The 144,179-nt window shown below is 33.1% G+C and overlaps 7 protein-coding genes across 10 annotated transcripts in view; 1 reads left to right on the forward strand and 6 right to left on the reverse strand.

Annotated features, from left to right (window-relative positions):
- The first annotated feature begins 6,007 nt into the window (after positions 1-6,007).
- On the forward strand, positions 6,008-44,501 carry LOC145318843 (uncharacterized). Of its 2 annotated transcripts, XM_080160503.1 has the most exons (7): positions 6,008-6,251; positions 31,255-31,347; positions 31,390-31,517; positions 32,169-32,276; positions 32,703-32,770; positions 39,645-39,722; positions 43,649-44,375. In XM_080160503.1, the coding sequence occupies exons 3-7, from the start codon at positions 31,404-31,406 to the stop codon at positions 43,815-43,817; spliced, it is 537 nt and encodes a 178-aa protein (XP_080016629.1). In that variant the 5' UTR covers positions 6,008-6,251; positions 31,255-31,347; positions 31,390-31,403; the 3' UTR covers positions 43,818-44,375. The 2 variants fall into 2 exon arrangements, with proteins under 2 accessions (XP_080016629.1, XP_080016627.1); XM_080160501.1 differs by having other exon boundaries at positions 31,255-31,517; positions 43,649-44,501.
- Positions 44,502-51,161: 6,660 nt separating this feature from the next.
- Nprl3 (GATOR complex protein Nprl3) lies at positions 51,162-75,072 on the reverse strand. 2 transcript variants are annotated; one of them, XM_080160511.1, is made up of 20 exons: positions 74,970-75,072; positions 73,828-73,925; positions 72,887-73,004; positions 71,988-72,098; positions 70,993-71,127; positions 65,984-66,102; positions 65,629-65,686; positions 65,095-65,156; positions 64,774-64,857; positions 64,332-64,420; positions 62,496-62,607; positions 61,204-61,276; positions 60,879-60,981; positions 55,016-55,122; positions 54,556-54,656; positions 53,966-54,154; positions 53,396-53,467; positions 52,562-52,636; positions 51,925-52,011; positions 51,162-51,320 (listed from the first exon to the last, which is right to left on the reverse strand). In XM_080160511.1, exons 1-20 carry the CDS (start codon positions 75,045-75,047, stop codon positions 51,296-51,298), a joined length of 1,896 nt encoding a protein of 631 aa, XP_080016637.1. In that variant the 5' UTR covers positions 75,048-75,072; the 3' UTR covers positions 51,162-51,295. The 2 variants fall into 2 exon arrangements, with proteins under 2 accessions (XP_080016637.1, XP_080016636.1); XM_080160510.1 differs by having other exon boundaries at positions 51,162-51,326.
- Positions 75,069-88,167, reverse strand: cass (apoptosis inhibitor cassowary). The gene is made up of 14 exons (XM_080160512.1): positions 87,626-88,167; positions 87,277-87,359; positions 86,638-86,737; positions 86,168-86,236; positions 85,760-85,864; positions 85,154-85,288; positions 84,690-84,791; positions 84,020-84,133; positions 82,615-82,779; positions 78,655-78,744; positions 78,119-78,231; positions 77,359-77,476; positions 76,666-76,798; positions 75,069-76,047 (listed from the first exon to the last, which is right to left on the reverse strand). The coding sequence occupies exons 1-14, from the start codon at positions 87,857-87,859 to the stop codon at positions 75,827-75,829; spliced, it is 1,782 nt and encodes a 593-aa protein (XP_080016638.1). The 5' UTR covers positions 87,860-88,167; the 3' UTR covers positions 75,069-75,826.
- Positions 88,168-92,103: 3,936 nt separating this feature from the next.
- Positions 92,104-98,245, reverse strand: LOC145318857 (crystallin J1A-like). Its single transcript, XM_080160519.1, has 10 exons — positions 98,115-98,245; positions 97,589-97,668; positions 97,075-97,127; positions 96,638-96,795; positions 95,899-95,989; positions 95,609-95,701; positions 94,944-95,054; positions 94,617-94,713; positions 93,021-93,111; positions 92,104-92,601 (listed from the first exon to the last, which is right to left on the reverse strand). Exons 1-10 carry the CDS (start codon positions 98,241-98,243, stop codon positions 92,524-92,526), a joined length of 981 nt encoding a protein of 326 aa, XP_080016645.1. The 5' UTR covers positions 98,244-98,245; the 3' UTR covers positions 92,104-92,523.
- Positions 98,245-102,488, reverse strand: MED6 (mediator complex subunit 6). Its single transcript, XM_080160521.1, has 8 exons — positions 102,361-102,488; positions 101,615-101,705; positions 101,379-101,459; positions 100,942-101,021; positions 100,697-100,796; positions 99,944-100,060; positions 99,093-99,194; positions 98,245-98,445 (listed from the first exon to the last, which is right to left on the reverse strand). The coding sequence occupies exons 1-8, from the start codon at positions 102,465-102,467 to the stop codon at positions 98,359-98,361; spliced, it is 765 nt and encodes a 254-aa protein (XP_080016647.1). The 5' UTR covers positions 102,468-102,488; the 3' UTR covers positions 98,245-98,358.
- Positions 102,489-103,041: 553 nt separating this feature from the next.
- On the reverse strand, positions 103,042-129,282 carry LOC145318855 (diacylglycerol O-acyltransferase 1-like). 2 transcript variants are annotated; one of them, XM_080160515.1, is made up of 16 exons: positions 129,133-129,282; positions 128,161-128,272; positions 127,700-127,758; positions 126,783-126,879; positions 126,539-126,602; positions 126,342-126,451; positions 125,755-125,828; positions 124,913-125,434; positions 123,419-123,481; positions 122,969-123,121; positions 122,563-122,682; positions 121,856-121,918; positions 105,085-105,207; positions 104,654-104,716; positions 103,611-103,675; positions 103,042-103,163 (listed from the first exon to the last, which is right to left on the reverse strand). In XM_080160515.1, the coding sequence occupies exons 1-16, from the start codon at positions 129,267-129,269 to the stop codon at positions 103,069-103,071; spliced, it is 1,920 nt and encodes a 639-aa protein (XP_080016641.1). In that variant the 5' UTR covers positions 129,270-129,282; the 3' UTR covers positions 103,042-103,068. The 2 variants fall into 2 exon arrangements, with proteins under 2 accessions (XP_080016641.1, XP_080016643.1); XM_080160517.1 differs by lacking the exon at positions 122,969-123,121.
- Positions 129,282-144,179, reverse strand: part of Rcd1 (Reduction in Cnn dots 1) — a 26,444-nt gene continuing 11,546 nt past the window's right edge. Inside the window, exons 13-20 of the mRNA XM_080160514.1 lie at positions 139,877-140,016; positions 139,587-139,761; positions 139,030-139,134; positions 135,121-135,252; positions 134,623-134,845; positions 134,055-134,206; positions 132,430-133,284; positions 129,282-132,159 (exon numbers count right to left, since the gene is read on the reverse strand). Coding sequence (XP_080016640.1) covers positions 131,435-132,159; positions 132,430-133,284; positions 134,055-134,206; positions 134,623-134,845; positions 135,121-135,252; positions 139,030-139,134; positions 139,587-139,761; positions 139,877-140,016 — 2,507 coding nt within the window. The 3' untranslated portion in view covers positions 129,282-131,434. The remainder of the gene's footprint in view (positions 132,160-132,429; positions 133,285-134,054; positions 134,207-134,622; positions 134,846-135,120; positions 135,253-139,029; positions 139,135-139,586; positions 139,762-139,876; positions 140,017-144,179) is intronic.

Consider the following 144,179-nt stretch of genomic DNA (forward strand, 5'->3'; position numbering starts at 1 on the left):
GATGCGAGAAATAACTATTCTCGTATTCACTTGAATCCGGTGGATAGGAACCGGTTCTCATGAATATGAAAAAACTATGTCTAGCATCGTATTATATCCAGTTTTCTACGAATATAGAAATGTACAATCATAAGATTAAAACTAGTCTTTTTAGCCGGTGCCTTCGGCACCACGGGGCTAAAAAAACTAGTTTTAATCTTATAATTGTACATTCTATATCCGCGGAAAGCCGTTTACAATACAATACGAGAAATAACTATTAAAGTTTATTGTAGCTAGTGTTTGTGTTGATTATTTTGAGTAAGCTTGCTCTGCTAAAAGAGTATATATTTATGCCCAGTTCACAAACAACTTTTAGAGGTCGACCGATTTATTCTGTAGGTCAACCTTAACAAGTACAACTGACAAAGGACTATATAAAATTGGTCAATCTAAAGCTTCTTTAGATCGACCTAAATTTTTCCTAAAATGTGAACTAGGCATTAATGGCATTCTGTGCTAGTGCCAACAGTCTTATAAATTACCCAATAAAACAAAAGTTGCATAAGTTTAGTACCCAAAGTCTAAGACAACCAAAGCATTGAGTTTTAGATCCTCTGCTTTATCGCAATGTATTTTTACTGTCTTATTGCTATATCCCTGACAAGACCAGACTATATCTTGATGTAAAACAAAATAATTAGGTTGCGTGAATAGAATGTAAATTGGATCTTAACCTTAACATTTTACACATGAACCCATTATAGGCGCCGGTAACATTAAATATAAGCTGACATCAAAGTAATTCAGAGTCACTTTATAAAAACAACTCCTTCTAACAATTGCCGATCAAAACCTCGGTAATGGCAAAAATCTTGAATTTCCTTTTAGGAGCGAAGTTACTTGTCTCACTAAAGCGCATATTTAAGAAAAAATATGTGAAAGGTTTTGTGATTTTTACCTTTTTTTTATTTATTTGGAGACAATCAATTACAGGTTACACCATTTCGAATGGTTGATTTATTTTATTTTTGTGCAAACACTTGACTAATAAGGTTCTTATTTGCAGGGAAGATTTATATGCATATAAGTCTTGGTCAGCCCTTGTAAAAAAAACCTAAATTCTAAACACCTCATGAAATAAAGACATTAGGTAAATTTAAAGCAGCAATAACGTTGGTAAACTAAAAGATATCCACAACTATGTAGTAGGACTTAAATTATATAAAAGCTTCTCATCTAAAAATGCGCATTGTGTTGAAAAATGAACAAAGCCTCTATGTGTGTCGATCTGATAAAATACAGGGTGCATAATTTGAATTGACAACTACTTTAATTTTGAGTAGTGCAGCTACTCTATAACCTTATGTTACAATATTCGCAAGTCTGTCCAAATGTCACTTCATCACAATTTACTGTTATCTCACAATCTTGAGTATTTAAAAATCACATTTGATTATATTAAATCATAAGGAAAAAGGATAAGAGAATGAATACTCACCCCCTTTTCATGGTAAAATACTACTTCCCCATCCCTAAATTTTTAAAGAAAATTTAGCAGACGAAAATCAAAAGCCGCCCAGGGCTCTTTGTATGTCAATCATAAATAATAATGTGAATAAAAAGAAAAGCGATATTTAGCAAACAGCCGTGGGCGGTCAGTATCAGCTGAATGTTTATTATGAAAAAAATTTCCCCCTTTTTAGAAATAAAAGGATTCATCTTTCATGCACAAATTTTTTAAATAAAAATAAATTCTTTTAATTTTTAATTAAAACATTAAAACAACAATATCTAAAAGTAAAAAGTAAAAAAAAATATTTTTTAGATGTTGTTTTTAGTATTTTTTATATTTAATAACAAAATTTTCTTTTTATTCTTAATTCAAATATTACATTCTAAATATTAAAACTTTACATATTAATTCTTTAATCCTCCCATTTGAAAAGTGGTGGAATAGCAATAAAATTTAGCGCAGCAACAGCGCTAATTAGGCCCCTGGGCCCACTGCCTATTTTCGTCTTCTAGTTGCTTTGATTCCTCTCTTTTATTTTTTTCTCTATGTATTAAATTATCTTATTTTTACCAAAGTTTTAACTTTTAGTTTAAAGTTTTAGTTTTTAGTTAAAAGTTTACTGTCATTTTGAAAAAAAAATTATTGTAAAGTGTCCTTGTATAAAAGTAACAGGATGTCTGCCTATCTATCTGTGTGTACCTAAGAATCTTGATAACTGCTGAACCGATATGTTTCTCCTTTACGTGTCCAGAGAAAAAAAACCCTAAAAAGGCATCCCTAAAAATTTCTTTCTTAAATTTTGAAAAAACAAAATTGAAAGTGGGGTGTTCGACTTCCCACCCATCCCACCTTGAGTTCCTATAGAGGTCTATAGGGGCGTATAAAGTATTGGACAATTTTGTGTGTGTTGCTCCCTGTATTTTGTGTATTCACAGGAGGAAATATTAGGTGTCAAAATATGTAACTTAATTCTCTACCTGTCAACATTATAGTAGGATGGGACTTTCAAAAATTTCCACGGGTCCTAAGGGATAAGACCCTGGACGATAAAATTGATGTACTTCCCGTGAGATCAAAAATAAGATTATAACATACAAATTAAAATTATTGGTTAAAAGTTTGAACACTAATAGTTCTAAGTTAACCAACGAAAATTTGTTAAAGTACCCAAAGTTTTGAGCCAACGAATAAAGAACTTTGGTTACTAGTCTAATTTACTCTCCAATGTCCCCTCCCTGCCTGTAAATTTCAATATGTCACATTTTGTTCGGGTGTATGGAATATTAATTTATAAAAATCTTATCATGCAAAGAGTGTTTGATAAGATTTGCATTCATTGTTGTTTCTGTGTGCTTGTACTATTATGGTATTTCCAGTATTGCTTTCTAACCGATTCATAATCACTGGATTAGAATTATTCCCTGCCATACTAAAAATCATGTATAGCATCGTAAAGACACAATTCATACCAGTTTTGTTAGACCAATGTTGCCTAAGGCCCGGGCTAACAAAACTGGTTTTAATCTTATATATTTTGAAATTTTTTTGAAAGCGAAGCTTTTCTATAATTAGAGTCCTTAACGCAATGGAGGAAGTGGGATTTTTCTCAGCTGGTATCAAAGATAGACAGCTTAAATCAGTGAAGATTCCTGGGACTTCAGTGTATCTAATTTATACTTTGTTTTGTCAGCCTTTCTTTCGGTCATTCTTCAAAAGACATCAGTCTTATTTTTTAAAGGTTAGGAATTTTATCAGGTTTTTCATATTCTTTCTCTTTTCTATTTTTGTGACTTAAATTCTTCTTTTTGACTTTGTTGGTTTGTCCATTTCATGATTTTTCTTCACTTCTTATGGATGTTGTATTTTTTTTATATTTCTATAATCTTTACATTTTCAGATAAAGATTTGCGTAAAGAGAGAGAGAGAGGGAACATTGGGCTGTTTATTACACTAGTCCCCAAAGAATGTCCTATCCCTTTAGATCCCTGAGGGGTTGCAAACCTTTCAAAACATAAACGTTTTTTCTCTGTTTTTCTTAAGATCTTGCAAACAGCTTGTGGAAGAGAAGAGATAAATTATCTGACACTTAACTTTGAACACAGTAATAGTGTCTGACTGATTATGACGTAACAAAAAAAATTAGCCAATGGGAGGCCACTATAAATTTTACCATTGGTCAATAACGGCCTCTCATTGGCTATTTTTTTTGTTACGTCATAATCAGTCAGACACTATTACTGTGTTCTTAACTTTTTCTTCGAATTTAAGTAAAGTCATATTTTAGTCTTACTTGAAATTATGATTCTGATAGCAACGGAAAAATTCCCCCAAATATCAGGGCTCAAGGGAGAATTAAAACATGTACATTGAATTTGTCTTTAAATATGCATTTGGGTAGGTGTGTTTATGTGTGTTGTAAAATACTAGCGGCTACTCCCCCTAGAAGCCTCTAGGGGCACTTAATTTAGGTAGAAGAAAAGTCGACATCATCCCATTTTAAATTTGAGTTTTATAAATACAAATAAAGTACTACTGGTGCTGCTCATAGTCTAATGTGTTCTCAAGAAAATTATTTTTTTTAGGGGGGGGGGAATTTTCATTTTTTGGGGGGCTGGGGGTGTCCCACCTCCCAAGAATATAGCTTAAAACCACCACAGTAGAATCCAATCGGTTCAGTGTTTATCGAGATCTTAAGGGACAGACGGACAGACGGACGGACAGACAGACATCGTTCTACTTTGTATTATAGATACCTAGAAAAAAAAGCAGTTGTTTGATTAGGAAAAGACAATGCTTTACGGTATACTTAATGCCACGCAAGGTTAAAAAGTTAGCCCCGCAGGAGAAAAAGGAGAAAAGCCACTGTGAAAATACGACGAAACCCTCTACTTTGTTTTCTTTCCATGAACCCAGTAACCTATCCTGCCATACCTGGATGGGTTGGGCCGGAATTTCCAGAAAGAAAACATTTCTAAGAAGCACGGACCTGCCTCCTTTCTTCTTGCGGCTAACTTCGTAAATTTTCACCGGAAAATAATAAAAACATACATGTAGATTTACTTGTGTTGATATGCAGGGAAATTAAGGGATAAGACAAAATTAATATAAATATCCAATGAGGATAAACAAGATTAAAATGATTGGTTGAAACCTTTTTACACTTTAATTTTGAACTAAACAATCAACGAATAAGGTAACGTTGTTATAAAACTTTGGGTACCAGTTTGTGTTTAAATGATTTATTCATCTTATGGAACAAACTCATACATGATAAAAAAAATACAAACAATTTTCATTTGGGTACAAGTTTAATTAACATCCCAATATGTTCCTTTCCTCCCTGGACGCTATCCCAGCTTCTTTGAAAAATTAGCAGGGTTCTACAATGTTAATAATTTCTTGTTTATTGAAAACTTAAAGAGTTTTAATTTAAAATTAAATGATCAATTTCTTTCTTATGGAAAAGATAGCAAGGATATATATCCAGGTAGAGAGTTGATGGTGAGTTGTCAGTGACAGCTTTTAACAGCAGCTTGACAGCTTCAACATCTAAAAAGATTTAATAGTTATAGTTTCTAAAACAGCTTTAAAATATGTTTTAGTTTACTAAGATTTATGCAATACTCATATGTTTGTCAGTGTGTTTTTTTAAGACTGATAAAAATCTTATATAAGATTTATACGATATTTTAATATGAATTTTTTCTCTTACTAAATTTTAAATTAATTGCTGAATTGAAAGAACACTTTAATGCGCAGCTGAGTGGGTCGAGCGGAGCATTTAACCCGCCCCCTCTCCCTTCTTTCATAAATAACCTCGGCGCGGCAATATCGCCAGCCACAAAGCGTCGTCACTCTGTCTATGCTGTTTAAGCTGTTCTTTTTTACAAGGGACAGTGCATATGAAAATATTAATAAAAAGTTATAGCTTCTTTTAAAGATAGATGCTGTTACCCTAGCCTTTAGGGGGGGGGGGTTGTAAGAAATTTGTATAGCCTCCATGATATTTGACCAGCATTTCCGACATATTTGGCTACAAACAAAAAGAACCTTAATACTTTACAATACAGGATTTTACAAATATAAATTTTTACAATATTTACCCATATTTCTTAATTTCTTAAATTTTTTGTTTAGCCTCCGACAGTTTTTTTATGCGGTCCAGTCGCAAAGCTGCAGACTTTTTTCCTTTTCCTTTTTAAAACTACAATTAAAAGTGGGGGAAGGGGCGACTTTCCTTCATGACCTCAAGACCCCTCTTGAGGTCTTTAGGGGCGTATCCGCTAGTAATTACATTTTAATAAAAAAAAAAATATTGCTTTCATCTCTATTTTTCTAATTGACTTTTTCAAGGGAATTAACACAATTTTAAAAATATTAATTCTACCAAATTTTACCCATATAACTTTTAATGTCCCAGTCCCTTTAAAACTAGGGGAAATTTTCAGTTATTCTTTAGAAACGATGCTTTCAGCTGTCGTGAAGGTAAGCAATACCTATATAAAGAGGTTCAGTGTGATGAAAGCTGTCTAAGGACAACACAGTGACTCGAGCGGTCAGCACGCGCGCATACTCATTCACAGTTACAGAGCTAAGATCAGCTGATTTGATTACTATTACTCAACTTGAGTTTTTAAGCAAAATATTTACGCAATATATTCTGCAGTATTTATAGTGTGCTTGGTTAGAACAAAAAAGTTTTCAGTTGTGAAATGATATTTTAGAAGAAATTCAATTAAGCAAACAATTAATCCAGGTAAATTAATGGACAATTTCCAAACATTATTTTGAAGGTTTAATGGAAAAAATGAAATGAGTTAATAAATCCCCAAATTGTATTAAAGTGCACAAAGTTAAAGCCATTATAGAAAACAATTATCATCTTTCTCTTTTATCTTTTGCACATTGTGACCCTGAATAACTTGAAAAAACTTTAACTTAACATTTATACACTTCATCTGATTAAATTTTTTGATGATATTTATTTCTCAAAATCTGATTAAATATTTTGATAATATTTATTTCTCGAATCATATTATAAACAGCTTTCCATGGATATAAAATGAACAATTATAAGATTAAAACCAGTTTTTATATTTGTAGAAAACTGGATATAATACAATGCTAGACACAGTTTTTTTGTATGGATGATAACTGGTTCTAATCCACAGTATATCAATCGGTTTCGAATGAATACGAGAAAAAGAATTATGAATTTCTCTTGGCTTTATTTATACAAAAAGGCCTTGTAAATACAGAGAGTGAAAATATTTTATACATTAAAAGCTCTAATAAAGTACACAAAATAAAAATAAATCCCAAATTCAAATGCATTGCAAATTATATTTGATATTGGATATGTTTGCAAAATGATCTCTCACTACTTGCCATAGCAAATATCATTCATGGTTGAAATACAAGCCAACTCCAATATATGTTCAAGGTTACTACTAGGCAAGGCAACACACACTTACAAAGTTTCTTTTTATGTTTAGTTGTATGTTATTAAAGTTTATATAATATACTTCTTGATGGCAAACTTTACCCTGCATAAAGATGTAAAGATAGTTGGAAATCTGATTTTAATTATTATGTACTAGCAAATACGCCACTAGAAGCCTTTAGGGGCATCTTGGTGTGTGGGATAGAAGTTTAAGTTTTAAAGATTAAAAAATTTTGTGGGGTAATTTTTTTCTAGAGGTTATTTCTCATGGGAGGGTGGTGTTACCCTCCCTCAAAATAGTTGTATACTTTACTGGTACCTATGCAAAGCTACATTGTAAAGGAAAACCATATGGGACTGGCGATTAGCAAAATCTTTTGGTACACACAGACATCATGTTACTTTGATTATAAATAACTTTTACACGATAAAGCCTTGTTTCTGTTAAGAACACAATTATACAAAGTTAAGAAATCAAATTTAAGGTGTATTAACTCTTTAACTATTTTATTCCATGTTTGCATGGTATTGCATGCAATAAATATGTATATTGCATTTTTTTCTATCCCTGCCATTTTTAGTCATTTTCTCTTTCCTTTCCTTTTCTTCACCAAGTTGAGCAGCAAGATGATGTAGAGTGTGTAGGGCAAAATAAAGGCCCATAATTTATGTATTATAGATAAAGATGGGAAAAGTTTTTATCTCAAGTCTTTTGGATCATATAATCTCTCTTGCTGCCTTTTTTAACACAGTTCTCTCCCTTTCTCTTTTGTATATATTTTATATAGAATATATACAGGGGCGTCCAAGCTTTTTTATTTGGGAGGGGTAACATTTTTTTACCCCCTCCAAAATTTTTACCTGGGGGGTAAAATTTGCCTACGGACCCCCAAGATGGGGGATAAATTTTAAATAGGGGGGGGGGGGGGTAATCCTCACTTTGCCCCCCCCCTTGGACGTCCTTGAATATATATTGATTTTTCTTGTATTCATTCGAATCCGGTGGATAGGAACCGGTTCTCATCCATACGAAAAAACTATGTCTAGCTATCGTATTATATCCAGCTTTTTACAAATATAGAAATGTACAATTATAAGATTAAAACTGGTTTTTAATTTTATAATTGTACATTCTATATCTATGAAAAGCTGTTTATAATATGATGCGAGAAATAACTATTCTCATATTTTCTTACACATCTTAGGGAAACTTGAGAATGTTGTATGAAAATGCAAAAGTGGTTTGGGTAAAAGTTCCAATCTTTACTTAATCGATTGTAAATTTAATTTCTTCTTGTCTCACATTTTACTCTATCATTTAAGATTTAAATGAAATTGAATGTAATTGTAATTATAAATTAGTATCATACTTTAGATTGTTAGATTGTCTGCATACACTCTACATGACATAAATTAGGATTTACATCAGAAACTATATGCATACACACTCAATATTAAACAAAAGTCATAGAAAATTTATTTGACAAGCAGCATATAATCACGGAAATTTTCTTATTTCTTGAGCAGATTGATTGTTATTATTGGTATGATTATTAAGTTTTGAAACCTTTTTGAAGTCTTACAGATTTTATTATATTTTCTTTACGTAAACAATTGTTTGAGCCTAGATAGGATGTGTGAGTCATAATAAGATGAAGTTTAATGCAATACCTGTGTAACTCAGATGTGAGAGGGTTAGCCAAGTCAAGGATTATGTAAAATCAAGTAGAAAAATTAGGCATCATAGACTAATGTAAGTTAAAACTGTAAAAAACAAGAAATTACTTTAGATTAATATGCAAGATTTTATACACAGAGAAAATGTGAAAGTTAAACTTTGACTTATAAACTATACTAGAAAGTTTGTATGTCCACTTTAAACATGCTGATTTTTTAACAAAGATTCCTAGCAAAACAAGGTATAAAATTGTTTAAGCAAATCATTTCTATAATCAAGTCCTAAAAATGTATGTAGGTATATCCTCAAACAGTATCTCGTATTCATGCAATCTTGCAACAAATTTACATACAATTTTGTTTAGATTAATATTCTGCTTATCAAGTTTTGACACTCTACAATTAATAATGTTTATTTGTTTTATCGTATGATTTTAGAGCTTTGCTTTTAGGGATGTTAACCATGTTTTTGTTTTTTTTGTAAAGACTACTTGTGTTGAATATCTCTGGGCCAGAGAAATGATAAGGTGCGTGGAATGTGTTATATAAAAGGAAGTATTATTATGGGGGGTGGAAAGGAGAGAAGGTTTGTGCAAAATTATTGAATTATCTGAAAGTATAATATTACCAGGATAAAATAATGTTCAAATGGATATAGAATACGTGGATATTGTGACAGATTCTCGCATACCATGATAAAATGTTTTTCCCAGCTGGCAATTATAATGTTACACCCCCCTTCAACTGACTATGGAGGAATGTATTAACCAATATCTAAAGATTATATTAGCAACCTAGATTTACGATACAATTCCCCTGTAACAAATCCACATATTGTATATTCATGGATGTATATTACACTCTCTACTATTACAACCCTCCTAAGAATAGATTGTGCTATTTCTAGGTAGGGCAATAGCATTAACGGATAAATTTGTCTTATACCTCTCCTTGTAGTGTAATATTTTAAAATTTTTGTAGCGGAGATTTTGCATCAAATTGTCCAACCCTTCAGTGTTTCAATTTAACAAAACTGTTTAGGTCTTTCTTGTTCATAAACTGATTTTTTTAAATAGACATAAATATGGTCTAATGAGCTATCTTATAGCTGTTACTGCAAAACATCTTATTAACATACAGCAACTATATCATTTTGTCCTAATAATGATGAACAATTTGTAAAAATAACTTCCTACTCTTAATAATTTCTTTTTCTTTTATATAAATGTATATAATATGCCACAATGGGAATACAATTTACATAATTTTGTAAATGTTTAAGCAGCATATTTTCATATTTTAACTTCTTATTCTAAAAAAATTATTAATTTACATAAAAGATAAAAAAAATTCTATACACACATAAATTGTTCCTCAAGTTTAATTTGAAATAAATTATTTACAGAGAAAATAATGAAATAATAGTTATTTCTCGCATCGTATTATAAACGGCTTTCCGCGGATATAGAATGTACAATTATAAGATTAAAACTAGTTTTTTTAGACCCGAGGTGCCGAAGGCACCGGCTAAAAAAAACTGGTTTTAATCTTATGATTGTACATTTCTATATTCGTAGAAAGCTGGATATAATACGATGCTAGACATAGTTTTTTCGTATAGATGAGAACCGGTTCCTATCCACCGGATTCGAATGAATACGAGAATAGTTATTTCTCGTATCGTATTATAAACGGCTTTCCGCGGATATAGAATGTACAATTATAAGATTAAAACTAGTTTTTTTAGCCCCGTGGTGCCGAAGGCACCGGCTAAAAAAAACTAGTTTTAATCTTATGATTGTACATTTCTATATTCGTAGAAAACTGGATATAATACGATGCTAGACATAGTTTTTTCGTATTCATGAGAACCGGTTCCTATCCACCGGATTCGAATGAATACGAGAAAAAGAATTAAAACGTACGTCCTATAAATTGAAGACACTTATGAAAGAGTATCTGCCTACTAAATGTTTTTTTCCAAATTAAATCTAGATTTTAAAACCCTGTTATAGCAAAAAGAATATTCGGAACACTTTTGTTGTAATTTTTTCACGAAAAAAAAACCTTGTGGATTTTACTTTACCTAGCAACGATAAGAATCAATTTTTACCTTGAGTTCTGTACTTTGCAGGGATCTAAAGGGATAAGACAATGGCCGATACATTTATGTAAATCCCCAATGATGATATACAAAATAACCTCTTCTGTAGATTACAATTAGATTAGTTTGGACACTAAACTTAATGAAACAACAAATCAAAATAAAATGAAAGTCCCCTAAGTTATTAAGCCAATGAATAAAAAACGTTATTATAACACTTTGGGGACTAGTGTAATAACAACTCAATATCCCCTGCTTCTGTGGTGCTTCGTCGTTGTAAATTATTTCGTAATTAAACAAGGATCAACTAATACATAAATTAGCAACTACACAAAAAGACAAATTTATAAACATAAATTTTTGTAAGGTATTTTGGATTCTCTAATTTTAAAAACGTGTTTCTAGCCTCTGGGGGTGCCGCTAATCCTGCGGGGGCTCTCAAAGCCCTTACTTTCCCTGACAATATATAATAAGAATTGAAATCTGAGGTAGATTCTTAAAAAACTTTTTGGCTCACTGCCTCACTAAAAAAAAATTGTGAAAAATCCTCCTAAATCGCATAAAAAATCTACAAAAATTAATTAAAATTATAAAAGTATTAATAACAAAAGATTTTTTTTTGTAGATTTTTAATGCGCTTTTGGAGGATTTTTCACAAAAATATAGTCAGTCAAAATATAGAGTGGTAGCACTACTTGAAAAAAAAACAATTAGCTCTTGCTCACGTGAACCTTTCTCCAGACTAATTGATTTATCTTATCAGATTTTTTACCAGAAAGTGGAAAGGTCAGTTTCAATTAACTTTTTTTAACATGAATTTAGTTTGCTTCAAATATTAGGTTTCCTCGCTTTACTTTTATGATTTTTATGATATACACAGCTATATTAAAACAGTAAGATTGGACAATGGGCTGTTGATAACCCCAAAGTTTTATATTAACGTTTTCTTAATCTTGGCTTACCAACTTTGGAGACCTATTGAATTTTGATTGGTTGATTCATTAAGTTTAGTGTTCAAACGTTTCAACCAATAATTTTAATCTAAAAAAGGGTCATTTTGTTTTTCATCTTTGGGGATGTAAATCATGTTATTGGTCATTGTCTTATCCCTGTAGATCCATGATATTTAAGCAAGTTTTTAACATGCAAAACGCGTTCTTTTAAGATACCCTCCGTCACTATGTATGTTTAAATGTCATGCAAATCAGTATGGTAACTAAATAAAGCAGGATATTTCAAAAAGATGTACCTATCTCATTATCTTTCTACCTAATCAAATACCATATCAAATTAATTGTTATATTACAGATCTGAATAATGTGAAATATGTAATTACATTTTAATGCTTCCTTATGGTCAACTGTTTCTTGTCATATTTTCATAATATATGTATATAAGCTTGCAAAAGGTCAAAGCTAATCTACAGATTAATCTATAACATGATCTAAAGTTTAAATATTATTTGATTTTCAGAAAAGGTTAACATTTGATTTTCAATAGTATAATAAGGTTCTGATAATAATATGAAATTACCTAAGTAAACCCAAAAAAAAATTTTCTACGCATCTATATACAAGTATAAAATAACAAGGACAATCTATTTCATAATTATAGCGCAGCTATGATAGGTTATAAACAATAAGTTTAAGTTTATGTATATATTCTTTTTAACTTTGATAATTTATTTAGATTAAAGTTTTAGGCTATGATTATAAAACTTTGGTAAGCATTGCAATTAAAACTTCTGTTTACTTATTAACTTTTACTGACAGACCGTCTTAGAATGGAGTAACAAACATACATACCCTGGTAATAAGAGTTGCTGCGCTATTTAAAAGAAATGTCAAGGTTCCTTCTCATAATTTACTTGACTACACGTTTTGTAACTTTCCTATACAGTTAAAGTAATAAGTAAGTTTCTACAAGAAACTAGCGGCTGAGCCCCTAGCATCCAGGGACCCTGTGATCAATACGCAGAAAGGGGCTAAGAAAATAGCTTAAGCCATGCCAAGATATCTCAAAATAGCCTAAAATCGTCACGGGACCTATGGGAAGCTCACTTAGATCAGAGAACCCAATCAGTTCAGTAGTTATTGAGGTCTTAAGCTTCAGACATAAAAAAAAACTCTTCTACTTTATATATTTATATATATTAAATAAGTAAGTTTAGTTTACAATTACTATTTTAATATTACTTCCACTAGCTGCTGCGCCAATAGCATCTAGTGGCTCTGTATTCAAAGGGGTCAGAAGGGTTCAGAAAATAGCATAAAACAATGCCAAGGCTTGAATGACTTAAATAATAATACTTCTATTATAAACTATGATATTTTAAACTTAAATTCATAAAAAATCGGAAAAGTATAAAAAAACTTTGGCATTTTACTTGCTATCTTTATCCCAGAAGATCATTTAATAAATATTTCAAATTTCTAAAAAGCATTTAAAATGTGTGTATACTTTTTACATCATAATCCAAGTTTCATATACTATAACATATTTGTAGTCTTTAAATTTTAGGCTTATTAAGCATTTTAATTTTGGGTAAGATTATTTTGCTTTTTGAAATTCTTATCAGCACAAATATTGACAAAAAAGGTTTTCGATTGCTAATCAAGTTATTTCCCTTCCAAGCGAGCAACACCCCTCCCCCCCTTATAAATTATGAAATAAATTGAATATAAAAAGTGGGGTGGTAGTTTTTTTCTTTATGTGGGGCTACCCTGTACCTAATATAATCTAACCTAAAGTAAAACACAATGACACGAAAACTCCCCCCCCCCCCCTACTATTCTTTATTTTCAATTCATTTCAAAATAAGGAGGGGGGATCTGTACTCGATTTGGGTAACCGCCACTAATCGCTATATAAAACTTTAATTAACAACTAATCTATTTTTTTTCCTTAAGAACATAAAGTTTAAGAAAATGTTTAAATTGTAAATATTTGTAATTCCGAGGGGCCAAAGATCACCGAACTTTACAGTACATTTTATTTTTAGTTTCATATACTATTTTTCCTAATCTATTCTTCTAATCAAATTATCTGCTTGTCTTAGTATTTTTATGCAAGCCAATTAAAGTAAACACACAAAAAAAAACTTAAAAGCCTTTTATATTGAAGAGTTTTAACAGGTTTTAACTTAAGTTATACTTATGTAATTTGTTTAGGAATCGAACCTGTGTCCTTTAGTCCCAGGACATGAAAACAAATATTTTTATTTGTCTTTTTTGTAGGAAATCTTTGAAAAGTATTGCTATGCACGCTTTGTGTTGCGAACGGGAAAAAAACACAGAAAATTTTCTTTTGTCAAAATAGTTGAGATGATTTCATCACAGTTCTATTCTTAGTACGTTTAATCATGGATGTAAGGGATGATTGCCTAGTAGAAATAAAAGAATTTCCTACGTAAACTTAACCTAATTATTTATTGTAAAAGAAATAACCTATTAAAAGCCATTTAAAAAATACGACGAATCGCCCCATAAGGGTCGTTGCGACGAAGAGACTATATCCAAAATTGTGTATTGATGTATTCTTAGTTTTATATTTTGAATTTGAATTTAAATGGCTCCGAATCTATTTATTTCCGCTGGATTAAAACCGGTTCTGAGCCATACTAAAAACTAACTATTGATGTACATCATGGATCTTAAGGGATAAGACAATGGACGATAAACTGATGCACGTATCCAACGATGATAGACAAAATTACCACCTCTATATATAAATATCATTAGCAGACAAGTTTAGACACCGCAAGTTCAATTCAATTAATCAAAATTTAATAAAAGTACCCAAAATGTTAGCCTACAAATAAGAAAACTTGTTTATAAAACTTTGGGTACCAGTGTAATTCACAGACCAATGTCCCCTCCCTTCTTGATGTTTACAAGCAGGTTGATTTAACAGAAACTAATATATTTTCTGTCAGGCATATAGGCCACAAAACATTTTACCAGGGAGGGAGGGGACATTGGGTTTATTACACAAGTCTCCAAACTTTTATATTAACGATTTCTTATACGTCAGCTCAACAACTTTGGGGACTTTTATTGAATTTTGTGTATAATCTTTGGGGATATACATCAATTTGCCCGCAATTGTCTTATCCCTTTAGATCCCTGCATTTTACCCACTTGCCAAAAAAAATTGTCAAATATCAGATCTTTTCCTTAGTTAACTTTCAATATCACCCAAAAATAATAATTTTTGTAAATGGATACATTTGGCCAAAGACTTTTGTATGATTTTCATTAAATATCTTTATATCAAGCAAAGTTTCTTTCTTAAAATTGAAGTCGGTAGTTTGTCAGCCATGGCTACTTTTTAAAAAAAACCTATAATCGACATAAACTATTTTACAATGTTTCTATGGTTAAAGGGTTTTTAAAGGAATAAAAATAAAAACAATTTCAAGTAGCTGTCTATAGTGACCTAGCAAAATGGGGATAGATGTCATTTCTTTTGGCCTACCTATTCTGTTGACGTCAGGAAATATCCTATACCCCAGCTCTTTTCTATAAGGTTTCTTTTCCTTTTCCCTTTACTATGACGTCAATAGAAAAGGTAGGCCAAAAGCGGTGACATCTATCCCCATTTTCCTAAGGTACTAACACAATTTTTAAAACTAAACACCAATTTTAAAACTACTTTCATTTTGTCTAAATGTTGCTAAATCGTACAAAGACTATTTTCCTTCAAATGCGTTGACGCGCTGTATGATATTTTGAGCTTACGGATATATTTAAAACAGGGCTCGGCAGCCGTTCGTCTGCCAAATGCAAGCCTCATGGTAATATTTTTTTTTTTACAATTTTTAACAATCAGTTGGAATTTTTAACCTGTCAATCCCTTTTTTAAATTTTCAAAGAATCATATACGAACGGGTTCAAATTTGAGTTTTAGTCTGGCTGACTTGCGGCTGCCGAGCCTTGATTTAAATCACATGGCAAAGAAAACAAGGATATTAATGTCAACAAGAAACACAGACAAGACAAGTTTTAATTTTAAAAAAAGTGGATCACTGCCTATTTTTAATTTTAGTTTTTAAAGATAAAGTTTTAAAAAAATTGGAAAGGTTAGTCTTTTCCAGGTTCGGAGTGTTGTATTCTCCCTTAAAATATAAATAAATAAACCTTTCCCAGGACCTATGAGAAGTTTCAATGTAAAGTAGAATCATATCGTTGTAGTGGTCAGCTAGATCCTTTTGACACACACAAGCACAGATAGACATACATAGACATTCTGTTACTTTTATGTTAGGATTGTACTTAACATTTCCTTATAGGATTACAGTAAAAGTAAATCTATGTCGTAAAAATTCTCACGAAATGGTTTTAAATATTTAGTTTAAAACAAATCCTTTCTTCTACTGAAAACAATGAATGGTAAAGGGTTGTCTATGTTTTTCGTATGCTACTTAAGAACTCTAAAAACTGCCGGATCTAAAGGGAAGAGAGATAGGATTATAAAAGGTTAATTTGTAGTTTTGTAGTAGAGTAAAAAGAGGCCATTGGGTTGTTTAAGGCTATTTTTAGAGAGTTAATAAAACCTGGTTTTTAGAAGTATTTATTATCAAAACAAGGATGACAACTTCCATAAAAGCGAAGCTCTGAAACTGTAGGACAAACGGCCATTAACACTTATATAGTGTCTGAACTGAATAATCAGAATAAAAATACATAAGAGTCGAAGCAAAATTGTAAACAAATTGGATGAAATACTGCTTGATACAGGATAATGTTTATGGACATACTTACATTTTTATGACTTTATTATAGAGTTGCTTCGCTTATAAGATAATACTTTGTTATCCCAGGAATCAGTATTCCAAAAATCAGACCAATCGTATAATTTTATCACATAAAAATTTGACGTTAAAAAAGTTGAAAATCAACATGTTTAAAATGGACGTACGGACATTCTGGTAACGATTATAAAGTTGTAACGCTTTCTAAATCGTACCTAACTACTGCAGGAATCACCATGCAAAGTTTGAAATCGATAGGACAATTTAACATGCCAAAATTAACGAATAAAAGCTAACTATCTCGGAAGGACGGACGGACCCTAATTATAGAAAAGCCTCGCTTTTAAAAAGAGTAGTTTTTTGGCTATTACTATGAGTAAAGTATTAGGGGCTAGTTCAAAGCCACTAATGTATTTAAATACGAAATTGTTAAAGGGTGGGTTACACAAAACTATCTCTTATTGATACTATTAAATTCTTTACATTTCTAACTGTCTGACTGTTCTTCAGTTTACTGTCTGTAAGTGTGTGTGTGTGTGTGTGAGTTTGAGTGTGTGTGTATGAGTGTGTGAGTGTGTGTACCCAAATATTTCCCTTTTGTATCTCAAATTCGATTAGGAATTCTACTTTGAAATTTTTCAAATAGAATATTTCTGCTTTTATCCCTCACCACAAAGGGTTTGTCAAGGTTCTAGAAACAGTTTCATCTATCAGATTATGCTCAGTTCAAATCAAGTTTTAAAGTTATTTTTTTTTAAATCTTAATGTTTTAATAACTACTGGACTGATTGAGTTCTCCTTTTTTTAAGAAGTTTCATATACGTCCTGTTCTGGTTTTAGGCTATTTTATTTTTAAGATTTTAGCCTTTGGATGATTTTAGGCTATTTTTCTCACTCCTTATAATACAGAGCCTTTAGATGCTAGGGACGTAACCGCTAGTTATATTCATATTAGAAGTAGCAATTCTTACTTGCAAATATTTTTTAATTTAGAAAAAATAAAGAGTAAAAGCAATATTTATGGATATTGCCAATTATAAAGAATTTCTTGGATACCTTTTTTATTTGTTATTTTTAAACATACTCTCAATGAATAGGTTATATAAAGTTATATAAATATACTGTTATACTTATTAAAAATCAAAAACTTTTACTCTTAAAAATCATTCTTTATATTTTTTATTTTTTATCTATTTCAAGATACTCTACAAGTTTTATACATTTCTGAAATTTTATGTATTTTTCTTAATGCCAAACCTTTTGTATTTTCTTGGACCAATTTACCTCTTTTATTCCTGTTTTAGAAATTCTGAGTTTTCCATTTGCTCTGATTTGTGTGCTCTACCTAGATAATTATATATTACTCAAATTATTATTTGAGTTTTTATTAATTTCAGGGATTAGACAATGAAAGGTTGTAGAATATAGATGGATTTAACATTCATTGTTAGCATTTGTTGACCCTCACAAAATCCAAAAAAATTACAGAATTATCGTTACATTGTTGTTAGTTTAACTTTAGAATAGCATTTAATACAAATCACGCTGTTAAAAAGAAAGAATCTTTATTAGTTTTAAGTATAATTTCAAAAGGGTGTGCAAAAAAATGCGGACATTTTAAAATTAAAATTGCGCGGCTTGTGTTAATAGTAGAAAAATGTTACACATTTGAATTTTAAAAATGTATGCACGTCTTTTTGCAAAAATTATCGTCTAATATTTACTAATAAGTCAGTTTTAAGTTAGTTGGGACATTTTAACATGTAACTCCCTAACTATACGTAGCACAGGAATCGTTCTTATATTTCCAAAAAATAGAGTTCCTAACTATTCTAACGCTATGTGTATTATTTTTCTACTAATAACACAAGCCGCGCAATTTCAATTTTAAAAATGTCCGCATTTTTTTTGCACATCCTTTAGATATCGGTTTATTTTTGAATTCGAGTTTATCTCAAAGGAGATTATTTATTAAGAAAGGTAAAATCATATCTTGAAGTGTAACTAAAATTAATAAATAAACTATAACTTATAAAGCCTTTACGGAATTTGAACAATAAAAAATATAAAAAAAAACTTTTTTTTGTATAATTAAAACTTCCCTAAAAAGCACAATCAATCTAACTTAAAATTATTTTAAATGTAACAAAATAAAACTTTGTTGTATCTTATTACATTATTCTAAATTTAACCCTAGAGGCACTTCAATTTGATCTTTAAGATGAGTTATCAGGGGCATGCACAGAGTTTTTATTATGGCTAAAAAAATTTCTCAAAGTTGTAGTTAAGTTTCACACTCACCCAAAATAGTTAAAAACCTTCTCAGGATCTATGAAAAGCTAAAATATCAAATAAAACAATTGTTCAGCGGTCAGCAAGATCCTTTGGTACAAATAGACAGATACAAATCCTGTTAATTTTATATAAGACTAGCGGCTACGACCATAAGGCCACCAGAAAGTAGGGAGCAATTTGACCACTTCCTCCATATTTAATTTTTTTTAAAGAAAAATTAAGAATAAACATCCTATTACTTTTTCTACCTATAAGGATGAGATTTTAACAAAATTTTTCTGGGGGATGATAATTCATTCATCAAAAATATTTTTCTGGAGGGGGGGGGGATTTCTCCAATATAATCCATAATTTTGTACGCCTCTACCTCCTGTCTGGAGTGCTTCATACCCAGGAGATTTCACCATATTTCCTTCACATGAAAACAACATATTTTTTCCTGATGTTTTTCCAGTCAGCTAAAAACTATTTTTGCATCAATTTTTACAACGTAGAATAGGATTAGTTCAATTAATTACTGTGATTTAAATTAATCAAAAAAAACTGTATAATATTTATTCAACTATAATACTTTAAGTTAAGTTTTCTTTATACAATAAAATTAGTGGCTAAATGAGAAGATAATTCTAAATTTTCTCTAGTTTTGTTTAGTTGTCGCTTTTACTTTTTCTTTCTAAAGGCCCAATCTCTGAGAAGTCCCTAGCTTTGCAGGGCTCTAACCCTGTGGGGCTAAACAGTACCCAATTTAACCTAAACTAACTTCCCCTAAGGTAATAAAAAATCAATCGAATAAGTAACCCCACTTATTATCAATTTCTTTCAAAACAAGGAGGTAGAGTTTTCTTTGCTCGACAATGCACTTTAGTGAAATCATCAAAGAACAATATGTAGAAAAATAATGTTTCTAATTTATTGGACCAACCCTAAGCTTGTTTTGAATATTTTTTGTGCTATGAATAGATTTGTTATTTATGGAAAATGCAAGAGATTCAAAATTTAACATTTTATTTTTAGCCAAGCTGAATTAGATATCAAAGGAGAAAGAAAACTTTATTTTGAATTTTACTCAAAGCGTTTGCTTTATACATCTAGGTTTTGTCCATCAGGGTTGCTAGTAATGTCAATTTATGCTTGTTCTTTAGATATAAAAACCAACAGATGAGTCCTGTTACAATAAGGCATAACTTTGTAGTCAGAATCAGAAATTATTGTCAAGATTTTGTTTTCAATATTTTTTTTTAAAGCGTTGCTATCATACCTTTTTTATTATTTTTGTTTGTTCGTTTGATTGTTTTGTTAAGATTTGTTATTTTAGATAATGTCATCCTTGTTTTATATTAGTTTGAGAGCTTAGATTCTAATTTAGTAATTTATTTACATTAATATTTAGTTTGAAATATGAATATTTAATAAGTTTATATTAATTTACACTTTCATATTATGAAACAAGAACAATTTTATGCAAAATTTATGGGCACATTAACTTTACAGAACGTTTTTGGCATGTATTCTATCTAAATCAATGTTTTGCAATCCTGTAATATAAAGTAGCAAGATTTTTGCCTGATGCTTAATTTTTAATAACTACTGCGCTGATTAAGAATTTCTTTTTAGGGAGGCTTCACATAGGTCACGGGATTGATTTAGGCTATTTAATGTTTATATTTAAGCCTTTAGGTGTTTTAGGCTTTTTTTCCTGCCCCTTTGAATGCAGAATCCTGCATAAAACAGCTAGTAATATAAACAGAAAATTCTATAATAAAATAAAATATCGGCATAGGACGTACGGAGGGATAAAGAACATGCTTATTAATCCGAAGAATCTTATAAATAAAGTTTAAATCTAGCTCTAATAGAAGCTGAATAAATCGAGAAAGTGGGAAATAAATTAAACTGACCAATAAATATATAAAGTTCTAAAGGTTATTGTAGTGTAAAATAAATACTTTGTTATTAAGAGCCGAACAAACAGACAAACCGGTGGGTAACAATTATACCATAGCTTCGCTACCTAAAATCTTAAGCAAACGTACAGAAAGTCTTTTCATAGTAAAATTCTTTTGTAAACAAAGCTTTTCTATAATTTTAGTGGGGCCATTTGCACGTTAGTCTGTCCGTAAAGAACAGCTGTTAATTTACGCATGTTAGAGTTTTCCTGTGATTTTAAACTTTCAAACGTAAGTGTAACAACTCTCTAATCGTAATCATGTAGTCCGTTTATTCATTTAAAAAGTGTTGAAAGTTTGTTTGTATGTCTTATTTTTTGCACTTCACGTTTATGAATTGTGTCCTCCTTGTTGGTATGCAAATACAATATATACTCAGTTGTAAAATCAGTTTCAGGATTAACAAATTAACTCTTAAGTGCATAAATACTGTTTAAAAATAACAGGACTGACTTTAACTGCTGTCCATTTTAAATAAAAACAATTTATATTATGAACAAGGTCCTTGTTTGCCAAAAAAGCGTAGCTTTTTTTTAATTTCTTAAAAGCTTTAAAGAATAGATTTTTTGTATTTTTGGAGACATACTCCCCTTTTTCAAAGAGGTGGAATAACAATTTAATTTAACGCGGCAATAGCGAAAAAAAGGCCTATAGACCCACTTCCTATTTTCGTACTCTAGATACCTTGATTCCTCTCTTTTATTATTTTCTCTATGAAAAATAAAAGAATATTAATGACCAAAACTTAAATATACTTAATTTCATAGTTACAGAGTTATTAGCTAGCATGTGGAAATTGCAAATTTATTTATGAAAATTAACAAGTTTTCTAAAATATTTTCAAGGATTATTTTAAAAATTGCAAACCACTTTAAATAGGTAGCCGCCATTATAGAGCTGCAAGCTGCGACTCTTGTGAAGAGATTGCTTAAGGCGACTCCATTAAAAATAGATTGGCAGCTTTTTTAATGAATTTAATGTTGCTGTTTGCAAAATAACAGCTGAATTTTTTCGAGTAATAATAGGAATCATTCAAAATTTGTGCGATACTTTTTTGTCTGCTTTTCAAATTTCGTTAAAAAAACATTTTCTAAGAAATGCTTACCCAGCATATAATATGAAATTTGAACTTTTATGAGTATATGAATCTTTCTGCTTGATAAATTGCCAGTTTTTTTGCATTTTGCAGGATGGCCTTCAACAATCTCAGAAATATGCTTCATACATTCATGCAAAGCAAAACAGAAAAATAGGCATGTCACTCAGTAAATTTTAAAATATGTTTAAAATTATATTTTAGTATGTTAACCATAATATGATTATAGCGGTTTTTTTTATCACTTAGTTGGTATCATTCTGAAAGTACATTGCATGAAAAAAGATAAAAAGCGATAGATATTTCTATTTTGAGTGTAAACTCTACAGAGATATAATAACAGGGAAAAGATGAAAGGGGAGATTAGTGTACATACTTTCCATCCCGGCTTTATTAATAGGACAGGACAGCCTGAATGAATTAAATGCCTATGGGGACCTAACTTCTTAAAATAAAGAATTTTTCAAACAAAGATTAATATTTTCAACAAATGTGTATGTGGTTTATTGGATTAAGCATACTTCATAATAAGCCTAACTTTCGCAAACTTTATTTTTTGGTTCTAGGTAAATCTGTGAAATGCATCGCAGAAAAAATGTTTCTTATTTTTCCCTATATACCATAAGGAAAATTTTAGCTTAGGGATGAAAAATCATATTTTGTTTTAAACACAGTTTTAAGAAGAGGAGGGTTAACTCGAATAAATAGTTGAGCATGAGATGTTAAGTAAAAGGAAAAAAATTGTTCATAAGTTTTTTTAAAAATAACAAAATTAATAAAGTACTGAAATAACGTTTCATTAATAATGCACAAAAGTTTATAACAAATTTAGTAAACGACAGTTGCTTTTTAAAAAAATTCTTCAACTTTTACAATATTGAATGTCTGAAAATTTTAAAATGAATATCATATAAGTCTTTTGACATTAATCAGAATGCAAACATTTCCGATGAATGAGTAAACGGAAATCAGATATTTAAATGTTTCTTTCTAAAAACTTATTGTAAAATCAGGATGATTTAAATGAATAAAATTATAAGTTCATAAAACTTAAAGCCTTATTTTCTCGGAAATCTTCATTTATAAAACTAATTTAGCCGGCTACCCAGTCAAAATTGGATGTAAAAAAAAACTAATGAAACTAATATTCTTCTAATAAACTTGTTCTACTTTGTATAATTACTAGCGGCTACGCCCCTTGAAGCATATAGGGGCACTGGTAGGAGGGAGAAAAGTCGACCTCATCCCATTTTAAATTTGAGTTTCAATAGAGTTAAAAAATATTTTTTTGGGGGGAGGGGGTGAAGACACCCTCTCCAAAAATAATTTAAAACCTTCCCATGACCTATAAGAAGATTCACTGTAAAGGAGAACAATATTGGTTAAGCGGTTAGCGAGATCCTTTGCGACAGACAAAAAAACGCTTACTACTTAATATAATAGGATAAATTAAAAATGAACTAATTCTTTCCGCGTTCAAACCATATTAAGTAAAAAGCTATACTTTAAATTACTCTTTTTAAATAGTTTTCTCTGATTGAATATTAAATCTGCGCCAACGTAACTGGCATATTTGAATCTCTATTAAGATTTGAAAGGCTTTGATAAGATATCTATATAAGAGAAATCTAAGCCATGTAAATTGTAGAACCCGCTTTACAAGTTTTTAATAAGTAAGAAAACCCAGGGATCTAAAGGGATAAGACAATGGCTGATAAATTGTTGTACATCCCCAATGATGATACACAAAATTAACTCTGTGGATTTCAATTAATGGTTGAAACGTTTGGACACTCAACTTATTGAACCAACCAATAAAAACTTAATAAAAGTCCATAGAATTTTAAGCCAACAAATAAGAAAACGTTATCATAAAACATTGGGGACTAGTGTGTTAAACAGCCCAATGTCCCCTCCCTTACTGAAAAAAAACCTCATAAGTTATGTAAATATTATGGAAGTAAATAGCTTTCTTTTTATTACAATTCATATTCTCGGTTACAGGGATAGAACTATGGCGATAAATTAACCTCTCAACCCCTCCCCATTCTCCAGCTCTAACGAGCAATGTTCTTCCTAAAGAAGATTGATAATAGTGGGTTAATAAAAGGGTTGAAAATAAGTTCCATGATCCCCTCCCGCCCTGATTTCAATTATTTTAATTTAGCCTCTACTCTAGTTTAGTTGGAATATATTTTTGGGGCAAAAATATCAACAAAATTAAAATTGAGTAAGTTACTTTAGAACTATAGTATAAGTTGCATAGATACTAACTGTATCTTCCTTGTTTATTGACGCCAGTTCACTATATGATTAGTCTATTTAAGGTAATATCATATCCAGTGATTTATTGATGATATCGCATCCTGTGGATATGATTGTTATTGTTACTGTAGAAGTGGTTTGTAATATGAGGATAAAATTTTTAGTAAATTGAAAAGGATTTGTGTAAAAAAAAACTGGTTAAACCAAGTAACCTAATCCTGATTAACTTGTATTCTTAAGTTTTAGAATATAAAGCAGAGGTCGTTACCCTGCCCCCCCCCCCCTCCCTTCCCCCTTTTTTTGCAGACTTGCCTAGTCGATCACAAACACCCCCTCACCCTAATTATGAAAAAAGGGAGAATAAATTTTTATGCCTGACCTGCGGGGCTTATACATGCTATGCCCAAACCCAGCGGGGCTACTTGTACCCTGTAAAACCTAAGCTAACGCACTAGAAAAGCGACTGCGGTCGTTAAGCCTTGATGCAAAGATTTATATTTTGTACTTATAAATTTAAGAAAAAGATAAAGTTTACTATTTGTTATTACAAAGTCTTCAAGGACGGGAATAACAAACTAATCCTCAACACTTTCATCCCCCTAATATTTACCAGTTTCCAATCCTTATAATAAAGTAACAGGATTTCTGTGTCTGTCTGTCTCTTTGTACCGACAGATCTCGCTAACCGCTAAACCGATATGGTTCTCCTTCACAGGGTAGCTTTTCATAGGTCCTGGGTAGGTTTATAACTATTTTGAGGGAGGGTACCACCACATTGCCACGAGAAACTTTTTAAAGTTAAGAATTAAAACTATAATTGAAAAAAGGGGCGATCGACCCCCCCCCCCCCCCCAAATTCCCCTCCAGGAACATATTTATTAATCATTGTCCTATCCCTGTCTGCTTTATAAATCCTGCAGGACTCCTCCCCTCCAGGAATATATTTATTAATCATTGTCCTATCCCTGTCTGCTATATAAATTCTGCAGGACTCCTCTCCTCCAGGAATATATTTATTAATCATTGTCCTATTCCTGTCTGCTTTATAAATCCTGCAGTACTTCTCTCCTCCAGGAATATATTTATTAATTATTGTCCTATCCCTGTCTGCTTTATAAATCCTGCTGTACTTCTCTCCTCCAGGAATATATTTATTAATTATTGTCCTATCCCTGTCTGCTTTATAAATCCTGCAGTACTCCTCTCCTCCAGGAATATATTTATTAATCATTGTCCTATTCCTGTCTGCTTTATAAATCCTGCAGTACTCCTCCCCTCCAGGAATATATTTATTAATCATTGTCCTATCTCTGTCTGCTGTATAAATCCTACAGGACTCCTTTCCTCCAGGAACATATTGAAATTTACAACCTGTAAAATTTGTGAGTGTAAGTTTACACTTTATTTCAACAAGGACAGTTATGTCAATTGAGAGCGCAGCCAAAACAAAATAACAAATTATAAAATTATATGCAACAGGTTAGGATATCGAAATTATAGGCCTCGCAGGGTTAGGACCACCAGCAAGTGTTAATCATAGGAAAAAACTACATCCCCCCCTTTATTTTCTATTTATTTTTAACAATGCAATTTGTTAATTCCTAAGTAGTTACTTTAACGTATAGAAAAAAACTTTATTATACAGTAGATTTGCCACTAAAAACTTTATATTTGAGTGTTAAAGTAGAACTTGTTAAATATCATATTTAAACTCTATTTAACTTGTAGAATTATATTCAACAAATGGAATAAGGCTACGCCCCTTGAGATAACAAGAGGGTGGGTTTTTCCCTTGATCTCATTCGAATCAAAATTCAAAAGTTTTTAGATTACTCCATAACATATTACAATGTATATTTATTTGCCTCAAAGGCTTTAGAGTACATACTTTGTAAAACTAAATGTTACATAATTTTTTTTCCAGCAGACTGATGCAAGATTGATGTATATTTGTTTGTGTTGTGGAAGTGTGTAAAAATACACTCAAATTGTTTATTTATAAACATTTCTTGGTTTCTCTCAACTTTAGCTGTCGGCAGCTACTGCTTATGTGCTATAATTTTCGCCCACAGTTTCATAGCTTATTATCCTTTATTATTTAAAAGTCTAAACTAAATTTTCTTATAAATATATTCAAAAATTACTTAAATACATGATGTATGCTTTAATATGTACATACTTACATTTTAAGACTTGATTATGAAGATGCTTCGAAAATAACATTATACCTAATAATTCTAGGAATCTATGTTGTAAAAATCAAGTAAATAGGATGATTACATCACATATACTAAACAAAAAATCATCATTTCATCTGTCGGAAAATGGCTATAGGTTGCTACACTTTCAAAATTGAACCAAACTGGTACATAAATCATTATTTCAAGTTTGAAATTAGTCAGTCAATTCTAACATGCCCAGATTAACGAAAAAGAGTTATCAATTACGGACGAAGGATCGTTTTACCTATAATTGGTGTGGAAGTGATGTCACACCACAACTGCATCAATCATTGGAAACTTTTGCTGTGGAAAGGATAAAAGACTTATGGGATAGTTATATGGGATTTAGTTAGAGGGGGGGGGGGATTGAATACCAATAGAGTTATTAGAGTAACAGATCTAACAGTAGATGTATATACAGACAACTACCTCCCTTCCTTTTTCAAAGACCTCTTTCGTCTGCTTCTAAATTATTTTCTGCTATTTGGCTGTTTTAATATAAGCGACACCAATGGTTGATTTTCAATGACCCACTATTATTTACTCTAATGCCATTGGCAAATGTCCGTCCGTCCGTATGTAAGAAACGAATTTGGGGGAACATGAATTTCTTATTTCATATTCAAGATATACAATATATAAATAATGTTGTCATCCTTGATTTTTACTCAATTATTTTCTTGCTTAATTAGTGTTTTATCAGAAACAAGATGACAACATCCATAAAAGCGAAGCTCTGAAACGTTAGGACAGGCAAACATAAGTACTTGTAGAGTGTCAAAACTGAAAAAGCAGAATATAAATGTATAAGTCTGAACAAAATTTTAAGTCAATTTGTGCAAAAGTGTTTAAATACAGGATATTGTTGAAGGGCATACTTACATTTTTAGGATTTGATCATAGAGATGCTTTGCTTATAACATTGTACCTTGTTGTAATAGGAATAAGTATTGCAAAAATCAGATCAACCCTTATTATAGAAAAGCTACGCTTTTAATAAAAATAATTTACTTTCAAGGAAAAAATAGTAAAGAATCAGTTGCATAAGTGTTCTTATCAAGATAATGTCAAAATAAATTAATTGTGTATAAAATGCCCTAATTAAAAAGTATTTTTTTTGTGTAAATAATAAAATATAAGTAAAGGAGAATTTTAGTTGTGTCAAAGCTATTAGTCAATTAGTGTATCCGTATGAATATAAGAAAATAGTTATTTCTTTTATTGTATTATAAACGGCTTTCCGCAGTTTCTATCCACCGGATTCGAATGAATACGAGAAAAGTTATGTATTTATTTGGCTGCTTTCAGAGATAGACTGCATTATTTGTTAAGGTTCGATTAACTTATGAGCATCTACTTTAAATATAACTAGCGGCTACGTTCCCCAAAATAGCTATAAACCTTACAAGGACCTATGAGAAGCTACACTGTAAACGAGATCCTTCGGTACAGACAGACATCCTATTAATGTATGAAAAGGATTTACTTACTACTTTCAAACAAATTTTTCTGTATTTTAGATAACAGTTTACTGTTCTTTTTTTTATCCTGTGTGTGTGTGTAGCCATAGTTTCTTAGTGTTTGGACCTAAGTAGTCTTTTTTATCCTAACTTCCAATGCTGCGCTACTTATTAATACAATTATCCTTGTTATTGTGCTCAATTTTATTCAATGTTAAGAAAGTAACTTTTAAAAATATATTAACAAATATTTGTTGAATACAAAATTTGTATTTTATTCCAAACAAATATATCTTAAATATTTTTGATTATTTAAAAGATCACTCTAAAAATTTCTAGTTAATTTATAGGTAGAAAAACCAAAAATCAGATCAATAGGATAATTTTGTCAGCAATAATTTGTTGTCTAAAAAGTTAAAAATCACAATCGTACCTTATTGTTATAGGAATCATCATGCAAAGTTAGAAATCGATATGACAATTCTAATATGCCTAAATTATCGATAAGAGCTATCCGTTTCGGACGGACGTACTGACAAGCCCTAATTATTATGGAAAAGCTTCGCTTTCAAAGAAAATAATAATATCTTAAACCTTTGTTATCATCAAAAATTGAGTTAAAAATTAACCTAGGAAATTTGGAAGGGGTGTACAATCTCTTATTTTCGTCCGGGGAGTGTTTATAACCTCCAGCTCTCATGCATCGTTATACAATTTACAAAATTTAGAATAAATAGTGTCTTTTTAAACAAACTATTTATTTGTATTTGTCAATTATAGATTTACATTTAAATTTAATCAAGTAAATAAATAAATACAATAGAAAATATATTAAAAGTTATGCATTAATTTTTATTTAATACAAAGGTCCTATTATTTTTTTCTTCAAATTTTTTCTTTTAAAACTCTAAATTGAAAATGAGAGAGGGGGTTGACTTTTCCCTCTCCAACCTTAAGTGCATATAAAGGAGTTGCGATAGTTCAGAAAATAAAGTAAAAACAAAAAACTTTTATGTTCTGTTAAAAAAAACACTAGTTAGAGGTTAGCTGCGCTACTTAGAATATTGAACTTTAAATGTTAGGTTATATGAGTGTTAAAGAATAATACCCTTATAATTTGAGGATCCCTACCTCACATATGTATATTGTATAAGGGATAAGGCAATTGACGATAATTGACATACATACAGCTAGTAAACAAGATTACCCCTTCTGTAGATTAATGTTTGATTGGAATGATTGGACAATACCTTTTGGGAATAACCCATTAAAATCTAAGAAAATAACTAAAGTTTTTGGGCCAACGAATAAGATAACGCGATTTTAAAACTTAGGGTACCAGTGTAAATTACACACCAATGACCCCTCCCTCCCTGCATATGATAGGCATATTTATCTAAATATTCAAAGCTTGAAAAGATTTGCCTGTCTACTTAAAAACTGCTTTTCAAAATCCTCCCAAGAAAACATCATGATTAATGAATTAAAACAATTTATGGAATTTAAGATTCCTTATATGAACATTAAGTTTGTCTATTTGTCTGTACTGAAGAAAGTTCTCACTAACCACAGAACCAATATGGTTCTCATTTTAAATGTAGCTTCGCATTGTTATAAAGAGAAGTAGCCTCTAGAAAACAAAATCCCCCCTTCCACCATTTTTAGCAACCCAACATTATTGAGCAATATTAAAACCTTTATTGTACATACTTACACACACAGGCGTGCATAGAGTTTTGCCAGGAGGTGCGTGACCCCCCCCCCCCTTATGGCTGTTACAGGGGGTTGTATCAAGCAGGTGTACACCCTTGTACAGGGAGGTGAAGATAAGTGTTGCAGAGTTTATCCACCCCCTTGTGCACGCCTCTGCGCATACCTGATTGAAAACATATTATCCACCCCCTTGTGCACGCCTCTGCTTGCACATACCTGATTATCCACCCCCTTGTGCACGCCTCTGCTTGCACATACCTGATTATCCACCCCCTTGTGCACGCCTCTGCTTGCACATACCTGATTATCCACCCCCTTGTGCACGCCTCTGCTTGCACATACCTGATTATCCACCCCCTTGTGCACGCCTCTGCTTGCACATACCTGATTATCCACCCCCTTGTGCACGCCTCTGCTTGCACATACCTGATTATCCACCCCATTGTGCACGCCTCTGCTTGCACATACCTGATTGAAAACATATTGTTTTCACATGATCCAGGAATCTTAAGGGATAAGACAATAAATTGATATACATTCCCAATGATAAACAAGATAACCCCTTCTGTAAATTAGATTAGGTATTGTTTTGCACGTTTGGACACGACTAGGTTTGTATTCAATAAAAGTACCCAAAAGTTTAAAAGGTTATAAAACTCTGGAAACTAGTGCAATGAATGTCCCCTCTTTCCCTGATGTAAACAAACTTCAAACACTTTTATCAGCTCTGAACTTTTTTATATCTATGTAAATTTTAGGAGGCACTGAAAGTAATGTTTATTCAGCTAAAAGGTGTATCTTGACAAGATAGCTGTTTTTATATGCCTAGTATATTTTGGTACATTTTTTGTGCGATTCAAAGTTTAAATATTTGCAAATGATTGAAATCATGTGATTTTGTTAAAACAATATACATACAACACCCGCTGTGTTTAGCATTTACTCGTCATATAACGCACTTTTAACATCTTTTAAACTTAGAAAGGGGGGGGGAGGACATTGGACTGTAAATAACACTGGTACCCAAAGTTTTGGTATAGTCCCTTTCGTGGCAACACCTCTTAATGGGCGCTTCGTCAAACAATAGCTTTTAAATAGTTAAACTCGTAACTGAATCCATTCAACCAACTTTTGCTTGAACTTGCTTGAACATCTGCTGTGTGTTTGATGTCCGAAGGAATTAGGTTCCAACCATCCACTACTCGCTTACAGAAAAAAATCCTTCTAACCTCTAGATTACACCTAGATTTAACTAGTTTTAGAGGTTCGGCTCGAGTTCTAGTTAGATTATTTTCTCTGTTTTGAACAAACTTCAGACCACATTCTACATTTCAAATTTTATTGACAATTTTGTGAACTTGGACCATGTCAAACAATTTCGGCGCTGCTGACGGGTCCAAAGATTAAGCTCTATCAATCTGTCTTCATAGGTTCTTGATGTTAGACCTGAGATCATACCAATAGCTTTCTTTTGCACATTTTCCAGACTTTGTATGTCAAGAATAGACCACGTGGACCACACAGAGCTAGAAAACTCTAAATGTGGCCTTATAAACTGTTTGTATAGCCTCAGAAAAACTACTTTATCTCTAAAGGGAAAACAGCGAGTTATTTGGCCCAAACCTGAATATGTTGAGAAGGTTTAAGGTTTGAGTGAACACAGACTCCAATACATCAATTTATCGTTTTTGTCTTATCCCGTAAGATTTCTGTTTAAACTACAATGCCGTAGTTGAATGAGCAAACAAATATTTGATTTTTATGAATTAATGAATCTATATTTCAGGTGAATTGAAGAACCAAATTAAACATTAAAGACCAAGACATGATCTAAAAAGTTATAAAAAGTTAACTTTCTAGTGAAACAAAAGTGAAATATTTTTTACAAAATCTTTTGGAGTTCAAATTGCCGCGTAAAGCGTACACTTTGTGAAAATGTCGTCTTCTGACCTGCGTGACAAACTTGATGGGTTGGAGACCTCCATCAAAATGGCTGCCACCTACCCAGAACCTCTTTCAAGACACAACAGAATGCTTTCACAATTATCAGTAAGTAAATTTGGGTCCTCAACCTCCCAAGATGAAATCTACCCCCCCCCCCCCTCCACAAGAAAAAAAAGAATACCCTCAATTTTTTTAAATTTTCTTTCAAAAACTGAAAATAAAAGTAAAAGATCGACTCCCCAATTCCCTATCCTTAAGGTGTCCCTAAAGACTTAGGAGTGTAACCGCTATTTTATATAATCCGATAAGTGCTCAGTAAGCCATTGAATTACCTTGTTTTACTTTGTTTGTTTTTTAAAAGCAAGCTTTTCTATAGTTAGGATAGGTACGTAAGTCCGTCTGGAACGGTTAGCTTTTTTAAAGTTATTTTAAAACATGTTAGAATTGTCCTATCGATTTCAATTTTTGCATGATGATTCATATAATAATTAGGTATGTGTTAGGAAGTGTAGCAACTCTATAATCGTTAACACAAAGTCCGTACGTCCATTTAAATCATGCTGATTTTTAACTTTTTAAACAACAAATTTTTGTATGATATAATAATCCCAATAATCTGATTTTTGGAGTACTGATCCCTATTACAACAAGGCACAATGTTAAGGGAATCTCTATAATCAGGTCCAAAAAAATTAAAAATGTTGTGAAACAGTATCCTGTATTAAAGCAGTTTTGTAACAGTCATCCTTGTTTTAGAGCAATGTGATAGAGTGTAACCCTCACATGTACAAGAGACAGGTGAAGAAGAAGATGGATAGAAAGGGGAGGTTCAGAACACAACCTGTTACATTCACGGAAATAAAGGTATAGTTTAATACATTAATAACTCTAGATGGTTAATTACACTCAATAATCCATCAAACCTGAAAATGGAATTCTAACCGATTATATAGTTTTTTGTTTATATTTAGTCACAAATGAGCCAAATAAGGGGTCAATTGCAGAAATCTAAATGAATAAGACAGTGGCTGATGAATTGATGTACATTTCAATGGTGATGCACAAAATTACCCCTTCTGTAGATTACAATTAGTGGTTGAAACGTTTAGACACTCAACTCAATGAACCAACCATTCAAAATTCAATAAAGGTCCCCAAAGTTGTTAAGCCAATTTATAATTAAAGGGTAATATAAAACTTTTGAGACCAGCCCTATTTCCCCTGGGTCACTTAAGAATGGGGTAGGTAGTTATCTGGAGAAAACATCTATTTACATAAATCTATATTTAGGAGGTAGATGAAGAAAAAGGAGAAGATCCTCTAATTCTTGGAGACTTTTCTGATGGAGAAAAATCAAGGTAATGACGTTTGGTAATTTCTCTCACAGAGAATTGCTGAGCTTAGAACCCCTCAACCCCCCCCCCCCTTATTTTGAAATAAATTTTAAAGAGGAGACTGTAAATTTTTTTCATTTCTTTAGGATAGGTTAAATTAGGTTTATCGTGTATTGGGTAGCCCCAGAAGGTTAGGGCTTTGCAGATATAGGGCAACCCCCCCAGATCCCCCCTCCACCCATGTTTAAAATTTTTTAATAAAAGGGGTATCTCTGTGCCTCTATTTCTGATTCTATCAAGTTAGATTTCAGATGAACAAGGAGACTGGCTTTGAGAATTCTTTGTCAAAATTCTAGAATGATAAATTAATAAGCTTCCCCAATGATAATAAATAAAATTACTCTTCTGTAGATTTAAACTATTTGTTTAAAAGTTTGGTTATACTCAGGGAGTAAGGGAGGGGACAATGGATCGAATATTCAATTTTTAGGAGTCTCAGACTTTGGGTACTGGCTTAAAGGGAATGTGCAAAAATTTAGCAGTTTCTGACTGAGTTTGGGTACTAGCGCATGAAATGCCGTTACTCACTGTGTTAGTTTTGAATATTGCAGACAGATATATTTGTTATGTGATGGCTGGATTAAAAAAAAAAATTCTTCAAAAATTATCATTTCATAGATAAAAACTTTATTGTGGTATTTATGTAATAAACAATCTAAGAACCCCTACATTTATAGTGGCATTTAGACTTTAGGAATTTGGGATAACAAGTTTCAGGGAGATTTTTCTAGTAATTAATTACAGAACGGTTACGCCAGTCTGATGTACAATTAATCTAATTGTCAAATGAATGCTTTTTTTCTTATTTTATAGTTTTCTAAATTCATTAACACCCCCTTTACAATTTGCTTAAAATTTTCCGGATAAATCTGGATTTTATGGCCTTTCAAGGAAACTCTTAAATTGAATTAATTGCCCATTGTCCCCTCCCTTACTCCCTGGGTTATACTAGTTTTGAAAAAACAAATTAGAATTCAAAGCACCCAAAGTTTTGAAGCCAACAAATAATATAACGTGTTTTAAAATTTTAGGAACTTTGGTTAATTTACAGTGTAATGTACCCTCCATTCCTGATTTTTCTGTTTTCTTTATTATAACCATGGATGCAGGGTTTGAACAATGGAGGACTAATTAACCTTACACAAACACAGAAAACTTCAGAGATCCAAAGAGATTAGACAATGACCGATTGATTAATGTACATTCCCAATAATGATACACAAAAAAAATTTCCCTTCTGCAAATTGTAATTAGTGGTTTTCTTAATAAACCAACCAATCATATTCAATTAAAGTCCCCAAAGTTGTTGAAGTTGACTGATAAGAACACGTTATTAAAAAACTTTGGGGATTAGTATAATAAACAACCCAATGTCCCCTACATCCGTGGTAAACTTGAGTGAAATGAAATGTTGTAAATTAATTTTTAATCGTCAATTTTATCTTATCCCTAAAAAAAATCAAAAATCATTTATAAAAACTTAAAAATCAACTTTTTGTGTAAAATTAAGAAAAAAAACTTGAGATTGTGTCATTTGCATCAATTTTATTTGTTCTCATTTTTTGTCAACTTTTGTGACAAGCGCGCAGATAAAATCTGTTTGTTTAAGATTAAATCTTGATAAAGGGGTAAGGTTACACTCAAGGTTATAGTAAAACAAGGATGACAACATCCATAAAATCAGATGGAATGACAAACGAACAATAACTCTTGTCGAGTGTCAGACCTCAATAAGCAGAACATTAACTTATTAAAAAAGGATAATTATATCATACAAAAAGTTGTTGCCAAAAAAGATAAATAACCAAGCTTTAAATGGACTTTCTGGGAGAGATTATAGATTTGCTTTTTAAAAGTTTTAAATTGATAATACAATTATAACAAGAAACAATTAACCGAAAAGGATGGACCTACCCAAATTATAGAAAAGCTTCGTTTTTAACAAGGGTAAGTATGCCCATAGTTAGCGCCGTGAAAACGTAAAAAAACTAAAAGTACAAGGGAAACTTTGTCAGTTGACAGGGTAATGTCTCCTTCCTTTAAGTGCTTATCAAGTGCTGAAACCCTGCTTCCTTTATTTTGAAATGAATTGCAAAAAATGGGGGGCTATTTGTCTTCTGTGGCTAATCCCTGTTCCCAATATAACCTAACCTAACCTAAAGTAATAAACAAACAAAGGAAAAACTATGGGGCTTCTATGCCTGACTAGGCACTTTCAGAGAATAGCTGTGTCTATAAGCAGGCACAGCTACTTTGAATAATGCCGAATTAATATTTTATATTAATCCAGGGAAGGAGGGGACATTGGGCTGTTTTTACACCAGTCCCCAAAGTTTTATAATACCGTTTCCTTACTAGTTATCTTATCTACTTTTTGGGGATTATTTTAAATTTTGATTGGTTGCTTTACCTAGTTAGACGTCCAAACTTTTCAGCCACCAATTGTAAATAGAGAAAGTTAAATTTGTGTATCATCATTGGGGATGTACAATACATCAATTTATCTGCCATTGTTCTTTCCCTTTAGATCCCTAATATTTAATCTCTTGCTTATAATCTTGTGATTGAAATAAAAATACACACAGTTAGTGAAACTAAACCCTATAGAACACGCCTGCTTCAGTAGAAAAACTTAGCTTGTCTTACCTAACAGAGTTACAATATCAAAGATTACGTGTTTAAAATTTATTCAAATAATAACAAGACAAACAAAAGTCAAAGTTAAAAGCGTACAAAGACAAAACATTACAAGGAAAAACTGGGGGGAAATGTCAAACGTTTATCCAAAGAACTCTAATTAGTAAAATGCTTAACTTGAAGTAGAAAAATATTGAAAATTCTATCCCCAAAAATTATCAAATATTTTTTTTATTCTTATGCATTTTCTTTACTATTATTTTTATAATATGCAAGTTGTTAGCTGCGCTACTTATGCACATGATTGGGTATTCTTATAGTTTTTCTCTGAATTGCTTTTGTTAGAACAAGGATGACAACTTTTATAGAGTTTAAGAGACAATTAAAAGCAGAATATCAACATTTGACTAAACAAAATTGTATTTGAATTTGTTACAAATTTACTTAATACAGGATTCTGTTTAGGGACATACTTATTAGGACATATGATTAGGACTTGATTACAAAGATGCTTCACTTTTAACAATGCACCTTGAAGTCAGGACTTTCTGGTAACGATATTAGAGTTACTACTAAATAGTACCTAACTATTACAAGATCATCATTTAAATCAATTGGACAATTCTAATAGCCTAAATTGACCATAAAACCTATATGTCACGTGGGGACGTACGAACGTACCGTTCCTAATTTTAGAAAAGCTTTGCAAGAGTAAATTTTCCAAGATTAAACATTAGTAAAGTTAGTTCAAGGATTTTTTATGTAAAAAGTTTGAGTTAAAATATTTGAAACAATTAACTAATTCTTTGAAATAACATTGGCAATTATGTCCATAACTAGTGTAGCAATTTTAAGGTAATTATATCTATAATACAAAGGTAGAACGATGTTTGTCCGTCTGTCTGTCTGATGTTTACAATCACGGTACCCGCTGAACCGATTGGTCTCTACTCTTCAGGAGATATAGCTACTAGTACTGTAGTGGTTTAAGCTATTTTATTGGTGAGTGGAATTTCTCTAACTCCCCATAAAAGAAAAAAGGCTCCATCCCCCTAAAAAAAAATTTTTTTTTTATAAAAAAAATAAGAATTTCTTTTTTTTAATCGGAGAAGTTCTTTTCCTGGGTTTAATTTTGTCAAAGAGTAAATTTTATAAGAGAATTTTTAAAAAGTATTTTAATTAAACCCAAACTGAAATGGCTAATTTCTGTCATATTTCATAGGCTAGCCTAGAAGTTATGAATTTCTTAGCTTAATTAAATATTAAAGAATATGTAAACTTAAAACATAAAAAATTTTATGGGGGTTAGCTCAAAGAATTTCAAATCAAAGGTAGATGGTGATGTTACCATCATGCAGTAAGTAGCTCGATCAGAGTCAAGCGGACTGACTATTAAACAGAAAAAAACGGACAATTATTAAAAGTAGCTCCGCTACTAAAAATAAGAAAGCATTATTGTGTAGATTTTACAAATAGTTCTATATAGAAGTATATTTTACTCTTGATTTTCTCGTAAATAAAATAACAATTGAACTATTTTACTTAATATACCTTAATAAAAATCCTCTTTAAATATGTACCTTTTAACAATTCAAAGCATAAAAAAATACAATTTTAATCAAATTTAGACATATAAGAAGAAAAATTCATTAGGTATAATAGATTTTTTACAGATTTAGTCAACAATGAGAAATATAGCTTTGTTGGACAGACGCACTAACCGACCCTATGTTACTTATAATTATACTTGTTAAAAAAATGGGGAAAATTTTGTGAAAAAATTGTAAATAAAATGTATGAAATATTTAAATAGGAAAAAGAACAATGACAATTCCCCCCATAGAAAAATTTGGACGTGTAATAAAACCCCGCCTTCAGGGATTAGAAATAGGAGAAAAAATAACTGTTCAATTTATTCTTTTTAAGTGGTGGTTCAATGCTCGATAGGGACTTTGAGCAAAAGCACTAATTGATACTGTCCATAACTATCATAGTAAAATATTTTTGAAATAAGAATATCAGCTAATTCATCAGGGCTCGGCAGCCGCCACAAAGCCTAAATTGAAACTCGTTTGGAGGCTTGGAAAATTTGTCTGAAAAGAGGGATTGTCATATTTGGGTCAGGTTTAGACTTCTATCTTTTTTTTAAAACTGTAAAAGGTTGATTTTCTGCGGCTTAGAGGCGGCTGGCGCATGGCTGCCGAGTCCTGGTTTAGATCAACCAGGTTTTCCATGTTTATTTGTTTGTGTTTTTGTAAACTAGAAGAGGGGACAAAAACTAGAATAACGTGGGGGCCAATTATTTCCTTTGGGGGGAGGGATATAATGGCCTCAAAACTAAATCTTGGATATTGTTGTTATAACAATTTGATGCTCGTGACCTTTAGTTTGAAAAAGTTGTTAACTACACTACCTAACCTACCTAACAAATATTTTACATAAAAACAAAGAAAATTTTTAGATAAGCTTTGGATAAAAACAAGGATGAAAACATCAATAAGGAGCAAAGTACAAATATTTAAGGATGGACAAATGAAAAATGTTTTAGAGGAAATGTTTAGCTGGTTAGAGGGGAGAATAATCAATGGAAAATCATGAACCAATCACAAATCAATATATAAATGTCTTTTGGAGCATGGCCGATAAACTGACGGACCTATTGTAACCTTGATTTTCTTTTGTAAGGGTTATATTTACAAAAAAGCAGCAGTTTATCTGATATACCAGCCGAGAAAATAACAGATAAGTTGAAATATTTATTCCTTTTCTCATGGAGGTGTTGACACCCCCTTCCTATAATTTTTGAGATAACATCTTTCTTCCGGATTTTACTAGTTAAATATTACAAAATTTTGAAATACAGAAATATAAAAAGTAAAATTGTCAAATGCATTTTGTGAAGTTACAAGATATTGAAATAAGATTAATCACCACGCCCCAGGGAGGGAGGGAACATTGGACATAAGAGTACACTCGTACCCATAGTTTTATAAACATGTTATTTTATTCTTTGGCTCAGAAACTTTTATTGACTTTTAATTGGTTGGTTTCCAAACAAGTCAAAACTTTTCAACCAATGATTTTTATCTAAAGAAGTAGTAATTTTGTTTACCACCTTTGGGTTTGTATTAAAACCTATTGCTTATTTTCTTATCCCTTAAGATCCCTGCTCCAAAGTTTTACCCAAACTTACCTACATATACAGCCTGGGAATGAGAACATCCATAAAAGCGAAGCCTAAGAAATCAGACAGACGTACTGACGGTTCGATCCTAAATCTATGTAGAAAAGCCGCGCTTTTAAAACCTTTCCCTGCATATTAAAATCGATGATATTCTGTCTGCAATTTTATTTGTTTTTTTGTCGACTATATGGCTTTAATAAGAGTTGATCATAACTGACACAATATTAACATGTCATATTCATAATATCCCATTGACAATTATTTATGTCGACTAAAATGAAACTAATAAAAATGGTCATAGCTGAAATCTATCATCACAATTTCTAAAAATGTTTTAATTAGTTTAATTTTAGTTGATTGATTGATTGATTGATTGATTGATTTAATTTTAGTCGACATAATTAATTGTCAATTGTTTGTTGTATAACATTTATTATGAGATTTATCATCATTGTGATATTACATACTTGTTTATTTAGCATCTTAGGCGGACAAACAGGAAAGTCTTAATGAGAAGCTTCGCTGAATTTTTGACTAGCTTCATCTAAGTCTATATTTTGATTTCTGCAAAAAAAACTCTTATCATAAATATCATTAGCTTGCGTCAAAATCTTGATATAAATTTGAAGTTAATAGCATCTAAACGATAAAAAAGTAATTTCATAAATATTAAGATTTTTTAATACAGATCAAATACGCATTTAAGTTGAAACCCTTAATTTTATCTTGATTTATTTTTCAAACTTTATAAAAAGGAAGTTAGAAAATTAGTGGTTGAAACATTGAAACACTCAACAAAGTCCCTAAAGATATCAAGCCAACAAGTAATAAAACGTTATTTTAAAACTTTGGATACTAGTGTAATCAACAGCCCCTTCATGAAATGAAAAATAACTACACGTTCGTGTGGCAAAACGCGTACACATTCTGTCCAATAATATGGCCAAAATGTTTCTACAGCTTGTTCTTATGGTCTAATTAGGTATCTAGATCTACAATATTCATTATTATTTTTAGGTCTGAGTTAGATTTGAAGTGCAGATTTGAGGATATGCCAAAAATTTTGGGTTCCAGACGCCAGCATTCAGGATCCAGGTAAAAACAGAATAGCTGGTGGCAGTAATGGATGTAGAATACATGAATAAACGATCATTTTGGTGTATAAAATATATAGGTTGGATGAAAGATTGATGAAAAAAATAATTTTTTAAATTGTGAAAAAATGGGTGATTTTTTTAAATTTTTGTTACCTACCTTCATAGATAGTTAGATATCTAGACATCCAGGGACTCTAAAACTTTTTTTTGGCCATCCAGCATCCTTGAATCACCCAACGGACCAAAATATAGAGTATTAACAAAATCTGAGAGGTAGTGCAGAAAAGTGGTACACTTGGCAAATAATGCACCACGTGGATATTATGACAGGGGAAAAATTGTCGTAAATTTAGATTGCTATTTCCTCTGTCATTCATTGGTCAATTTGTTAATCCAGTAGGAGGGGAGGAAATGGGGTAAAAGGAGGGGATGGGGCAGATCTTTATTTTAGCCAGCTACAAAATACACTTTATTAGAAAAACATGTTAATCTGGTGTAAGATCCAAATAATAATTAATCAATTGTGGCATTAAATAAAAATGTTATGTCTGACGTAGTATGATATATATAAATGATCTGGATTGTCAAACTTAATAAAGAATTCCTAGCAGTCGTATTCTTTATCTATTCATAATATCGACATTTTAAAGATGCTACGCTTTCTATATCTATATCACAAATGATTACAGAAAAGCTATGCCTTTAATAAAAATGTAATGTTACTTTACATAAGGCTATGACCCTAACCTATTATGTAACAAATAGTTTAATTGAATTTTATTTCATAGTGCATTTCTTATTTTAAACAATGCAATGTTAAAGATGGAATTTATCGATTAAATTTCAGACTTTTATCAACAATGACAATTTTGTAGAATACTAATATTATATAAAAGTCTTTTAACTGTAATACAGAAATAGTATTAAAATTCAAAGGAAATATTCATTTTATACAGATCAAATACATTTTTTTTAAATGCTGGATTTGTAGAGCAGCTATCATTTATATAATTTCTTTCTAAATTGGATTTTAGTAACAGTCGTTCCGTCATTTCCTATTAAAAATTAACTTCGCTATCAAGATAATTTTGAAGTCAAACGACTATCTTTGCTGTTTTCAAATACAAGTTTAGGCCTTTCTTCCTATTTTAAGTAGCGCTGTTACACTATAATATGTTATGCACGTCAGTCCGACACAAAGAAAATAACATGTGTTAGCTGATTATAGCTGCATAAATTATGGATGCAATTGTCCTTGTTTTATCCAGAATTGTTTGAATTCTCTCTTTGTTCGCAGATTAAAGCTCGGATTTTCATGCATTTCTCATAGTTACTCACTTTTAACTAGAGAAAAAAATTATCATGGAAAAGGAATATTTAATAAATATATTAGATATATACATATCCCTAAGATCAATAAGGACACATATAGGAACATTCCGGTCGTATTATTGGTTATTAAAACGTGAACACATTTTGGTATTAAAGGGCAGTGATTGATTGAACCTTAGTTATTTTAAAGGAATTTATTATCGTTTTTTAACATAAAGTGGAATTCTTTTACTTTTTTCTTAAATTTAAAAATCTATTTAAAATCTCTTATCCCTTAAAAATTTCGCATGTACTCTTACTCTAGTTTGTAAATATTTCTTTATTGTTGCATCGTCACTGTCTGATTCAACTAAAAATAAGTTCAAGATAAATTATTGTCCCAAAATAAAGTGTAACTTTTAGACACTCGAAAGAAAATAGGAAACAAAGAATATAAACTCACTAAAATTCTCAAAAATAAACCTCTAAATTACATAAAAAAACATAATAAAAAAGAGTTTTAAAAAGTAACAAATTTAAAGGTGCATTTTACTACAGGAGGGATTATACATATTGTTAATATAAAAAACTATATCCCATTAAATTATGTAAATTAATTCATCCGAAGAAAAAAACTTATGGTATAAATAGAAATCGGAACATTAATCTAAAACCTTTTTTTCGATTTTTCATAACATGAACTTATTTTGTAACGGGTCACAGTGTGCCTTTAGTATCACAACAGTTTTTAACTATTTTTATTAGTTGCAAATTCTTTTATGTCTCTACTTAATGTATTGTAGACATGAACTCTCTTAGATTTTATCCTATTTGCCAAGGAAGCGTGCACAGGTTTTCTAATGAGGGGGGGGGGAGACCATGTTTTTTAAAGCGATTGAATATCCATTAAGACATCCTGTCAAAATTTTGTCTGGCTATTATATCAATGTAGACTGAAGTTTATTATTATAATTAGATGTCGAATGTATGTCAGTTATTGCCAATTTTATGTAATGCTATATTGTCGATTGTTAATCTGTAAGAGGCTGGGTTAATTACTTGGGATCTGCCATTGATAGAGGGGGGGGGGGGAGGGGGGGAAGTTGTAAATTAGTTAAAGTGAAAATTAGTCCGATGTACCTTAATTAATGTACGTCTGTTTTTAATACCTAAAATATAGGTTAAAAGAACATACAAATGTCTTAAAAGTCTTAGGCTTCTTTTTTTTTAAATATTCAGTTTTAAACTAATTCTGAATATTTTTTAGAAAATAAATAAATGCACCTTAAATGAGTCATTTTACTAGGATATGCAAATCTAATAATACCACAGCACTGGTTTCTTTTATGAAAATAACACTTTTGAGCACTGCAGTTATCGTATAAAAAGGATGACAACATCCATAATCAGAGAAATTCTTGAATATAAAATAAAAGAACAGCCAAGCTGATAAAAAGAAAAGCGATTTAAAGCGAAATTCGAAACATCTATCTTTAATATCAACTGACAAATATCAGGTTTCCAAAACATGATATCCATCTTATTTGGAGTATTACATACAGACGGACATAGTTAGTTGAAGAGTAGAAGCTAACCGGTCATTCGAATTTACTAAAGAATAGGTCATAATTTGCCATGTCGCTTTAAGATGCGAAGATAAGATTATATATATTAGAAATGCCAAAATTAATTTTAAAGCAAAATATAAAGCAACAGACGGACAAACACCAAACACCTTGTAGTGTAGCAATGCTATTGAAAATAGACAAAGAGGATATTTTCTGCCATCCCCAAGTTCATGAAAATGACCTTTTCAGGAATTTATGCTTTCCGTGTTTTGTGGAATATTAATTTTGTTTTAATGACACTGAAATATTCCAAACTTGTGTGTTAGCTTGTAGCATAGTGTAGCAAGAAATATTATCTTTACATCTTAAATTTTTGTCATTTACCTTTAAATATATGGTCGAGTATCTTTATAAGAAGCGCATCAATATCAAGTTTACTTTATTTTTAGACAAAAAAAATTTGCAGTTTTTAATTAATTTGTTTTATGATAATTAATATGAAAATATAGAATTCTTAAAAATCCGCCAATATTCACGTTGTGAATATTTGGTGCTTTCCCTCAAACTGCCTATCGAGCACTAAAAGAGTCGAGCACTAAGACCCCTCCCCCTTATTTGAAAAAAATGAAAACAAGTAGAGGGTATTTTTCCCCTATGGCTAATCTCTGCATTTTACGCATCTTTGTTACGCAGGGATCTTAAATGATAAGACAATGGCCGATAAACTGACGTACATCCCCAATGATGTTTTACAAAATTATCCCTTCTGTAGGTTTAAATTAGTGATTAAAACGTTTGGACGCTCAAACTCAATGAACAAACCAATCAAAATTCAAAACACAAAAATGACAACGTTATTATAAAACTTTGGGAACTAGTGAAATTAACATCCTAATGTCCCCTCCCTCCTTGCCTGTTGGGAAACCCATTGTTGTAAAGCAGACGCAAAAAAAAATACGAATCAAACGTTTTGTTAAAGTCAAACTGATTTAAATAAATGCCATACTTATGTTATGAGACAGTTTACAGTTATTGATATATTTAGGAAGAGGCTGGACATCCTGGAGACCCCGTGTGAGTCAGCTGACCTGTACAGCGAGGACGAGGAAGCTATGATTGCAGCGGAGCGCAGAGATTCTATTGAAATATTCCCCAGCAGCCTACCTATCAACTTTCCTCCGGGGGTTAATCTACGGTCGAGACCTTCTTTCTGAAATTATCTTTTTTAAAATGATACATAAAAATTATTCTCATTATAAAAGCAATAGAAGAGACTGTCTGTAGCTTAAGATCTCACTACCCGCTGATTTATATGCTTCCATTTATAGCACAACGTCCCATAGGTACAGGGAAGGTTTGTAACTATTTCGGGGAAGGGTACCTCCACCCTCCAAAGAGAAATCTACCCTGGAAAAAAAACATTCCTAAAAAATGAAATTAAAGGGTCGACTTATTCACCATCCCCTCTACTTTAATGCTCCTATAGGCCTCTAAGAGTCTAGTCTCTAGTGATATATAACGTAGCATAATGTCTGTCTATCTATCTATAGATATATAAGGAAAAGATGTGCTGCCACTTCTACCACTAGCAAAAATACAGTCGATGTGTTTTTGACAAAAAGTGTTTTTTTTTCAATTTCGTTTTTTGTTGTTTTAGGATATCTCAACTCTTTGTCCAATGATACATAACTTTAAGGAATTTTTCTCCAACGAAAATTATTTTTGTTGAGGGACGAAGCCACTATAAGTAGATTATAAGGAGAAATAAAAAATAATTCTTTAAATATGTGACTGCAGTTTAAAATATTTGATTTGTCTCTAAATATTTTTAAATGAATATAAAAATATGCTTTTAGTGTCATAATTATTTTAATATTTTATATAAAATGAAAAATAAATGATATTGTTCATTTTTCTGTTACACTTTAAATTAAAACTTATATTTTTGATATCAGGAATAGAGAGGTCAATGGTGATTAATTAATTCTTCCTCTAGTAGTTTTAACTTTTGGGGTAAGAGTTAATTATGCCCTATTCTCCAATTCCTGTATCCTTTATCATTAAATTATTTTGACTGAAAATTAAATTTCCAGTTTGGCTCTGAATCCGTTTATTTTCCAATGGATTAGAACCGGTTCTGAGCTATACTGAAATAAAACCATATTTCGTATCGTATTATTTATAATTTTCTACGAAAAGTATAATAAAAATAGCAGAATTCAAGTTAGCCCTAACCTTTCGCCTCCAGGGACAAACCAAATAGAACTATATTTTCATTCTAATATTCGCGGAAAACTGTCTACAATACGATGCGATAAATAACTATTATTTACTTTCCATATATGAAATTCTCTAAAGTTTCATACATAGGAACAATTATTAAAAATTTATAGTAATTTTATGTTGTAGAAAAAAGTTTAATAAAATTAATTTTGTCTTTCTCCATTGTAAATATTTTTTGCTAACAAATATAAAATTACTAGAGTTGGCTCGATATAATTATCTCCCTATTGGCTAGTTTTCTATATGCATATCTATTTCTCAATAAATCTATTTTCCTCACCCGGCATTACTATCTAAAATAAAGTAAATATTTAATAATCTAAATTATTTTAAAAAGATTTTTTAAATTATATGATGATGATTACAATTTTAGTTTAATATTTGAACACACAAAGTGTCGCCACAATCGAATTCTTTTAAAACAGAGTTTTCTTACATTTATTATTTTATAAATTTAAATTTTCTTTTTTATGATTAGAAATACATTGATATAAGGTAAATAGCAACATGAAATTAAAAAAAGGAATTTATTTTTAATAAAGTAAAATAATGGGTCTTATCGTTCTGGGCAATGAGAGTTTATTATGGATTATTGGAGCACTATGAGTTTTAAACAAATATTCCTTGGAAAACTTGAGCTCGTTTATAGACATTTATTTCCTATATAGATCTGACATGGATCTTGAAGCAATTAAGCAGGCCGTTTTGTACATGTTAAAAATTGGAAGATTTCATTAAATAAAAGTTATCGCAAATATACTTAGTAAATAAATTCAGTTTGAAAAATGTGTATTAAATGATGGTTTTAACTAGGGCTTGGCAGCCGCGCAACTTAATTTTTATTCAGATTAACATTTTGCACTCGCTAAGCCCTGTTTTTAACCAAAGAGGCTTTCAGTAAATGTATTATTAGTGACTTAAATTGTAATTACTTTTTAAAATTACTTTTTAAATATTTTTTCCAGTATGGTTTCGAAACCGATTAATATCTGCTGGATTAGAACCGGTTCTGAGCAATGCTAAAATGCCATGTATTAAAAAAATGTTCCACGAATAATAAAACAAACTTTAATTAATCTCCATTTTGTTCGCCCGGGCCTTAGATCCCTCAGGGCCAACAAAATGGGAATTTCTAATTTTACTATCCGAGAAAAACTGTTTATAATACGGTTAATAACTGTTCTCTGACAAATAATAGCATAAACAAAATAAGTCAAATACAATGATCTTAAATAAATCTATGAAGTAAACTAGTTAATTTCGTCTAACTGAATGTAATATTTTTTAAGAATAAGGGGTGGGGTAAATCCGTCACTTTTGCGTAAACAGGGAGTATAAGCTTTGTCTTTGGAGTGAGGGGATAGGTTATTTGGCAAAAAAAGTTTACTTTTAGAATGTAGTTTTAAAAATTTTTGGATTAGGCCTCCAGGTTCAGGTGCTGCAGGCCTCCATGTCTCTGGACGGGTAAAAATATTTTTTTTTCTCGAAGAGTTAGAGCTTAAAAAATTATACATTGTTTTGAATGTTATTTACATATCTGAAAATAAAAGTAGAATATTTTGTTTTATAAGTGACCTCTAACTCTTCAATAATATTTTCTTTTTAATTTTTACCTATCCAGAGACCACCTGGAAGCCAAATCCAAATTTTTTAAAAATATAAAATATATCCCAAAAGAAATCTTTTTTGCCAAATAACCTATCATCTCACTTCTAAGACAAAGCCTATACTCCCTGATTACGCAAATGTGTCAGAACTCCTCCCCCTCCCCTTAATATTTAATTTGTGTTATGATTATATAGTTAACCTAAATATAAAGCTGAAATATATGAAAATTAACTACATTAGTTTTATTTTTTAAAGCAAAGCCTTTTTATGATTAAGTTCGACGTTATAGCGAATACCGATTGCGTTCTCCATTTTGGGGAAGCTTCACGTAGGTCCACGGGAGGTTTTAGATTTTAATTTCAAGGCTATTTTCCATCTCATCTCTTCGCCTTAAAATACAGTGTCTCAATATGCTAGGGGTGCATCCACTAGTCTTACATAAACCGTATTTTTACTTTTGAAATTAAAAATAATTTCTACTTTTTATCAGCTTATAACAACAGTGAAATTAATTGGGGGGGAAATCACGATACCTATATGTGATTTTCAGCGGTCGTTGATGAGCAACACATAGAAGAATTGGCGACCTTTTTATCTGCCCCTCAAATATAATAGTAGATTTATTTCGCTTGTTGGCTATACCTTATTCCTGTTACTTCTAAGAAATGTGATATGTACAGTGTACTTTAAATACACCGAAACCTTTTTAAAAGGCGAAGCTTTTCTATAACCATGGTCTGTCCGCACGACCGATGCGTACGTAAAGGATGGCTATTATCGTTAATTTAGGCATGTAAAAATTGCCCTATTGATTTTTAAAACACAATATTTGATATCTTATAATTATCCGCTAAACCGATTTGGGTCTTAAACTGTTTTTAACCTATTTTTTAATCATATATCAAAAATATACTATGACACCAGTAGAATCAGACTGCAGTGCCCAAATTTGAATTAAGGCCCCAATAAACTTTTTTTGGGGGATTTAAGAATTAATTTTATATGTTGCTGTGATCATTTTGACGGGAGCAAAAGCAATTTTTAGTTTGGGGTTAAATTGTTTCTTACAGAACAATTTTATATGATTCAGTTTATATCAATACAATAATAAAACAAGGATGACAACATCCATAAAAGCGAAGCACTGAAACGGTAGGACAAACGGATATGAACACTTATACAGTGTCAGAACTGAATAATCAGAATATATAAGTATAAGAGTCGAAGCAAAATTGTAAGTGAATTTGTTTAAAAACTGCTTTATACAGGATAATGTTTATGGACATACCTACATATTTAGGACTTGATTATAGAGTTGCTTCGCTTATAACATTATACTTTGTTGTCCCAGGAATCAGTATACCAAAAATCAGATCAATCGGATTATTAGATCACATAAAAATTTGTTGTTAAAAAAGTAAAAAAAACATGTTTAAATTGGACGTACGGACATTTTGGTAATGATTATAGAGTTGCTACGCTTTCTAAATCGTACCTAACTACTAAAGGAATCACCATGCAAAATTTGAAATCGATAGGACAATTCTAACATGCCTAAATTAACAAAAAAGCTATCCGTTATGGACGGACGGACGGACGTACGGACGGACGTACGGACGGACCGACCCTAATTATAGAAAAGCTTCGCTTTTAAAAACTCTACTCTGTTCGATGGAAATAATTTTTTTTCTAAAACAATCAATTTCAGTAAAAAAATTAACATAATACAATAAAACACATAATCCTAAAGTTAAACCAATAAGATTTCTTGTTTCATTTCAACTATTTATAATTTCCGAAAGAGTGTTTTCACAAAGTGACTTATTTACAATGTAGTTAAATAATTTTTATTTAATTAAAATGAAAAGAATGAAAACTATACACGTAAAAGATACATACTTTTTAAAAATATTTTCAAAAATAAAGTTTGAATAATCTTATTTTATATCATATTTGTATATGTGTCCAAAATAATTTTGTTGTATTGCATAAACATTTGTTGACATCATATCATCTTGTCATCAAATTTAACCCTTTACAGCCAATTTTTATGTGTTTAAAATAGGTGAACGAACACAAACATGTTAATGTTAATTCATTGGTATATTGTAAAGATTTAACTTTTTAGTGAATTTTTTTTAGTAAAATCATAAGGCCTAATTTTACTCTATACCAGAATACAATATTTATGAAGCAAAACACTCTAAAAGCTACGAATTTTACCCAAATAAAAAAAAGCCTTTTTGCTTTGGTCAAAATGACCACGGCAACAGTAAAAATTAATATTTAAATCCCCCCAAAAAAGTTTATTGGGGACTTAATTCAAATTTAGGCTCTGCAGTCTGGTTTTACTGGTGTCATAGTATATTTTTTATATATGTTTTAAAAATAGGTTAAAAACAGTTTAAGAGAATATAGATTTTGGTACTGTAGTGGTGGTTTTAAGATATTTTGACTATAGAACTTACCGACAGATGAAAGAGTATAATATCAAGATAATCCAATGAAAAATAAAATCATGACTATAGAACTAGCCTACAGATGAAAGAGTATAATATCAAGATAATCCAATGAAAAATAAAATCATGACTATAGAACTAGCCTACAGATGAAAGAGTATAATATCAAGATAATCCAATGAAAAATAAAATCATGACTATAGAACTAGCCTACAGATGAAAGAGTATAATATCAAGATAATCCAATGGAAAATAAATTATGACTATAGAACTATCCTACAGATGAAAGAGTATAATATCAAGATAATCCAATGAAACCGGGAAACACATCAAGTCATGTATAAAGGAGTTTATAATATTCAAACAAGGATGATAAAATACTCAAAAGCTAAGCTCTGTAAAAGTAGGGCAAACGAACATTAAGACTTATAGTGTCAGAACTTAAAAGGCACCTTTGAATAGTAAATTCAGGTAGTAAGAGAGTCATATTAAATGTTGTCAAGGTCAGGCGTTCTAACGAACATTCTACAATTATAAGGTAGCAGCGGCAATATCCATGGTCATGTTTTAGCCATTATACCTGGATTTTTTTTATAACACAAATCATGTATTTTAAATATTTCTTGAAAATCAAAACTTGAGTAGCGTAAATGTGTAAGTTATACATTTATTCTTGACCTAAATGAGGGCTCGATGCGGCCTCTACACCTTATGCAGGCTCTTCTTAACATGTTCTTGTCCAGTAAAATATGATTTTTAAAAAATTTTTTGGCTCCACATGCCTTACTCTGAGTGTTTGAAGTATATAACTATCAAGGATCTTATAGGATAAGAGAACATTTCAAATTAATAAACATGATAAACATAATTGCCCCTTATTTATATGAAATTATTGGTTCAAAGTTTGGATACTAAGTGAGTTTAAAACTAGTGAATCAAAATTTAAGGCCAAGAAGTTTTTTAATCAAGCCATGAGACAGGCAGGATTTGAAACTTTTGGTACCAGTGTAATTTACAGTCCAACATCCATCCATACTACGTGATAACTTTGAAAGTGCATCTAAATCTGTAGGCAACACAAATATCCTTTTACAACTTTTAATATTTCATCACAGTTCTAACTATTCTCTCAGATCAGATCAAGGGCTAAGGGATATGCCAATGAACGATAAAATAATATCTGTGTAATAATAAAATTATATGCCTTAGCTAACAGGTAAATAATAAAATATTAAGTTTGGAAACTACTAGTACACAAATTTGTAGCCAACGAATAATATAACGTGGTTGTAAAACTTTAGGAACCAGTGTAATTTACAGTCCAATGTTCCCCTCCTCCATTGTAGTATTGGACCCAAACAAAGCTTGCCTCAAACTTGGCCACCTGTCTATCCAACCAATTAGGTATTACAAAGGAGGAAGGGGACATTGGGCTTAACAACCTTAGGGACATTTATTGAACTTTTGGTTGGTTGGTTCATTTAGTTGAGTGTCCAAACGTTTCAACCACTTATTGTAATCTACAGTAGGGGTATTTTTGTGTATTAATGTCCATCAATTTATCGGCCATTGTCTTATCCCTTAAATCCCTGAGGTATTACCCTCTTATCATTGATTAAAAGTGCTCAAAGTTTAGCAGAAATTCTTCAATCCAGATTGGAACTCAAACATACTTGATCATCCAGAATATTACATTTATACAATATTATGGTTACAAGGAATTGTTACTTATCGCATCGTATTGTAATAAGCTTTCCGGGAATATAAATATGTCGAAATATAAGATTAAGTTTTGTTAGCCCCGAGATGCCGAAGACACGGGTTTACAAAACTGGTTTTAATATCATGATTGTACATTTCTTTATTCGCAGAAAACTGGATATGATAAGATACGATACATGCTTTTTCTATAAGGCTTAGAACCGGTTCTAATCTAGAGGATATTAATCGGTTTGGAAGCCATACTGAAAGTATTAGAGGATACGTCCCTAGAACACTTCAGTGAGGGTGGGGGGGGGGGAGGATTCGACTTTTAATATTTATTTCAGAAACGGGGAGAGTACCTCAACCATCTTAAGAAAAATAACTATCCATTAAAGTGCCCTTTCAGATAATGTACAAAAATACAAAATGAAATCAAGAAACATCTTCAGATATGAAGATAACATGGGTGACTTGCAGAGTGGCTTTGCTACTAAAATTACCAAATAATCACAATATTTTATTATTCAAAAATATATAATAATCAATAAATGTATGTAAATTCATATGTTTCAAATCAACCAAATATCACAAGATCAGATCCAATAACAAAAAAAAGTTGAGACAGAACTTAAGATATTTTAGCTGTCTATTTCTCGTGATCTCCTAAAATTAATATTGATTATATTAAACATGTTATATTTGAAATATTTCAAAATGGTTGGTACGTCCATGTCAAATACCTACAACCGTTGGCAAATTTTTGTTTTCCAAAAGGAACCTATACAATTCATGAACAAGAGCAAGTCATGTTTAGCTCCTTCTAGTAGTGAACCTGAGTATTTTTAACTGAATATACCAAGTTTCTTTCTATAATACAAAGTAGCTTGATGTCTGTCCGTCCGTCTGAAGCTTAAGATCTCGGTAACCACTGAACCGATCGGATTCTACTTTTCAGTACTGGTCCTGTTTCGTAGAAAGCTGGATATAAAACGATGCTAGACATAGTTTTTTCGTATGGATGAGAACCGGTTCCTATCCACCGGATTCGAATGAATACGAGAATAGTTATTTCTCGCATCGTATTATAAACGGCTTTCCGGCACCTCGGGGCTAAAAAAACTAGTTTTAATCTTTTGATTGTACATTCTTATATTCGTAGAAAGCTGGATATAATACGATGCTAGACATAGTTTTTTCGTATGGATGAGAACCGGTTCCTATCCACCGGATTCGAATAAATACGAGAAAAAATATTAAAAATATTTACCTAAAAAATTTGACTACAACCGGGTCTTCATGTTCAGTTTTAATCAAGAGCTGGGAAAATTTATCCACAAGATTCAATAATGTTGCCCTGAAATTAATTCAGTGTTTATATGTAAATTAAACTGGTACCCAAAGCTTTTTTTTAAATACCCTCTCCTCCATTGTGAACTTTTATGAAATCTTGTTTGGTTGGTTAATGTAATCTACACAAAGAGTAAATTTGTCTATAATCATTGAAGATGTATATAAAAGTACAGAAATGTAAAATAGAAGTCAAATGAAAAACTTAATTTTAAATATGGCAATAATAATCCCATTTCTACTTAAAGTTTTTTTTTACATATCTTAGTATACGGACAATAAAGACTTCCAAATACTTTAATAGTTATATATCGCATCGTATAGGTAGTAGTCAGCTTTCCGCGGATATCAAAATGAAAAATTATAAGATTAAAACCAGTTTTCTTGGCCCGGCCCCGCATGGTAGAAGGTTTTAATTTTATGATTTTTATTTTAATATTTGTGCAAAATTGTCTGTACTACGATGCTATACATAATTATCAGTATGAATAAGAACTGGTTGTAATCCAGCGGACATTAACCGGTTTCGATGCCATACTTGAAAAATGAATACTTACCTCCTCATATTTTCTAGATACATGATTTCTTCCATATGATGAAATCCACGGAAATATCGACACAGAGATATAAACCTAAAAATTTAATTACAAAAAGTTTACCAGTTTCCCCAAAGTACCTAGTTAAGCATAGAAACCGCCCCCCCCCCCTTTTTATTTTTAATTATCTAAAGATGTGAAAGCGAAGGGCGTAGGGTTCTGTTCTCCCTTTGTACTTTTAGGGAAAGCAATACAAGTTTACATCTCTTTTTCTTTAACTAGCAGCTGCGCGCCTAGCCTCTAGGGGCTCTCTATTTGAAAAGAGCAGAAAAAAACCTAAAACCATTACTAAAATAAAAAAATATAAATACTAAAACCACCCAGAGATCTATGTAATTGTAAAATGAAGAACCCAGTCGGTTTAGTGAAATCTTAAACCAGAGACAAAATACCGTAGTACTTTTTATAATAGGATAAAAGATTTCCTATATATTTGTAATGTTTATTTGTACGTCTACTTCAGTCCGTCTATTGTTATAAAAGAAGATGACCAACTCAAAACTACCCTGTACCATAAATACTAAAACCTCTACTGGACTATTTTAAGCTCCTCTGAAAATAAAATTATGGTCAGGGATTTATGCATTACAGGCAAACATACATCCTATATTACATGAAGGAGAGAGAAACCATTGGACTGTAAATTACACTGGTACTCAAAAATTTTATAAACACGTTATCTGATTTGTTAGCTCAAACTTTTGAGTAATTTTTAAAAATTTTGATTGGTTGGATCAAAACTAATAGTGTCAAAACTTTTCAACTATTAATTTTAAGATTTGTAAGTTATCAAACCTGGCAAGATCATCAAGATTATTAGAAGCAGGCACACCGAGAATTACTCCTTTCTCTTCTTCTGTAAATTCTCTGAAAACATTTGAAAGTTTAGACTTAACTTTTTAAAAAGATTTCTAAATTAATAAGATGTTATTCTATTAATTTAAAAATTGCTTTCGACTCGACCAGAATAGATTAGATCAAGGGGCTGCTGCTATTCAGCCAATTAATTCCATTTGAAATTGCCGAAAATTAAATATTTTCTTGGAGTAAATCTGTTTTTTTTTTGGTGTAACTGTAAGAGAAGTGGGTAAGAAGGGGGAGAAATAAGGGAAAGGAGTTGAGGGTAAATTTTCACTTAGAATTGTTTGAGAGGATTACATTCCCTTTTCCCAGAAATATCTGCCCTGAAGCAATAAACAAACGAAAAACTACCCCACTCTCTTTAAGTTTCAATTTGTTTCTAAATAAGCAGATTGGTTCTGTGCACCACGAGGCATTCTCAAGAAGCCTTCCAATTAATTTTTATACCTTACTGAACTCACACACACACACAACTTGCTACTTTACAATGTATGGGAAACTTACTTTAGTATCTCCTCCCTTCTTTTCTCCTTCAATTTCTCTAACTCGAGGGCACTCTCCACTCTCTCCTTCTCCCTCTCTCCCTCAGTTTTCTCTTTCTTGATGTTGGTCTTGTCAGCTCCCTCGCCACTCTTCTCTATGTCAAGCTCTGATATGTCCTCGAGCTTGGAGCGAAGTTCACTGGCTACGGTTCTGAACAGAGAGGGTAAAGACTATTATGTAATAATGGGATTTAAAATTTCAGTATGGCTTAGAACCGGTTTTGATCCAGCAGAAATTAATGGGATTCAAAGCATATGTTATACCTGGAATCATTGAAGCTGAAGTAGCTGCCAACACAAGAACTATACCTGGAATCACTGGCCATGCTACCAGAGAAACTAAAGTAGCTACCAACACAAGAACTATACCTGGAATTACTCGCCATGCTACCAGAGAAACTGAAGTAGCTGCCAACACAAGAAGAACTATACCTGAAATTACTGGCTATGCTACCAGAGAAACTGAAGTAGCTGCCAACACAAGAACTATACCTGGAATTACTGGCCATGCTACCAGATAAACTAAAGTAGCTGCCAACACCAGAACTATACCTGGAATCACTGGCCATGCTGCCAGAGAAGCTGAAGTAGCTGCCAACATCAGATCCTGCCAAGCTTGTCTCCACAATTGATCCTGTCAGTGAATTGCTGTTCTAAATCAAAATGAGAAATAGCACATTAAAAATTACAGAATATCATTTACGCTACTTCAGACAATGAATTACGAAAAAGTTCTAAAATAGTTCAGACAAAGAACTTGTGCCTGTTTTAGGCCAAGGCCTTTCCCTTATTATTACTATCCTATTATCGAACATCTATCATTGCAGTAGGCACATCTTTAAGTTGAGACGCAGTTTGGTCGTAAATTGGACTCCCCAACGACGAGCGAATACGCTACAGTCGCTTGTTAAGTCTGATACTATACTAATCAATGTCACTTCAGACCGATTTTGACTAAAAAAAAATACGGTAAATTATCATAATCAAGGTATAGAGAAGCTGCGCTGCTAACCTGCTGTCTCAAAGGTTCCAGGTTCAGGTTGACATGGAAGTCTATCTCTGGATTATCCTCCCTCTCCACCTCCTGACGGAAGTTCCACGCCATGTCGGAGGTCAAAGCTTTAAATATTATTTAGTTTATTAAAATTCTAAATATAGTCATCGGCGTTTTTCCTCTAAGTGTCTAGTTTAGTATTCTAAATCTACTTAACGTAGATATGATACTTTGTACTTTTTGTGCAATTTAAAAAAAAATTGTCCTTTTATCTATGCTATGAGTATGCACCTTTTGGCCTTTAGGGGCTAGAAATCAACCTTATTCGACATTCACTCAAAGCCCCAAAAATAATGGACTTAAAAGTGTATTAAACTGTATATAAGACATTTGCGAATATATTGATACCATTAATTTGCCTCTTAGATAGAAAATAGTATGTTTTTTAATATTTTTCTCTTGCTACAAATCAAATTTCAAATTTGAGTCACCAAAAATGCTAAACTAATTTTTGCTCCAGAAGAATCAATTTTTGGAGTTAGAAAGTGCTTAATACCTCATTTTAATCGCCTGGCATTGCTTTATAATATACAGGTAATGACTTGGTTTTTTATGGAACAGCTGACTAAAAAATCGAGGTTTTGTGATGAACCCACTTTTGTTGTTGCTCCATAAATGATATTTTTTTCCCCAATTTTTTGGCTGTAAAGAAGCTTTATATATTCATATAACATCCACCTAAATTTGACTTTTGGTATTTTATTTATAACATCACCAGAGGGAATTGAATTTTGGAAAAAAAATATCAATTTATATTTTACACTGCTATGCATTGTTCTTGTTCTTGTTTCTAAAAAAAAATTTATATTATAAAAAAGAGAATTATTTAACGCTTCTATAGGCATGTTTATCATTTTTCTAGGCTTAATATAACTATAATTACACCTTTTTAAAGTTAGACATCATAACATATTAACACAATTATTGAATCGGTCTGTATTATTAAGCTGGCAACTCTTAAAACAGCTGCATTTCATTATCCTATTATATAAAGTAGTAATCTTTGTTGTCTTTAGATTACAGTACCTATTGAGTTCTGTGTTTTATGGATGCTTCCTATAGGACCCTGGATAGTTTTGGAATTTTGAAAATAATATCAATCTATATTTTACACTGCTATGCATTGTTCTTGTTCTTGTTTCTAAAAAATATTTTTATAATTAAAAAGAGAATTATTTAATGCTTCTATAGGTATGTTAATCATTTTTCTAGTCTAAATATAACTATAATTCCAGCATTTTTTAAACATCATTATATTCAAGTTATTGTAATTTTTAAATAAAATATCAATATCAAGAACTATTAGAACAATTTTTACCATGCAAAACAAGGTGTTATAAAGTGTAGGATCCCTCACAATATCTATCTGTCTGTCTATAATGCATTACACATGTAATGCTAATAGAGAGGATGCTTTAAGAGTGCTCTTATAATGTGAACTTCTCATAATTGAATGGGCTTCCTGAAACCAGAGACCATAAAGTTGGCCTAGTAACTACAAGGGGGAGTGCAGGAGTATCCAGGGGGAGGTGCTTGTAAAAGGGTAATTTTTTTAGGGATGGGGGTAATCACCCCCCTTAATATATTATGGGGGGTATAAACCCAGCCTTTTAAATTTTTTTTAATAGGAGTAAAGAAAATCCTTAAAACTTACAAATCTAGGAATCAAACTAGCACCCCAACCAATAATCGGTTCCATGCCAAATGTAGGAGTGGAAAAACATTGAAGGGACAAATGCATGAGTCCCAAACGTCAGAGTGGAACAAACGCAGGAGTGGGACAAACGTTGGAGTGGACAAACGCAGGATTTTTGGGACAAACGTCGGAGTGGACAAACACAGGAGTCCCAAACTTTTTTTTCAATTTTGAATTTTTGTTTACAAACACAGCCCCCCCTACCTTCGTCCCGTTACTTTTCTTAGTTAGGTTAGGTTAGGATATAGGCTAGGGGGCTGAGCGCTGCAGCCATAGTCATTATTTTGTAGACAGGGGTATAAAAAATTTCAAAATTGTAATATTATTAAAATAGTAGACACTCCTAGGTTTTATTTAAGCAATGTCCACTCCAATGTTTTCCACTCCGACGTTTGTCCACCTTGATGTTTGTCCACTCTGACGTTTGTCCCATTCTTACGTTTGTCCACTCCGATGTTTGGGACTCCTGCATTTGTCCACTCCGATTTTTGGGACTCCTATGTTTGAGGTAGAACCCCAATAAGTAAATCTCAATAAAACTTGATAAAATTATGAAAAATATCAAAGTATTCAATCCCTGAATTTCAACCATCTATCTTAAATAGGAGTAGAGAAAATCATGAAAACTTGAATTGTAGGAATCGATATAGCCCACCCCAGTTTTTTGGCAAATCCTAATGAAACTTGATGAAAATATGGAGTATTGATAGAGAGAGAGAATATTCAATCCATGAAAATTTAAGCCTTCTATCTTTTATAGAAGCCGAGAAAATCTCGTTTTCCCCTTTCTGTCTCAGACATATAGACATACCAATGGACAGACATACAGATGAATGGACAGACAATGGACGGACAAATATTTTGAATTATAGAGTAGCTTCACTACTAAAAAACTAAATAGGATAATTGTTGTACACAAATTGATTTCAGTATGTTTTAAATGAGCTTACATAATCAAGGACGTCCAAGCTTTTTGATTTGGGGGGGAAGGGGGGAGGGAAATTTGGGCATCCCCATGTTTATTTTGTGGGGTAATCTTTATATAAAAAAGGCAAGGACGTCAAAGCTTTTTATATTTTTTTTTGGGGGGGGGGGGGAGAGGGGAAGATTAAAAATTAAAAATTTAAAAATTATGGGGTTGCCCCAAATTAATTAATAACCCTTAACCCCCTAACCCCCCCCCCCCCACCGGGACATCCCTTTACATAAAGTAATGATTATAAAGTTGCTAAGTACCTTACTGCTACAAAAATCATCTTCCAACATTTAAGATTAATTCTAAAACGCCTGAATTAACAATAAGAGCTAACCATGCACAGTGCCTTCGAAGGTGCTTTGACTTAAGTGTCAGAACCTAAATTGGGACATAGTGCATTTCATTACCCTAGGTTAGGTAACTTCATTTCACTTTTCAAAAAAATCTAAAATGCAGCGGTTTTTGAGAAAATTAGATTTAAAAATTTCTAGTTAAATTTTCACCCACTAGGAGTTACCGCATAATCATGACAAGAAAATCAAAGATTATTTATTTAATATTTTGAACAACTTTGCTTTTATAAAGTCAGTCATAAAACCTCCCTATATATGATTTATTTAAGGCTGAATTTCTGTGACCTTAGCAAAGCAATTGATAAAAATAGCCATTAATTACATCACTTCAGGAGTGGTTTTATGAAGAAATTTATTAGAGCAAACTTGTTCAAAATTAAAAATAAATAATCTTTGCTTTTCTTGTTATGATTATACGGTAACTCCTAGTGGGTGAAAATTGAACTTGAAATTTTCAAATTTAATTTTCTCAAAAACCGCTGCATTTTAGATTTTATTGAAAAGTGAAATAAAGTTACCTAACCTAGGGTAATGAAATGCACTATGTCCCAATTTAGGTTCTGACACTAAAGTCAAAGCACCTTAGAAGGCACTGTGCATGGTGTGGATATACACATCCTAATTGTAAAAATGTTTTGCTTTTTAAAATTGTAAATCAATTATTCAGGAATCGTTTTACTTTGTTTGTTTACTAGCAGCTGCGCTCCAAACATCTAGGAGCTCTGTAATTAAAGGAGTAAGGAAATTAGTAAAATAGCCTTATACTTTACCGAAATCTTAAGCTACAGACAAAAAAGCTTTATATAACATGTATTAATTTGTAAAACTGCAAATGATAAAATATGACCTATTTTTTTCTCTTTAAAAATTCTCTTTAAACACCTCCCCCTTTTTATATAAAGATGCTAATTCCCCCCTAACCCCAAGAGGATATAAGCAGTAAAAACCCCGCAGGTGGCACAATTTTCTAACACTTCTTTCTTATTTAGTCTTTTAAAAGGATTCAAATTGCATTGACATATATATATTTTTTTTTAACTCTTATTTTATACATCTTAATTGGAACTGATGATCTATTTTTATAGAGAAACATATGTATTCCATCAATAAAAAGTTAAAAAATTAAGTGTGTTTATACATATAATAAGGGGGGGGGAAGTTCTGACACATTTGCGTAAACGGTGAGTATAGGCTTTATCTTTGGACTGAGCGGATAGGTTATTAGGGATAAAATCATTCTTATATGATGAATTTCCCCCAGATTTAAGATTTTTTGGATAGGCCTCCAGGTTCCGGAGCTCCAGGCCTCCAGGTGGTCTCTGTACAGGTAAAAATAAAAAAAAAAAATTTTTTAAGTTAAAAATCAACTTATAAAACAAAATATGCATATTTTTTCTTCAAATATGTGAATAATATTAAAAAAGATGCATATTTTGTTTTATAAGTTGACCTGTAACTTTAAAAATTTTTTTTTTTTTTCAATTTTACCTGTACAGAGACCACCTGGAGGCCTGGAGCTCCGGAACCTGGAGGCCTATCCAAAAAATCTTAAATCTGGGGGAAATTCATCTTATAAGAATGATTTTATCCCTAATAACCTATACTCTCAGTCCAAAGATAAAGCCTATACTCACCGTTTATGCAAATGTGTCAGAACTTCCCCCCCCCTTACTATATATAATAGGATAATGAAATGCAGCTGTTTTAAGGGTTGCCAGCTTAATAATACAGACCGATTATATTTATTATTATTAGTTTATTATTAGTTATATTAAAATAAATAAACTCAATAGGTACTGTAATCTAAAGACAACAAAGATTACTACTTTATATAATAGGATAATGAAATGCAGCTGTTTTAAGAGTTGCCAGCTTAATAATACAGACCGATTCAATAATTGTGTTAATATGTTATGATGTCTAACTTTAAAATGGTGTAATTATAGTTATATTAAGCCTAGAAAAATGAAAAACATAACTATAGAAGCGTTAAATAATTCTCTTTTTTATAATATAAATTTTTTTTAGAAACAAGAACAAGAACAATGCATAGCAGTGTAAAATATAAATTGATATTTTTTTTCCAAAATTCAATTCCCTCTGGTGATGTTATAAATAAAATACCAAAAGTCAAATTTAGGTGGATGTTATATGAATATATAAAGCTTCTTTACAGCCAAAAAAATTGGGAAAAAAAATATCATTTATGGAGCAACAACAAAAGTGGGTTTATCACAAAACCTCGATTTTTTAGTCAGCTGTTCTATAAACAACCAAGTCATTACCTGTATATTATAAAGCAATGCCAGGCGATTAAAATGAGGTATTAAGCACTTTCTAACTCCAAAAATTGATTCTTCTAGAGCATAAATTAGTTTAGCATTTTTGGTGACTCAAATTTGAAATTTGATTTGTTGCAAGAGAAAAATATCAAAAAAACATACTTTTTTTTATCTCAGAGGCAAATTAATGGTACCAATATATTCGCAAATGTCTTATATACAGTTTAATACACTTTTAAGTCCATTATTTTTGGGGCTTTGAGTGAATGTCGAATAAGGTTGATTTCTAGCCTAGGGGTATTTACAGGACGGGTAGGGTAGAAAGTCGACCCTTTAGGTTTGGTGTTTGATGGAGGCTATTTCTCTTGGAAAGGTGGAGGTACCCTACCCAACCCTAAAAAAGTTATAAACCTTCCCTGTAAAAGAGAATCGCTGCAAAGGAGGACCCTATCAATCGAACGGTTTGTGAGATCATTTATTACAGACACACAGAAATTTTATATAAAAGTATTACCTAAAGTACAATAAGTATGTAGCTGGAAGATGAGACCATGTCTTAGCAACCAAGTTATTATTTCTGTTCTCTTGGTGTGGTGAAGACTAAGCGGGGGCGGCACCTAGCGGGTAAATTGTTTTTAAATTCATGGTGATAAAAATAATTTTTTGGGAGGGGGAGGGTGGTACCCTTTCCAAAAAAGTTATAAACCTTCCTAGGACCTATAAAAAACTACACTGTAAAGGAGAACCATATCGGTTCAGCGGTTAGCGAGATCCTTCGGTGAAAACAGACAAACAGTAAAATATACTGTTACTTTATATTGATTTTATTTATGTTTGACCTGCGCAGTTGATGGTAATGAGAATGATGATAGATGTTCCAGTAGAGAATCTCCATTAAAGCATTCAGAAAATCTTAAAATTATAATATCATTTCTTATTATATATGCATATAACTAGCGGTTACGCCCCTAGAGGCCTATAGGGTCACTTAAGGTGGGGGGGTTGTTTGAGTTGGAAGTCGACCCCCTCCCCCCCTTACTTAAAATTTTACTTTTTAAGACAAATATAAAAAATTTGGGAAAGGGTAATTTTTTTCTAAGGTGGTGATATCCTTCGGTACAAACACAATTCCAGTTGATTTTCTACAAGGATAAACATAATTGAAAAAAAACATTATTTCATCTCTTATTACATTTGGCTTAAAGCCCGTTTTCGTCGTTTATTTTTAGATAAGAGCCATAGTTGTGGAGAAAAACAAGATTTAATTCTTTTGGTGAGAAAAAAGCCGCCGCCAACTGATATAACAAACAAATGAAATACTACCTAACCCTTAATTAAAAGGGGGGGGGGGGCGGATGTGCCACTTTTTGAAACCAAAAGTAAAACACGCATGATCTCAGCCCATAAAAGAGTTACAGCTCTAAAATTTGGCACAGCAATTGCTTTTGTGGAGAACAATATGGAACTGTGAAGAAACGGCGGCGGAACCGCCGCTCCCGCCGAAAACCGCCGTTTTCCCGCCGATTTTTTTTTGCCTTTTCTCGCCATAATAGACAATTTTGAATCATCTGAGATAAACTATTTTTTTCATAAAAAAATTCCCATATATTTTCACGTGACACTAGTAATATTTCAAACATGTCAATATTTTAAAATAAGTGTAAAGTCTTTTAAGTGTCAAGTGAAAATATAAGGAAAATTTGTATGAAAAAAAAGTTTATCTCAGATGATTGAAAATTGTCTATTATGGCGAGAAAAGGCAAAAAAAAAATCGGCGGGAAATCGGCGGTTTTCGGCGGGAGCGGCAGTTCCGCCGCCGTTTCTTCACAGTTCCATATTGTTCTCCACAAAAGAAACTGCTGTGCCAAATTTTAGAGCTGTAACTCTTTTATGGGCTGAGATCATGCGCGTTTTACTTTTGGTTTCAAAAAGTGGCACATCCGCCCCCCCCCCCCTTTATTTCTAATTGTAGGGGGTGGGAGTTATTTATGCTCAACGAGAGCACTTCGAGGGAAATCGTCGACAAGTATTAATTTCATAGTAACAACCTCTTTGTGACACTTGGAAAGACAGAAGATGGACGCACAAACTGTAGCTTAAGAGTATCAGCACTACAAATAAATACACTTACGATTGTTGTAGCAAGGTTGGTACAGGAGTCTGAATAGTTTGGGCCAGCACATAAACATTACTCTCACAAATAGGGTAGATTGCTATTGCTTTACCCCAATATAATAAATGCCCTGAACAAGAACAAAGAGGGTCATTCTTTTGCGTAATTCCGTAAACTTGGGTGTTGGGTTGTAGTCAAATACACTTATAAAGTCAAAGTGTTCCTAAATGTAACCAAATATATGAAACTAGCGGCTACGCCCCTAGAGGCCTCTAGGGGGCACTTGAGGAGGGTTAAATCCCAAGACTTAGATTTTAGACTTAGATTTAAAACAAAAAAGTAAAAATAATTGGGGAGGGGAGTTTTTTTTCTAGGGACGATTTCTCTTCGGAGGGTGGTGGTACCCTCCCCCAAAATAGAAATAAACCTTCCCGGGACCTATGAGAAGCTAACCTGTTAAGGAGAACCCGATCGGTTCAGCGGTTAGCGAGATCCTTCGCTACAGACAAAAAAAGCTTACTACTTTATATAATAGGATGGTCCAGAATTAAGTACAGTTTGACTTAATAAGAGTATTTGAATACAACCTAAAACTCAGCTTTACGGAATTACGTGAAAAAAAAATCCTCTTTGTAGTAACGAAGATACTGTATAATTCACTTTGTCTGTCCGTCAGGCAATGGATCGAAGATATGTAATTTTCTTGACTTTTTAAAGATACTTATTTCCAAAGAACATCTAGTTTAAAATTGGTACGTTAGTTTGTCGATCATGCAATAAATACATATGTATATTATATGTATTTTGAAAATGGTTTCGTGATTTTTTTATTCTTTTTATATTCTTATTTATTTTTATTGTAACTACTCAAAATTTGTCCTATGATTCACATTATCGGTAAAGTTTGTCCCTAATTATTTGTTTGTACTTACTACTTAGAAGTGTTGTTTAATAAATAGGGGTTTAAAAAGAGACTTTCTGATATTGTTACATTACTAATATCATGCCTAATCGTCATAACACAATTTAAAATCTATAGAAAAATTCTAGCATTTTACAAATTACAATGTATGTTTAAAGTTGGAATTGTTTTTCTTAGGGAAGAGTTAAACATGTTAGTACGCGTTCTTATTGTAGAAAAACTTTACTTCTAATAAACGTTCATCTTAAAGTGCCTAGGTAGTAGGTCACAGAACTCGCTACCTTATTTAATTTTTTTTCGTGATTTTTTTCCGTGATAGATAGCTTTTATTCGTTAATTTCGATTTCAAACTTTGCATGATGATTCCTGTAGTAGTTAGGTACGATTTAGAAAGCGTAGCAACTCTATAATCATTACCAGAATGTCCGTATGTCCATTTTAAACATGTTGATTTTTCTACTTTTTTAACAATAAATTTTTATGTGATCTAATTATCCGTTTGATCTGATTTTTGGTATATTGATTCCTGGGACAACAAAGAACAATAGTTTAAGCAAAGCAACTCTATAATCAAGTCCTAAAAATGTAAGTATGTCCTAAACATTATCCTGTATCAAGCAGTTTTTCAACAAATTTACTTACAATTTTGATTCGACTCTTTCGATACTTTTATATTCTGATTATTCAGTTCAGACACTATACAAGTGTTAATGTCCGTTTGTCCTACCGTTTCAGTGCTTCGCTTTTATGGATGTTGTCATCCTTGTTTTTTTTTTGAAGAGGCACTGAGGGTTTCATCCCCACAGGGTTATGCATAAAGAAATTAACTCCCCTCCCCTTAATTTCAAATTATTAGTAAATTAGGGGTCTTTTGGTTTTACGACAAGACACTTTGAAGAAAATTACCAAAATCCGGGAATAAATGTACTAACCTGTCAAATGGAAAACTTGCATTAAAGAAAGATCCGTATCAATAGATAAGGTTCGGAAGGATTTCAAGGGTGAAGATTGTCTTACCAATCTAAAATATACCATAGAGTGATCAAAATAGATTATTTAAACATGGTGTATCTTTTTCATAAGTCTAATATAAGGTGTTCCGATGTTGATTCAGAAAAATAAATACTGTTTTATCCAAGAGCCGGTTCTAATCCACTGGATATTAACCGGACTGGAATAGTTATTTCTCGCATATATTGTATAAATAGCTTTCCGCGGATATAAAATGTACAATCATAATATTAAAACCAGTTTTATATTCGTAGAAAACTGGATATTATACAATACGATACAGGATTTTTCAGCGTGGGTGAGAACCGGTTCTAATTCAGTGGATAATAATCGGTTTCAAAGTCATACTAGAAAGTGTATTACCTTCTTAAAGCAGGACTAGCATCAGTAGATAAGCTTTCCAGCAAATAATTTCTATCCACAAGAAATAGCAATGTATGATATGGCCTAAAAAAATTAACAAAACTTATGAAGATTTTTTTAAAAAAGGAGGGGCATTTTTGCTATGGGCGATTTTTCTTAAGAGTGTAATGGTACACTCTTCCCATAATAGTTATAAACCTTCCCAAGACCTCTGCGAAGCTTCACTTTAAAGAAGAATCATATCGATTAAGCGATAGCGAGATCCTTTAGCTGGCACAGACAAACACACATCCTGTTACGTTTATGTAATAATTGTTTTACCTTAGTTCTTCTAAACATTCAAATATTGTTTCTGGTTCTACAAAGCTTGTTGGCTGACTAAGCTGAAATAACAACATCTTCAAGGATAAGACAATGGAAGATAAATAATTCTTGTGTGTGAATTTCTGTCTTTGATAGCTTGGAAATAATACAGGAAAGATCACTTAAGGCGACCACCTTTGAAAAAAAAACTTGTCCTTATACTTTAATACCTCTGGAGATTGTTGATAACAACGTAGGGCAAGGCCTTTATAAAACGAACATCCCACCTACCGCAGTAAACCAACCATTTCATTGAACGTCCTTTATCTAAAAGTCCTAAACTGGCAGGTTATTGAGTTGCGCCTTTTTCAAGCCAAGTCAACCCCCACTATTATTAAAATTAATCTCGTGCATCTGTTATAGCATATTAAGGCACAACTTTTAACGTATTTTATTATGACGATGTTTTGGCCGAGATTCGAACCCATCACCTCCCCAATGACGTGCTACAATCGCGGGATTTTGATACTAATCTTCCTTTTATTTTAATACCTGATAAACTTTTTGAGGAAGACAGAATGAGATTTCTATCCATTTATTCAGATACAACCTAAATAATAAACAATTTAGTTATGGGAAAAAAACAATTAGTTTAGGAAAAAAAATAAAAAAAAATAAAATAACCTACCAAAGCTACTATGAAAATGCTACGAAACGCCCCTTAAGAGGCGTTGCCACGAAAGGGACTATAGCCAAAATGTGTTTTTTTTTCATGTAAAAGTTTATTTCTAATCGTATTTTTGGGTGCTTTTCTAAATAAATTCTTGACTAAATATGCACATCAATTTATCGGCCATTGTCCTATCCCTTTAGATCCCTGCATTTAAATAGTTTTACATTATCTCACCTAATTTCCCCAGTAGAGCATAAGCTATGGTAGATAGTCTTAATATCTTTAGCCAGGCTAGATCTCTCCATGGACAAACTAAATGGATGTTCCTGCTGGTCTTCTGGCAAGGTTGTTACCTGAAAAAATTCAAGTATGGCTTGGAAACCGATTAATATACACTGGTTTAGAACCGGTTATAAGCCATTCTTAAAAACCATATATAGCAGCGTATTACGAACTTTTTTCTTCGAATATTAAAATAAAAATCATTAAATCAATATCAAAATATTTTTTTATTCTTAAATCCGCGGAAAGCTGTTATAATACGATGCGTAATATTTCAAACATGTCAATATTAAAAAAAATTGCAAGTGTAAAATCTTACAAGTGTCAAGTGAAATGCTAAATTTGAAATCAATAGGGCAATTCTATTATACCTAAATTAAAGACTAGAGCTATCCTTTAAAGTAAAACTTTGCTTTCAAAAATGTTATATTTGTAAGTTATTTGCTCTAATTTGAACACAATAAGAAAGAGCAAAATTGTTAAGACCCAAATATAAAGTTTATATTTTGCCATGAATATAAGGATAGGAAAAACTACAGAAAAAAATATTCTGCTCACAATTGTTACATTCTAATTTGGATAACAGTATAAAAATGAGGGGTGATGGGTTGAAGATCAATACATCCATACCATTAACCAACAACTGTGGCACTGGCGTAACATGTAGCACATTAGCTTTTTGTCTGGAAGAATGTGGTAGGTTTGAATCTCGGTCTAAAACTGGGTCATAACTAAAGGCGTTATAAATAGTTCTTATTGCTACTATGTCATGTGCGCGCAACTCATTACCATAAACAATGAGTTAGGTCTTAAAGACAAAAGTGGTGCAATCAAAGGGTTGGATTTGTAAAGGACGTTTGACAATATAATAGTTATAAACATATTTAAGCAAGATTTGTTTCAGAGATACACCAAAATAAGATCTCGTGGTGTATCCCATCCTCATTAGGCTAGGCTAACAGAGAGAGAGGGGACAATGGGCCGTTTATTACACTAGTGCCCAAAGTTTTTTTTTAATAACGTTTTCTGATTCGTTAGTTTAACAACTTTGAAAACTTTAGTGAATTTTGATTGATTTATTTATTTTAATCTACAGAATTTTTCGAATCATAATTGGGGATGTACAGCAATATATCGGTCATTGTCTTATCCCTTTAGATCCCTGCTAGGCGAACCCTCCAACCCTGAGATATTGCACTTAATCTCTGCTCAACTTTCTCTAAACTTAAATTGAAACCAAATAAAAAAACAAAGACTTTTTAAAGTGGTTTAGAAATTGTATCTTTATCGTTCAAAAATATTATCTTCAAAATTTACCTAACCTCTAAAAAATAATTACCAAAAGTAAAAAATGGTTCAAATACCTAGGGTGAAGCGGGGCATTACCGGTAATTTTTTTGGTTTTTTGAAAAAAAAATGGGGTAAATATTAATATTTTTAAATGGGACCAAGACCATTAGAAAGCTTACGGAAAGGACTATCAGGTCCTAATAGGACGTTATCCTAGGACTTTTAGAAGTTTGTCATAATTGGACTCAAAGAAATTACCGATAAATGCCCCACGGTGGGGCATTGTGGGTAACGTCTTTTTAACCTAAAAAAAATCGATGAAAAACGGCCAAACGGCCAGTCAAACATAAATAATCATAATTAGTATAGGTTATAGGGATTATCCACAAAAATTTTTATAAAGATCGGACTATTCCTTCTATGTCAAAAATTATTTTTTTTTAAAAGACGAGAAATTTCGATTTTTTTTCCACAAAAATTTTCTTAAAAAATAAAATTTAAATTTGTTTATATAAAAAAACCTGTTCTATTCACTTTTTGGCCTAATTCTTAAAAAGCCCATATTGAATTTTAGATTTTACCAAAGAAAACCTGAAAATTGATCTTAAAAATTGAATTTGAAGTTTTTTTCGACGTTACCGAAAAATACCCCGCTCGAACTTTGGTCATTTTTGAAAAAAATATCAACTCTACATTTAAGCTCTCAACGGATTTGGAAAGAGCGGGCAATTCTTAGTTCAAAAGGTTTTTACGGATCAGTTCTAGGTCTTACCAATTTTTGTTTAGGTCGATCTTTATACACCTAGGTGAAAAAAATTTTGGAAAAAAAAAATTTTCGTCCAACTTTGAGACCCAAAAAGTACCCTTAAAATTCACCTCACAAAAATTTCATTTTATACTTTTTTGTAGGCAATTTAATAAGGAACAAATTTGGTTTTATGTTTTTTTCTGTCAGTCGATTAGAACATGGAGATAAATGTCATTTTCTGAAGGTGGGTAAAAAATTACCGGTAATGCCCCTTACCGGTTAATGCCCCGCTTGACCTTAGTGAATATTGACAAAAATAACTTTCATAGTAACATAAAAAGTCCTTTGTGACTATTGAATTTTTGTTGACAACCTTGACTTGATGCACTTTATTGAATATGATTTGAAAACCATGACTTGATGCACTTTATTAAATTTTGTGTTGACAACTATGACTTGATTCACTTTATTAAATTTGTGTTGAAAACCATGACTTGATGTACTTTATTAAATGTATGTTGACAACCATGACGTGATGCATAGGCGTCCAAGGGGGGGGGGGTAATGAGGCGATTACCCCCCCCCCATTCAAAATTTACCCCTGCCCTGGGGGTGCCTACGGCACCCCCAACCATTTAGGAGGGGGTATTTACCCCCCCCAAACAATTTTGGGGGGGTAAATGGTGGAATTTGTTCCACTGGCAAGAAATTTTGGTTTTTTGATAACTTGTTTACCCCATCCCTTATCCTCCTTCCCCACTTTTGCTTTCATTACAAAATTCTTCCATCCAATCTTAACAACGCTACTCAATAATATAGATCACCAAATTTAAACATGAGCTGACGTTAAAATCGGAAATACATATCATTCATTATGAAAATAATATATCCAAGTGCGTCTGTCGATAGCTCTATATTTTAAATTTTAAGTATAAAAATATCGTTTTCGGCTATTCCTTGTCCGATTTAGGCTTTTAATTATATCCTGTCCGAGACAAATTTAGATCCGTTGACTAATCAAAAATCGTTTCAGTTAGAGGTGTACCCAACGTCTCATTTTATTGCTACCCAAAGTCTTATAACTACGTTGCAATTATATAAGAAACCCTAAATTAAGTTTAACAAAAGGAGTATACTACACATTTAAATCACGCCCCCACCGCGTGGTTTAGTTTGGCACTCCTTTGTCAACAACCGGGGTAAATACCCCCCCAAAATAAAAAATCTCTAATAAAAAAATTTTTGCGCATTTTTAATACTATATATTTAATAAAATTTAAATTACCCCCCCCAAAAATTTTACCCCGGGGGTAAATTTTGGAGGGGGTTAACTAAATTTACCCCTGCCAACAGATTTCAGGGGTGGTAATTACCCCCCCCCAAGCAAATTTTACCCCCGGGGTAAAAATTTTGAGGGGGGTAAAAAAAATTTGCGGCGCGCTTCGCGCGCCATTTCACCCCCCAAACACGAATTACCCCCCCCCTAAAAAGTTTTTACCCCCCCCAAAATAAAAAGCTTGGACGCCCCTGACGTGATGCACTTAATTAAATTGACGAACATGACTTGATGCACTTTAAAAAATTTGAGTTGACAACCATGACTTAATGCACTTTATTAAATTTGTGTTGACAACCATGAATTATGCACTTTATGGCATTACTGCCTGCCTAGCCGCGGGCGCTCGGCCCCCTAGCCTATAACCTAACCAAATTGTAAAAAAAAATGTTGTTTGCTGCCAGAATCAAAGTTCTCTAGGGGGGGGGAGGGGGGGGGGGGGTGTTAAATTTGTGTTGACAATCATGACTTGATGCACTTTATTAAATTGTGTTGACAACCATGACTTGATGCACTTATCAAATTTGTGTTGACAACCGTGACTCAATGCACTTTATTGAAATTGTTGCAAGCACTCCAAACTAAACAATAACTTGTATAGGATTGGGTACAACCAGAATTTGGGATTCAGGACAATACCTTAATTTTCATCCAATTCCGAGGTCTATGAAGTATAAATATGCCTTTATATGTTTATACTCATTTTGGGAAATAAAAGAGTGTACATTTGTTTAACGAAATGCACTAATGATCATATAAAGTCCTTTTAATTTTTGAAAGTTCATAAGTGAGGGAGAGGAACACTTGTAGAACAACAAAGATTCTAAGTGTTGCAAAAAATGAGAAAAAAAGTGTAATGGACTCTACATCGCAGTGCATGGTGTATTGAGCTAATGTATCAAATTGTCAAAGCCAATGGAATTTCAGTATATAATGTAATGTACTAGAAGAGTAAACATAATAACGGATGACAGCATCCATGAGTAGCGAAGCACCAAAAAAATAATGAAATGGACAAACAGACAAAGAGAGTATTATATGTATAAAAATTCAAAGAAAGTCACGAGAACTTTAAAAAAATAAGGTTGTGTCTTTTGAAGTATGACTGACAGACACACGTACAAAACAATGTATAAACAAAACGCTCATACTTACTAGGAATCATCACTAAAACTTTCAGCTGTCTCTCTTCAATAGCAGTCGAGAAAATCATATTTCATAGTGCTGCGGAGGCTGTATGACAGACTGACTAAAAGACAGAGTGAAGTATAGAGTAGCTTCGTTACTTAATAAAATATGTAGTATTCTCCTAAGCCATCTTTACTTTTACTAGTGAAAATAAAAACATGAATATAACTAAAAATAGAGCTGGTGCTCAAAGTTTTATAAGCAAAATATCTCATTTGTTGGATTTTTTATAAAAAAAATGTGAAAACTTTTAGGTATTTAATATGGATTTATTGGTTGGAACTATTAGTGTCTAAATTTTCATCCAATAATTTTTAAGTAGAGAAGGGGTAATATACCATATCCATTTAAGTCCCCTGCAAATTATAGAAAATGTTTGCTTTTTATTTTGTAACTTACCTCGTCCATGGCAGAAATAAGATATTTAGTTTGTCTGCTGAGATATCCAACTCTTTTTTCTTCATGTCTGATGGCCAGGCCAATTCTTTGGCTCAACTCGTGGTAACTCTGCACTACGGAGTATTTGGCCATGGCCTGAAATTATAGTAAACAAGGATGACAACATACATAAAAGTGAAGCCCTGAAACGGTAGGATAAACGAATATTGACAATTAAAGAGTGTCAGAAATGAGTAAGCAGAATATGAATGCGTAGGTACCTAAGTCTAAACAAAAATGTAAGTAAATGCAATGTAAGGACAAACTGACATTTTTTTGAACTTGATTACATAGATACTTCGCTCATAATATTGTAATTTGTTGTCCTAGAAATCAGTAATAAAAAATCAAATGAATAGGATAATTAAAACATACAAAAATTTGTTATCAATAGTAAAAAATCAGCATGTTTTAAATGGACTTTTTGGCAACGATTATGGAGTTGCGACGCTTTCTAAATTGTCATAGAAATCATCATGAGTATGACAATTCAAAAATGTTAAAAAACGAAATAAGCTAACTAACACGGACGACGGACGGACCGACCCTAATTATAGAGAGCTTTGCTTTGAAAAAGAAAGGAGTAAATTCTAATTCAGAAAACGAGGGGGGTAGATAAATAATCGTAACTCGAAGTGTACAGGACTCTCAGGGATGGCAAAATCTTCATCTTTGTATAAAAATAACAGGATGTCTATCTGTATGTGTGATATATAGGATCTCTGTAACCGAAGAACCGACATGGTTCTCCTTCATAGTAAAGCATCAAATAGATCCAAAAAAAGATCCTAAACTATTTTGGGGGATGGTACCTCCACACTACCAGGAAAAATTGCCATTGGAAAAAAAGCCATCCAACCCCCCTACCCCCTTATATAGAAAAATATCATTTCTTAAAAGATAAGTTGCGTATTCTTTAAAAAAAAAATAATTAAACAAGCTTGTTAAAAAATTACCTTGAGAGCAAAAACAATTTGAAACATGGTGATATTTGAGGTCCAGTGACCATCCTCGTCCTTAGCTGGTTCCAGAGATATTGGGTGCCCAACAAATCTCACATCATTAACCTACAAAAAAATACCTGTAAAATAATTTTTACCTTAATATTTTAATCCAACAGAATTGAAAAGAGGAAAATGGAAATTAATGTATCCTTATATAAAAGTAAAAGAATGTCTTCCGTCTTAACTTTTTATAACTATTTAAAGTGGTGTTTCGACAATCACCCCCTTCCCCAAAGAGTGAGCGTAGCATCCAGGGTTTCGGATCCGCATTGATTTTATGCGGATCCGGATCCGGATCCTCAAAATTTGGTCAGTGCGGATCCGGATCCGGATCCTACTGGATCCGGATCTTTGACAATAAAAATAAAATCACCAAATTTTTCAAAAAAATTTATTCTTCAATTCGAAGTCAAAAATACTTTTAATTTTCAAGTCTGAACCTAAACCTTAAAGATTGGCTCTCATCAAGAGAATGTCTGAGATTTTATATAAATTTAGGTAGATTTTTCCATTTTTTCCGCATTTTTTGGAGTCTAAGGATCCGGATCCGGATCCGCATTTTTTTTGCGGATCCGGATCCGGATCCTTGGACTCAAAATATGCGGATCCTTGCGGATCCGGATCCGGATCCGAAACCCTGGTAGCATCAGAGGTGTATATTCAGCATGGGATTTCCTGCTGAAGGGGGAAAATGAATCTTGTGCAGAATATGCACCTCTGTGTAAAAAACTTTAACTACAAAGAATTAGATAAAATAAAAATAGTTGAAATTAAATGAAAGAAAGTATCATAAATCTACTACTCGCATGAGTAGACATGCTACTGAAATAAAGTTAAGCAGTGTATGTTACCTTGAGTTCAAATTTAGACCCACAAAGCTGTTTTGAAACGGCGAACATATTTGCCAAGATTTCATCTGTAAATCCTGTTAGCTGTCCATTCTTAATATTTGTAGGCTCGGCATTTACTCTAAATATTTATGAATACTTTAATCAGGGCTTGGCAGCCTCGTAAGAACTATTAATCAGGTGGAAGGACATTCCTTTATTGACTTAATATCAGCTAAATGAATAAGCTGGCTCCTTAAATGCAGGGTGGGAGGGGACATTTTTCTTATTCGTTGGTTCAACAGCTTTGGGGACTTTTATTGAATTTTTTATTGTTTAGCTCATTAAGTTGAGTGTCCAAACGTTCAACCACTAATTGTAATCTACAGACGGAATAATTTTGTGTATAATCATTGTGAATGTACGTCAATTTATCGGCCATTGTCTTGTCCCTTTAGATATCTGGTAATTGAATTGAGAAAAAGGACATTGGAATGTCAACTATTACGGTACCTAAAGTTGAATAATCAAGCTCTCCAAACTAAACCTTTGATGCTTTTAAAAAGCTCGATTGGTCAGTTCAAAATAGAAGTGTCCAAACTTATAAACTAATAATTTTAATCTACATAAGAGGTAATTTTGTTCATTAATAATATTTTTGGATGTAATTTGTCTTATCCTTTAATATCCCTGAAGAATCTCTATAACCGCTCAACCTATGGGTTCTTTATTTACTTGTAGCTTCCCAAAGGTCCTGGAAAGTTTTATATTCAATTGTGGAGAAGGTCCCACCTCCCTCCAAAGAGAAATCGATCGCCCTATAAAAAAAATGATAAAATCCGCCAATTCTTTTCGTTGAACAAAGCTAAAATTGAAAATGGGGGGGGGGGAGACTTCTCCTTTTTTTAAGTTACCGTCCTAGAGGGCCATAGCTGCTGGTATATCTATACAACAACTATCTGTACCTAAGATTTAAGATGTCCTCCGCTATCCTGATTGAGTAAGGATTGGCTGGTCTGATGTCGTCTTCTTCTGCCTCTCCAGCTGATGTGTCAAACGGATACTAAAATCAACATTACAGAAGGTCAATAACCCAAGGGCGTAGGGGACATTGGAAATTTTATTACAGGTTCCCAAAGTTTTACAATAACATTTTCTTATTCGTTGGCTTAGCAATTTTGGTGACTTTTAATGAATTTGGATGAGTTGATTTATTAAGTTGAGTGTAAAAACTTTTCAACCAATAAATGTGATCTACACAAGGGGTAATTTTGTATATCATTATTGGGGATGAACATCAATTTATCGGCCATTGTTTAAACCATTTAGTTTCCTGTCAATTACCTAAAACAAGCGAGGCTGCTTTCTATCACACTATAAAGTCAGGTGAAACAACCAAGAATAACTATCCTTTAATATTGAATTGACAGGGATCTAAAGGGATAAAACAATGGCCGATAAATTGATGTACATCCCCAAAAATGATATACAAAATACCCCTTGTGTAGATTACATTTATTGGTTGAAAAGTTTTTACACTCAACTTAATAAATCAACCCATTAAAATTATCTCCTGTTTCTGTTCTAACACCAGAGGTATTAGATTAGCTAACACCCAACAGACAACCAACTCTTTGATTGCACAACCTTTGCGTGGAAGTCCTAACTGTGCATGGTAATGAGTTGCGCCTATTAAGAGCCAAAGAATATCCCCTACTCTAACTATTTATTTCGCGGATCTTACATAGCAGCATTTTTAACGTCTTTAGTTATGTTGAGCCGAGATTCGAACCAATCACGTCCTCGGCGACCAGCGGATGCGCTAAATTGCGTTGTTATAGAATTTGGTAGGCAGTTTCCCCTCAAATGCCTAGTTGATCACAAATCTAACCATACCTTATTTCGAAATAAATCATAAATAAAAGAGGGGGTAGTCTTTCGTTTGTTTATTTATTGCTTTAGGTCGGGTAAGGTTATATTTGTATCTGGATAGCATCTCATGTTAGGACATCGAAGGTTAGAAATGGTAATACCCCCCCTCCCTTATTTTCAATTTAAAAAAAAATAAGAGCAGGGAAAAGCACCCTTGGCAATTTATGTTACTTACTTTAAATATAAGTTTACCCCCCTCTGCACCCCCTTTCACCACAATTATACAAAGTGGATTCAAGGTGTCACTACTCATTTTAATCCTGTTATAAATTCATCTGAAAAAAACAGTGAAGTAAAGAAAACAATTAAAAAAATGGTGAAATGTATTATTTTAAAACAATTTTTAATACATACATAACAAGAAAAAAATAGGTTGGTGAGAAAATCCATTTTCAATCAAGCAATACAAACTATGACAGGGGTGTATATGATTTATTTACATATTTTAATATAATAATATAATTAAGCAAAGTTTAAAATAATCAAATATCTTTTTATATATACTATCTAAAGCTTGAATTTGTGTATTTTTTTTGCAAGATGAAAAAATGTAAATTATATACACCCCTGTGAAAAAATTGCAACGTTGTTGGTAAAAAAATCTTCTAATGCATCTCTCCGTAGTTTTCTTCTTTCTTGATTGATTGATGCTTTGGCTTTGTTAAGTTTCGTATATCAATAATTCTTTTTTATTAGTTAATAGTGAATATAAATACCTATATGAAGCTGCAAACCCTGAAAAATAATTTTACTTGCCTGACTTACCTTAGTTTATTAAGTATTTATTTTTATATTTCTTTTGATTTTATTTGTTGTAAAAATGTCACTTTAGTCCTTCTTTTAACTGTTAGGTGATCGAATTGGTTTTGGTTTCACACACAAAAATGCATATTTACAATGTTCGTTTGGTGCCATATTAATCATTTGAAAGAAAACACACACACACACACACAAACTCACTCAAAAAATCCACACAAAAACACACTGCACTCAAAAAGAAATCCAACAAACAAAAAACGCACAGAATAACATTTAATCATTCCACACAATAGGATTCTTGATCTTGCTGGAGTACTGTCCCTGCGGAGGCTGGTACAGGCCGGTAGGTCTGGCTGACCGCTTGCTGGGAGGCACATAGTTGGATACCTGGGGCTTGCCGCCACTGGCCGACTTGCCGCCCTTGTTTCCCTTGATGTTGTCCATGTACAAGGATCTTATGGGCTGCTTAGCCTTCTTGGGCCCTGCTGCAGAACCTAAATAATAATTTTTCCACATTATGAGATTTAAAAGAATCAAAAGTTTTGAAAAGTTCAATAAAAGTATCTAAAGTTTTTGAGCCAAGAAGATAACCTTTTTAAGTTTATAAAACTTTAGGGACCAATGTAACTGGCCATCCTTATAATAAAGTAACAGGATGACTTTCTGTTTGTTTGTATGTTTTTACCGAAGGATCACGATAACAGCTGAACCGATCGGGTTCTCCTTAACAGGGTAGCTTCTCAAAGGTCCCAGGAAGGTTTATAACTATTTTGGGGGAGGGTAACACCACCCTCCCAAGAAAAATAAAGAAAAATCGAAAAAAAATTTACGTAGACTTGAACGCAACATAGAAATTTTTTTCTCAAAAACATTTTGTCACTAGAGGCCTCTAGGGGCGCAGCCGCTAGTACTGATATATTGTATCGTATCGTATTATTATATGATAGACAAATTTCTACTAATAATAAGATAAAAAAAACACTAGGTATTTTCATATCAGTTTTGTTAACCTGGACCTTCAGGGCTAACAACACTGGAATCAATCTAATGACTTCTAATTTTACTATCCTTGGAAAACTGTCCATAATACGATGCATTAAAAAAAACTATACCAGGTCTGTCGGCAGCGGCGGGTGCCGAGATGAGGCGTCTCTTCTGGGCGCTCTTGGCATCTCCCTCCTTCCAGGACAAGTGAATGTTTGCTTTGTAGATGGGCGGAGAGTGGAACAGATCCTTGATCATTGCCTAGTAAAATAAATTAGATTTTAAATTGTTAAAAGTGATCAAAAATATACATTTACAGTAAAATGTACCAAGAAAAGGTATCTAAAAATCTGTTTAAAATAAAGATTCTCATAAACAAAGAGTTTTCACATATATAAAGATTCTAGATCATGGAAAGAAAATGAAGTAGCGGGTTTCGTCGTAATTTCACAGTAACTTTTCTTCTATTTCTATTCCCTGCTGGGGACTCTAACCCTGCGGGGCAACTTTTGACATTTGCCCAATCTAACCAAATATAAATAACCTATCAAAAGCCACTGTGAAAATAAGACGAAACACGCTACTTCGTTTTCTTTCCATGATCCAAAATTCATTAAAACTAATAATATACCTATCAATTACTAAGGGATCTTTTTTACTTTATTGATAGTGTCTTTAAAAATTGCAAACAAAGATTCTTATCTCAAAATTTAAATATTTTTACTATGGTAACCTATAAACTAGTGCATATAAAAATAAATAGACTTTGTACCTAGGTAAAAAAGATCCCTATCTCACTGTAAACAAAAGCTCAAACAAACCTGCAGATTTTCAGTAGTTCTGAGGGCGATCTTCTTGAACTTGACATCCTCCGTGTCCTGTTTACCCGCCGGGGTGGATAGAAACTCTTTCAACTTTTTCAGGTACCCTGTTACTCCCCTGTAATCAATAATGATTGGTGTTAAGCAGAGAGAGAGAGAGAGAGAGAGAGAGAGAGAAAGGGGACAATGGGCTGTTTATTACACTTGTCCTTAAAGTCATATAATAACCTTTTCTTATTGGTTGACCTAACAACTTTTATTGGGTATTTTCTTTATCGAATTTTGATTGGTTGGTTCATAAAGTTGAGTGTCAAAACGTTTCAACCGCTAATTTAAGTCTACAGAAGGTGTAATTTTGTGTATCATCATTGGGGATGTACAGTACATCAATTTATCTTAACTAAAATTCCCTAAAATTGGAGCTCAACAACAACAAATAATTTTTTGTCATAGCTAGGGATCTTAAGGGAAGGGACAATGACGATAAATTAGTGTACATACATCCCAATGATAGTAACAAAATTACCCATTCTATAGCTTAAAATTAAAAGTTTTGGATACTTAAGTTTGGAACCAACCATTCGCATTAAGTACCCAAAGTTTTTTCAGCTGACGCATAAGACAACCTGGTCATAAAACTTTGGGTTCAAGTTTAAGGTATAGAGAAAGTAAATGTAACAAATTGCAGTGTCTAAGTGAGGTTTTACATACTCTAATCATATTACATGTAACATAATAGCTGTGGAATAAAAAGAAATACCTAGCCAAATACTGAAGCCTGAATCTGAAATCCTTCAGTCTTTCTTCATCCTCCTTTAGGAAAGCATCACTCTGCTTGCCAATGGTGTGGAAGGTGTACATCAAACACTCAATCTAGGTTTAAAAATAACATTTTCCATAAAACATAAAACATGGGTTTTTGAGAAGCTCCAAAGGATTTTTACTAATTTTCTTCAATTTAGGTTGCTAATAAAGCCCTCAAACATTGGTCAATACGTTACTCAATGGTCAGGGGAAAGAAATTGGGTTGAGGCATTGTTATATTAGCCAGCTTAATGAAACATTTGATCAGGTTACGCATTCTGAATCGCTTTAAAAATATTACTTCTAAATAACCTACTCCATATTTTATCAAAAAAGTAAGATATCTTTCATTATAGCTGGCTTGAATAAGGTTTGAGTAAGGATATTGAGTTAACTTTGCGTTATTGGCGGGTTATTTATACAAAATAATGCGAGGCATAAATTTCTCAACCGGATTAACCAGATTATGAGATATAAATAAAAAAAACTTGCCTTTGTGAATTCGAAAGACATATTTTCAAAAGTGACATCTTCATCTGTTGGGGGGAGGATCATATAGTCAATTAATCTCTCATACACATTCTAGAAATAAAATTAATCTCTCATACACATTCTAGAAATAAAATTAATCTCTCATACACATTCTAGAAATAAAATTAATCTCTCATACACATTCTAGAAATAAAATTAATCTCTCATACATATCCTAGAAATAAAAAATCGTATCTGCTTCTTTTTACAAAATATTTCATTTTTTTGCCTACAAAAACATAGAAAAACCAAAAAGAAACTAACATTTAAAAAAAAGAAAATAGCAAATTAGTTTTTTTTTATATTAGCAGAGTGACCACTCAAAATTTACAAATATATAGTACATATATAGTACATAAAAATTTTCATATAGTACCATATAGTACACAAAATTTTAACTAATATAGTACCATATAGTACAAAAATTTTAACTAATATATATTACCATGTAGTACCAAAATTTTAACTAATATATGTAGTAATACCATATAGTACCAAATATTAAAAAATAGTACCTATATATCTTATTACATAAAGTAGTAAGGGTTTTATGTCTAAAACTTAGGATCCCATTATCTACTAAACCAATTGGGTTAGAAATTTTAGGTAAGCTTCACTGAGGTCCTGGGATGTCCTAGGTGCTAGGGACTTAGCTGCTAGTCTATAATACAAAGTAGCTTGATGTCTATCCGTCTGAAATTAATTTGGTAACTGCAAAACCGAATGGGCTCTACTCTCCATGGAATATATGTACATTAAGATATATAAGTTTTCCGGAATTTTAAAGTTAGGGGGAGATTTGAAATCTGCGTTAAATTTTAAGGATTTTTTATAAAATTCGTTTTTTCTATAATTCTTTATCTAAGAGCGAAAATGCATTTTAAGTTAATTAATTTTGACCAATAGGATAGGGGGATTTTAAACTACCTGCGCTCTAATTGGTTGAATGATGTACGACATCCAATCAGAGCGCAGATTTTTTAAATCCACCAATCACAGATGCCAAAATTAATTAACTTAAAATGCATTTCCGCTTTTAAATAAAGAATTATAGAAAAAACGAATTTTATAAAAAATCCTTAAAATTTGATGCAGATTTCAAATCTCCCCCTAACTTTAAAATTCCGGAAAACTTATATATCTTAATGTACATACTGGTCATATGGTGGTTTATAAGCAATTTTTGTGGGGGTTGTAAATCCTAACCCCCTCAAAAAAAGATAAAAATATCCTCTACCAAATTTTTTTTGTAAGCAAAGAGTAATTGCTGAACCAATTGGGCTCTACTCTTCAGGGAATATTCGTACTGGTCCAGAGGTGGGTTTAAGCAGTGTGGGGTGAAGCCCATGTGAAAAAAAAACAAATAAAGAGGATAGGAAATCCCCCTTCACAACCCCTTCCCCCTCAAAAAATGGGATATTTAGTAATTTTAAACAAAAATAGTTTTCATTAAAACTGAGGACTTTTTTAACTGAAATAATAAGGATTTAGTCTTTTTAAGCATGACAGGCAGAGGGACAATATTTTATAGAGCAGATCCGTATAAATATAAGGAATCTTGAATAAAAATTTCAGCTGTCTATCTAAAATTGCAGTTGAGAAAATCACATTTCTCCAACAATATTTTTTTGTCTTTTTCAGCATGACCGACAGACAGACAAAATAATGTATAGAGTAGATGCAATTATATATAATAGGAATCTTCACTAAAAATTTCAACTGTCTATCTTCAATAGTGGCAGGGAAACACACATGGACTTTCGAACATACGAAATGCACATATATAATAGAACAAAAATTAATAAAAATTGACAAACAAGTACCTACTGAGAAGCATTTCTTTTATAGGTATACTGTTAGATTGCGAAAATTCATATGATAATTTATTTATTTTTTTTAATTTGTTCCCAATACATTGAATATTGCCTGGTAAAGTAGTTTAAAAATCAATAATAACCACTGGATTAGAAGTGGAATATATACATATAATCTGCGGATAAAGTGTACAGACAGCTCTAAAATCTAATGTACAACAATAAGAGGTCATAAATTTTCATAAATGTCATAACAATTGGCTGATTTATAGACTTGAGCATCTACTTTTATATTTAGTGGACAAATTAGTGTAAACTCTTTTTGGGTAAAACAAGGATGACAACATCCATAAAAGCGAAGCTCTGAAATGGAAGGACAAACGAACATTAAAACTTGTTAAGTGTCAGAACTGAATATTAATGCAAATGTCTATACAAAATTATAAGTAAAGGGGGGGGGGGGGGGGCCGGGGGTTAATGGAACCATCTCGTAATCAATGTATAAATGGCACTTAGAATTCGAATTTTGATCTGAAATTTTGCATGAGTAATCCTTGGTAGGTCTATTTTCCCTAAATCGAACAAAAAGTTGGAAAAGTAACGGCTAACGGCTGCCAGCTCAGCGGTTTAGCCGTTTTAAGGCTTTTTATAGGGCAAAATTATCGAAAATAACACCAATAAACTTTTTAAAAATTTCTAGTACCAGCTGTTTAACAGCTAGAATCGACTAAAAAAGGCTGGTATAAAATGCCAAGAGTATCATTTTTAGACCGAATAATGTAAAACTATCATTCAAAAAGTTGATTCCTCCGTAATTAATGATGGATTTGCCCTGAAAATAGCCAAAAACCGGCTTAACGACTGAGCTGCCAGCTGTTACTTTTTCCAACTTTTTATTTGATTTAGGGAAAATAGACCTACCAAGGATTACTCATGCAAAATTTCAGATCGAAATTCGAATTCTAAGTGCCATTTATACATTGATTACGAGATGGTTTCATTAACCCCCCCCCCCCTTTGATGCAAAACTGATTAAATTTTTTGTCAAAAAAGGAAAAAAGAGCATGTTTTAAATGGACGTACGGACTTTCTGGTAACGATTATAGAGTTGCTGCGCTTTCAAAGTAATTACCTAACTGTTAAAGAAATCATCATGCAAGGTTTGAAATCTATAGGACAATTCTAACCTGTTTTAAATTAATGAAAAAAGCTAACTGTAACGAACACCTCCAAGATCCCACCCTAACCCCGCAGGGCATTCTTTAGTTAACCTAACTTGGTCATTTAGCAATATACAGATAAATCACTAACTAAAAATTTTATGGTTAAAAATTTAGCCTATGTATTTAACCGCTTAAGCAATCATAAAAATATGAAGAACAAGAAGAGTTTTATCTTATAAGAAATAATAAAAATCATTGAAGCAAAAATATGTATGATCAAGGTGATTTTAAGAGTCATTGCATATCTCAGAGCTTATGTTAGCTTATAAAGTTTTGGTTTATAATTTTTCCTTTACATACTCAAATCACTACTCTCTTTATTAATATGTGCCAGAGCTGAAATTAAGAGGCTGCAGTGAACTTAATATATTTAAATATTAAAAAGCATTTTTGTAATATAAAATAAATACTCAATAGTGATTTTATATGAATGTGGATGAATTTTTATCCTGAGTAGATGAATTATGATGTAATAATAAGAATAAATAATGATCATAATTAAAACATGAAAAACAGGTAAAATAAATACTATTTCTACAAATCTTATTTTGTAAGTACAATGTAATATTACAAAAAGTATTATCATACTTAATAAGTTTTAAAATAATATTAAAAAATTTTCATATAGTACATATAGTACCTAGTTTGTCATATAGTACCATATAGTACAAAATTTTGACTATATAGAACATATAGTACATATAGTACACAGTGGTCACCCTGTAGGTATCATTTACTAAATTAATTTGTAAGTTTATATCAAATAATATATGTATAATCAATCAAAAAGGCAATTTGGAGTAAACAAGGTCGTATAAACACGACCTTATCATAGAGTAGCTTCGTTGTATAAAATAAATTTATGTTCTTTAAAATGTAGCAACCTTAGCGCAGTTAGCAGGGTCATCCAGTTTTCCAATATTGACGGCCAGCTCAGCCAAGGCCTTGGTCAGCTGTAGTTTAGTATCAGCACCAGGTAGCTCCTGGAGTTCATGATAGTGGGGCAACACTTTAAGGCACAGGTACTCACAAAATGGTGTGGATTTTACCTAAATATACACACATAAACATACTTATAAAGTTAAACAAAAAAAGATTTTATAAAGGTATTTTTAACCATAAAAAAAGGATGAATATTTTTTATCAAAATTGAAAAAAAACATGTTACAAAAGAAATTACAGTATTTAGTGAATAAAATTGCTTCTCTTTCAAAATTATTCCTCATCGGTACGCGAATCTTTATAAAGAGATAAGTAGGTTGCGGGTAAATTATGTAAACCTTTTTTTATCTGCAGAAAGCTGTTTATAATACTATTTTAAAGGGAAGCTTTTCTAAATTTAAAGTTGGCCCTTTCGTAATGGTTGGCTTTAGTTATGAGTTTTACTTGTTATAAAGAGACCAGTAAGTTGCGGGTAAATTCCGTAAAGGTGTGAGTTCTAAGGCATAAAAACAGTAGTAGAACAATAATATTCTCTAAATATGTGTATTCCTTATTAAATAGAACCATAGACAAAAAACTTTTTTTTAAGTTAATGATACCTGAAAATTGTTAAAAAAAAACCCTGAAATATTCACCGAACGCTTTGCTGATATCAAAGTGACAAAAATTAATTTTTAACATGTAATACATAGAATTACCATGGACAATCAAATAAGGTTTAAAAAATTAATATCTTTGAAATAATTGGCATTATTTGTAATTTGTAAAACTCTTTCCAATAATTTTTTATAATCGTCTATTTTGTTATTATTGTCAGTTTGACATTAGCGAAGCATTCGATGAACTTTTCGAGTTTTTTAACAATTTTTTTTAACTTTGATTTTTTTTTGGTCTATAGTTCATCTCAATACCTAAGGAATACGCATATTTAGTGAAAATTATCGTTCTAATCCTGTTTTTTGGCCTTAAAACTCACACCTTTACGGAATTTACCCGCAACTTACTGGTCTCTTATAACAAGTTAAACTCATAACTAAAGCCAACCATTACGGAAGGGCCAACTCTAAATTTAGAAAAGCCTCGCTTTAAAATAGTATTATAAACAGCTTTCTGCGGATATAAAAAGGTACAATTATTAGGTTAAAATCAATTTTTACACCTGAGATATTGCAGAAGGCATGGGCCAAAAAAAATGGTTTTAATATTATGATTTGTAAATAATTATATATTAGTAGAAAACTAGATATAATACAATGTTATACATAATTTTTCAGTATGGCTGAGAACCGGTTCTGATCCAACGGACATTAATCGGTTCTGAAGCAATACTGGGATAAACTAACTTACCGCAGCGGAGAAGAAAGGTATGCACTGTTGTGCGCACTGCAGAAGCCTGTCAGTCATCTCCACACTCCCATAGTTGAAGTCAGCTTCAGCGTCCAACTCAGCCATACCCATGATCTAAAAACAGGTCTAAATCAGGGATCTAAAAGGATAAGCCAATGGCCAATAAATTGATATATATCCACAATTTTGAAAAATAAAATTACCTCCTTCTGTAGATTGAATTAGTGGTTGAAACGTTTAAATACTCAACTTAATAATCAAACCAATCAAAATTCAATAAGTCTACAAGATTGTTGAGCAAACGAACAAGAAAACGTTATTATAACTAAGACTTTGGGGACTAGTGTAATAAACAGCCTAATGTCCCCTCCTTCCCTTCCCTATCCTGGGTAAAATTTTCGTGGATAGGGGAGAATTACAAACACAAAGGCTACTTTAAGATGGCAGGGGGGGGGGGGAAGTGTAATGTGAATTTGTCCAAAGAACTTAATAACATGTCATTTGATTTTCTCTTTTAATAGGACACAATTTACTTTTTTAAAAATTAAAATAAAGTAAGCTTGCTGTTGCTGTGCTACTTATGTAAATAAACGTACTTGTTTGGCTATAGTTTAACCTACATGGTCATAAATAAGAATTACAAAGTGTGACTGTGTTTATATAAACTTACCATATTAACGATTTCAAGTTGACCAGCCACAGTCTTTGGTAGCTGGGTGAAGCTTAACAGTCCCATTAACCTCTGGAAATCGTCGGCTGTAACTCCTGTATCCTAAATAGATAAATCAATCAAACATTGTTACGTCATCAATTATCATAATAATTCATTGAAACACTAATCAATAAAAATCAATCAATAAATCATTCAATAATCGATCAATTAATGGACAATCAACGAATTTTACGTCGAGGAATATGAATCATCAAATAACAAACCATTAGTTAATGAATCAGATCGTTTAATCATAAATCAACGAATCATCAGTTGAGGAATAATTAATCAATAAATCATTGACTCATCAATCATTTTATTATCCATCAATCGTCAATCAACGTGTCATTAGTTAAGAAATCGTCAATCGAGGAATCTTCCTTCATTCTCTTATTAAGTAATGCATTCTTTATAAGTCTTACCGAAGTAAATGCTTTCTTAACTTCAGCAACAATCTGCGCCTGTGCCTCCTTGCCAACCTCTATGGAACCGGTTTTTAGTTTGGTGTGCAGAAACCTAAGAGCACGATCTCTTACTGCATCTTCCCCGTTGTGGACCTACAAAAAAATAAACGTGTTCAATGTCAAAAGTGTGTGGATCTCGCTAACCGCTGAACCGATCGGGTTCTCCTTAATAGGGTAGATTCTCATATGTCCCGGGAAGATTTTTAACTATTTTGGGGGAGGGTACCACCACCCTCCCAAGAGAAATCACAAAAAATCGAAATTTTTTTTTACGTTCTCGATTTTAAAAGAGAGTTCAACGCTAACATAAACGTCAAACGCAACATAGACATATTTTCATATAAAAAAAAACATTTAAAGTGCCACTAGAGGCCTCTAGGGGCGTAGCCGCTAGTCATTGTATGAAAGTAACAAGATATTTATGTAAGTCTGTGTGTCCCAAAGGATCTCGAAAACCGCGACCCTCCTTCAAGTGTCTAGTCCATAGGGACATTATTGCTAGTCTGTAATAAAAATTCAAATTCAAATAAACATTCCCATAAAATCAATTGTAATGGCTTTCACCTGTGAAAAGATGCCCATTATGGATCCAGTGGTATCCCTTCTGAACAGGATCATCAGAGAATTCTGGACAATGTGCAGCTCACTTGTATCTTCTGTACTCAACAACTGGAAAAAAGGGATACTTACACGAAATATATTTGAACTTAAATTAGTGAATCCAGTATTTTTTCTATATCTAATGAGATATTATGTGCATGTGCAAGCAATTATCCCTATCATTTCACACATCACATTTGAGTATTTCATCATTTCTTAAGGCTTTGAAAATAGGGTCCTACTGGATCTATATCAGTTACATGACCTAATAGCTACCATATCATACTGGATCAAACCTCCAACTACTATAACATATCACACAGGACATGTATTATATAAAAAAATGGCTAATATTTTCTTTAGGTACTATACCTGGGTTAGAACGTCAGCAATCTTGGCCAGGTTTGTCTTGTTGTTGTCTTTGCATAAATGGGGCAGGTCCTAACATTACACAAAAATAATCTAATTGTTGAATATGAAAACTAATGTTGGTGGTTTTGCCTAAAGTGCATAGTCAAGCAAAGAAACACCAATGCACCCCCTCTCTAACTTAAAAATAAATTGCGATAAGACAAAACTAACCCCCCCCCCCCCACCAACCCACCTCTAGCTTTCAACCTATTAAAAAATGTGGGTAATAATGGGGAGTTTCGGTGCTCAAGAGTCACTTTGAGGGAAAAGAACCAAACGAATCTTAACATACTAACGGGGGAATGAGAGAATAGTAGAACCTCATAATATGGACATTTTAAAACATTTATCATAACGCTTTTAGCTATGGTATTATAAACGATAAGTCGATAAGTGACATTTTGATTTTTGAATCAAGCACTTTTTTGTACCTTGATGGCTTGTTTTCTTATTTCCACATTAAGATCTTCACACAGGTCCAGCATAGCGTCAATACTGGCGTCGCTCTGCTCAGGGTAGTGAGGATAGAACCTGTAACCATAATTACCAGAATTAATCAAATTTTTAATAAGAATAAATGGATCATGGAAAGAAAACGAAGTAAAGGGTTTAGTCGTATTTCCAGAGTAGCTTTTAACCTTTTTCTAGCCCCTGCAGGGGGGGGGGGGGGGCTCTAACCATGCGGTGCAACATTAACATTTACCTAAATTAACCTAAAATAACTTATCAAAAGCTATTGTTAAAATACGAAGTAACACGCTACTTCATTTTCATTCCATGATCCAAAATGATGGTTTATAGGTATTTTTTTATAGTCAAGATCATTAACTAAAGACTACAAGTTAAACCTTTATGAGTAACTTCATATGAGAATAATCTCTATGATTGCACAAAATATGAGTTGAAGTATTAAGTGTGTCAAGTAATAAGTTCTGCTGTTTAAGGACCATACCCTTCTCTTTAATCTTACTATAAATATATAGCACAGTAGCACATAATTTGGACCAAGAGTCTCTTCAAAAACCGTTTTCTTTCTTTAAAACAATTAAATATAAATTTTAAAATCTTGCCTTGAAATGAACTGAGAAGCCAATTTTTTTGTCTGATCATCTCCCTTGACACCCAGTAGAATTTGTTGGTAATCACTGACATGCTACAATAGAAAAACATTTAGTTTTTTAAACTAGTAGGGGGGGGGGGGGGGGGGATTTGAATGCTTCATCATCTGAGGAATATTTCCTTATATTTTTCCCATGTTCGTTATGTTATTTTGAGTTTTTACTCCCCCCCCCCCCCTCCCAACAATTTCATGTTAATTCATGATCTTTTATTTTAATAACTTAAATTAGAACAATTATCGGAAATAAGAAAAGCTTAAAGCTTTTTTTGAGTTTTGTAGAAAATCCGAGGATTATTTACCTCTGCATACTTCTTAGCATCTTTGATATTTGCCAATGTCTCCCCAATCTCATACATGCGCGACAAATCCATTCTTATTCCAGTTTCCTTTATTTTCTCTGAAATTTTTGTGTTTTTTGTTACATAAAATCTTTTAAAATTCACCAGGATTAATAAATTAACAAATAAATAGTGAGTTTGTCTGTCTTTTAGTTTTAAGTAAACTAACCAGGATGAAGAATATTTAGTGATCATGGAAAGAAATTGAAGTAGCGGATTTCGTCGTATTTTCACAGTAGCTTTTCTCCCATTTCTAAAATGCAGGGTAAAATTCCTGCAGGGCAATTATTGACACTGACAGTTACCTGACATAACCTAACCTTGAATAACCTATCAAAAGCTTCTGTGAAAATACGACGAAACCCGCTACTTCGTTTTCTTTTCCATATCCATATTTAGTTTCTGTAGTGTAATCTAATAATGGATATAGAATACGTGGATATTGTGACATGAGAAATTTTGTCATCAAATTAGGTTGCTAATATAGTCCTCAGATATCTAACAATGATCAGGGGAGGGGATGGGGTAAAGCCATACGGGGGATGAAGGGTATATTTATAATAGCTAGCTGGCAGAAACATTTTATTAGAAAACGCTGGAATCTCTTATAATATCCAAGTATTCTATATCCATTAATCTAATATTATATTAAAAGGGGGACGTAACTGAAGCTTTTTTGATGCAGGGGGGGGGGGGGGGGGGTTCTCAGGAACCACTTGATGAACCGTGTAAATTTTTTGGACTTAAGCTTTTATGGGTATAAACATCTTATGGTTTCAAAGTCAACCCCCTACCCCCACCCCCTAGCCCTCCGGGGCTCAAAAACCCCCTAAAAATGAACCTAACCTAAATTTTCTCAAAAACTATTTGACCAATAGGGATGATTTCTTAAACTTAACCTTTTATGGGTATAAACTAACTTTTAGTTTAAAAGTCACTCCCATGCCGCCAACCCCTAGCCATCCGGGGCTCAAAAAAACCCTAAAAATGAACCTAACCTTAATTTTCTCAGAAACCATTCGACCAATAGAGATGATTTCTTAAACCTAAGCTTTTATGGTTATAAACTAAATTTTGGTTTAGAATTCACCCCCCTGCCGCCAACCCCTAGCCCTCCGGGGCTCCAAAAAAAACCCTAAAAATGAACCTAACCTTAATTTTCTCAGAAACCATTCGACTAATAGAGATGATTTCTTAAACTTAAACTTTTATGGTTATAAACCAAATTTTGGTTTAGAATTCACCCCCCTGCCGCCAACCCCTAGACCTCCGGGGATCCAAATAAACCATAAAAATGAACCTAACCTTTATTTTCTCAGAAACCATTTGACCAATAGAGATGATTTCTTAAACTTAAGCTTTTATGGTTATAAACTAAATTTTGGTTTAGAAGTCACCCCCCTGCCGCCAAACCTTAGCCCTCCGGGGCTCAAAAACCCTAAAATGAACCTAACTTTAATTTTCTCAGAAACTATTTGATCAAGAGAGATAATTTCTTAAACTTAAGCTTTAATGCTTATAAACTAACTTATAGTTTAGAAGTCACCCCCTGCCGCAAACCCCTAGCCCTCAGGGGCTCAAAAAACCTCTAGAAATGAACCTAAACCTAATTTTAAAAATCAGCATGTTTTAAATGGACCTAAAAATGAACCTAACCTTAATTTTCTCAGAAACAATTCGACCAATAGAGATGATTTCTTAAACCTAAGCTTTAATCGTTATAAACTAAATTTTGGTTTAGAAGTCACCCCCCTGCCGCTAACCCCTAGCCCTCCGGGGCTCCAAAAAATGAACCTAACCTTTATTTTATCAGAAACCATTTGACCAATAGAGATGATTTCTTATACTTAAGCTTTTACGCTTATAAACTAACTTCTAGATTTGTAGTTACCCCCCTGCTGCCAACCCCTAGGCCTCCCGGGATCAAAAAACCCCTAAAAATGAACCTAACCTTAATTTTCTCAGAAACCATTTAATCAATAGAGATGATTTCTTAAACTTAAGCTTTTATGCTTATAAACTAACTTTTAGTTTAGAAGTCACTCCCCTGCCGCAAACCCGTAGCCCTCCGGGGCTCAAATAACCCTACAAATGAACCTAACCTTAATTTTCTCAGAAACCATTTGATCAATAGAGATGATTTCTTAAACTTATGCTTTTATGCTTATAAACTTACTTTTATTTTAGAAGTCACCCCCCTGCCGCCAAACCTTAGCCCTCCGGGGCTCAAAAACCCTAAAACGAACCTAACTTTAATTTTCTCAGAAACTATTTGATCAAGAGAGATAATTTCTTAAACTTAAGCTTTAATGCTTATAAACTAACTTATAGTTTAGAAGTCACCCCCTGCCGCAAACCCCTAGCCCTCAGGGGCTCAAAAAACCTCTAGAAATGAACCTAAACCTAATTTTAAAAATCAGCATGTTTTAAATGGACATTTGGACTATCTGTTAATGATTATAGAGTAGCTACGTTTTTTAAATTGTAAATAAATGCTATAGAAATTATCATGCAAAATTTTAAATCAATAGGACAATTATAATATGTCTAAATTAACGAAAAAAAGCTAACCTCACAGACCAAACTAAGTTAAAGAAAAGCTTTGCTTTAACAAAATTTTTAATTAACAAAGTATAGAGTCCCAACTCTTTTTCCCCATAACAGTTGAAGTCCAAAATATCTGCACGTTTAATAATGCGGTTCCTGAGAAAACCGAGGTTAGGTTATTCCTGTGAAAGCCTACTAAAAAAAAATTTAAGCTAAAGTATATTTTTTAGGGGGTTTTGAGCCCAGGGTGGCTAGTTATGAGGTGGGTGACTTCTAAAATAAAATTTAGTTTATAACCATATATCTGTCAAACAAAAAAGTAGTTTATACACATAAAAAATCATCTCTATTGATCAAATGGTTTCTGAGAAATTAAGGTTAGGTTTATTTTTAGGATTTTTTTTAAGCCCAGGAGGGCTAATGGTTTTCGGCAGGGGGGTGACTTCTAAACTAGAACTTAGTTTATAAGCATAAAAGCTTAAGTTTAAGAAATCATCTCTATTGGTAAAATGGTTCCTGAGAAAATTAAGGTTAGGTTCATTTTTAGGGTTTTTTGAGCCCCAGAGGGCTAGGGGTTGGCGGCAAGGGGGTGACTTCTAAACTAGAAGTTAGTTTATAAGCATAAAAGCTTAAGTTTAAGAAATTATATCTATTGATCAAATGGTTTCTGAGAAAATTAAGGGGTTTTTGAGCCCTGGAGGGATAGGGATTGGCGACAGGGAGTTGACAACTAAACTAGAAGTTAATTTATTAGCATTATAGCTTAAGTTTAAGCAATCATCTCTATTTATCAAATGGTTTCTGAGAAAATTAAGGTTAGGTTCATTTTAGGGTTTTTTGAGCCCCATAGGGCTAGGGGTTGGAGGCAGGCTGATGACTTCCAAACTATAAGTTAGTTTATATGCATAAAAGTTTTAGTTTAAGAAATCATCTCTATTGGTCAAATGGTTTCTGAGGAAATAAAGGTTGGGTTCATTTTTATGGTTTTTTTTGATCCCCGGAGGGCTAGGGGTTGGCGGCAGGGGGAGACTTCTAAACCAAAAGTTAGTTTATAAACATCAAAGCTTAAGTTTGAAAAATTATCTCTATTGATCAAATGGTTTCTGAAAAAATTAAGGTTAGGTTCATTTTTAGGTTTTTTTTGGAGCCCTAGAGGGCTAGGGGTTGGCGGCAGTGGGGTGACTTCTAAACTAGAAGTTAGTTTATTAGCATTATAGATTAAGTTTAAGCAATTATATCTATTGTCAAATGGTTTCTGAGAAAATTAAGGTTAGGTTCATTTTAGGGTTTTTTGGAGTCCCGGAGGGCTAGAAGTTGGAGGCAGGGGAGTGACTTATAAACTAGAAGTTAGTTTATAAGCATAAAAGCTTAAGTTTAAGAAATCATCTCTATTGATCAAATAGTTTCTGAGAAAAAAAAGGTTAGGTTCATTTTTATGGTTTATTTGGATCCCCCGAGGGCTAGGGGTTAGCGGCAGGGGGGTGACTTCTAAACCAAAATTTAGTTTATAACCATAGAAGCTTAAGTTTATGAAATAATCTCTATTAGTCGAATGGTTTCTGAGAAAATTAAGGTTAGGTTCATTTTTAGGGTTTTTTGGAGCCCCGGAGGGCTAGGGGTTGGCGGCAGGGGGGTGACTTCTAAACTAGAAGTTAGTTTATAACCATAAAAGCTTAGGTTTAAGAAATCATCCCTATTGTTCAAATGGTTTCTGAGAAAATTAAGGTTAGGTTCATTTTAAGGGGGTTTTTGAGCCCCGTGGGGCTTGGGGGTGGGGGTAGGGGGTTGACTTTGAAACCATAAGATGTTCATACCCATAAAAGCATAAGTCCAAAAAATTTACACGGTTCATCAAGTGGTTCCTGAGAAACCCCCCCCCCCCCCCCCCCTGCATCAATAAAGCTTCAGTTACGTCCCCCTTATAATTGTTCTTAAAAACAAAATAACATTCTAAATTCTTTTTGCTTCTGACTAAATCAGTTACATTGAGTTGTTTGTTGCGAGTTTTCGTGCAAAGGGATAAAAAAAACAACTAGGATACACAATGAAATATAAATTATAGCGGCTGCCAAGGACTCTGTATTCAAAAGGGTAAATAATAAGATGGCACAAAAATAGCTTCAATTCATCCCAAAACCAGGGTTTACATTTTTAAAAAATAGCCTAAAACCACCCCAGGACATATTTGAAGCTTCTTTAATTAGAAGATCTCAATGAGTTTAGTAGTATTGAAATCTTAGGCTTCGACATGAAAAGCCTTACTAATTAAATATTATTATAGAAATATCTTTTAAATCATTGTTGTTTTTAGACTAGACATAAATTTTGGTGGCAGCATCTATTATATCTTCAACTCCGGTTACTTGGTCAATCCACTCATAAGGAATACCCTGAAACATAAATTAACTTTTAAGGGGTAGATGCACGAAATGCATTCAAACTTGAATTTTGTAAACTGCATATTTTTACGGTTCAATGGTTTAAACTTCATTTATAGGGCAAATATTTAAAAAAAATTCTATTTTCTACCATGTAGTTTACAAAACATCAAGGTTTGAAAATAAGATGCCGTTTTCTTAACAGTTATTTGTCGCATCGCATTAAATACAGCTTTCCGTAGAAAGTAAAATGAAAAATTTTAAGATTATCTTGTATCAATTTTAAGATTTTTATTTGTTATTCGTGAACAATTTTCTATGATGTGATACGTGATTTTTCAGTATGTTTTAAAGCAATACTTGAAAAATCTTTACCAGTATAATTTACAGTCCAATGTCCCCTTCCTTCTTTTTTATTTAATATTTATTACCTCAACACCAACTTTAGCAGCAATGCAAGCTCCAATAAATAATCCTCTGGAACAACAGTCTCCGCCACTCAATATATTATTACGAATTGCACTGAAAAAAAAATATGGAGGTAATTTTTTTTCCGCGTATTTTCCGTTGATTTTTGTTACTGTTTGGTCAAATGACCACATATACATTTGGTCATAATAAAGAACAGTTTGACTTAATAAGCGCATTTGAGAAAATGGTAACACACAACTTTACAGAAAATACGTGAAAAAAATGACCTCCTTTATGCAGGGATAAGGGATGGGAAACGTAGGAAAATATTATTTCAGGCCTATTTCAAGCCTAGGCCTAATAAACCAGTTTTGGGATGACGCAGTGGTTCGTCCTAAACGCTAATGAAAAAGCTGTGTGTGTGTGTGTAGATAAAGTATAGAATCAAATTCAGGTAGCTAGTTTAAAGTAAAAAACATAACTTTTTATAAACCTATATATTAATGGCTTTTGTTAAAATGAAGTTTTTTCTCTCCCAAAATTTTTTTATCTTTTACTTTGGTAATTTGAACTGTCAGAAAGCTATCGTTGGGTTTCCCTCAGACAGATTTTAGTTTGTATTATTTGCATTTTTATTAATGAGTAAAAATTTAATTTGAAAATTTCATTGCTAATTAAAATTCAAAATAATAAATAAATATGCACTTGGGTAACATTCTATCAAGTTCTTTGGATACTATAATGTAATGATATATCTGTACTGTGTTGTATTGTACAAAAATTAGGGTTAAGGTGTTGTATCAATTCCGTATTAAATTTTTAAAATTCAAAATACTACATCTAATTTATTGCTAGAATGAAAATTCGTAGCTACCTTCTTTCCAAAAAAATAATCCCGTTATTTTTGTTTTTTCTATATGGCCCTTTTTAAATGTTTAACTCTAAGCAGATTTAATAATTAAACTAATGTGATCTAACACCATTTATATTTATTTTTTCGTAGCAGACAAATCATTATTTTTTCTAGAATTGTCTGCTTCTAAAATTTCCGCCAATTGGTGATTGGTTGATACAAAACAAGCCCAAATCACAGAACACTATTGGTTTAGAGCGGTAGCCAATATGAGCCGTCCGCCAGTAAGGTCATTAAATTAGGCAAATGGTAAAAGTTGCATGATCCCTTTCAAAACCAGGCCGAGACCTAATTAATGGCCAGGTTTCCTATCCCTTATCCCTGCCTTTATGATAGATTATATATAAGCCATAAACAAAGCTGACAACATTCACAAGCAACAAAGCAAAAAAAAATAGAAAACCGGACAAAGTGAGTTAAAGATAAGATATTCAGTAAATATAAAAATAACATATAGGAAATTACGAAATAGATAGAAATCACGCTTGCCCCAAATTATTTTTTAGACAGACATACATTATTAATATATAATAGCTTCACTTCTAAAAAGGTGTAGGTAATGGTATACAAAATATTTAAATCGTGTGTTAGTATTGCAACTGCTTTTTAACTTGGTTTAAAGCACGAGATTTTTAATGATCTTCTCGTGTTTTAATTTATAACAGTTTAATGTTAATTGACAAAAACCTCTGAACGTCCTTACCTGACATAATCATCTTTATAAATTATCAGAGCAGCAATGGACCCCTGGAAACTGCCAGGAAGGCTGCAGGCCTTTCCAAACTCGGAAACTATCTCAACTGAAAGATTATTTGCAATTCAAACATTTAAAAATTGGGTTTATGTCTTTTGGAGCATGACCGACAGACAGACGGACAAAACAATGACATACGCTAAACAAATTTAATCTTTTATCTTCAGTAGCAACCGAGAAAATTTTCACATAACGTTACGGACGGACACACCAAGTAAATTATAGAGTAGCTTCGCTCCTAAAAATCTGGAATATTTCCTTTTTATTTGAGCTTACCTAAAGATTTGCCGCCATTGACAGCTTGATAAACCTGATCAATCTCTTTACAAACTTGAGGAAGGTCAGAGACCAGGGCAGCTGTGGCGGCTTTTATAGGCTCTTCAACTCCTACAGCAAACGAGTTTAAAATTGAATCTTATATAAAAAAAAACTTGTATCAAATTAAAAGGCTCTCTGTTTGTCTGCATCGAGGGATCTCGCTAGCTGCCGAACCGATATGGTTCTCCTTTACAGTAAAACTTCTTAAAGACACTTAGAAAGTTTATAGTTATTTGGTGGGAGGTTACCACCACCCTCACAAGAGAAATAGGTAATCGCCAAAATAAAAATATGAAGCGCCTCCTAACGGATATTTTTTGTTAAACAGCTGATGTTAATATAGAGTGAAAAGAAAACTTTTGACGTGCCCCTAGAGTCCTCTAGGTGGCGTAGCCGCTAGCAAAAGAAATAGGATGTCTGCTTTTGAGTTTGTAGCTTAAGATCTCGCTAACTGCTGGAACGATATAGTTTTTATTTACAAACAAGCTTCTTATAAGTTTAGGGAAGGTTTATAACAATTTTGGTTAACCCTTAAAAGGGAAATCGCCCTTGGAAAAAAATACGACCACTAAAATAAAAATTGATTTCCTATTAAAAAGTAATGTTTATATATAAAAAATTACCTTCTAGATAATTGAGAAGAATTTTATTCTGCATTTTAACATGTTCAATTGTCATTTCATTTGTTGTCAAAAGCTCAGCAAAGTTAACAAAATCTATAAATAAAATATTCAAAACAATAAGTTTTTTGATGAACTTCTTTTTCTAAGAAAGAAATTGGGAGTAAAAACTAAAATTGTACTTTAGTTCTGTGAACTTCTACAATGACCAAAACGTACCTAAACCATTATAATAAAAAAATAGATTTAATTTTAAAACTAAAAAAAGAAGACAAGTATTTCCTATCTATTACCTGGGCTGTTTTTTAGTATGACTGGTAGAGAAATGGCAAATCCATCATTATCCTCACAATCCCCAGATCCTGGCGGATTAACTCCTTCCTCCTAGTAAAATTACAGGATTAGTTTTTTCATAAAAACTAAAAAAATCTTCTTGAAATGAAATGACTGTGTTTTGTGTACAGAGATGCAAACTAAAAAGCAGGGGCATACAACTTTTAGGATTGTTTTGGAAATGAAGAGAGAGCTAAATAGTTTTAGAATTTATCTTACAATAAACACTTCTCTATAACGTTTCATGAAAATTTGTCTGTAGACATTATCAACTTTTCTTTAGCTATTTATGGTTTCGCAGCTACTCTTTACGATCGGTGTATTCATACGACTTTCAGGTTGCAGTACAAATATACAATTCTTTATTTAACGACACTAAAAACATTTATTTCATTTCTCTTTTCTTAAAAGGGAATAGTAGCTTTCACAATATTGCGTAAAGCTGTGAGTAAGATTCCAGTCAAAGGCGATTATTAGGTCAAACTGTTTTTAAATATGCGTTTGGTCAAGATTAAGAACTTAATAAGCTCATTTGACTGGACGCTTGCTGACAATTTTACGCAATATTGCGGAAGCTACTATTCCCTTTATATAAAAATAGTTACTCAATATTTATTTCTTCGCGAGGTCAAAATTGTTCAGGTTTCCCTAAATTTTGAATGTAAATTGTAAACAATCAGAAGAAAACAGTAGGTATACCTTATTCTTGAGAAACTGAATAACTCCACCATTAATCCATGGTCCAGGTACGGGGTATTTCTTGTCTGCCCGCTTTGCCAGAGCAACCTGGTAGGGACTGTCGGGAGAACCAAAATGAGAAGCTAGTTCTGTACCGGTTGACTCCAGGTTGGGGATTCCTGCGACGATAACCAGAAATCATAAATGATAAGACAGTGAACGATAAAGGGATGTAAATACTGAATGCTGATTAACAAAATTACCCCTTCTTAAAAAAAAACTATTAGTTTAAAATTTTGAAAACAACTAGTCTTGAACCAACAAATTATAATCCATTAGTATCCCAAGTTTTTGTGATAACAAATAAGATAACGTGGTTATAAAACTTTGGGTACTAGTGTAATTTGCAGACCAATGTCCCCTCCCTCTCCCAGTAGATAACTTAAGTGCAATCTAACCTTTTGTAGAAGCCAATGCCTTTAGTCCTGATCTTGTTTCATCACCATAGCAACTAAGTATAAAAAAATTGTTAAAATTCGTGGTTTTGTTTGAACGACCAACAAATCATGAAGTGTTCAGGATAAAAACTTAATATTCCATCAAACTTTTGATTTGTCATGCAGTAAAGTTGATATTAGACCTCAAACCCTAAGAAAAGTCGGCAGTTAGCCTCAAAGACCCTAGAAGAGCACAGAATCCCCCCCCCCCCGTCTTTATAAATTGATAATAAGAAGTGGGAGTGTTTTTCCATGTGTTTGTTGTTTGCATTTGGTCAGGTTAAGTTAGATTAGATTGTGGGCAGCCCCGTAGGGTTAAAACTTCTGAAGCATAGACAACGCATAGTACGGGCACCCGCAGAGATTAGGAGTAAAGAGAACTACCCCACCCTTCCTTTCTTATTTTTATTTATTTAAAAAATGATTGGGGAGGAGGGGTGATGCACTTAGAGGAAAACCGCCGAAAAGTGTTTACCTGTTGACACCAGTAGGAACTGTAAAGAAGGGACAATGGCATTCTTTCCAAAATTCAGGATTCTCACTTCCAACAATTTCCTTCGTAAAAAATAAATCATAGAAGGATATCAGAATTTTTTATTAATTTATAATTGACTTAAATTAATTTTAAATAAATAAGGGTTAAAATAATTATCAGTATCTCCTTATCTTCATCCCCCCTAAACTATGAACATAAATGTTATATATAATGTACATTTATCGTTATCTTAATACTAGCGACTACGCCCATAGCCCTGCATAATAGGGAAAGGAACAGCTAAAAAAAGTCTTAGCCATTCCAATACTTGAAAAATAAGATAAGTAGCCCAAAACCATTATTGTGAAAATTCCATAAAATGGGAAACTCAATCGGTTCAGTAGTTATTAAAATCTATAGCTAATAGCTAAGACAAAATAAACTTTACTGCTTTCTATAATTGGATAAGTTTTATTCTCCACACCCCCTCTACCTATATTGCTAAAGGTGCGCTATCCTAATTTACCTTCATCTTGTCATCTTTATAAATCCATTCTAAAGGGAGACTAGCCGCATCCGCAACCAGTGCACCCAGTACAACCGCAACCTTCTTATTAGGTGCCACATCTTTTAAAACTGAAGCTAATTTTGACATATTTTCTGAAAATTTTGGCAGATTTTTGTTTATGTTTATGGTATTATTCTCTAAGAGATTTAATTTTAATCAATTGTATATAAAATGCAAGTATCAAAAACAGAATTATTTTAATTTAGTTCTCCATTTTCATCTTTTTAGGTTCAGGTCCCAAGTCTTTATCTCGTTCTCTCTTGATACCAGTTTCTGTCTTTATATTGGCCTACAATTAAACCAAGTTACCATAAACCGCATTGTAATGTGATTTCCAGTATCGCTTCGAAACCGATTAACATCCGGTGGATTAGAACCGGTTCACAGCTATACTGAAAAAATATGCATAACATCGTATTATAACCAGTTTTCTACGAATATAAAAATGTACAATCATACAATTAAAACCATTTTTTTTGGCCCGAGCCATCGTCATCCTTCGAAACTAGTTTTAATCATATAATTGTACATTTTTATGTCCGCGGAAAGCTGTTTATAATACGATGCGATAAATATCTTTTATAATATTAAGTAATTGCCGTTGGCGACCAAATTTTTCATGTTAATTTTGCATTAATGTAAAAAGGTGATGATATGCATATTTAACCAATAATTATATTTTGTACTTTTAGACTATTATATGTCATCTCCAAAAACTTTTTGAAATCATTACTTTTCTACCAAACCTATAAAATTGTGCTTTTACACAACTATAACTAATATAACCTAAGCTAACCTGATCTAAAGTAATTAACAAACAAAACTAACCCGTGCCACCCCGGCCCACTTATTTGCCATTTTTTTTAAAATAAGGGGTGGAGGGATGGCTATAAGTGCTGATCAAGTTTGCTACTATCTACTATCTATCTATCTGACCTCTTCAGAATCTGGGGCCCCTTTCTCTCCTGCCTCTGACTCCCCAGCGCCACCCTCTCCTCCCTCCTCCGCCTTTGTCTCCAAAGAGGGTGGGGTTAGCATCTAAAACAAGGATAACAATAAGGAATCTTAAGGGTTAAGACAATAAACGATAAAATTAAGTACATCACCAATTATGATATACAAAATTATCCCATTTACAAAAATTTAGAATTCAATAAAAGTAACCAAGTTTTCAAGCCAACTTATAAACTTTGTTATGAAACTTTGGGTTCCAGCGTAATCATCTGTTTTATGTACGTACTTAAGTACTCAATGATAATTATTCCGTAGGGGTGTATATTCTGCACAAGATTCATTTTTTCCCCTGCTGCAAAATTTTTATTTTTTTCCCCTCCTGGTTTTTTTTCCAGCAAGCAAGGGGAAAAACTGGAAAAAAATGTTTTCATTCTTCTTAATTTTTATATTTTTTACCCCCCAACGACATATTTTTTAAATTTTATTAACACCCCCCCCCCCCCTTCCTTTAGCAGTGTCAATTTTGCAGAATATACACCCCTGGTATTCCGACAAACAATCCTAAGTGAAATATTTCTTCTATCACAGTTAATTTATTTCTCATATACACTTCAATTTAGTTACGTCCAGGGAGGGAGGAGGAGAAAATGGACAATATAAATAATTTTATAAACACGATCTCTTATCAGACGGCTAAAAAACTTTGGGTGCTTTTATTAAACTTTGATTAGTTGGCTAAAACTAGTAAGAATTGGCCTAACTTTTCAACAAAATTTTTTTAACTACAGAAGGGGTATTTTTTGTTTATCATCATGTATATTAAAATATTTTACCTTAAAAGGATACTGTCTTGTAAGTTGATCTAGAAGCATATCTACTCTTCTTCGTTGGAATGTACTGCTAGGTTCTTCTTTCTTGGCAGCTGATACTTTCTTTACTTTCTCTTTGTCCTGTATAATTATAGGCAAGTCACATGCAGGGAAAAAATAATTGGATACTGACAAACAATTCTAAGTGAAAATTTCCCAACATCCCCCTTAATTTATTTCTACCCTTCTTACCCACTTCCCTTCAGTTTAATGAAAAGTTATACGTCAAAAAAATATTTAAAATTCAGCTATTTAAATGGAATTAATTGGCTGAATAGCAGCCCCAATTACTAGAAGTCTGTGAGGTTTTTTAACGGACAGGCGTAAGATATTTTGAAACAAGCTTTGGTTTCTAATTCAACCCTTTAAGGCCTACTGACTCTGCAATCACCATGAAAACATATTTTCATGGCGATGAATTTTTTTATTAGGGGGCCCAAAAATTGCAAAGCTAATTTATCAGCGATAGTATTAACCCAAATTAATTAAAATTCGTTAGCAATGATTTTTTTACCAAATGAAATAACCAATCAAATGTCATTAATTCTTTTTAAATATACGTATCTTTAAGTAAAAGAAAGAAAAAAAGATTAGGTAATAATTATTTTTCATCTTTACGTGTTAAAACTGTAGGTATGCGGTTTTGTTTACTAAAGTTTTATTTAAAATTTTAAAAGTTTGTTGACTAAAAAAATTGAAACTGTAAAAAATACCTACCTTTCCAAAATCCCACCAGTAACCTTTTGATGGGTGGTATTTAGAGTACCCCCTGGCTTCTTCAAATCCAGATTGTAAATGGGAAACTGCTGACGTTATTCTTAACAAAACATTTTTTTTTATTAATAATTGTCTTTTTAATTTTGCTTTTTTCTATCTTATTCTTATATACTTACAGAGAAAAGATAATATTGAACAAATGCATAAAAAAAAAGTATGTTAACACAATACAAATATTTTTTTACCTGGAATTTAATAAAGTTCCAAGATCAGGTGCCTGGTAAACCACTCCAGCAATTATGTAATAATCAGATACTGGAGTTACCTAAATTTCATCATCATAAATTGAGGGCACCTTGGGGGTAGTGTGGTAGTGGGTTGTTTGAGGGGCGTAGACACCCACATTTTAATTTAAATTGGATAGGCCTGCCTTCCTCTTTTTTCATCCCCAAATGGTTTCACACCCTACTAGTGAATTCATGTGCACGCCACTGGATTTTTAAAAAAACTTTCCCTTTTAAATAATTAGTGGAAAAGTTTGAACATAGCTAGTTTGTGTAATCAAATCAAGATTATGGGGGCTTATCATATAAAAGTTTGTGAACCTCTCTAAAGAAAAGTCCACTTATGACTTTTTTTAGAAATAATCAATATCATTTTTTGTAAATTGTAAAATCTTTACCTGGGTAGGTGAATGTCGTATTTGTTTTCTTATAACATACAGAATAGGTTCTTGTACATGCAGCAGTATAAATTCTGTTCCCTAGAACACAAAACAATAAGAACTGTTAATTGCTTCGGATTATAAAAAAAAACCTACCTACCTAAGCATTATAATTCCAGTTTTATTGGTCCCGGGGGACCAAAGGCTCAGTACGGCTGAGAAGTCGTTTTAATCCAATTGAATGGAACACATACCTGCATATTTTGTAGCTGAACATCAGCAATTCCCAACTTTTGCATTTTTAGTACTTCATTATTACACGTTCTGTCATAGAAGGGATTTGATCTAAAAAGAAAAAACTATGATGAAGGAGTTTAATAGATATATGTGTCTTTTCCATAAAATTTTACAACCATTACTTTAGGCATGTATTAAGTATAAACTACTGCAAGCGTTTAATTGTACCTGTGTCCAAAAAGAAATGAACTTTGTAAACCAAGTCTATTTTAGTAATATTAATAAAAAAGAGGAACTGGACATTGAACTGTCAATTACGCTGGTACCCAAAGTTCAATAAACACGTTGGATCGAATAATTTGGGTACATGTTTCCAATACAATAGTGTTCAAACTTTTCAATCAGTAATTTTAAACCACAAACGGGATAATTTTGTTTGTCATCATTAGATATGTTTATCAATTATCGTCAACTGTCTTATCCCTTCAGATCCCTAAGTTGAAAGACAATGTCACATTCCAGAGATAAGACAATGGCCGATAAATTAATGTACATCCTCAATGTTAATACATAAAATTACCCTTACTTTAGATAACAATTAGTGGTTGAAATGTTAGGACACTCAACTTAAATAAGCAACTAATCAAAATTCATTTGAAGTCCGCAACGTTGTTCAGCCAACAAAATAGAAAACGTTATAAAAAACCTTGGGGACTAGTGTAATAAACAGCCCATTGTCCCCTCTCTCTATGGTCATATTCACCTTTCAGAGAAATAGTCCATAACATTTGACTGGTTGAGTATAGGTATCCAGGCCGAGTCGTGCCAGGATTTGGCCAGCAAACTGTCCGCTCCTTTACCATCCCCCATTTTATGCGTCTGAAAGTTTAATACTATGGTAAAATGTGACTTTTATATTTAATATGAAATTTCTATTTACAATTTCTAGCCAGTCACAGAGATTTTACTTTTTCTCCTCTAGTTGTAACCACAGGGTGGTACTATATATTCTGAATAAGATTAATTTTTTTCACCGGCAGCAAAATTTTTTCTCATTCCCTCCCCTCCCCCCCCCCCCCCCCTACTTTTTTCTACAATAAGGTGGGAAAATGTTTTAAGTACTATATACATTCTTTATTCCCCCTCCCACATATTTTTCTAGTTTTTTTTTCCAAAAAGGGGAAAATGAAAAAAAAGTCAATAGGTAGGTACTTTATTTTTTTCCCTCTCATGCTGAATTTACATTCCCCCAGTGGTGTAACCAAAAAGCCAAATAATACGGATAATCTTTAAATATAATGTGTTAAAAACAGCTGTTTTGCAGCGAAATGTGCTTGTTAGTTAAATTAATATCTACTTTTCATCACATTCAGGTTAAAAATAAAATTATTAAGAATAAAATATAATCAGGTACATTGAATATTAAAATTTAATAAATATAATAAAAAACTTTTAAATTAAAGATAAAATATTAGCAGTGACAAGCCTCAACCATGGATTCTATTTGGTTTCCATAATGTTGAATCACATAGTCGTGATAGTAGATCATGATTATTAGAGGCTGACCTGAAAAGTATTTTAAGAATTACATAATGTTAGAATAGTCATCAATCGCATCGTAGTTTTCCGGGGATTGTAAAAAAATACCAGTTTTGTTAGCATCAAGAGGCCAAACGCACAGTGCACAGTAACACAAAACAGGGATTTTTATATAATTTAACGAGTAAGTCTACCCCCTATATTATCAATTTAAGTTTTAATAATAAAAAGTAAAAAATATCTTTCTAGTTAGGGGGGAGAAAGTCATTTTTTTCTAGAGAATATTTTTCTTTTTGGGAGTGTGGTGGTAACCTCCTACAAAATAATTATAAACCTTTCCTTGAGCTATGAGAAGCTTCACTGTAAAGGAGAACCATATAGGTTTATAGGTTAGCAATATACATCAGTAAATACAGACAGACATACATCCTGTTATTTTTATATTAGGATTGCCCTTTCCCTGCCTTAACTTACCGATAATCAAAGATCCCCACACCATCATATTTCCATATCTAGCTCCAAAGTTTTTCTCAACAAATCTTCAATTTAATTATAGAAAAATATAAAAGAGTGTCATTTCCGTGTATTTTACGTAAAGTTGCGTGTTTAGTCAAATGCACTTGTTAAGTCAATCAGTTCTTAACTATGTTCATACATTTGATCAAGATTAAGGACAGTTTGACTTAATAAGCGTATTTGATTAAACGGTAACACATAACTTGACGGAAAATACGCGAAAAAAATTACCCTCTTTGTAGTTTATATAATACTAGCGGCTACGCCCCTAGAGGCCTCTAGTGGCCTTTAAATGTTTTTTTTTATTTTAAATATCTAATTTGAGAAATAACTTGTCTATGTTATCAATTGTTAAATTCATGCGTCTACGCAGCGCGACTACGTAGCGCGACTATGCTAGCGACACTATGCGGCGGAAATATTTAATATTTTTGATTTTATTGTGATTTCTCTTGGGAGGGTGGTGGTACCCTCCCCCAAAATAGTTACAAACCTTCCCAGGACTTATGAGAAGCTACCCTGTTAAGGAGAACCCGATCGGTTCAGCGGTTAGCGAGATCTTTCGGTACAAACACACAGATAAACAGACATCCTGTTACTTTAGTATAAGGATTTACACCTGTTAGTAATAATTGATAGATATGGCTGGTAATCTATTCAATCTAGAATCTTACTATTCATTTAATTTTGTGAGTAAACAGACATATGGACAAATATAATCGAATGCTATAATAGGCCAACGTACATTAATTACACAGTTAAATACTATCAAATTATCATCCATTTTGCTAACAATATGATAAATATAAAAAATTAAAAAATATAGAAAAAGTCTGTGTCTGAGCATTTTAATTTAACCAACCTGTAATTACCAAAAAATGTTTGACATCACTGTTTAAAGTTATTAAACATTACTTGCTTTCGTAGTCCCCATTAAAAACATTCGGAATGTTTATTTAGAATCTACCTAATTTCTAATCAAGAGAAAATATTTTTGTTACCTTGATATTTGAACTAGGGGTATTTGCCCTAACATGCCAAGACAAACTCCAAACTTGAACATCCTAATTTTATTAAAATGATTACCTAATGAATACTTTTATGAAATTTTTTTCTCCCATTCTTCCTGATTTATTTTATGAATTTCGAAATTCGCAATTTTTCTAATAATTTCGTAAATTTTTTTTGCCTCTTTGAACATTTTTTTATTCTCAATGAAGAAGGAGGTAGGGTGGAGAGGAATTTTTATTAGGATTTATTTCTCTTGGGAGTATGGTGGCACCCTCCTCCAAAATGGTTATAAACCTTCCCTGCGACCATGCGAAGCTACACTGTAAAATAGCACCAAATCGGTTATGCGGTTAGCAAGATACGTCGGTACACAACGCTCACACAGACATGCATCCTGTTACTTTTATAAAAGAATAAGTACCTAAGAGGGACAGAGACCAGATATTCATGGAATAGGGCGGACAGGAAGAAAACAGCAACCATAGATGTTGACCTCTGGAAGCCAGCGGATAACATGGGCTTGTATATATGTCTCACACACCATCTATAAAAGTAAGGGATAAGATGAACGATAAATTGATGTACATTCCCTGCAATGTTAAACAAAATCACCCAATCTGTGGAATCTGTAGAATTTGTTATTGGTTAAAAAGTTTGAACTCCAAGATTGAAAACAACCAATTAAAATTAAATTCATTAAGTTTTTTTTGTCAGTATATCTTAATAATTTCTAAATAAGGGGGGGGGGGGGAAGTTTTGCCACTTTCGCGTAAACAGTGTTCTGTGGACTAGGTATTGATTTTAGATTATAGGTTATTTAGGATAAAAGTTTAATTTTGGTTAATACTTCACGTATTTTTAATCATTTTTTGGATAACCCCACCCCCTAGCACCCCGGGGCTCAAAATCCCCCTAAAAATGAACCTAACCTTAATTTTCTCAGGAACCATTTGACCAAAAGAGATGATTTCTTAAACTTAAGCTTTTATGCTTATAAACTAACTTCTGATTTAGAAGTCACCCCCCTGCCACCAACCCCTAGCCCTCCGGGGCTCAAAAAACCCTAAAAATGAACTTAACCTTAATTTTCTCAGGAACCATTTGACCAACAGAGATGATTTCTTAAACTTAAGCTTTTATGCCTTTAAACTAACTTCTAGTTTAGAAGTCTAAACTCTAAAAATGAACCTAACCTTTATTTTCTCAGGAACCATTTTACCAATAGAGATAATTTCTTAAACTTAAGCTTTTATGCTTATAAACTATGTTTAAGTTTAGAAATCGTCCCCCTGCCGCCAACCCCTAGCCCCCCGGGGCTCAAAAAAACCCTAAAAATGAACCTAACCTTAATTTTCTCAGGAACTATTTGTCCAATAGAGATGATTTCTTAAACTTAAGCTTTTATGCTTATGAACTAAGTTTAAGTTTAGAAATAGCCCCCCTGCCGCCAACCCCTTGCCCTCCGGGGCTCAAAAAAAACCCAAAAATGAACCTAACCTTAATTAAAATTTCTTATTTGAAGAGTTAGAGGTACAATTATTAAACTGTAGCGATATAAGGCCGCTAAACGATAATCACTTTCAACCGAGATATAAAAAAGAACTACACCAAATTAATTGTTACGTTTAAAAGAACGAGTAATCTCACTAATCACTTTGATTATTTAAAGATTTATTTAGGGATAAAATATTTGTGCTCTGGTTTATTATAACTACTTCGTACTTTGATTGTTCAATTAAATTGCATTCTATTCTAAAATATAATTAAAGATTGCGTTACTAAAAACCCAAAAATAATAATAGGCATGAACAATCAAATTTATAACACATAATAATAAAATAACCTATCACTACTAGTGACTTTCACTAAATGACACGTAATAGATATGTACAACCAGATCTGGTATAACTAGATTACAGCTGTTTTATGTACAGCTGGTACTTAGAGTATTTATGGAAATATCACGAAACCTTGAATAAGTTTATAGATTCAATAATCACGGAACTTTCAATTAATATAAATCATTTACAAATGGACATAAAACACAGATTTCTGTCTATAACACTGCGCCAGGGCAAGAAAAACCATTTGTAAATATTATTATCATTTTTATTTTTGCTGTCAGCTCTCGAAAGTGCTCTACAGTATAAAAATAAACAAACTACCTTATTATAAATGTTTTTTTTTATTTTTGCTGTCAGCCCTCGAAAGTGCTCTACAGTATAAAAATAAACAAACTACCTTATCAACATATTAGGATCTGTTTTCAAATTCAGCAACTCTTAATCTTCTCCACAGATCATGTTTCTTCTTATCTCCAAAGATTCTGTTACGGATAAGAAAAACAAGAGCACCATAGTCATCTGAGGTCCGTGTCTCATAACCAAATTTATTCTGAGATAACCTTTTAGCCAAACCTTTCAGTGGGATATCCCGATCATCACCAAACTCATTATCACCAGCAAACTTAACAGTAGCTAACTCTTTGTCACACCAATCATTAAAAGCAGTATCAAATTGTGGATATTTTGTATTCTGAGAAGGCTGGCTGACAGGATTCACCAGAGAAAGCTGACTGACAGGTTTCACCTGAGAAGATAGACTGGCAGGTTTCACCTGAATCCTGTTAATAACACTTAGCTTTTTATTTTTATCCCACTGAGTTGCAGAAATAAAATTCAACCTTTTCAATTTGGACTTTTGTAACCTTTGCTTGCGCCTCTTCAGAATTCTTCTATTCCTAGCAGTAAAATCACCAGGGATCACATTATGAACAGCATTCAGCAAATCCACTCTACCTTCAGAATCCAGGTAAGCAGATCTTTCATCACAGAGATCCACTCTTCTTTGCTGATTTAACAGAATCTGATTACCATGGATTGACTTGCTCTGGAGAGATCTCTTTGCCTCAATTGATCTTAAATGAATGGAGGTATTTTCAGTCTTTCTTGAGATAACTTGATCCAACTTAAAAACATTGTACCTCTCATCCCTAACTCTCAGAGTAACTCCACGAAGATAATCATACAGTCTAACATTCAGAATCCAAAAAGGTTTTAAATCATCAAAGCTAAGCAAACGTAACTTTTTCATTAAAACAGGGATTTTTGTAGGGTTTAGTCTAGCCCATTCCTGAATTGCAGATACTCTGCTTCTTGAAGTATGAGGAGAAGGGTCTTTGATATATTCTGAGGTGAGTGTGTCAACTTCAAAGTTGTAAAGATCATCTTTGAATTGGGGGCTAGAACGCAAACCATCCTCATTACATTCTAGGGGCAGGTGAAAGTCATCATTCACATATTCACGCTTGTACATAAGGTTATATCTTTGAGACAGAATATCATGATGAGGCCTAGGATGATCACTGTTGTAATCTTGAAGATCAATAAATTTAAGAATTTGACTCTGTCTAAAATATTGATCTCTAGCATGATGAAGGTATCTTTCTCCCCCACACTGAGGAACTGGAACATTAATAACTAGATCAGCTAGTTGTTCTCCCTGAACACAATCAGGATGAATAATAGATCGTATCATATCAGCTCTTGAAATATGCTTGTGGGAGTCTGTATGAATCCATGCATGTTGAAGTGAAACAGCTATAAACTCTGAAAACCATGACACAAATGTTCTTTGAGACATACGGAGTGCATAACAAACTATATCAGGGTCTGGAAACAAAGTTCTTAAAAGAGAACCCATCATAGTAGCATAGATTTTGGTTATCAGTTTCATTTTGCTGATAATATAGCTGTTAACAACTGTTGGTAGGTTCTTGATAGAAAGTGCCCAGGATTGATCCATATTCTCGATTCCTACTGGGAAGGGCTTGCCAAGGGTGACAGAAGACAGAGAAAACAGATCTGTGCTATCCATTTTACATCCAACTGCCACAGCTAAAGCACCAATATCAAGACCTCTGAATCTGATATCTTGATCATACACATCAGAGAGGAACTTCCTGAGGCAGTTTAGTTTAACATCAATGTTTTCAGCATATAAAAAAGGCAAGTCTGATAGGAAAGAACAAACAAAACTTTGCAGTTTTCCATAGTTATAGACAAAATGATGAGTATTATTTTCAACATCAAAGCTTTCAATATCCCATCCAAACTTTAGAGAAATAGCCATAGCATTCCCATCACTGATAATTATTCTAGCAGGAACTTCAATGAGGTCATCATCATGGAGAGAAGATGATATTCTACAGGAGTTCCAATTTCTTTTACCTGTTAGAAGGTAACAATACTCTTTTGCTGGTATTTTGATTGTTTCCATCATGAAAGGAATTGGCTGAACATCAAAATAGGCAGAACGACTGGTTGAAATGGCATCCAGGAAAGCATCTTTTGTAGTTTCAAAGGTATCTAAATTGAAATTGGTAATATCAAATTCCTTCAAACGCATTGATTTAGTGATGAAATGGTTTTCAATATCAGGTTGTTTCCAAGTAAGGGAAAATGTTTGGTCAATGAGAAGAGAATTGTGGAGACTTACACCTCTTGGTATGATCTCATCAATGGGAAAGGTTTCTAGCAGATCAAGATGAGTTTTCATAATAAGAAGATCAGAAACAGGAACATTAGGAAACAGGGGAGATTTAGCAGAATCATTGAGATATTTTTGGTAGTTGTTAGAGTACTTGACATACTGATCACTTTGTTTGTGTTCAGTAAGAAATAATTCTTCAGCACCAAGATCACAAGGATTACGGACAGTACATCTAGCTTGTTCATACAAGTTGTAGGCACTGGTAAAATCCATTTTCAATCTGAATTAAAATACAATAGAGACAATAAGATATAAACAATATTAATTAAAACCAGAGCACAACATGGGATAAAACAGATAAAATATTGCATAATATGTATAAAACTTTATTCTAAAATTATAAAATGGACATTTAAAATACAAATGTAGATAAAATCAGGATAAATAATTCATATTATAATGCATGTGATCAGTAATAGATTACAAGATATTTAAGTTTAGGATATTTGCTTGAAGTGGTTGAAAAATTCTTCAGAGTTCAGGTTCAGATCAGTAATAGCAGATATTACACACACATCTCTAATAGAGCGTTCAACAAAGAGCATTTTTGGATTAGATTTGCCAGGTACTGCATGGGAGTAGACCAGCTTTACACTCCTTCCACCTTTAAAGATTTCAACAACTTTACCAATCTTCCATTTCTCCATTTTTGATGATTCATTATCCTTAAACCTAAATGAGACAATGTCATTGATATTGATAATATCAGATTTGTTCCATCTGTCAGGTTTGGGGATTAGGTGATGCATTCTGTCAATAAGCAGCTGATACCAGTATGATTGGATTGCCTGAAGTCTCTTCAACAATTGAGATGGACATGAGCTCTCAGCTATTCTAATAACTCCTTCAACAGCAAAATTATTTGAACGTCCTAACTTAAATCTGTTAGGGGTCAATATTTCCCAACCAAAATCTGCACTGCTTGATTTGTCTCCTATGGCAATAGGAATATCATCTATTTCACTAGCCATTTTACAGAATATGGTCTCCCATTGGATAGGAGTTAATGAATGTTCAACATTAACCGAAGTTTTCTTCAGCATGTCTCGAAGAGTTCTTATTTTTCTTTCTACACGTCCTTGAGAAGAATGAGCCTTGGCAGTGGAAGGAACTACTTCAATACCAAGAGACTCTTTAAGCTGAAGGTTAGCATTGCGAACAGTGACCAATAGATTTTTCAGACCTAGTAGCTGAGTTCCCTGGTCAATAAATATTACTGATGGTATCCCATGTCGACTAGAATGGCGTTCAAGAGCCATAACAACATCTTGAGTTTCAAGACCTTCAAGGGCAACAATGCTGGTAGCTGAAGTCAACAAACAAACTAACACTAGAGCATATATCTTTATATTAGTTCGGGAATTCTTAAATGGTTTGGCTGAGAACCCATAAACAATGTCACACATTGTGTGATAAAATGCAGGAACAATCTGAAATCTACTTTGTGGGTGGTTGCCGATTTCAAGCTCAAGAGTCTTTCTCAAAATTAGACGACACCTTGGGCAATTCTTTCTTACAGCTTGAATAATCCTCTTGGGATTAGAAGAAGGATAAATAACTTTCATTATCTCCCTCAAAGTGATCTCATTGCCTGAATGTTTTCTTACATTATGATGAACATGCATAAGTAGTGCAAAAAAGAAGTTAGAATCAGGAGATACAACAGGAAGAACACTCTTTAATTCAGTATTATCAAAGAAAACATCATAGTCCAGATCTTTCTGCTCTATTCTTGCATCTTCTGGAATACGACTAACAGAGTAATAGATACCTTCTTTGAACTTGTAGTTTCTTAATTGATCTTTGGGAACTGACTCAGCAAGTTTGGAAGACTCAATTTTCAGAAAATAAGAGAGAGCTTTGGCTCTCAAGATTTTACAGTATTCACTTGGGATACCATTGGAGATCTGTATAGCTTGGCACATTTGGCATTCAATTGAGATAGGTCTACCTTTTCTTTGATGTATCTTATGTTTAAGAAGCAGTATAAAGTCATAAACATTGGCCATGATTCTTAGAGACTTTTGATAACCTGTAAATATTATGTCAATCAATGGATAGTTCTCGTCACGTTTCAAGGCGAGGATCAGCATGGAAACTTTGCAAGAACAGTCAACACAATGTGGGTTTAACTTTGAACAGCCATGACATACATTAATACTCACATAACCTTGAAACATTTGACAGCCTTCACAATGAAGCTGAGAGTCACTGTTGTTGATCAAAAAATGGTTTACAGCTGAAGGAAAATGAATTTCTGGGTAGCATTCTTCATCAATCAGGTTACTTTGAGTAGCTGACAGACAAAGATCCTTGTAAGTGGTCAGAGGCATGTCATTTGTTAAGAGCTTCATCCATTCATAACCGCAAGCCCAAATAGAGGAATTATGAAGATCTTTTGGCTTCAAGGAGTTGGGTTTTGTTAAAAGATCAGCTGGATTTGATTTGCCCTCACAATGAAAGAGTGGGACAGAGATAAGTTGGTCAGTTGCTTCACTGATTAATCTTCTGATTTCCATTACTCTATTCAGACAGAACAGTCGTAGACGCTTTTTAGTATTGTGTACCCAGGACATGGCAATACTTGAATCAGTAACATAAACAATTTCAACAACCCTTGAGCCAAGAGCTTGTTTAACCTCTAATGCTAACTCAGCTGCAATTCTGATGGCCTCTAATTCATTTCTAGGTATACTGTTACTCATCAACTTACTTTTGGCAGCAAGAAGAGAGCAACTATATGAACCATTTTCACATTTCTTTCCTGCATAAATAGCACCACCACCTGCACATTCAGCTGCATCACTGATACATATGAGACGAATGGAGTCATCAACAGTGTTATCAGGAAAAATGTAACGAGATAATTTCAGCGATGGGATACTGAGGAATTCTTGGAATCTTGATATCCAGTATTCTTGCATTTCAATGCATAGTGGTACATCCCATTGCATTCCGTTTAAGCACTGGGAATCTAACTTGAGTTGAAGTTTGTAAGGCTCCCAATAGCCACTTGGATCCCAAACTTGGGCTATCATTGATACAATCATTCTTCTAGTAATGTTTTTATCACTGAGGAGCTTGACAACATCTTCTGGGGTTGTCACAGGGAAGGGGTTGGGGCCTTTAAGCCCACGTCTTTTCTTTTGAAAATTAATTTCAGAGAAGCCAGGAGAGATCTTATCATCTGTCACCAACCATTTATAGCCAAGGACTTTGACAAATGGTTCTTCCAGTATAGCACCAGACTGAATCACAAATTTGGCTACAAATCCACCAGCTTCTAGGACAGCAACAACTTGTTTGATCATTTCTTCACATTCATGAAACTCATCTGAACCTGACATAATATCATCAACATAGGTATCAACAACAATAATAGTATAAGCTAATGGGTATTTTTCCTTCAGAAGCGTGGCCAGCTTCTCTAAGGCAACAAAAGACTGATTAGCACTGGATGTGACACCATACCAGGCACAGGTCATAATATATATTTCTGGGTCAGAGTTTGGGTTTAGTTCATTATGAAAAAGAAATAATTGATACCTGTATGAACTGGGTTTCAATTTCAATCTGTTGTAGAGTTTAGAAATGTCACTTGTAAAAATGAATCTCTTAGTTCTGGCTCTACATAAGATATCTGTAATTTTCTTCATTTTATTTTCCCCTTTAGCAAGGCACAAGTTAAGACCAGTCATGGAGGGGTCTACAACCATTCTCAATGGTGTAGATGAAGATTCTTTAAGAACAGCCCTCCATGGCATGAAATGGCAAAACTTACCATTATTTATCATGTCTTGTTGGTCTTGGGGGAGGTCAGTGATCTTTTTCATAAAACCTTTGTTCACTAAGTCTTCATGGGCAGTTCTTATCATAACTTTGGTTTCATCTGTTGAGGATTTGCAGACAGAATTATAAACCTTACGAGCTTGACTGTAATTATTGTTACCACCATGTTTAGCTGATAGAATCTTGTCTGGATCAGAGATAAAAGGAAGATCAACTAAAACCTGTTTGTTCTCTAAGTCTATTGTAACTGATTTGTCAATTATGTCTTGTTCCATTTGTTCTTGCAGGCTGATCATTTTGCTTCTATTAGAGGAGGAACACTTGCATTTCCTACAAACTTCACAGCGAAAACTTATTATATTATCAACATCAATCTCATCAATGTATAATCTCTGTTTACTCAGTGGGACATGTGCTTTGAGGACATTTAGAGTACTAGTACAATCACAATGTGAATTGGAACATAGGCTTCTATCTTGATCTCTTTCATCAGATACTTGTTGACCTAATTCTGTAAAGTCTGATGAAGTTAATGGTGTTGGATACACATCTCGTCCTGATTTTGAGTAGAAGCAGTAGTCCAGTTTGGGTTCAACAAAATTTGATATGCAGGATTCTGTTTCTGTCAATTCGGGCTTTAGGGAATCTAAGATAGAAGGGTAGAGAGAGTTTCTGTATTGATTCATAGTTTGCGTGAAATAAGCCTGGATATGATTGATACTTCCATGGAACTTCTTGTTGACCTTTGAGAATAAGCTGTGAGGGCCACCATAGCAATAATAACTACCAAACATATCTCTAAATGGGCTCTTATACAGACCAATTCCTGATGGAAGAGTAAATACACAAACTGGTTCCAAGTCAGGGTTCTTTAGGCCTATTAATAAGCCTATACGTGAGCCTCCAATGTGCTGGGGCAATTGGGTTTCTAATGGAATATCTGTAGTTTCAAGAGTTTCTTTATTAACATCATCAAGATTGTAGGATGGGATTGTTGTTGTAACAGCTGTAATTCCTTGAGCAATCAGCTCAATATACTTGCCTTCAGTGGTAGGTCCAAGGTACATTTGATATGTACCGTATTCTGTCCATATTTTGCCTCCAGAAACAACACCTATTGCACTGGGTTGATGATTTATGACCTTAATCTTAAGTTCCTCAGCTATTTTTCCTTCTATGAGATGCTGGTTAGCACCCCTGTCATAAAGTGCTAACACAGGTTTGTCTTTAATAAGTAATAGCTGCATAACAGCAATGGAATCCTCAAGAATCTCAGGAATCATATCAATGGGAGGTGGATTATCTATACAACCACTAGATGTATTATAAACTAAAGGTTGTTCTTGCACATCTGGTAGCCTAGACAGAGAAGTAGGTTTCGGTTCAGAGATTGAAGTTGCCAGGATTTGAAAATGTGATACTAAACTGATGGGTGCATTTAGAATTCCAGATTTGAAAGAGGGAAGGTAGCTTTCCAAAGCTTTCAAGATGTCTGGGTTTGATGGTTTGGAGTGTTTATCATTAGTGCAGAAGAATACTGAAACCCATGATTTCTTTTTGTTAGTTTTACTCTCTTCTTGACATTCAGGGCATATCAAGGACTTTGGAACTGATTTGTTGTTGTTGCAACGTCTTGACTTACAATTTTCTGAAGATTGTAAACAAAGCAAACAGTGTTTGAATTTAAAGGAACGACGTTCTTCATACCTTGTTTTGGGTGTGCTAAAGAAGAAATCTCTGCAGTCTTGAAGTTCATGATTATGTTTTTCAATAATACAAGGGAACTTGAAGGGGGATGAAGGTCTGTCATTCCTGGTTTTTGCTGTGCTAGAGGATTGAAAATGAATAGAACTCGTAAGTTCTCTTTCATGATCAGAATCTGAATCATTTGTGATTGGGACACCTGAGGAATGATTAATTTGGTGAGATTTAGCTTTGCGAGCTTTTCCAACACTTAAAGGTGGGATGTCTGTTCTTGCAGAAGCATCATATAGTTGGTAAGACTGGGAGACTGTTTTCAATATCAATTTGAAAGCAGTTTGACCACGAATGCGAATAGTATCTTCTCCAAAAAATTGCATTTGCTCAAGGAACTTACTCTTGGAATCATGGGGCATAAATGAGAGTAATAAATGTAGAAAATCTTGAGAATAAATATAGCTTTCAGCCTCATCCACTGGGACATTCTTGGATATTAAGAGATTATTTATCTTCTGAAGGGATGAGTTTAGCCTTCTATAATAATCTAGGTAAGCAATACTATCATTATGGTTACTAGGCTTGGTACTTTTTGAAACAGGGAGGAGGAAATCACTGGTTATTGTTTTCAAATCACCATATCGATGAGTAAGTGCTTTTTTCATTTCAGAAAAATCATCTTTAAACTCTTCAACCTCTTCTTGAATATCAGATGACAAAAATTTGTTGAATAGTAGAGTTGCTCTCTCCTCGGGGATATCATACTCTTCTGAAAATGCTGAAAATCTCCTGAAAAATTCAAAAACGTCAATTTGTGAATGCTTTGTAAATTGTGGTAGACTGTCATACAATTTGCTTGCCTGTGATTTTTTGTGGATTCCTAATTTATGGTAGAGAATTCTGATTTCAGCTGCCCAATCTGAGGCTTGTTCAATAACGTTTGAAACATTTTCACATAGTTGAATGTTATGATCATTTGATTTCATATAATCTCTTAGAGACCTACTTATGTCTCTAACTTGGCTTTCTACAGTGGAGAGTTGATTTCTGTAAAGATCTTGTAATGCAGACTTTCCAATTTTATCTGATACTTTGGGTATGAGCAATCTTGAAAGATTTTTCATACTAGTTTTAAGAATTTTTCCTTGAACAGATGAGGGGCTGATGGTGCTGTTAGTAAGTTGGCTGCTCTCAGATATGTTATCCAGGTTATCCTGATGCTCTTTAGATTGTACTTTGTTGTGGTTGCTAATCTTCATAGTTTTCAATGGAGATGTGAGATCTATTAGATTTCCGTGCTCAGTGTTTGCAATATAATTATTGGCAGGAATGTTAAAAGGATTGTTATTTCCTGACATAACAACTTGAGCATTACAACTGTTACAGTCCTGCTTGGCATGTTGATTAGCTGAATTGTCACCTGATAATCTTATTTGAGAATGAAGCCACCTTGAAACGCTTTCAGTTACATGATCATCATGTAACGATTTAGTACAGAATTTATCAACTAAAGGTTCTATACCTTTTATGTTTGAGATCGATTCTGGTTTCTGCTGATCATTTGAATTTTTAGGTAATTCGCTGAAACTATCTCTAATGTTTTGGATGTCAACAGACATGGATCTTTGGAATGCTGCAAACTCCTTTGATAAAGCTCGAAGATGGTTAGTGCTGATGTCAGTGGGAACACTTTGTTTGCTTTCAAGGTCCTCTAATTTTTTAAATATAGTTAGGTAAGTTTTCTTATTACATATTTCTAAATGATTCATAAGGCTTTCCTTGACCTGTGATAGATCAGAATCTATTTTTAATACTTTATCCTTTAATTCAAGAATTTCTGTAGAACTATTTTCGTTATTCTCTGCTACAATCAATTTGATTTTGTTATCGGAGTTCTCATCCTTGTCTTCAAGAACAGCTACTCTTTGATACAGGTTAGGGAGTTTGTCTCTCAAATGATTTAGACCTGATAAGTTAGACTCCAATGAGGATATTCTTTTTTGGACATCTTGATGAAATTGAGGGAGAATCTCATTTCTTTTCATTTTCATAGATGAAGCATTACTCACTAGTGATTGAAAACCATGGAAGCTAGATGTTGAATGTGAACTAGTTGAAAGACTCCAGCGTACTTTAAAATCTTCAAGCTTGCTTGAAAGGTCAGAGCATCTTGTAAGAGCTGCATTTGACATCAAATCAGCAGCAATATCCCTGGCTTTATTAAGGTCTATCATTACCTCATTATATCTTTCATAGATAGACTTTTTCCAATCTGGATGAGTTTGAAGGTTGTTCCCATAATCATCTATATGACAACCTAATATGTCAAGGAAATTGTTAATTTCTGATATTGAGCTCAGTGTAGTAATAGCAGGTAGGCGTTCAAGGTTGGAGACTAAAGCTGTACCTGCACTGCTTACAAGTGGAGTAGTTTGATATTCGTTAAGATTATTCTCTAAATCAACAAGAGAGTTTAAGTATGGTTGTTTAGGGACTAAAGGTGGTTGATCATTAGAATTAATTGGATTGTTAGACTCTGAGGAAGGGTTGTGATTTTCATTTGCTGCAGTACCTTGTGGGGAGGTCACTGGAGTACTACTTGAGCTTGGTCTAAGTGGTGAATTAGAGGTCCTTTTGCTATTGATTCTTTCAGCTAATGTTTTCTTTTTGATGATAGGTCGAACAGTAATATTATTTGTTTCATTTCTTGATCTTGGAGAGGAATCTAGGGTAGATGCAGAAGATCTTGTGCGTATAGAGTATCTGGATCCACAGGATTCACTTCTTCCCCGCGAAGAATGTTTAACACCTGCACCTCGAGAAGAAGATCTTCCCCTACCTCCATGGTTTGAAGAACCCCTTAGTTGTTCCCTATTCATGGTGCATGTTAGATTTAAATACTTCTGATGATAAGATAAACAAAAAAAATGACACAAAAAATTAGGTCTATCAGTTCTCGTAAGAACTCTATAGACAGATATAGGGTTTTGTTGATTTTTATGAAGAAGAAAAACTTTGTGAAAATAAGAGAGAAGTTTACTTGAAAATGTATTCTATTAGTTCTCAAAAGAACTCTATAGATATGGATCAATGTATTAGGCGGAATTACTAACAGGCAGGCAGGCCAGCTATAGCTTAGGCAGATTAGCTTACAGAACAGATCATATACAGGGCGATCAATATATTAAGCAGGTGATTCAAGACAGAGCAGCATATGTTTTCTATTAGTTCTCGAAAGAACTCTATAGATAGATGAATAACTTTTAGTAGTAAAAAGGCAATACCCCAATGTACGGGGCAGGCGGATCAACGTTTGGGGCGGGCGGATCAACGTTCAGGGCGGACGGATCAACGTTTGGGGTGGGCAGATCAACGTAAGGGGCAGGCAAATCAGTATACAGGCAAACGGACTAACAAACAGGCAGGCAGATCAGTTTAAAGGGTGGGCGGATCAACATTTAGGCCGGGCGAGTCAACATACAGGCCAGGCGGATCAACATACAGGCCGGGCAGATCAATATAGTGGCAGGCGGATCAGCATTAAGGCCAGGCGGATCAATATAGTGGCAGGCGGATCAACATACAGGCCGGGCGGATCAATATAGTGGCAGGCGGATCAGCATTAAGGCTGGGCGGATCAATATAGTGGCGGGCGGATCAATATAGTGGCAGGCGGATCAACACACAGGCCAGGCGGATCAACATATAGGCCGGGCGGATCAATATAGTGGCAGGCGGATCAGCATTAAGGCCGGGCGGATCAATATAATGGCAGGCGGATCAACAAACAGGCCGGGCGGATCAACATAGTGGCAGGCGGATCAGCATTAAGGCCGGGCAGATCAATATAGTGGCAGGCGGATCAGCATTAAGGCCGGGCGGATCAATATAGTGGCAGGCGGATCAACATACAGGCCGGGCGGATCAATATAGTGGCAGGCGGATCAGCATTAAGGCCGGGTGGATCAATATAGAGGCAGGCAGATAAACATTAAGGCCAGGCAGATCAATATAGTGGCGGGCGGATCAATATAGAGGCAGGCGGATCAACATACAGGACGGGCGGGTCAGCATAAAGGGTGGGCGGATCGGCGTACAGGGCGGGCGGATCGGCGTACAGGGCGGGCGGATCGGCGTACAAGGCGGGCGGATCGGCGTACAAGGCGGGCGGATCGGCGTACAGGGTGGGCGGATCGGCGTACAAGGCGGGCGGATCGGCGTACAAGGCGGGCGGATCGGCGTACAGGGCGGGCGGATCGGCATACAGCACAGGCGGATCGGCGTACGGGGCGGACGGATAGGCTCACAAGAGTATGTTCAAAAATAATATGGCATAGAAGGGCCAGTAAATTATTATTTTAATCAGGGGTGGGGGTTTTTGAGAACAACCCAGAATTTAAATTGTTAACTTTAATTAGTGTTCTTTATATTTTTAAAAAATAATTTTTAATTGAACTGTAGCGATATAAGGCCGCTAAACGATAATCACTTTCAACCGAGATATAAAAAAGAACTACACCAAATTAATTGTTACGTTTAAAAGAACGAGTAATCTCACTAATCACTTTGATTATTTAAAGATTTATTTAGGGATAAAATATTTGTGCTCTGGTTTATTATAACTACTTCGTACTTTGATTGTTCAATTAAATTGCATTCTATTCTAAAATATAATTAAAGATTGCGTTACTAAAAACCCAAAAATAATAATAGGCATGAACAATCAAATTTATAACACATAATAATAAAATAACCTATCACTACTAGTGACTTTCACTAAATGACATGTAATAGATATGTACAACCAGATCTGGTATAACTAGATTACAGCTGTTTTATGTACAGCTGGTACTTAGAGTATTTATGGAAATATCACGAAACCTTGAATAAGTTTATAGATTCAATAATCACGGAACTTTCAATTAATATAAATCATTTACAAATGGACATAAAACACAGATTTCTGTCTATAACATAAACCAAATATGCTTCTTTTTGGATGTTATTGACATATCTGCTGAACAAAAATATAATTGGCCTCCAGGTTCAGGTGCTGCAGGCCTCCAGGTTTACTCAGGAGACAGGTAAAAATTTTAATTTCTTATTTGAAGGTTTATAGGTACACTTATTAAACCAAATATGCATCTTTTTGGATGTTTTTGACATATCTCCGGAAAAAATTAGAATTGGCCTCCAGGTTCAGGTGCTGCAGGCCTCCAGGTCCACTCTCGACAGGTGAAAATTAAAATTTCTTATTTAAAGAGTTAGAGGTACACTTATTAAACCAAATATGCTTCTTTTTGGATGTTATTTACATATCTGCTGAAAAAATTAGAATCGTACCAACCTGGATGGAGAATCTGTAGCTTTGGATGACATCTGGATAAGATCAACCCCTCTGAATTAAATTCTTAAAATGACTCCACTTTTATCTAGACTTTATAATCTGAATCATATCAAAAACGCTTGCCCCATTTTGAGTATCTGTAATATTACATCTGAGACAGAATTATACTTTAAAAAGCATACCTAAACATTATAAAATAGACATTTTAGGTTTGTCTAGAAGGCTCCTAGAGGACACCTTGAGCCTGCTTGGAGCACAACTTTCTCTAAATTCAAAAAATACAATTTGTTTAATTTTCCCTATCCAGCAGTCGTCTGGAGGTCACCTAGACCCTGCCTAGAACACATATCTTTAAATAAGAACTTTTAATTTTTACCTGTCTTCAGAGTGGACCTGGAGGCCTGCAGCACCTGAACCTGGAGGCCAATTCTAATTTTTTCAGGAAATATGTCAATAACATCCAAAAAGATGCATATTTGGTATAATAAGTTTACCTCTAATTCTTCAAAAAAAGAAATTTTAATTTTAACCTGTCTCCAGAGTGGACCTGGAGGCCTGCAGCACCTGAAACTGGAGGCCGATTCTAATTTTTGCCGCAGATATGTCAATAACATCCAAAAAGATGCATATTTGGTTTAATAAGTGTACCTCTAAACCTTCAAATAAGAAATTTAAATTTTTACCTGTCTCCTGAGTGGACCTGGAGGCCTGCAGCAACTGAACCTGGAGGCCGATTCTAATTTTTTCAGGAGATATTTCAATAACATCCAAAAAGAAGCATATTTGGTCTAATAAGTGTACCTCTAACTCTTCAAATAAGAAATTTAAATTAAGGTTAGGTTCATTTTTAGGGTTTTTTTGAGCCCCGGGGGGCTAGGGGTTGGCGACAGGGGGACGATTTCTAAACTTAAACTTAGTTCATAAGCATAAAAGCTTAAGTTTAAGAAATCATCTCCATTGGTCAAATGGTTCTTGAGAAAATTAAGGTTAGGTTCATTTTTAGGGATTTTTTGAGCCCCGGAGGGCTAGGGGTTGGTGGCAGGGGGCTGACTTCTAAACAAGAAGTTAGTTTATAAGCATAAAAGCTTAAGTTTAAGAAATCATCTCTATTGGTCAAATGGTTCCTGAGAAAATTAAGGTTAGGTTCATTTTTAGAGTTTTTTTGAGCCCCGGAGGGCTAGGGGTTGGTGGCAGGGGGGTGACTTCTAAATCAGAAGTTAGTTTATAAGCATAAAAGCTTAAGTTTAAGAAATCATCTCTTTTGGTCAAATGGTTCCTGAGAAAATTAAGGTTAGGTTCATTTTTAGGGGGATTTTGAGCCCCGGAGGGCTAGGGGTTGGTGGCAGTGGGCTGACTTCTGAACTAGAAGTTAGTTTAAAGGCATAAAAGCTTAAGTTTAAGAAATCATCTCTGTTGGTCAAATGGTTCCTGAGAAAATTAAGGTTAGGTCCATTTTTAGGGTTTTTTTGAGCCCCGGAGGGCTAGGGGTTAGCAGCAGGGGGGTGACTTCTAAATCAGAAGTTAGTTTATAAGCATAAAAGCTTAAGTTTAAGAAATCATCTCTTTTGGTCAAATGGTTCCTGAGAAAATTAAGGTTAGGTTCATTTTTAGGGGGGCTAGGGGGTGGGGTTATCAAAAAAATGATTAAAAATACGTGAAGTACTAACCAAAAGTAAACTTTTATCCCAAATAACCTATAATCTAAAATCAATACCTAGTCCACAGAACACTGTTTACGCGAAAGTGGCAAAACTTCCCCCCCCCCCCCCCACCCCTTTAATTTGTTTTCAAAGTCAGTAGGTAATACCTGTGAACAGGAAGATTCCAGGTTTTCCAGAAAACTGCCAGGTTTGGAGCATTCCACCAATCCCTATAAAAAAAAAACATATAGTTATTTACCTCTCAGGGTCTTGTTGATCCAGAAACCCATTCCCCCTTATTTTTATATTTTTAAATTGAAAATAAGGAAGAAACTATAGTTTTAAGAGAAATTTAAATAGGTTCAGGGTAGATTTTCGGCTATTTTGCGGGATATTGGACACATAGAAGACTCTTCCTAAAATCTAAAGAATAACTGAAAATGTATATTTATACGGAGGGGATATAATTATTCTTACATTTAGGAAAGCTTCATCTTAGTTACATGCAGGTTTTGGTCTATATAATAGAGGGTAATACAGGGATTGTAAAACCTATCCTAAATTAGTTGTTCGTCGTTGTCGAGGGGGGGGGGGGGGGGTACTCAAATTTTCAAAATTGAAAAAAAAATTCTAAGAGGATAACGCCAATTGTAAGGGAGGATACCACCACCCTCCCAAGAAGAATCAATCCTAGAAATAAATTAACCCCCTCCAAAAAATTAAAAAAAAAATAAGATAAAAAAAAAACGGTGGAGGTGGTCAACCCCCCGTCCCTAAAATTTTTTCTTTTCTCTTTTAAGTGCCCCTAGAGGACTGTATTGATAAAGTGGTGTTATTTTAATCTCTCACATGAACACAAATAAACAAAACTAACCTGAAAAAGCTTCTATCAGCAAAGTGTAGAATCTCAGCACTTGTGTTGAGGAAAGAATGGAATAAAACATAGAAGGATATCAACCAGAGAATATGATTCGGCAGGGCCATCTTCAATAGTCTACAAATATAAATATCTTTTTTTGTGTGCTGACTTTATGAAAAGTAAGAGAATTGATAATGGATTTAGAATACGTGGATAATATATTGTAAGAGATTTTCGCATACGCTGTTAAAATGTTTCTCCCAGCTGGCTATTATGACAGCCTCCTCCCCTCCCCCCCCCCATATGATTTTGCCCAATCTTTCCAATTTCTGTATTTTCTGTAAATAGAAAAAAGCAGTATTTTTAAAGAAAAAAAATTTAATATATGAACTTGCATGCACACACTTCCGCTGTCGTTTACCTTTCTGAAGCCAATGAAATTTCCAGCTTGTAGAATGGCAAAAGAGTATGAGCCACAGATGGAATGATGTACTGCTGTGTTATACAAATACAAATATTTGTACATACAAATACTTCTACTGCTCGATTAAACAAGAAACCGGTTCTTATGCGCCTACAATACAAATACGAGTCACCGTATATACAGATAAAAAATAAACTAAAACAAGAATAGCTTTAATTAAACCTGATGCCTTATTTGAACTGAAATAATTAATAAGGTTTTCGTCTTTTTAAGCATGACCGACAGACAGACGGACAACAATGTATAGAGCAGGCAGGTGCGCATAAATAATAAGAATCTTGACTAAAAATTTCAGCTGTTTATCTAAAATAGCAGTTAAAAAATCACATTTCCCCAACAATAAAGTTTTTTGTCTTTTTAATCAAGGATTTTCTTTAAATTACAAACCTGGTTCTAGGAAAATTGATCTGATAGCAAAGGGTAGGAAGGAACCAAAAATAATATAGGTCCCTAAAATAATAAACAAAATTTAGGGTATTGCTCCTTTTTAAAAATAAATGATTAAAGACCTTTTCCTCACAAGTAGGTTAAAGTTAAAATTATTATTTTAAAGATAAATAGGAAAGAAAGGTTGGGTTGTTAACAATGCGGGGCTACCCAGTACCCAATATGACCTAGAAAAATCAAACCTATCCTAACCTAAAGTAATAAACAAACAAAAGACCCCCCCCCCCACACACAATTTTTTCATTTTTTTTACAAATAAGAATAGGTAGGGAGAGGGGGGGGGGGAGGTTATGTGTTCGACTTGGTACTTTGATGAAAGGGGGGGGGGGGGGAAATGTGGTGACTCGTGCCACGACATACCAGCAATTTTATTTTGGGTGCTACTCCCTTAGTTTTAGAGATAATTGGGTGAAATCTTTTGGGCTGGGTCACTAATTACCCCAACTAGAGGTATCTTTCAAAAAAAACGGCGGCGGGTCCGCCGCTCCCGCCGTTCGCCGCCATTTTCCGCCGCCGCCAAAAAAAAAATTTTATTGCATTTCTCGCCGAATTAGGCAATTTGGAATCATTTGAGACCATGTTATTTTTTTCAAAAATTTTTCCCCTTATAACCAACCCTGCAGGGGGACTTAGTCATTTTTTTCAAATTCTCGTTTATTAAGGTATATCTTAAATTCAGTGCCTCTCCTAAGCTTTTAAAGATATTGAGACAAAACCTTTTGAGGTAATTAGTGACACAATCAAAAAGATTTCATCCAATTATCTCTAAAACTAAAGGAATAGCATACTGTATTTAAGATATACCTTCATAAACGAGAATTTGAAAAAAATGACTAAGTCCCCCCGCAGGGTTGGTTATAAGGGGAAATTTTTTTGAAAAAAATAACATGGTCTCAAATGATTCCAAATTGCCTAATTCGGCGAGAAATGCAATAAAAAAAATTTTGGCGGCGGCGGCGGAAAATGGCGGTGGACGGCGGGAGCGGCGGTATCGCCGCCATTTTTTATTCAAATATTTTTTACTGATCTACCTCAAAAGGTTTTGTCTCAATATCTTTAAAAGCTTAGGAGAGGCACTGAATTTAAGATATACCTTGATAAACGAGAATTTGAAAAAAATGACTTAAGTCCCCCCCGCAGGGTTGGTTATAAGGGGAAAAATTTTTGAAAAAAATAACATGGTCTCAAATGATTCCAAATTGCCTAATTTTTTTTTGGCGGCGGCGGAAAATGGCGGCGAACGGCGGGAGCGGCGGACCCGCCGCCGTTTTTTTTTGAAAGATACCTCTAGTTGGGGTAATTAGTGACCCAGCCCAAAAGATTTCACCCAATTATCTCTAAAACTAAGGGAGTAGCACCCAAAATAAAATTGCTGGTATGTCGTGGCACGAGTCACCACATTTCCCCCCCCTCCTTTTCGTTTATTTTTCTCACCTGAAAGTCAGATTGTCAGGATACACGACATCATATTTCATAGAGTTATCAAACAGCTCGGCAACTTCTTTATTTTTCTTTGCCTTAACTTTGAATACGGAGCTGACAAGAGGACTTCTGGTCTTACTTGCAGGGGTATTAACAGAAGCATCATTCATGTCCTCATAGATTATATCATTTTGAAATGACTCATTTTCATCAACATTATTCTCGCCATCATCAAACATAGCTTGTTGCGTAGCAGGTTTATTGTTATTTAAATCTTTAGTTGGAATATTGTTGTTCATATCAGCCATGCTAGCATTTTCATTGCTATTATCATTCAAGTCATCCTCCCTGTTTGGGGTATTATTATTCTCATCTGCTGAACAATTCATATCATCAAAATTGAATCTTTTTGACAAGATGGAGGCCCGTCTGGGTGGAAATACTTCTGATGTTGTGCATTGGTTTAGAAAAGGGGATCTTCTGTAGACAGCATGCTTTGCATCGGTCCTACTTTTGCATTTGGCAATGGAGTTTCTAAAATCAAATTATAATCTAATTCCGCCAAAAAAATAAAAATAGATTCTTATTTGAAAAGGACCATTAATCATTCATAAAAAGTACCCAAAGTTTTATAACCTCGTTATCATATTTGTTGGCTCAAAACTTGGGGTACTTGAATTAAATTTTGATTTGTTGGTTTTCAAACAAGCATTGTACAATTTTTTCAACTACTAAATTAAATCGAAAGAACGGGTAATTTTATAATTTATCTACACTAGCTTATCAGTAATGTGAAACGTTAAACTAGTTAAGCTTACAAAAAGAATGTTTAATTTTAAATAACAAATGCATACCTTTTTGATGAAAAACGTCTTCTTTTGGCAAACTCTTTATCATCAAGCGAGGAATCTCTACACCATTTGTTTACCTAATATTAAAAGAAACAAGGATGACAACATCCATAAGTCGTGAAACACAGATATATAAACAAAACCATTTAGCAAATTAAATATCAAATTTAGTTGAATAGGTATAAGGAATGACAAAGTAAATTAAGCAGTAGATACCAAAGATTTAAGAAAGAAATTATCATAGTCCGACCACAAATATTATAGTCGCGAAATTTACAATTTAATTTTCTAAAGTATTCATAGCCCTCCCACAGCATTATTGACTTACGGACTAAGTGAGATATAGAGTAGATGTATAACAGTCATAAGAATGTTAACACAAAAAAAAATAGATTGTAAATTACATTTCCCCCTTTAAAATAAAATTTCTAGGTATAATTCTGACTGACTAGACACCAAAATTTCAGCTTTAAATGGTGGTCAAGAAATCTAACCTAATCAAAAACGCTTTCTTTCTTCCAAATATTTATAAGCTACAAAATCTTCGAATGGAAAATTAATTTTTTTCCATTATCATATCCATGTCATACCTGTATGTAGCTGACTAGTTTCATGAATAGACAGGTATACATGGTAACAATTAGAATACTGCTCACAAGACCAATCTGTTCTGGTACAAGGTTTATCATCTTGATAGGCACTAGAATAAACAGGGTGTCACTGTCCATCCATCCATCGGAAACTGTTTTTTTAATAGAATTTTTATATCTTTGGATGTGTTACTTACTTGTTAATAAAACAGCAATGTTAGCCACGTGAATTGATAATCCTGTCTGCCAGTCAATCAAATTCTAAACAATTGGAAAATTGGATGTCTGAAGTTTTAGGTAATAAAATTGCTAAAAATAATGATTTTAAAAAAAGCATGAAGTTGTTTTTAAGAGGTGTGTTTACTGTTCATCTACTAATTAAATAATTTCCTTTTAATGCTTGGAACTACTTATTTAACAAAAAAAACTACAACATGTCACCTGTGACAAATAAAGTTCAGTTTTGAGAGCAATAATCAAAGGAATATTGACAAATAAGATCAATATTAAAACTGGATACTGGTTGCTCACTCGGGAACTAAATTATAAAAGAAATATAAAAAAATATTTTCGAGAGGTAATTTTCCTTTTTTGGAAGGGGTTGGGGGGAGGAGTAGGGCCCAATTGGTTAAGTGGTTATTAAGATCTCACGATTTAGATAGACGGCCGGGTGATTGGCCCCTCGGGGCTATCAAGTTAGGTTTATCTTATAATTTTTTATTTAAATATCAACGGAAATAATACAGACTGATTAAAATCGAAATTATTAGAAGAAACTACAATAATAAATAAAAATCAAAGAGATTACTGAGTAAGTAATGAGCATTTTTTTGAAATTCAAGTAGTGCAGTTGTAATTATTATGCTTTTTGGTGAAAAAACACTTAAGTACAAATTTTAACCATTTTTGGACAAGTATTATGCCAAGTAATTTCACTTTGAAATTTTGAGGCCCCCCTTGTGGGGGTAAAAAAATTTGCCAATTTTCAAAAAATCTTAAAAATAGCGGTTTTTTAGAGGTTTTTTTGAGATTTTCTGAGGCTAGGAACGAGATATTTTGAAAATTTGAAAAGCTCCTGATTCTACTCCTCAAGGCCTATTCAGGGATCACCATGAATCCATAGTTCTGATGCAATGATTTTTTGACCCCCATAAGGAGGCCTCAAAATTTCAAAGTGAAATTACTGGGCATAATACTTGTCCAAAATAGTTAAAAAATTTACATAAGTTTTTTAAGGCATAATAATTGCAACTGCACTACTTGAATTTCAAAAAAGCCAGAAAAAAATCCTCTAGGTAGTAGGTATGCAATCTTAACATTCTTCAAAGTTTAGATTTTTTATAATTGTTAATTCTTGCCTGTCAGAAGTACCAAACAATGCCAAGCTCCATAATGAAGGATCAATCTGTAATCCAAACTAAACATTTTAAACCAAGACTTTAAATACATTCTTATAGTGTAACTACTCTATTACTATAAAGATTCGACAGTGTGCTAATGGTCAGTTTTGTAAAAAAAAATACAAACCCTCTAAGCAATCAAATCACCATCCAAAAGAAAGATACAAATTTCATATGTCTGGACCATAAAGCATCTAAGAGACATTAAATATTATCACAGTACCTACTCCTGATATGTCTGGTGAGTGACACTAATATTTTAGGGGGAATGCATTTGGCCGTAAAAAGGTGCAACACATGAACATGAAAAGTTTATTAGGACTTTAAGACAAATGTTAACTGTTGTATATAATAGGTATACCCCCTCTCCTAGATGCTGGGATGAAGCATCTATTATTTTAAAAATAGTCATGGATTTCCTTATTGATATTTTCTAGAAACATTTTGACCGCCACCAGGATGAGAATTAGAACTGTCCAGTTCCAGATTCCAGAACAATTCCAGACCTGGGCACTCATCTTCCAGGGATCCCTATAATTAGTTTACCCCTATGGCTTTCAAACTGACTAATATCCACTGGATTACAACCGGTTGTAAGCCATACTAAAAAATCATGCATCGTATCGTATTATATCCAGTTTTCTACGAATACTAAATGTAAAACATAATATTAAAACAAGGATTGTTGGCCCTTCAGAATCTTGGGGCTGACAAAACTAGCTTTAATCTAAAAAATTGTACATTTTTATAAACATAGAAAGCTGTTAATAATATGATGCGATAAATAAAAATTAAAGATGACTAACAGAAATTAAGGGAAATAAACCTGCTAAAAATCGTTGGTATATTCTGCACAAAATTAAATTTTCCCCTGCTGCAAAAAAAATATTTTATTCCGTTTATTTACTAAGTTTACTATATAAATTAGAAGAGAAGTAATGGGTTGGTGATAAAGAAGTTTATTTAGATTGGAAAATATAATTATACACCCTATATACCCCTAAAATTGCTGTATCCAACTTGGTACAATACCAGGGATGTATATTCTGCACAAAATTATTTTTCTCCCCCGGATGCAAAATATTTCATATCCCCTCCCCCCATTTTTTTCCCCATAGAAGGGGAATAAATGAAAACATATTTCCATATTTTATTTCATTCATTTTATTTACCCTTCCCACAAATATTTTCTAGTTTTTTTCTCAAAAGACGGGTAAAATAATTTGAGTACTCCTTATTCTTTCATTTTCTTTCTCCATCTCACATATTTTACCCCTCCCCCCCTTGAGCAGGAGATCTCGTGCAGAATATAGACCCCTGTACAATACCTTGAAATATGAAGGGGTTTATCCGCCCTGAGTCTGAATATCCTATCCCTGTACATACAATACCTTGGAATATGAAGGGGTTTATCCGCCCTGAGTCTGAATATCCTCTCCCGCCTGACCCGGGCCTCATCAACAGCAGAGGAGGATTGGGATCTAGCCCTCTCCATATCCAGAACATCTTTATTTACCATATCAACCATTTTATTGCATACCTGAAAAACAATACTAAAGGGGCTATGCACGAACGAGAGCAAGTGATTTTAAGCAAACCTGAACCTGAGTATATTTACCAAAAAAAAGTCTTATGTTCAATGGTGGAACGTGCTTGAAATCAATTGCTCTTGTTCATGCATTAGTTGTTAATAAATGCCTTAATAAATTGTTATGCCTTTGTTTTGAAAATAAAGCAACTTATTCCTTTATTTTCCTGAAAAATCTGGAATTGAATGCTATTATTACAGGCTCTCAGTCTTTTAGAAAATAGAATAGGTAGGTATATATATAAGAAACAGAAAAAATTGAGTAAATATTAAGAGCCAAAATATTTCATATAAAATAATATAAATATATTAATTTAGAAAACATTATTTTACTTTTTCTTAATTTCTAAATCACAGTTTACCAAATAGGTCAAATAAAGGTACTTGGATTTTTAAATGCTTTCCATTAGAATACCTAGGTAGTTAAATTATAAATATAGGGGGTGTAATTATCACTACCTTTGCCCCTTCCATTGTCATATTAAATTGGGATTCAGACGAATACTTAAGCACGTACCTTAATAAGGTATTTGATTTAAAATATCCCACCATCCTCAGTTCAATTAGTGCGGATTTTTATTTGCAGTATTCATTATGTTTGTGAAAGACCACTTTATTTCTTAGGATTTTTAAGTGTCATTTAATTTCAATATCAAATGTACTTTGGACAAATATTGCGAAAAAACACCCTTTAACTTTTTTGGTATTATAACTTGAAGAATGAAAAAATACAGGGGTGTATATTCTGCAGAAGATTAATTTTTTTCACCGGCTGCAAAATATTTTATTTTTTCCCAAGAAAGGGAAGAAATGTATCCAGCATTCTTAATTTTTATTCATTTCTTCCCCTACACATATTTTTCTAGTTATTTTCCCTAAGGATGGGGTAAAAAAGGGAAAATTTGTTTTGAGAATATTTTTTCCCTCTCACATATCCCACCCTCTTTAAGTATGAGATCCCGTGCAGAATATAACCCCTGAAAAAAATATTAAATTAATCTAAAGTTATATAATTTTCACTTTTCCTCTCATTTTCTCTATATTCCTCCTTAGTGATTATCTGCCTTTCTTTCTTAATCAACTTTTTATCGTCTTTAAAGTCTTCTCGGTCTAAATTCGCCAAATTTTCACTTTTTACATTACATGTTCTAGATTTCTTTGCTACATTTCTTTCTTTTTCAGCAAACAATCTTTTTAGACTCGCAAGTTCTTGTTCTTTAGCTGACATTTCTTTGGATAACTTTTCGTTTAAGCCACCCTCATGATTTCTCCGACAATCCAATTCTTTTTTTAACATATCTTGATATGTTCGCTGGAGGTTAGCTTTGGTTCTTCTTAGATCTTCAAGCTCAGCTCTACTTTTATTTGCAATTGATGTTGCATTATCTTTGGGTATAACAACATCCACTTTTCTCTCCTATTTCAAATACTTTTATTTCATCCTTGTGTAATAGAAACAGGATGTCTGTGCTAAAGGATCTTGCTAACCACTGAACCGATATGGTTCTCCAGGGAAGGTTATAGCTCTTTCGGGGGGAGGGTACCACAACCCTCGCGAGAGAAATCTCCCCCTAAAAATATCATATCAGAAAAGTTAAAAACAATAACTCTAGGTATATTTTTTTTATCAAAATGTGCATCAAAGTAGATATTTTAAGTATTAAAATTCCTGTTCGTTGTCATACTTGGTTTGATTATTAACCCTCTTGATATGATCTTTGCCCCGCAAGTGATTTTGATAAGTCTCATAAGATGCAACAGATATTCTGCAAATATGACATGCGAACTCCCTGTGTAACATTATTATTTAAATCTGAAAACAAACATTCAGGTTTTACAAACAAAAAAATATACAATAAATATAGGTAATATTTTAATTTTGAATGCCAAAACATATTATTATATGATCATAGAAATGCTTTTTTAAGACTACAAAAGTTGATAAAACATAATTCATACATGATTAGATTTGAAAGATATTCTACAAACATTTTATAAGATAGGAAAACTATTTAAAATATTTTCAAACATATTACGAAAAAAATAATATTAATTCAGTATCAACATTTAATTTGAACTTAGATTCATCAGCCCTGATTTGTTGTTTATTTAGAAACAGGATTTGACAAGCTGGCTAAGATCTTGGCAACATCTTGAATTTCACTGATATCATCCTTAGAGTTTTCATCAGCTGTTAAAGTTTCACTTGATGTATTAAGCTGGGCTGTGGCAGCACTGTCCGTCTGAATTGAATCACTGGTGGCATATGCCACATGCTGGTCAACCTGTGAACTACCCGAGGAGGATTGGGACTGCGCTGCCGCGTTAGTGGGTGGTAATGACTGGAATGATATGGTATTTGGTGGCATTTGGTTTGATGAAAAAGTCTGCATCCGATTGCCACTGGACGCAACTGTTTGTCCTAATGCCTGTTGTTTAACCTTCATGATAGTAGTTTGCATAGGCTGAGCAGGTGCTGTATACGAAGACATGGCGGTATTTGATTTTGAGGAGAGAGAGCTTTGAATCTTGGCGAAGCTTGGAAGTCTTACATTTGACTGACATGTGCTTGATAAATTAGTTGAAGATCCTTGAACAACCCTTGTATTATCTACTACTGGCATATAACTTGAGGCTTGAGATTGGTTAGGTGCTGGTTGTGTATGACTTGTGGTAGTAAATGATGGCCTGGCAGAAACAGGCACTCCAGTATTTGTAACTTGTGAAGAAAATTGAGGTTGCTGGTCACCACCGGGTCCTGGTAAATCCTGACCAGCCATTAGTACGGTTGGATGTCCGCTTATGTTCTTGTCCACTGCTTGTTGTGTATCTAGACCAAATAGAAAGTTTGAACAAATTCCACAGGAAAATAAGAATAGTTTTCAAGAAAACTGATGCTTTTTCAAAATGAAAACTAGAGGCTACAGTAGCACAGACATTTGAATGACTTAATGCGTCCGTTTATAGTGTCCTAAATTAATCAGGCTCGCTTAATTTTTTTTCTAACACAGGCACAAAACTTTAAATGATGGAAAAAGTAGAAACTACATGATTTTAAAAAAAAAGGACAAAGAAAAGTAAAAATTAAAAAAACAATTACCTGGAACAAATACAGGCTGAGATTTCTTGGCAACATATTGAAAGACTTTGGTACTGCCGCCTGCGGCTTGTGTTTGACTATTATTCAATTGTGTCTGTGGCAGCTGTGAGGAAGGAATAGGTGTTGTAAACCTTCCAGGCGGTAGGACAGGAACATTGGATGCTGTTGGTGTCCGCGGGTTGCCTCCAACATATCCAACAGACTGTCCCCGCCCACCAGAAGCTGGCATCGACGGGCGCCCATCATGGAATCTTGTTGCTCCTCCCCTTCCACCCCGCATTTGAACACCACGGCCAGAAACGAATGCGCCAGCGTTGCCAGGTGTCGTGGCAACTGTTTGATGCATTACATTGCTGCTGGCTGCTTGTACATTCACAGGACCTGCTGTTTGCTGCTGAAGTTGACTTATTGGCACAGGCAGGGTTATGGAAATTGTTGATATACCTGTTGTTGGTCCTTGGGGACGTGGATATCTACCTCCGGCTGTGCTAGGCGTCACCCCAACCATTGATGGTCGCTGGCTGATAGTTGTACTTCTAATGAAAGGTGTCGGCTTTGGGGGTTGTGTAGTTGTTGCCATTCTAATTGTATTACGCGGCATGTGCACTGTTGAAGATGTCTGCGACACCATTGGCTGATATTTTCCACCAATAGATGTCTGTAACATAGCAGGGCTGGAAGCTAGTGGCGGCTGATCAAACAGGCCAGATACATTGGGCTTAAAAGAAGTGTCCGGGACAATAGGCAGCCGTATTTGGGGTGGAGGCACAATAGATCCTTGACCAAGCAGTGTTGATTGGGGCAGAGGGGTGGATATGGATAATAGCCCGGGAGGAAATTGGGTGCCACCAAATCCTAAAATGTTCAAGTTATTTTAGATATATTTGATCTAGAACGAGAAAAGAAGATTTTTTATTAAACTAAGTAGGTATTCTTTTAATTTACTTTAATTTTAAAAATATTTGACTTAGGAAACCAACTATATGGTTTTTACACCATTTTTTCATTGAAAAATCAATAGGTAAACCTCGCACATATTTCAAGTAAGGGGGAGGTCATTTTCTAGTAAATTCCGTAAAGGTGTGTGTGTTATAAGGCCTAAAAATAGTAGTAGAACGATAAGGTGCTCTATATATTTGTATTCCCTATTGAATAGAACAATAGGGAGCACCTTATCGTTCTACTACTATTTTTAGGCCTTAAAACACACACACCTTTACACACTTTTACGGAATTTACTAGAAAATGACCTCCCCCTTATAAAAACAAAAGCATAATTGTACACAAAAACAATTAATAAATTCTATCATCCAGGAAAACTGTAGTGGCTGTGTAGGATTAGATATTGTATTTTTGTTAAGTCACGTGACCGTCAGATAGACATAACCTTGCTCTAGTTTAGCTGCGCCATGATGTTTCGAGAATTTTTTCACGTATTTCCTGTAAAATTGTGTGTAACCATTGTTCAAATGTGCTTATTAAGTCAAACTGTTCTTAATTATGCCCATTTCATATAATACATTTTGTCATAATTAAAAACGGTTTGACTTAATAAGCATAGTTGAATAAACGGTTACACACAACTTCATGGAAAATTCACCAAAGAAAATGACCCCCTTAGTTACCTTGACTAGTTCCAGATTTGAACTGGACAGTCATATTATTGGCAGATATTCCCTGGGGGGTGGACAAGCCCCCAAGGGGTGCTGCAGTGCTTCCAGAATCAGTGGTACCCAACATACCTGCGGGTAATGACACCCGCGAATTTAGGGATATACCTGTCATCATTTTATGTTTTTTTTTCTCTCTTCAAATTAAGTGAAAATAATGGTGGTATTTTGATGTAATAATCCTATATAAAATTAACAACATGTAAGGCTGCCCGAAGGATCTTGCTAACCGCTGAACCAATATGATTTTCCATTACAATGCATTTTCTCATAGGTCCAGAGAGGGTTTGTGACTATTTTGAGGGATGGTACTGTTACCCAACCTTAATAAATCGCAGCTAGAAAAATGATCCATCCCCACTAATTTTCTTTTTTAAAACTTAAATTGAAATATAATTGGGCAATGGTTGACTATCCCAGAGTTCTGTAGAGGCGTAGCCGCAAGTCAAATAATAAAAGCTCTATTTTTCAAGAAATCATAACTCTCGAAATTAATACCTACCATCAATTAAAACATAAAATCCCTGAAGTAATTTTATTATTGTAAACCGGTCCAGTTCCAGGTATAGCTCCAGATCCAGATACAGTTCCAGAATATTGACTTGAATCCTGTGCACCACCAGTGACAGCAGTCATTTCTGTTTGCTGTGGCTGCGCATTCTTCGGCTTCCTTGGCTTTTTAGGTCGGGGCTGGGTCGTTCTTGGCACTTTCTCTTTAGGTTGCCGTTTTGCTGAAGGCGGAGCTACTAACAAAAAATAATTATAATTTAAATCTAACAATTATTTGTTAAAATTTTTTTCTACCTACTATTTTTCGTATTATGGCTCTTGACGGTTTTTTTATTGTTTTATAAATGTTTTAAATACCTATCCTGTCTTTGATTCACGAAACAAATGTTTTTGGATCATGGAAAGAAAATGAAGAAGCGGGGCTAGGAATAAGAGAAAATCTACTAGGTATATAAAAACGATGAAAATCGATACTTAGTTTTCTTTCCATGATCCATTTTCAACAACCTACCTGCTGTCTGTCCATCAACCGAAAGTGTTGAACTGTTTCGTTTTCTTGATTTGGGCAACTTCTTGGGTGTGACATTAGCGCTGCTAAATCCACTTTCAGGATTTCGCGGTGACGAGGCACCAGAATTCTCACCTGAATAATAAAAAAACCTAATTTATGAAGTATTGAACAATTAATGCTTTATTTCAAGTATCCTTGTACAAAATAACAGGATGTCTATGTGTGTCTGTCTATAGCGTTGGATCTAAGGGGGGGGGGGGGAGTTTTGCCACTTTCGCGTAATCCGTGATTATTAGGCTAGGTATTGATGTGAGACTATAGGTTATTTGGGATAAAAGTTTACTTTTGGGTAGTATTTCACGTATATTTAATCATTTTTTGGATAGGTCTCCAGGTTCAGGTGCTGCAGGCTGGAAGGTGGTTTCTGGACAGGTAAAAAAAATTTAAAATTTTTGTTTGAAGAGTTAGAGATCAAATTATTAAACAAATAAGCATCTTTATGGATGTTATTGACATATCAGAAGAAAAAATTAAAATCGGCCTCCAGGTTCAGGTGCTGCAGGCCTCCAGGTCCACTCTGGACAGGTAAAAAATCAAGTTTTTTATTTGAAGAGTTAGAGGTCAACTTATAAAACAGAATATGCATATTTTTTAATATTATTGACATATTTGAAGAAAAAATTAAAATCGGCCTCCAGGTTCAGGTGCTGCTGGCCTCCAGGTCAACTCTGGACAGGTAAAAAACCAAATTTTTTATTTGAGGAATTAGAGGTCAACTTATAAAACAGAATATGCATCTTTTTTGATATTATTGACATATTTGAAGAAAACATTAAAATCGGCCTCCAGGTTCAGGTGCTGCAGGCCTCCAGGTCCACTCTGGACAGGTAAAAAAATCATTTTTTTTATTTGAAGAGTTAGAGGTCAATTTTTAAAACAGAATATGTATATTTTTTTATAATATTGACATTTTTAAAGAAAAAATTCAAATCGGCCTCCAGGTCCACTCTAGACAGGTAAAAAACCAAGTTTTTTATTTGAAGAGTTAGAGGTTAACTTATAAAACAGAATATGTATATTTTTTGATATAATTGACATATTTGAAGAAAAAATTTAAATCGGCCTCCAGGTTCAGGTGCTGCAGGCCTCGGGGTCCACTCTGGAAAGGTAAAAAATCAATTTTTTATTTGAAGAGTTAGAGGTCAACTTATAAAACAGAATATGCATCTTTTTTGATATTATTGACATTTTTGAAGTAAACATAAAATCAGTCTCCAGGTTCAGGTGCTGCAGGCCTCCAGGTCCACTCTGGACATGTAAAAAATCGAATTTTTTATTTGAAGAATTAGAGAACAAATTACAAAACAGAAAATTCAACTTTTTTGATGTTATTGACATATTTGAAGAAAAAATTAAAATCGGCCTCCAGGTTCAGGTGCTGCAGGCCTCTAGGTCCACTCTGGAAAGGTAAAAAATCAAATTTTTTATTTGAAGAGTTAGAGGTCAACTTGTACAACAGAATATGCATCTTTTTTGATATTATTGACATTTTTGAAGTAAACATAAAATAAGTCTCCAGGTTCAGGTGCTGCAGGCCTCCAGGTCCACTCTGGACATGTAAAAAATCAAATTTTTTATTTGAAGAGTTAGAGGACAACTTACAAAACAGAAAATTCAACTTTTTTGATGTTATTGACATATTTGAAGAAAAAATTAAAATCGGCCTCCAGGTTCAGGTGCTGCAGGCCTCTAGGTCCACTCTGGAAAGGTAAAAAATCTAAAAATTTTATTTGAAGAGTAAGAGGTCAACTTATAAAACAGAATATGCTTCTTTTTTTTATTACTGACATTTTTGAAGAAAAAATTAAAATCGGACTCCATGTTCAAATCCTGCAGGCCTCAAAAATTACCTTTCTGGATATTTATCTGGCCAACGGCCAACAGCGGTCACTGGGATTCATCAAAAAGTTTCAATGAAATTAAAAACTACCAGGTTTAAATAAATATAGAATAGAAAAATGGTAGGGGGGAAATCAAATAAATAGGAAATATACCTGAAAATAGCCTCTAAAGTTCACATGGAAGCCTGCAGCACCTGAACCTGGATGCTGATTTTAATTTTTTTCTTCAAATATACAAATAACATCTAAAAAGATGCTAATGTTGTTATAAAAACTGACCTCTAACTCTTTAAATAAGAAATTCCAATTTTTTACCTGTCCAGAGTGGACCTGAACCTGGAGGTCGATTTTAATCCTTTCTTTAAATATGTTAATAACATCCAAAAAAATGTATATTCAGTTTTATAAGTTGACCTTTAACTCTTTAAATAAAAAATTTGATTTTTTACCTGTCCAGAGTGGACCTAGAGGCCTGAAGCACCTGAATCTGGAGGCAGGTATGAATTTTTTCTTCAGATATGTCAAATAATATATTCTGTTTTAAAAGTTGACCTCTAACTCTTCAAATAAAAAATTAGATTTTTTTACCTGTCCAGAGTTGACCTGGAGGCCTGCAGCACCGGAACCTGGAGGCCTGCAGCACGTGAACCTGGAGGCCAATTTTAAATTTTTTTTCAAATATGTCAATAATATAACAAAATGCATATTCTGTTTTATAAGTTGACCTCTAACTCTTCAAATAATTTTTTTATTTTTTTACCTGTCGAGAGTTGACCTGGAGGCCTGCAGCACCGGAACCTGGAGGCCGATTTTAATTTTTTCTTCAAATATGTCAATAATTTAAAAAATGAAAATATATATATTCTGTTTTATAAGTTGACCTCTAACTCTTCAAATAAAAAATTAGATTTTTTACCTGTCCAGAGTGGACCTGGAGGCCTGCAGCACCTGAACCTGGAGGCCGATTTTAATTTTTTCTTCAAATATGTCAATAATATAAAAAAATATACATATTTTGTTTTTTAAGTTAACCTCTAACTCTTCAAATAAAAAACTTGGTTTTTTACCTGTCCAGAGTGGACCTGGAGGCCTGCAGCACCGGAACCTGGAGGCCGATTTTAATTTTTTCTTTAAAAATGTCAATATTATAAAAAAATATACATATTCTGTTGTACAAGTTGACCTCTAACTCTTCAAATAAAAAAAATGATTTTTATACCTGTCCAGAGTGGACCTGGAGGCCTGCAGCACCTGAACCTGGAGGCTGATTTTAATGTTTTCTTCAAATATGTCAATAATATCAAAAAAGATGCATATTCTGTTTATAAGTTGACCTCTAATTCCTCAAATAAAAAATTTGTTTTTTTACCTGTCCAGAGTTGACCTGGAGGCCTGCAGCACCTGAACCTGGAGGCCGATTTTAATTTTTTCTTCAAATATGTCAATAATATTAAAAAATATGCATATTCTGTTTTATAAGTTAACCTCTAACTCTTCAAATAAAAAACTTGATTTTTTACCTGTCCAGAGTGGACCTGGAGGCCTGCAGCACCTGAACCTGGAGGCCGATTTTAATTTTTTCTTCTGATATGTCAATAATATCCATAAAGATGCATATTTTGTTTAATAATTTGATCTCTAATTCTTCAAACAAAAATTTTAAATTTTGTTTACCTGTCCAGAAACCACCTTCCAGCCTGCAGTACCTGAACCTGGAGACCTATCCAGAGAAGGTTTATAACTATGTTAGGGAAGTATCTACATCTTCCCAAAAAAAACCGCCCCTGGAATAAAATACACCTCCCCAAAAAAATATATTTAAACAAAGAATAAATTGTATCTGGTAGGTCAACTTACCCCTACCCCCTCCTTTCCCTCAAGTCCCCCTAGAGTAGCCGCTAGTAACTTCTAACTAAAAATGTTATTTTTTACTTGTAGAAACTTTGGAAGTCAAAAAAGACTTTAAGAAAAACCTTTCTGATAATATAAACATTAAACCTTTATCTACCTGAAGCAAACTTTCTATTGAAAGAAGAATTCAGATGTTTTCTTGGTGACTCACTTCCAGAGATATTAATCTTCAACTGGTGGTTGTGACTCGATCTGCTGGCTCCTTAATATATATGCATATATGTATATATTACTAGCGGCTACGCCCCATTTAATGATGGAGTGGGTTCGACCCTTCACTTTACAATTTAGTTTACAATTTATTTAGTTAGAAAAAGTGAAGAAAAACGATCTGGTGATGGTATTTTTCCAGATGGTATTTCTCTTGGGAGATGGAGAACGATGTACCCATACCCAAAATATTTATAAATCTTTCAAGGAGATATAAAAAGCTTCACTGAGAAGAACCATATCTGTACAGCAATGTTCGTCACAAACCCAAAGATACAAAGACAGTAGACAGACACCCTGGAGAAATGCAGACAACCCCAATCCCCCCCCCCCCCCACTACTAACATGATGAATTATAAGCTCTAAAGGGTTAAATATTCATACAAATGAAATTTAATATTACGCTAAACAATGTCCTATCACTACAATCCTGACAATTTTTACCTGTATTGGTCAGAATTCCAACAAGGAAAGTTCTAATCTCCTCCATGAGGTTCCTGTCGACCATGGTTTGTGTAATCCCCTCCAGCCTCTTCTTTCTCTTGCTGACCCTCAGGTGGCTGTCAGCTGACCCCACAACTATCAACCCCGTCTCTACAGTGATCCTCTCACGGAAGTCCTTTAGTAAAAGTTTATGAAGTTCAACTCTAAAATACTAACATACTATTATCTACCTATTATCTAGATGCTAGGGACGTAGCCGCTAGTTACAGTACAAATTTAAGATTATTTACCTCAATATCATCACTACAGGCATCTGTGGCTTTGTCCCCAATAACGAACAAGGTCGGGGTTTTCAGCTCCAACAACGGATCCCCTACCTCTCCACGTTTACCAGACAGGGTTGTACTAGGAAATCCAAGACAAACAAGACCTAGACAATATGACACTGCGAATTTTAAAAGAAAAAAAGTTGACCCTTAAAATTCCACCTTGAAGTGATACTTTTCTAATAGTTTATAGTCCACTAAGTCGTAAGCGGTAAAAATTAAAATCCATTAAGTCCCTTCTAACGAGATATTGGCAACTTTTTGCACACATTTTCGCAAACGGCAATTATTTCCTTTATTTGGAGTTTTGGTTAATAACATTTTCATAAAAGTTTACAGTAATAATCATTTAAGATCCATTGTTGAGAAGAAATGACTGAAAAAGTGTGTTTCTATGCAAAATAAGCTTAAAATCTAATGATTTTAAAAATTAGCGATTTAATAGTAAAAAAAAAATATTTTTAACTTTTTGATAGCCTGAATATGTTTAATTTAGTTTTTTTTATATAATCTATTCTTTAAAAAGACAGGCATATTCTTTCAGAATTGAAAAAAATTTAAAAAATTAAAAATTGGAATTAATCAAAATTAATCTATAGCCTTTAAAAAATACTTTTGATATTTTTAACCTATATAATCAATAAAATCAATGGAAAATAAAATATTTTTATAAAACAAACTTTTGGAAAAGGTTTAAGATAACTTCATAAAAGTAGCATTTAAAGTGTTCACGAAGCTGGAATTAAGTTGATATATGTCACTGATTAATGTTTTTTAAGATTACTTTTTTGAGAATTAAGTCTTAAATACTTCCCATTTAAAAATAAATCAAACTTTAAAAAAACGAATTTATTCCCTTGAAAACATCGTTGTATTTTGTGTTTTATTATACATATCTAAAAACCTATCAAAATCGAAAATTAACAATCATAACAAGTTGAAGTTTACTTGCAAATTTATAGTAAAATAAAAGCTTTTGTTACATACCGTATTAAACTAACCAAAAAATGTTGAAATTGTTATCTACGGATAGATTTAAAATTTTCTTCCGATGGTCACAGAAATAAAGCCATATATGGTAATGAATACCACTGATAATGGTACCTGGATTTTCATTTTTTCCTTTATTTAAAAATTTATATGAATATCTAATTCTACATATCTACATGGCTTTAGATATGTGACGTTAAAAAACATTTAAAATCAGTTAATTGCTTTGTATATGTATGATAAAATGTAATATAACCATTGAACAGGATACATACAGGCAATTGATAATATTATAATCGAAACTATAAAATTAAGCTATTCTCGGGACCATCAATAATGTATCATCTTAATTAACGCCTATCTCAAAAAATGCTTATCTCAGAAAATGCTTTTCTAAAAACAAAGCATTGTTTTATATTTAGCAATCAATATATTAATAAGAATATATTTTGATATCATTAATATGACTTAATTATATTCATTTTGTATAAAGACACATTCATTTATTAAAAATTGTTAAGATAAAGTCCAAGCTTTTTAGCTCTAACTAGTGGCTACGCCCCTAGAGGCCTCTAATGGTACTTTAAATGTTTTTTTTATATTTAAAATATGTCTATGTTGCGTTTGACATTTATGTTTCATTGAATGCTCTTTGTTAAATCAAGAAACATAATTTTTTTGTTTTCTTGTGATCTCTCTTAGGAAGGTGGTGGTACCCTCCCCCAAAATAGTTACAAATCTTTCCGGGACCTATGAGAATCTACCATGTTAAGAAGAACCTGATTGCAGCGAGATCCTTTGGCACAAATATACAGACACACAAACATCCTGTTACTAATAAAATAACAGGATGTTTGTCTGTGTGTTTGTACTCTCTTTTGGAATCATACTGCAGAGCTACAAATACGAATAGGCCCCCACATAATTGGGGGATTTTAAAGTTTTATTATCAATTGAGAAAGTTTTTACAGATATTAAGGTTTTATTTTTTGGGGGGTAAAATTCTTGCTTAGATTATATTTAATTAATTAACTAAAATTTATAGAAGATATTTAAAAGAAACAAACTTTAAAATGTGAATTAATTAAAGGTTTTGCTGTAAGTGTTTTCTAAGATAGGCGTTTTTTGAGTACAGACAGGTTGAATTAAACACACACACACACATACACACAGACAGAGTACGGACACCACAGAACTTGATTGTATTAAAGTTTATTCTTCAAAACATGGAATAGGACAAAGAGCACACAAATTCTATTCTTTTAATAAATTTATATATAAATATGTTGTATATGGATGTACAATAATTAAAGCAAGGCTTTATTTTAATACTAAACAAAATTACGTAAAGATGGTTCCTGAGATATTAAATCAAGTCAGTTTATAAAATAACATGTCTTTTCAGTTATGGGAATACAATTATTTACTTATTATAGTTATTGAAATTGTCCTATATTGGTCCAAACTTATAACTTAAAATACACTGAAGGGACTGCAACTTTTACAATATTCAAAAATGTTTGGTTTCTATATTTCAACTTAACAAAATTTGTTGGTACCATTTGTACAATGACAGGTAAGAGAGGGGACGAAGAAAGAAAGAGGGAAATACAAACGGCTATAAGTTGGGTTTATAAACAAAATCTGTATGATTATAAATCAATAAATTAATAAACTTGTTTAACCAAGTTGTCGAGATTTTACATAATATCACCAGGGACGTCCTAGGGGGTGGAGGATAAAGGGGTAGGCATCCCCAAAATTTTTAATTTTTACCCCCCTTAAAATAATAAAAGCTTAGACGTCACTAACTCTATGACATAAAGATTTCTCCCCCCAAAATGAACTTTGTGATGCTGTAGGCATCTCAGAAATTGTAATTTTTAATTCTTCCCCTCCCTGTGTTCCCTTCTGTGTGAATGAAACAGTGATATTACTGGATAAAAATTAATTAAAATCAACTTATATATTATCCAAATTTTATTTAATTGACGACCTTTTTGTTTTAAATCCCCAACTCTGTTGAATGAAACAGACAACTACTTAAAATAATGGGCCCTGAATGTTTATTTTATATGGATTTTTCATTTAAATAATGTTTAGTTGAAACTTATGTATATTGATTGTAGGAATATGAATTTAAGGCTTTAAAAGAAATTAAATAAAAAACAAAATTTGGATATCTAGGGTTTAAATATAGGCAGGTATTTAGAAAAATTTGACTCTTTTCCGATAATTGGGAGAAAAAAAAGATTGCTTTTGTTTATGGAAAACCTTTAGTAAGACTGCTAATTTTTTTGCTAGATATGTATAGCAAATGATATTTGTTTATTCTTTTTGCCCAATTTTATTCTTAAATCATGTATTTTCTGAAGATTTCAACAATTTTTCATATGTTAGTGTACCTGCATAGATATATCAATATTTGGTAACTGATTTTACGAAATTAACGCAGGTTTTATATTTAATTGTAAACCAAGTTTGAACATTTATTTCAAAAGAGGTGTGGTACAACAAAATTTTTGTAGTATAAATTTCATTGTTTTTATGTGTAAGCAAAGAAAAGGGTGATTTTTCCTTAGTCTTATAAGTGCACAGATTGTTGTGGTATTTTTGTGAGAAGTGGATCTCGGCATTCTTAATTAATTTATTTCTACCTTTATGGAATTTTTAAGGCATTATTCAATGAAAATTACTTAAAACATAAGAAAAAAAAAATAAAAATGCAATTTGAAAAATTAGCTTCGCGATCACTTTAAGTAGAATATTTTTCTTGTCTTTTAAAAAAATGCAAATTAAACATAGTTAACGACTATTTAATTAGCAAGAATGGTAATAAAATATTTCAATAACTGCTTAAACCTTTTTGTGGCCATGTTATTTACTTAAACAGAAATTCTATTTTGTCAGAATTATAAAAATAATGAAGTATTTTCAAAAAAGCTTGCAAAATAAACGTAATTTTATCAAACTTCCTCACAGTTTATAGAGGGTATTGTTGTAAAATGTTAATTATCAAAATAAAATCTTCAATTTACAACGTTTAAAACACCTAAAAGTAAATTCTAAGCAAAATTAGATTTATTTCCTAGATTTAGAGTAGCTGCGCTACTTAAAAAAACATCTAGTATTAAAACCAATCAGCTGATCAAATTGCTATAGACATTATTTGTTGGGTTGTTATTAACTGAAACATTTATTTTCTTTTTATTTCTAAAACGATGCTTGCCATGCTAAAAACGCTACGCCCCCAGCAATCATTATGGGCACTAGAATT

The sequence above is a fragment of the Acartia tonsa genome, chromosome 5 (genome assembly GCF_053477335.1).
Source record: "Acartia tonsa isolate MP-2025a chromosome 5, ASM5347733v1, whole genome shotgun sequence".
In the NCBI taxonomy this organism is placed as follows: domain Eukaryota; kingdom Metazoa; phylum Arthropoda; class Copepoda; order Calanoida; family Acartiidae; genus Acartia; species Acartia tonsa.

Bases quoted from the DNA above. Each gene is read 5' to 3' on its own strand.
- LOC145318857 (XM_080160519.1), bottom strand. From the start codon at position 98,243: ATGTCAAAATTAGCTTCAGTTTTAAAAGATGTGGCACCTAATAAGAAG. The intron at 97,128-97,588 runs GTAAACACTTTT...TTTTATACTTAG, and splicing joins GTTCCTACTGGTGTCAACAG to TTGCTATGGTGATGAAACAA. The intron at 93,112-94,616 runs GTAAGGACGTTC...TTTTTTTTTCAG, and splicing joins TATAAAGATGATTATGTCAG to TGCAATTCGTAATAATATAT.
- LOC145318843 (XM_080160501.1), top strand. From the start codon at position 31,404: ATGTCGTCTTCTGACCTGCGTGACAAACTTGATGGGTTGGAGACCTCC. The intron at 32,771-39,644 runs GTAATGACGTTT...TATTATTTTTAG, and splicing joins TCTGATGGAGAAAAATCAAG to GTCTGAGTTAGATTTGAAGT. The intron at 39,723-43,648 runs GTAAAAACAGAA...TGATATATTTAG, and splicing joins CGCCAGCATTCAGGATCCAG to GAAGAGGCTGGACATCCTGG.
- cass (XM_080160512.1), bottom strand. From the start codon at position 87,859: ATGATCACTAAATATTCTTCATCCTGGTTAGTTTACTTAAAACTAAAA. The intron at 85,865-86,167 runs GTATAGTACCTA...CCTTTTTTCCAG, and splicing joins TTGCTGACGTTCTAACCCAG to TTGTTGAGTACAGAAGATAC. The intron at 78,232-78,654 runs GCAAGTTTTTTT...TTTTAAACCTAG, and splicing joins TGTCTTTCGAATTCACAAAG to ATTGAGTGTTTGATGTACAC.
- MED6 (XM_080160521.1), bottom strand. From the start codon at position 102,467: ATGGGGGATGGTAAAGGAGCGGACAGTTTGCTGGCCAAATCCTGGCAC. The intron at 101,706-102,360 runs GTGAATATGACC...TTTTCTTTTTAG, and splicing joins ATGGACTATTTCTCTGAAAG to ATCAAATCCCTTCTATGACA. The intron at 101,022-101,378 runs GTAAAGATTTTA...GATGAAATTTAG, and splicing joins TACGACATTCACCTACCCAG to GTAACTCCAGTATCTGATTA.
- LOC145318855 (XM_080160515.1), bottom strand. From the start codon at position 129,269: ATGGTTGATATGGTAAATAAAGATGTTCTGGATATGGAGAGGGCTAGA. The intron at 125,435-125,754 runs GTATGCATTTGT...ATTTGATTTTAG, and splicing joins AGACGTTTTTCATCAAAAAG to AAACTCCATTGCCAAATGCA. The intron at 122,683-122,968 runs GTAAACGACAGC...TTATATTTGTAG, and splicing joins ATTTCATTGGCTTCAGAAAG to ACTATTGAAGATGGCCCTGC.
- Nprl3 (XM_080160510.1), bottom strand. From the start codon at position 75,047: ATGAGTAGTGACACCTTGAATCCACTTTGTATAATTGTGGTGAAAGGG. The intron at 66,103-70,992 runs GTAAGTTACAAA...GAATTTTTTCAG, and splicing joins TTATTTCTGCCATGGACGAG to GTAACAACCTTGCCAGAAGA. The intron at 64,421-64,773 runs GTAATACACTTT...GGTATATTTTAG, and splicing joins GCTAGTCCTGCTTTAAGAAG to ATTGGTAAGACAATCTTCAC.